The sequence below is a fragment of the Podarcis tiliguerta genome, assembly GCF_965153285.1.
Source record: "Podarcis tiliguerta genome assembly, chromosome: 3".
Classification (NCBI taxonomy): Eukaryota; Metazoa; Chordata; class Lepidosauria; order Squamata; family Lacertidae; genus Podarcis; species Podarcis tiliguerta.
The window spans coordinates 80,272,522-80,416,700 of record NC_139536.1 but is presented as its reverse complement, the minus strand read 5'-3'; the positions used below and the strand labels follow the sequence as shown (position 1 = coordinate 80,416,700).

The following is a 144,179-nucleotide window of genomic DNA, read 5'->3' as shown; positions in this document are numbered from 1 at the left end:
TGCCAAAACCACAACGGTGACCACTCAGGGTGCCCCTATTTGATGTAAGTCATAGGGCTCACCCTATTGGTGGACCTTTAGATGGACTCCCCGCAGATGGGCATGAGTTGAGATGTAGCCTGGCTTCACCCAATGCCTAAGCTCAACTGCTCACATGTGTAACCAATGAAATTATGGCCTATTTGAACCCATAAACCAAAATACCCGGGTCCGTGTCTTTATTATCCACTAGAATTTGAATTATGGTACTGGAGGAGCACTTAAGAGTCCCATGGACTGCAAGAAGATCAAACGTATCCATTCTTAAGGAAATCAGCCCTGAGTGCTCACTGGAAGGACAGATCGTGAAGCTGAGGCTCCAATACTTTGGCCACCTCATGAGAAGAGAAGACTCCCTGGAAAAGACCCTGATGTTGGGAAAGATGGAGGGCACAAGGAGAAGGGGACGACAGAGGACGAGATGGTTGGACAGTGTTCTCGAAGCTACAAACATGAGTCTGACCAAACGGTGGGAGGCAGTGGAAGACAGGAGTGCCTGGTGTGCTCTGGTCCATGGGGTCAAGAAGAGTCGGACACGACTAAACGACTAAACAAACAACCCTTGACCGTTAGGTCCAGTTGCAAACAACTCTGGGGTTGTGGCGCTCATCTCACTCTATAAGTCGAGGGAGCCAGCATTTGTCTGCAGACAGTTTCCGGGTCATGTGGCCAGCATGACTACGCCACTTCTGGTGAACCAGAGCAGCACATGGAAACACAGTTTACCTTCCCGCTGGAGCGGTACCTATTTATCTACTTGCACTCTGATGTGCTTTCAAACTGCCAGGTGGGCAGGAGCAGGGGCCGAGCAACGGGAGCTCACCCTGTCGCAGGGATTTGAACCGCCGACCTTCTGATCGGCAGGCCCTAGGCTCTGTGGTTTAGACCACAGTGCCACCCACGTAGGATTTAAAAAATCTCTAGGTGTGCTTCACTTATGGAAAAGAGTCAGAGATTTGACTGAAGGTGAACTGAAACCTGTTCCTGTACAACAAGCCATTTACAACAATGGACTACCAAAGAAAAAGAAATGGAAACAAAAGACAAGTGAATTTCCTCTTCAGTGACTGGCTATCTATCATGTCTCAATTCATGACAAAGGCTCCTCATCTGTGTGACTGATCATATTTCATTAATCGACTGCAACTTTTTGAAATGTGTTCTCAAAAACCACTTGGCATGTGTTAGCAAAAAACGTGCCCCCATTCTAGTAGTTTCTCATGGGGACAGAATTTCTAATACAGCTTTCCTGCCTGTTAAAGCTTCCCTGGAGGAGACCCACACGGCTTTTCAGGTAGAAAGGTATCCACTCAGCTGAAATTCATATGAAAGCATGTGTGCAGAGGAGCTGGCTGTGTGTGTACATAAAAGGGTTCTGGAATGAGGCCTGGACATATGCAATTCTGCTTTCAGTGCAAGATTTGTGTAGAATGCAACCACCAGTCTAACCCACAACTTCCAAAGACACTGTGCTTAGAGGCACTGAGTAATACAGATAAGAAAGACAAGATTTCCCAGGATTGAAAACATTTGCCCATCTTAGAATGGGGAAAATAAACAAGATTTTCATGTCCTTGTGGTAAAAGAAAATCCCTAATTTAGATATTCATTTAGCTTTACCATACCATACACACACACACACCATTTAACTGTATAAGCAGTTGAGGAATATTCTGGAATATTTCTACTCCCTTTGCTGATCTTATACCAAAGATGATTAATGCCCTATTTTTATTCAAGCCTATTAGCCATGGATATTAATTTCTGCAATTAGATTCAAAATAGTGGGGTATTTTGAGGAAAGTAATTAGAAGTGCAAACTGCATTAATTTTTTTGGAACTGGTTAGAATGATCTTATCCAGTCTCACAGCTGACATTATGACTTTCTCATGACCATGACAGATAGGAAGTATGGTTCTCTAATGGCACTGTAATGATTCATTATTTTAAAAGGTAACCAGACAGCCTGATTTTCAGTCACGTTAAATGCATTTAAAGGAAATCCCATAGAGAGAACACCTACAAGCCTATCCGAGTAACAAAGATTTTTAATGAATGGTAGGTATGTTTTCAAGACAAATTATGCACCACATTGTGGAGACAATCTATTGGCATATATACCAATTATAAAGCAGAGGAACTAGGCGAAAGTAGAATGCAAAAGACCTTTGGAAAGCGATGGTCTGTCCTTAGGCACCTAAGAATTCTAACTGTAACATTTGCTCCTGCGAATCTCTAGAAATGATTTACAATGGAAGCTGAGTTCATAGGAAGGAGAGAAATCATTTTACTTTTTAACAATGCATAACTGTTACATGAGAGAAAAAATATTACTGCAATCTTGGGTGCTTCCTATGAAGCACTTAAGGAATTAACACTTTGGTTCCTATCTTTATCTATTAGCCTAGTTGCTTGGCATACTTCTTTCAAGGAGCTGCATCTAAGAGGAAGTTTAGCACAGTGACACCCATCAAAACCCATATTTACAGACTGATTAGTTCAGTTAGCATTTGGGCCAATATTGATTATAATTGGGCTGATATCGATTATAATGTTAGGGGGTCACACTATGTTAAATGTTCCATCTTCAGAAGCATTTCAGCCTGATAGATGGGAACAAACCCCCCCCCCCTCTGTTTGCTGTTCTCGGGGCTCTCTCAACTGCCCCCCCCAGCCAATTTGGGGGGCCGTTTGCAGGAGAAGGAAGCCAGTCACACAAGAAGAAGCCCTCACACAGGGTTACTGCTGCTGGTGGGGTTCATTAGGTGAATCCCACCCATTATATACAAACATCAATCTGTGTCTTATCTGAAGGAATTCCTGCTACCCAGGGTGGGGCATTAACACATTCTGGCCCATTTTCTTTAATTTTTACATAAAGGATATTATCAAAGAATTCAGTCAAGCCCCCTCCAGCTGCGGTTCCATCAGGCAGGCTGGTCAATTCCTGACAATATATATTCTTTTCCATTGAATATCCTGTGGAGTCAGACCAGATGTCCCAAATAAAGCATTTAAGAAGAGAATATGGGAGAAGGGCCCTTCAAGCTACTCTGTTGTTGGTGATAATTCTGTAATGCTATGATTAAATTTAATCAGGGGTTTGAAATATTGCACCTTTTGAGTATCCCTAAATTTTCTTGAAGAAATTATTTACTTAGGGTGCAGAAAGATGCCATCAGCTATTCTGGATGGGTGTTGTCATAACATCCTTTTAAACTCTGCTAATGTGTTTGCAGAAAAGATGTACTAACTAGAATACATCTGTCATTATATATACTATCACCCTACTCCCCCCCCCCCTTTCTTTTCTCTTATTTTTAAGGGGGTATTTTCAAGGTTGGTTACTGATCAGTGAAGTCCATTGGTGTAATGTTCATAAACTAGATTGCATCCTGACAGATAGTGATAAAGTGATTACACAGGAAGTAGCCAATTTTGCTATAGCATCAGCTAAATGTCACAAAAGTTTTTATTATGCCCCTGTTACAGATTGTAAATTGGATTTTGATGTCTTCTTGCTGCAGTTTCTCATTATCCATTATTTTAACATTGGTCTCACATTTAAATTGATCACAACACTTTGTATTTTGAATTTCATTGTGGCCTGTGGCTAAAACACACAAAAGCAACTGATGTGGCAGGGTTTAAAAATAAATGCAACCCTTGGTGTCTCAAGCCATTTAAAACATTACAAAGGGCAAAGGGGGTCTTCTGCTTCTTTGGAATTAGACAGCAGTGCCACATCTTATATTGCCTAGTTCTACAGTGCCTGTCATTACCAAATGCAAGATTAAGAACCTGTAAGGGTCACTTATGTGCTGATCCATACTCTGTGGTGTGGACTGGAATGAAATGCTGCACCACCACAAAATATGGAGGTCTACAGGGTTGTTGTTTTTTAATGGAATCTCATATCAAGTTTACCTTATTAAATTTCAATTAGTAGTAATACGTTCCAAAATATAAATCAGAATCATAAAATTTCAGCCTTTTTTCACATTACCTCTGTGAATTTAAACATGCTTTTCTTTTTCTTAAGTGTCAGGTGTAAAAAGAAGCTGCAGAACTGGAACTTATTAATAAATTTTACAGGATTTGTCATGGTCTAAATAAAGGTCATGAGGCTTGGCTCATGCTATAAAAAGAAGCTGTACTCCTATAAGAGAAATTGTTTTTTGTACCTTTCATGACCCAGGGACCTTGCAATGTGCAATGGAGAACTTAGATGAGAATGTGGCTCAGACTACGTCCTTGGTGGGGAAGAGCCATCAGGGCCCTTTCGGCTGTAAGGCACAGCCCTGCCATCATCCTTGGACTTAGAAGGTGGGCCCCTGCAGTACCTTCATCTCTCCAGCCTCACAAAAGTGAACATAAGGCTCGGTCCCTTCAACCACCCAGCCAAGGAAGCAGAGCCCAGCATACTTCAGGCTGGGCAGGCTACATATGGTCTCAGCTGGTTCTAGGTACCTGCAGAGAAAACTTCTCTTGACCTTACCAAGGAGTCTTGGAACTGTCCAAGGTGCTGTAGGCTTATCCACGCTTCCACTTGTGCCATACCTAGAAAGTATGGGGTCTGAGCAGTTTTCCTTTGTTTTCTAGACATGTGTCCAAGCTGTTTTCCCTTTGCCCTGCTCCATTCCAAGGGAAAACCTGCTCTTCAGCAACAGATCAGAACAAATGGCAATCTGGTGAAAACCTGAGATGCTGTTTGCTCCAATCGAGTGCTAAAGAGCAGTTTTCCCTGGGGGAAAGCAGAAGGACAAGAGGAAGTGTGAATAAGCCTTCACACTATCTGCTTTCCCTACAAGCCTCAAGTGCCCAGAGAACTGGCCAGTAGACAGGGTCATGTGGTGAAGCTAAGTGATGGGAGATGCAGGACGCTCAGAAGGAAGTCCTTCTTCACACAGTCCATAGTTAAAGTATAAAGTTGCCACTCAGAATGTGATGATAGCTACTAACCTTAAAATGGAATGGCTTTTAAAACAAGGTAGAAAATTTCATGGAGGATAAGGGTATTGATGCATGGTGGCTACATGCTAAGTCCAAGATATCACTGAGGAATAAGAGCAAGGAAGGCTATTGCCTTTGTGTCCTCCTTGTGGGCTTCCCTTTAGTATCTGGTTGACCAATGCAGAAACAGGTTACTGGACTAGATAGGCTTTTAGTCTGACCCTACAGCACTTTTCATACTAGTATGGTCCTGTAGACACAGACCCAGTACAGAGATCATGGACTTGGTCCAGCAGACCAAGAACAAGCTGTGTGCCCATATAGTCCCTCATCACTCCTGCTGACCTTACATGTTCAGTTTCAATAAAGATGTCATGGTTTCTTATAGCTTTCTGAGACATCTAAACCAGGAAATTGGGGGTTAAGGAAACGAGGATATGAAACTAGGACATAGGGAAGGTGGGTGAAAGACATTCCCTATCAGGGGTTGAATGGACTACATATAAGGATGCACAGGAGCAGACAGTCTTCAAGGTATTCAGCTTCACAGCTTTAATGTGCTCCAAAGAGCCAGTTTCACCTTGAAATCTGGTGGCAGCACTTGACTCGGACCATTTTAAAGCTTTGACCTGCGTGTGAGGACTCTTCAGGGTACTCTTTGCTGAGTGAGTTCGCTTTCGCTCAGCAAATCCACTCCATTGCCAACCAAGTTGTTGAACCATTGTGATTGTTTTCCATTTGACACAGAGAAAACTTAGGTATCCTGATTAATTTTCATGATATGTAAAGAGCACCTAAAGGCACAATGGAGCTCAAAGATTAATTCATGCCATTTGTGAGGTTTGCCAAGGACTGGAAGTTCTTATATCTAGCATCCAGTTGTGGAGTCATCTAGAGGCAGGCCTGTGAAACATGCCACTTGCCGATAAGAGAAGCTCTCAATTCCCATTAGCCAGTTACCAAAGGAACCATAAACAAAATTAGCTGCTTACAAGTTTTGTTTAAATATTCATAAATGTCCAATTGTTAAATGGAGTACTCATTGTTATGTAATAAGCTTCAGTGCTTGCTTTGCTCTAGATGTACTGAGCTCATTTCTTCAAAAGAAAAATAAGAAGGATCAATTTGAGAACCTGAATTTGCAACAACTCCATAAGGTTCCTTTCTTAGGGGAAAATTGATAGACAGCATCTGTACCTCTTGGCTTCAATTCCTATATTACTGGAAGGAGATGATGGGCTAGTGTTTTAGACGAAACTTAGAGGAAAGTATAACTTCTAATAGAGTTGGAATCTTTCAAAATCCCAGATTAAAGGAATTGCAAGAAGCAAACAGGTTTAGAATCCCAATTAAGAGAGAACCTGATTCGCATTAATTATGGTAAAGCCTGGTTTCTTTTTTTATCCCAATCAAAACCTTTCCTGGGGCTTATTATTCAAGCAGAACTCAACAGGCTTAAGATCTGTGTAGTCCAGCATGTAGCAACTGAGGAGCAACCAAAGGCCTTTCCAAATGTGTAGCCTTTCCTTTTTCTCTTTTTTATGATTGTTTTATTGGTTGCTATAACAGAAATAATCAATAGATGTTAAAGACAAGATAAAAATAAGCAATCATTCATTCCTTAACTGATACTTGTTTCGTACATAATTTTGTAATTAAATTTAACATGACCGCCTTTCTTCCCATTGTGTTCCCAGATTGTATTCCTTGAGTACACACTTAACTTTATTTAACTTACTTTGAATTTTGTAAAATTATCCTATTTACACACAGAAGTTCAATTGAAACCTGCCAACAGATTGATATTTTGACAATGTTCTTTTACATAAATTCTATATATGTCCCACTCTCTGATACATTTTCATCTGTAACGTCTTGCAACCTTGCTGATAGTCTTGCCACTTCAGCGTACTCTCTTAATTTATTTTGCCAGTCTGATTTGGATGGGGTGTCCTCTCCCTTCCAACCTTTTGGGATTAAAATTCTAGATAGCAACTGTAGCCTACATAAAGACTCTCCTGAACTTTTTTGGAATTTCCTTATCCATAATTCCTAGCAGGGAGGCTTCAGGCTTTTTAGGGAAAGAGCATTTAAACATTTTCTTAAGCTCATTATAAATCATTTCCCAAAACTGTCTGATCTTTTTACAGTTCCACCACACATGGATCCATGTGCCTTCAGCCTCCTTGCACCAAATGTGCAGTCTTTTCTGTTATGGCCTACCTTTCTTCCACTGTATTTAAACAAACATACATAGTGACCAGAGAGAGAGGGCCTTCTCAGCTGTGACTCAAATATGGAAGACCTTCCCAAGAGAAGCTCTTCTGGCAGCAACTCTGATGTTCTTTTGGTGCCAGCCTTCTAATTTGCCAAGGTATCATGGAAGGTTTATAGCTGGTTTGGGTGCTGTTGTATTGCTTTATATTTTATAAGGTGAGGGGGCTCCGTGGTTTCTGTTCTCAGTGGTTTGGGGTTTTTTAAACATGTTTTTATTCTATTATTTTAACTTGTACCCTACCACCAAATGTAGGGAGAGAATTAAAACACCCCATTCAGAGCAGACAAACAAGGCAGTTGCACAGATATCTCCCAGCATAACAGGCAAAAGCAGTGAAAACACTATCAAAAGTTTCACCACTTTCCGGGTTCCTAAACTTATTTCTCTCCTGACGTTAGAGAGTTGAGAAAAATCTAACTTTTGGCAAATCAGAGTTCAGAGAAGCACATGAAGCACATACTTTATGCTTCATCAGATATAAGCAACTTGTTTTCATGCCAAGGTGGTGCAAAGCACTTGGCTCTAAGGACGTCTATCACCTGCATAAACAAGGCAGTCAAGAGCACCAGGAATGCATTTATTTCTTCAATCAATGAAGCCCTCCAAAATACATATCTTCTGGGAACACGTAAAAAGTATTATGCTAATGGGTTCTGAGCTTCCTTTGGTTTTTCATTCGTGAGGACTTCACTGCATAATTCTGTGTGTTCCTTCATCAGCTTCTCCATGTCAAGTCCTTTTGAAAAGTTTTCATCCATCATTTCAACACTTTTTGCTCTTACTAAATATTATCCTGCGCCAGAGAAAAGTGTTTTTCAGACTTTTTTTTTCTTCTGTTTATAGACTCTATCCAGCATACCAAAAAGAAAGGGCTTTGCTGTGCTCCCCCACTTCAGCCCTGTCAATTAAGGTGGAAATTTGGGGTTTATGCCAATTGATTCCTATTTATTTTAATAGGGATCACTTTGCATAGTGCAGCCTTCACAAAGGCAGAAATGAATTCTTTAGACAATTGCATTCCTTGGGTAGGCATGTTTAATGAGATGCAGTTTTAAAACTGTAATCTTTGGAGATCAACTATAGGCGTAGACTTAAGACTAGAGTAACCATCTCTCTTTCCCAAGTGTTTGCTTAAGGGAATTCACGGTGGATTGGTAGGTAAGACAAATTTCTTGTTTTCCTAAGTTTATAATAAAGAGCTTATGCATTCAGACCTAAGTAAAGCTGAAATAAGCTCTCCATTTCTTGCTCTTTTCCCATTCTTCAAAGACCTCAAGTCTGAGCAACCCAGACTAGATTGCACAAGAGATGGGATTAGTTACAGTATGTGCGGAGGTGAGCTGCTGTAATGGAAGACAAATCGGAGCTTTAGGGAACTGCATGGCCCTGGAAAAGTAATCTAAAATGTCCATGACCTTGAAAGAAGAAAATGAGACTCTTTGGGATAGTCCATGCTCCCCACACTCCTCCACACAAAGTATTGTTAAATTTAATTTCTATGCATTTTCATGTATTTGAGATTGGAGGGACTTTTATTAGTAAGAATATAAATAAACCATCCTAATAAATCTCTCCAGTTCTGCATCCTGATCTTTCTGCCACTGGCACAGGATGATTCCAAGGATACGCTAATGGAGCCATAAAACAAACATGGAGTAATCCATTGCCTCTCAGTAGCCATCTTGTGAAGGAAAAAGATTAAGGAAATTCAAATTAAGGTTCATATCATGGGTGCCTTGTATAATAGCTATTGAAGGAATGGATTTCAAGGAAGGTGTCTGGTAACATACCTACGCAAGGATTAGCATTATGTTTTATATGATGTGGCCTTGGGGTAAATAAATTATCTTGCTTTGGAGTTTTGTTTGGTTCTTCCCCATTAATTGATCACTTCATTTTCCCCACAGTTTAGGAGATGGCATCATTTACATGAACTATCCCATTTCTAGGACAAAATGTCTAGGCCTTTATTCACCTAAGGGCAGTCTGTGGTAAAGCTACACTAGATTCATAATGCAGATAGAAGTTGTATACATACTGATATCACAGAATCTATCTATCCCCTTCATATCAATGGCAGCTCATGATCCTTCTTGATCAAAGCAGAATCCATGGAGAATTAGGAAAAACAGAGGTTCAGTCAACATCCTCAAGTTTAAATAGGCACAGTTTTGCTGCATTTTGTCTGTTGAACTGCCCTGAGCAAACTAGCTTGGAGAAGTCAGCATCTGAATTGTTGGCATGCTGTTCATTAGCCCTCGTCTTCTAGTTTCAGCCATTTGTTAAACCTGGCTGCACTGTGCATGACCCCTAAAAATACTAAGGTTATGAACAAAGCAAATTGGGATAATTAAGTGTGGTTATGAAGAATGGGTTTTTAATGGGATAGCACAGATGTTCTGATTTTTGAGGCCCATCGTTTTAATTGAAAAGCATTATTCTGTTGAATGTTAATTAAAATCACTATGCAACAAAGGAACATGTCTAGCATATGTACGGGAGTTATCTTAAGGGGAAAAGAGTTATTGGAGATGGAACCATCTCAGATGTTCCAAGCTAAGGCATTTAAATAGGAAACAGAATTGACTTCAGCTTTCTTCTTTGGCCCTCTGTCATTTACAAAGAGGTTTAAATAAAAAAACTTTATTTTTTGCAAAGCTAACCCTAGATGTAAGTCATGCTATATTCAGAATTATTGATTCACATGCCAAATATAGAATATCTGCTTGAAAGGATTCTTCTAGGAATCCTCTTGGTTAGTGAACTAAGCATCAGTTTAAACCATAATTATGAAGACAACGTGCAGAAGCTACCATAGATTTTAATATCTCCAGATGGTATCTAAATATGTTCTCTAGTCCTAATATAACTCATGTGAATACAGGGGTGGGTGGGAGTGGAATACAAGTATTTTGGGGGAAGCCATCTGTTATTTTGAATACCTTTTACTTTAAAAAAAGATACCAAAAAAAGAGGCAGGGATCACATAAAAAATAAGAAAGCAGATATTGTTAGAAACAGATGAGATGCAAACATTTAGCACTGTCACAAACACGTATGAAAATTATTACGCATTCCATGGGACATCTGGGCACTTATTAACGGTCACAGGAAGAGCCAAGTGGGTGGGTACTGATCAGGGCAAACTGTAGCTAGCTACCTGCCTTTCTTCAGTGTAGCAAATGTGCCAGCAGGTAAGTAGATCAGGGAATCAAACACAGAGTAAAGATGGCAGGCAATCTCCATATGACCTGGCTTAGTAGACAGGCTGTAGTGATGAGTTATCATTCTCCCCAAGAAAAACATGTCTGAGTCTGCACTGAGCATATGTGCAAAAGTGTCATAGGTGTGAAGGTGCATGACATTGTGCTTGTTTTGGAGTGGTCCACTGGCCATTTAAAAATTAGCAACCCACATCCCAGACAAAGGGAGCGGGAACTCAGTTCCACAGAATGAATGTCTAGATGCTTGGTGGACCCATGCAACGTGTACTGAGACCCTGGGCCAAACTTAACTAACATGTTCCACCACCAGAAGCCTACGCAAGGACATCTACCAGTGCATCTACCAGGTAGGCAAACTAAGGCCCCGAATCCAGCCCTTCTAAATCCGGCCCGCAGATGGTGTGGGAATCAGCGTGTTTTTACATGAGTAGAATGTGTCTTTTTATTTAAAATGCATCTCTGGGTTATTTGTGGGGCCTGCCTGGTGTTTTTACATGAGTTGAATGTCTGCTTTTATTTAAAATGCATCTCTGGGTTATTTGTGGGGCATAGGAATTCATTCATATATTTTTTTCAAAATATAGTCCGCCCCCCCCTCAAGGTCTGAGGGACAATGGACCAGCCCCCTGCTGAAAAAGTTTGCTGATCCCTGTACTAGTGCAACCTGCTCCCCACACCAAATTTGCTCCGGGTGTGTGGGGGCAAACAGCCAGAACAGCACATAGTGAGAGAAGAGGGCAGATTGTCCCATCAGGCAAACAGAAATTCTTGTATGGACATGGGGATCTGCTTAGCACTATGCTATGCTAAACTCCTCCCATTACGATTGTCATTCTTGCAAAAGCTTTGCATTTTAGCCTCAGTTAGCCAGCTACTCTTAACACCCAATATCCCACCAGTGCTAATAATTTCCTCTCCTGCTCCATGCCACGTGCCTCTTAAAGCCTTGATACAGAAACAAGCCCTGTGGTTTCTCCCTGTGCAGTCTCCAACTCCCCTTTTGAAGCAAACTTAGATTAAAGCCATTAACAACATCTGACAAAAATGCTGTCGTTTTTCTCTTTAAAATGTGCTGGGTGGATTTGCTTAGCTGTCGGCATTCTCTCCCTAATGCTTTTTGGCAGAGAACGTCCCTATTCAGACCCCGTGTTCTTCAGGGCTTATTAAGTGAGTTTAACTGAGGTTCTGTTACGATGTAGTGCACTAACCCTACAACTGCACTCCTCAATGCTACAGACACCCTTGAAGTGAAAGATTACATAGCTCATAGCTCTGGATCTTCTCTAACGGTGCCTTGATACTGCACCTCCTGCATGCTGCAGGCACACTGCTTTCAGCTACCTCTAAAAGTTGCCATTAGCCATTGCAGAATTTATTCTGATCAGGAAACCCTTAAATAAGATGTTTCCCCTTTATAATAAGCCCAGGGTGGTGAGTCTGTGGCCCTACAGCTGCCACCAGCCCCAGCCAACACCTGAAAGGCCATCGATTCCTCAGCCTCTGCATTTTCCCTTTGCCCTTTTCCATTTAAAAATAAACTCAAATCTGAACTCTTGTTCAAGTTCAGTTCGACTTTCACTGTCCACAGATAGAAACAGCACATCTTTAACATTCAAACTAAGTATTTCAATTTTAAAAAAGAAAAAGTATCCCAAAGTCCAGCAAAGAAATAAAACCCAGTTCTGCAAGGAGTTGTCAGTGACACGATGCTGTCAGCTACCACTAACTTGGAAGATGTCCTGGCGCCTCGCAGCTTTTGGGTCTTTAAAGCAATCATCAGGCTGTCATGGTTGATTACTTTTCAATTAGGGTTCAGCTCTGCAATCTGCAAGGTGCTGCAGGGAGAGCTAAGAAGAGGGGACTCAGCGCCTACAAAGTGCTCGCCTCTCAAGGCTCAGCGTAACAACTCAGACGGCGCAGAGAAATTCTGAAGGGAGCACTTAATGAACTGCTAACACAAGGGAAGAAAAATGCCTGGGCTGCTTTGTAGGGGGAAGACATTTAGCTGCCAGGCCCTGTTCTGTACTGCAGGTGTAGGCGGAGGTAACAACCATCTGTGGCCCTCAGGTTGCTCCTGAACCAAGACTCCCACCATCCTTGATCATAGGACATGTTGGCTAAGGCTGGTGGGAGATGAAGTTCAACAGCAGCATTTAGGCCCTGGGGTCTACTTTGTTTCTGGTCATCCCCCCCCCCGAACTCTAATATCCACCAACTGAAGTGGCTCAGTAGGTGCATGTACACATGGAATTAAGTAACCCAGTACCTCTGAACTAATGTTCAGCCCAGGAATCTATTTTCAGTGCTCACAGTCCTTTCATCCACAAATTCATTCTGATTTCCTGTCAGGTTTTCCCCCCTTCACATTTAGTAGTCTAATTTAGAAAAAGAAAACCACAATTTTTTGTTACAGTTAAACAATTTGGAATGAGAAACTCTTGCTGATCTGCTGAAGATGTACCAGTAGAAACTAACCCACTGCTTGCCCCAATTAATGTTATCATTATTTTGCAGTGTGCGGCTAGTCACTTAAGGGTGATCAAAACTACACCTGCTAAAATTTTACAAGTCTTACAGTTAGAGGAACCTTCTCTCCTCTGTAAACTGACACTGCACAAGCAGAGTGAATCACAAACTTTACTGAACATTGTGCAACTCTTATAACAGGGGCAACCAATGTGGTACCTTTCAGATATTTGACTACAACTCCCAGAATTCCTGCCTATTGGCAATGCTGGGTGAGGCAGATGGAAGTTGTAGTTCACAGTATCTGGAGGACAGCACAATGGTTACCTTTGCCTTACAAAAACTGATCTCAAAAAGGAAGCTACCCTTGTTGCAATTTTCTACTTGCACTCTCCAGATCAAGTTCTTCTCATTCATGCATTCATGGAGCGTCATTCATGGAGTATCCTAGCATCATTTCCCTGTGGCCATCTAACTAAGTCCCAGTGCTTGAGAAGTTCCAGTACCAAGTGGAAGACTCCATGCTATCTGGCCATCAGGCTCCTGTTACGCATAGAACCAGTCCTCTCTCTCCTAACTTGATATAGACTCAGAGTCCTATCTGTCAGGAAGGAAGGAAGGAAGGAAGGAAGGAAGGAAGGAAAGTGGAAAAGGTCGACAAAGTACAGGAGATAGTCAGATATGATGGTGGGCCCAAAGCAATGGTGGAGGAAGGAGTAGCAGAGGCTGGGATTAAAGACTAGAAGGAGGAACAGGATTGCTGTGTGGGAAACTTGCAGATAAATTGGTAGTCCGGCCTTTCACGATCCTTTTTCCCACTGGGGGAAAATGGACTGTCAGTTCCATTCCCAACTTGGCTTAGAGTCATCCTCCTCTCCACTGAGCTTGTTGCCTGCCAAGAGCAAATGTCATGTTCATTCGTCCAAGGGGTTATGGAGGTAGTGGCAATGAGTGCTCAGTGAGGTCACGGAGCTTAAAGTAAAAGCTGCAGCCAGCTATAGGAAACTGCTGCACTCTTTCTACACTGCTGCACTGATTTCTACCCTTTTCCCCAGAGGGTCTGGAGAAAGGAGAAAGAGGCCTTGGTGACTAGGAGTGTCTTTTACCAGCTTCAACTGGTAAACCATTCTGGAACTATAGCTTAGCCACTGTGACCTATGCAAGGTTGGATTATTGCAATGCACGCTATATGGGGCTACAAAGGTTCAGGAACTGCAGCTGCAGCAAAACCCAGCAGCTCATGCACCCGCAATGTGCCCAGCCTCATGGTGCTCCAAGGCTTTAGAAACAGACATGCTCTATCCATTGTTCCTTTTGTCATCTTCCCAGGATTAACAGTACAGTAGAGGCAAAGGAAGGGAAGAAAGTATGTCCCACAAACCTCAGCAGTTCCCTAGCCAAGAATTACTTAACTGGCAATGGGTGAATCTGACAACTTCCGTTTCTCATTTTAAAAAAACAACATCCTAAAAATTCATCAGTTTACTGTGAATTTCTCCTAACAGACATGTTGTCATATGCAGTTTTTTACAAATATAAACATTTTTGCAAAGTAGCTTCCCCTAATCTAATGCATTTGTGCATGCATTTTCACAGACAAATGCCTTTCTGTACACACTTTACCCCAGTAGATGCATTTCTGCACATATCACTTGGTTGCATAACTGCTTTGCAAAATTGAGAGACGTGTGAATTTAAACGTGGCTGGCTTTCAATTCACGTATTGTTTCAGAAAGTGCAAGTTCAGTCGGTTCACCTTTAAATGTGAACTGAATCAAATTTCTAGCTCCAACCTGAGCCACAAAGAAATGAAAAGATCTGTCATGCAATGATGCTGGAATGGAAATAGAGGATATATTTATTCGTGCTTTATTGGTCGCATAAGATATATGAGTTTTTAAACACCAAAAAGTTCTTATGCTGTTTAGCATTTAAAATTCATTGCTAAAGTGTTTATGTCATCATTCTTTGTTGGTGGTCTCAGAAAAAGGATATTATATTGAAACATATTGCACCTCTGCTTCTTGGATTTAATTGGGTGTTTTACTGGCTTGGCTTTATTTCTGTGTACCCTCAGCTTGGCTAAGCAAAGCTCTTATAGTCAGGTTTACAGTGCTTAATAATTGCATGCATACATTGTAAGCAATGGGACTGTGGTTTTTATTGGAATAATTTAGCCTTAATATATTTACATTGCACAAAGCAATGCCTCTCATTATTTCTGCCACTTAAAAACAAATCTAATCCCATTCCATTGAACTGTTCCTTTTCTACATACTACTCATGTAGCACAAATGACCCCAATTAATTCACTCCTTTTCTATGTTCCGATAGTTTATATTTCTGTGGGTTTTGCTATCAGACTCCCACAAATGGGCCTACGGCTTGTGGCTTTGCCATGAGCAAGCAATACCTGCCCAGAATCTTTGAACTAACAAAGAAATGTTAAGAGTCTGGGATATTTGAGGGTTGACCCTCAATGGGGGAGACATGGAACAAGGTGGTGTCTTAGTATAGGATGACTCTGAAATGTTTGGAACAGGAAAAGTTAATTGGAGAAGATCAAGGGAGTATACCTCTCCCCTTCCCCAAGCTAAGTATGATATAATTTAGATCTCCAATGTGAAAAGAATCTGTAGAAAATGCACCTAGAATCAAGAAGAGTGAGCGAGAGATTTCTGAGTTGTAGAAAGAATCTATTGGGCAGCTCTAATATGGGGAGCTGGAATTTGCTGTTGACATTTTAGTTCTCTGCCTCCACCCATGCTCAAATTGTAAATAAACTCAAATATTACAAAAAAATTACATCTTCAGTGACCTTCTAACCGAATCCAGATAATTTATGTACCCTTGAACTTCTCTCTGCTTAACGAAGCGGGGCAAGACTGATCATATTTCTTAGATGAGAACTGTCTTAAAGCAGGGCTGGGAAACAGTGATGGGCATGGCCTAAGAGGTGGGGGTGTCACTTAGAAGGTATGGCCTGGGACAGACAGACAGGTCTGGAGGGTTGCATTTAGCCCCTATCCTTCCTTAAAGGATTGCTTGCTCCTGTGTGATCCTGTCTGCCTGTTTAGTTCACACGGAAACACTCTGTTCTGTGGCCCCTCCTCCGTTGAATGCTAAAATGGTAATATGTGGGACAGGGCCTTTTCAGTGGTGGCATCTAGGCTCTGGAGTGGTCTCTCCCAGGAATCCTGTCTGTTTCCCCCTCTCTCAACCTTTGGGAAATCTGTGAAAGCACTCCTCTTAAAATCAGTTTTTATGTTTTCTGAGCTTCTGCCTGAAGATAGTTCGCTGGCTTGACTGTTTACTTAAAATTGTTTGCCCTATTATTTCATTGTGCCATACAATAGTTTAATTATGGGCCATAAGCTGCTCTGATAGTCCTTTGTTGGTGTAAGGGTGGCAGATAAAAGCTGAAATAAAATAAAATATACAGTGTAAGGGTCAACCCTTTGGCGAATTATAGGTCAGAGTTCTATCCCAGCATTATTTTGGTTTCTGTTTATGAAGATTTCCGTGTTATTTCAGTTTTCTTCTTCATGCTATGGAAAGCAATAGTTCAGCCTCCAAGAATTTCCATAGCATTGCTGGTGTCTGTCCTATATTATTCTATCAACTATCTCCTCACAAGTTTTCTTTTCCTATCTGTCTGAAAGTATTAAATTACATGGATTTCATTTGCCAGAGTTAATGAAACTGGAAGGATTATAAACTCAGCAAAAAGGCAAGATCTAAACAGTTGTTCATCTGAATTCTAAGTATTTCTGCAAAGGAGAGGAAGAGCCTACAGAGGCAGAGTACAACAGAACAGCTCCTTGCTGCAGCTAAAAAGAGATGCTTTGTATCATCTCAAATAGTTCAGTGTGATTATGCCTTGCATTTTTAGGAAGCAACCCCCACCTTAGAAACAAGAAACAATCTATGTCACTTTTTCCCTATTATTCTTTATCTTTTTTTCTAGTTTTGCATCAGTCTGGCACACAGAAATTAAACAGGGGTACATACTTGCACCAGTTTGTTTCTTTAAAAACCATCTGCTTACTTTCTTCATGCCAAATTACTGTTAGATGCACAGAAGCAACTTAAAATGCTGACAAACCTATCAGCAACCCCAGAGCTCACTTGACTTACCAATACTAAGCTGAGGCACTTTCAAGACAGTTGCTACTTTCGGGTGAGATTCAATCACATGCAGTCAAACCTCGGTTGTCGAACGTAATCCGTACCGGAAGACCATTCAACTTCCGAAGCATTTGACAACCGAAAACTGAAAGCGGAAGCCTCAACACAATAGGGAAACTCAAAACAGAATCCGCGTTGCACATTCGGCTTCCGAAAATCGCAACAGTTACTTCTGGGTTTTCAGCGTTTGGGAGCTGAAAGGTACGATAATGGAGGAGTTCAGGAACCGAGGTTTGACCGTGCCAGCCAATTCAGTTGACACAACTCAAGTTGATCTTTAGGTCTTGTGCAACAAACTCACTTCCTAAAAGATCAGACTTTTTGCAATAAGGAAAGTATTGTGGAAATGCACTGGGAAGTGTTGGAGGACACTTGCTTTGATGTAAGCTGTCACCTCCCCACAAACAAATCAATATGAAGGCTCATTAAATAACTGATGGTTGTCTAATCTTCTTGTAAACAAATCAGCATGAATGCTCAGTGCACCGGTCATCTGAAAGTATCCCTGCGCTACCAAAAGAATCACATTTTTTGAATCCTATTTACTTTCTTGGAAACCAATGCAGCAACAGTTACTGTATTATCACAACAATCAGTGTCATATATTTGCGCAGCAGGATTATTCTGGGTGGTACATTTTACAGTTCCTAAGAAGTGCTTCGTGCCATTCTTCTACTTACAGACTTAAGGTGGTACAGCCTCCTCTTGGCTTCCTCCCCCAGTGCTTTAAAAGTTTCCTTCTCTTCACTATCTTTTTCCCTCTTCTACACAAAACCACAATGATTAGAACTCAATACAATTCATCACTACTGTCTGCTTTACTGATTCCATCTAATTAAAATGATTTTTTTTAAGGTGGAAAGATAATTGCTTTTTTCTGTTAGAACTTTAATATAATCGACCTCATAAGACTCTATAAGAGTTTAATATAATCTGCCTCATAATCCTCCAACACTACTGCTGCACACCATAAATAAATTAAAATCGAGGGGAAATTATGTTAATACAGCATTCAGACTGAACCACAAAACCATGAAAGCAGCGCAGAAAAATTCTGCTTAAAACTGTCATGCATTTGCAGCACTGATGCTTTAGGTTCACGATGCAAGAGCCTCACCTCACCTGTTGCGTGTCCTGGGTAATTCATTACCTACATAGCTAAACCAAATAGCGCAGAAAATAGCTTTACAATAGCCATTCGCTTACAGAGTCACTATTTACCAACAGTGAAACACTGCAGGAACAGTAAATAATAACTGGCACCACAGGTGAAGGACTTCTGGGTAGAACTATGGGATTCTAAGTGAGAACTGCAGAACAATATTGCAGCATGGAGTGCTATTGCTCAGAATATCTGATGTGCCACTCCATTGCTCTTCCTCCTTTGCTGTCCATCACACACACACACACACACACATACACACACACACACATCCCTCCAGTCAGCATTCCATGCCCACTGAGTATGCTCAGTGCTTACAGGCCACTTAGGAAGAAAGGTTCTGAACGCTTGTGGTCCCTCACCCCTCAAAGAATGTATGCACTTCTGCAAACTTCACACTGGGCCATTTTAGCTACACATTGTTGCAGTGTGTTGTTTGTTTGGCATAGCTCAGGGTTCTCCTTGTTGGTGTGTACAGTCATACCTCGGGCTGAAGTAGCTTCGGGTTAAGCATTTTTGGGTTTCACTCCGTGGCAACCCGGAAGTAATGGAACATGTTACTTCTGGGTTTTGCCACTCGCACATGCGCAGACGCTCAAAATGACATCACGCACATGCGCAGAAGCGGCAAATCGCAACCTGCGCAGACACACAGATGCGGGTTGTGTTCGCTTCAGGATGCAAACGGGGCTCCGGAACGGATCCCATTTGCATCCAGTGTAATACCACTGTATGTCCATTTGCCCTCCTCGGGCGGGCAGCTCTGGAGGCAGACCCTGGCCTCCCCTGTGAACCAGCCTACTGAAGGCAGGATTGTCCTCCTGCTGCCATATTGTCCAATGGTGCAGGAATTTAGGGGGCATTCCCCAGGGCGCGGTGCCAACTGACCAGTAGCAGCACTTGACACCGCACCCAGGGCAAGGATAAATGACCAGCCTGCAGGGACTTTTGGCCTCTTTCTTGCCATGCCAGCTTCTGTCTGATACCCAGACGAGGGCTAGAGCCACGCTACTCCAACGGAGACCACTTGGGGGATAGCCCGATTTGACGTAGGTCATAGGCCATCGGGCATCACACACACACACCCCACCCTGCTGGCTTCACCCTTAGAAACACTCCCAGCGGATGGGCAGCAATGGCATATGCAGTTGCTTACTTCATTGCCTATGGCCAAGCCTTCACATTTGTAACCAATAAAGTTGTGGCCTTATTTGATGCCCAAACCTATATGCCAAATAACTAGAGTTGTCTAGTTATTTCCTTAGGGAACAGGATGGTTATGGGGCCTTGCCACACACACATATACATACATATATACACATGTATAATTCCTAAATGCCAAGATCCAAGTTTGGGGACAAGTACTCTTTGGTGAGAGACTCCCAGCACAGATTTTAAAAATATGCAGCAAAGTAAAGCGTGAGAATATAGGCTGTTGGACCTTTAAAAGATGTCCCACCAAGTGAGTTCCAAAATTGTCCCTCTTCTCCCAGCATAGGAAAAGACCATACATTTGGTAAGTTAAAAAATGGTTTACTTACAGACTTTCCAAGGGTCTGGTTCATGTACTTTTCCATACTTCAGTCAGAAAAGTTGCACGGGCAGTAAAATGCAGCTTAGTTACAAAGTGGGGAAGGTTCCTTGATTATTGGTATAGGAATTCAAGAGCGGCTGGGGAGATCCATGCAGGTAAGCTGGAGCCGCTGGCTCAAACTTCTTTACACCTGAGCTTCTCAAGTAGATTACAGGGGGCAGAGGGAATAGGCTTGGTTACCTATTTCCTCCCAAGGTAAGGGAAGTGACATAGCTAAGCCTGTCAGGGCAAGTTATTCTATGGGATCAATTAGACATAAATACAGTGGTACCTCGGGTTACATACGCTTCAGGTTACAGACTCCGCTAACCCAGAAATAGTACCTCGGGTTAAGAACTTTGCTTCAGGATGAGAACAGAAATTGTGCTCTGGCGGTGCAGCAGCAGTGGGAGGCCCCATTAGCTAAAGTGGTGCTTCAAGTTAAGAACAGCTTCAGGTTAAGAACAGACCTCCAGAACAAATTAAGTTCTTAACCCGAGGTACCACTGTATATTGGTTATATGAGGCTGATTATCCCCCACTCCTGAGTATGCTAATACTCTTCTGCATAGGTGGTGCTATTTTGGCTACTCTCCCCGTGAAAATAGGAAATAGAATAAATGATGCAAATATAAGATTTATGACAACAAGCATTGCCAAGGTTGTGTATGAATGCCTTGTGGTCCTTTACCATTTAGTGGGAGGGTCTGAGTTTGCACAAGATTTGTACAATGGACTATGAAGAAAATGTGGGGGCCAAAAATGTCATTTTAATACTCTAGCTGAGATAATAGAACTGTGTGTTGCATATTTCACATGCTGAACATTTTTCTTTGTACTATTCTTTTTTATGTTTTTGATTTCTGTGTTACCTCTGGATCAATATTTTCTCTCTTTTTGTTTAAAGTCAATGTAAAATACTTTTCTAAAATAGATAGATGATGATGATAGATGATAGATAGATAGATAGATGATAGATAGAGATAGATAGATAGATAGATAGATAGATAGATAGATAGATAGATGATAGATAGATAGATGATAGATACGCACACCACATCTAGGGTCTGGGACCATTGTTTGAGTGATTGTTTGGATATTGATTTATTTTGTTGTCTAGTCTATAGATAATAAGTGGAAGATTCCTGGAATATGTAACTGTGAGCTGTCCTAGGTAAAAACGAAACGAAATCCAGCAACCCTGTTATTCCACATCTGTGGCTATCTCTCTGTTCTTTCAGTCACAGCTAACAAATGAAAGTGCAGTTGGTGTGGCGGGATTTGTTGTTTCACAGGAAGATTAAGCAGGACCATTTTTAAGTGTACAGGTTCTTGCACCTTAAAGCTGGGCAAGCAGAAATGCAACTATTGGTTAGAGGATGAAGCTTCTGTCTGCCCTATGTCCCTGGAACCCATGCAGGGTGAAAAAGATGGCCACCTTAACTGCATTTATTATTTCAGTCACAGACCAGTTCCAGCTCACATACAATATCAGGGAAGTCATAAAACACGATAGGGATACATTTGAATTTGCAATTGGGTATAACAGGGACAATACAGATATAACAGCAGTTAAAAATATATAAGTTAAATCTCAATCACTAAAATACAACCTAAAACCTTAACTGAAATATACATTAAAAGAGAGAAAGAACTGGATGGGAGAAAGGCCTAGAATATGCAATCATTGCAGGCTCCAAATGGAAGGAACTATTTAAATTACATCTGATAAATAAACTAAAAGCTATTAAAAGAATGAACACTTTGAATTCAACGTGCTGAACAAACCAATTAAAGGGGACAAAAGAGCAAGTGTTATTGTTTTGCACATTCTATTCCAGAAGCTCTCCACTGTAACAGATTTATTGGCACTCCAGTGGCAAATCAATCTTCTTAGCTTAAGGTTGAAGGCTCTTTTCCCTCCATGGCTTTTACACAAAAGCCTTTCAAGCCACCGTTTCCACAGTGCACAGATTATCTTACAGTTAAGAATTTTATTCTTCCTCCTGGCAAAACCAAAGAAGTCACACACTAGTCCTGGGACTTATCTCTTATAAACCTGGCACACGAAGGTTCCTGAAGCAAACAAACACACAAAAGGAACACTCAGAACCAGGGTAATACATGGAAAATACAGAGGTGGGTTTAGGGGAGCGTGACTGGTTCTGTCACATTGGGTGCAGAGCCTCAGGCTTGCTGCTCCCCATGTGCTCAGTAGATAGGCTTGCTGCTCTCATACATAGCATATAAGAACAGCAAGCCTATTCACCAAGGCAGAAGAGGAGGAGGAGGAGGAGGAGGAGGAGGAGACACTGCTGCCACCATGACTTTACACAACAGGTATGGTGACCCCACCATGTTGAATGGGATGGGGCAACACCTTTCTCTTCCTCCTGGGCGCCACCTCTCTCAGGTGCCGCCCAAGGTAGCTGCTTTTCCCTGTGTCATTGGTGGGCTGGTTCTGCTGGTGGTAGATCAGAATCCTAGATAAATCCAAAATAATGGAAAACAAGCTTAAAGCAAACATCTAGGCCTCCTTCAAACTCCCATAGAGCAGCCCATCTGCCGCCTCCTCCAGACTGGCTTCTGAACCTTTCCCAGAGGAACTGGCTACTGAGCATGCTCCACTGTGAGGGAGAAGAAGGTAGCTGATGGTTCAGCTGATATGCCCTCTGTTGATTTTGCAGTGTTTTCTCCTGCTCTGCATAATGAGAATAACAAACAGCATGGGTTGCGCTGACACATAGACAGTCGGGATGTGCATTCATCAGCATTCAATGTGATGTGTTAACATCCCTTCTGACTCCGGCCCTTGGCTCATCTAAACGAGTGTGGTCCACTTTGATGGGCAGAAGTTCTCCAAAGCCAAAGTTGTTTCCTAGTCTGGCTAAATGAGCTCCTTTAATCAGATATGCACTGCCAGGGACTCAGCTTGAGCCCTTATACATGCAGAGCATGTGCTGGTGCTGCAACACAGGACCTAATGCGTCCATGTTGATTAAAGTTGATAGGAGAATATTTACCAATTTCTGAAATTCATGCTTTGAGCCCTTCATCCGAATTAATTTCATCGGGAGGAAAGTGAATGTTTATAGTGGGGAGAAATGAAAGAAACATAAAGGAAGCAATGGGTTGAGTTAAATAAGTTTTTTTCCGCCTGGGTTTTTCATTCACTAGGCCCTAAGGGATTAAATAGAGAAACTGTTGTACCAGACTAAACACTGTTATGGATTTGCTGTTGTGCGCATACTTATCACATGAGTTTTGCTTAGGAAGGAGGGTGAATGCAGTTAATATTGTGGGGGTAGTATTGTCAGAAAGACATGACACCTGCCTCCTCCTCAAAACTATTATATTTTACACAGAAGGAGCCTGAATTCCAAAGACTATGTGGGGAATTGTGACATGAAATTTCACTTCTGCAGACAAACCATTTTTTGTTTTGGGTTTTTGCCCCCCCCCCCCCATTTGACTGAAGGCAATTCAAAACATGCACTTCTGGGAGGCTCAGTGCTTGAGAGGAAGCTTAATCCAATCTAATTCAATTTTATTTATATAGCATCTTCCATCAAAGAGATCGCAGAACCCTGCGCCACTCAAAGGCAATTAAAGCATAATAATCTCCAACACATAATAAAAAGAATAACGAATGTGCACAATAAAAAGAGGCACACATTGTAAGGAGGCAAATGAGGACAAGAACAGAAGGTGGCTTCCCTATACAAAACAAGTCTGACATTTGCAAAGTGTGTGCTTAAGGAGAAAATGCCGACACCTTTTCCCTCTTCTTGCCTTTTTTCTTTCTCTCGCTCTTTAAAAGGATTGCCTCTGTAGGCTGTAAGAAATACACATTTTCAATGTGGAACAGCTCTCAGTAAAAGCATCATCACATTGGGATGCATGACATACAATTGCGTCCACCTGCTGATGGGAAGCTCTTTGATGCGATGGAGATAAAGGAGAAGGAGGTGATTTTCCAGCAGAGCGAACGCAGGGGGTTTTGCCACTGGAGGCAAAACTGAAAATCCCACCCAACTCCTATGCAGCCTCCTGTCTCCTCCCCAGCTGCAGGCACCACTGAGATGCCTGGAGGTGGCCCAGGGGGTATTTGGAGGCCAGAGAGGAGCAAATGGAAGTAACAAGCAGGTAGGAGGGGCAGCAGGCAGGCAGGGGCAAGTTGGCACTGTTAGGTTTCTGTTTGTTGCCACTGTGCAGTACTTGGAGTCACAAGACTCCGTTTACATTCCAGAGTCTCCAGACTGTTGGAAGTCTCACGGGAGACGGGAGACAGATGTTGATATTACTAGTTTCCTGTTTCTTTGTACAGTTGGCTCTCTGCTCTCACAGAGAGAGGATGTTTTATTTCTTTTCTGTCTGCGTAGTTAGAAATAAAACTCTTAGCATGTAGCTCATATTTCTCGTCTTCTGCTGCTGCTGCTGTATACTCTGCGTAATGAGGGAACGTGCCTGGAGCCTCATCAAAGGCTCAGGTCATTAATCACATTGGAGGACTCGACTGGAGGAGTAGCTCGGTCGAACGCAAGTCCGACAGGCACGTGGGCATGCAGCTATACGGAGGAGGCTACCAACCCAAGGCAGTGGTGAGTGGCACACTCCTCAGAGGCTGGATCTGCCGCCCCTCCCAAGTGCCCACTGCCTGCCGCCCTGAGGAGACAGCTTCATGGCACTGCTTTGCAGATTCCTCCTTTCTCATTCAGCTCCCTTGCACCACCTCCATACTGTTCCAAAGGGCCCATCAACACCTTTTGTCATGTTAACGGCCACTATCCCTGGCTTGGAAAGGAAGCTTAGCCTGCCTTTTTCCACTGGCTGGAATCCTCCCTTCAATACTCCAGTTATTATCTTAATACTACTATTTATTACTTTCTAATATGCATTAACAGACTCTGGTACCCCAGCTATAAGAGAATACTGAAGGGGTGTTTGTTGCACCACAAACTCCTCCTTTAAGTTCATTTTCCCCTCCAGTGATTTGTCTGATTGTGTAGCAGAACCTGGCACCATGTTGGATGAGGCATTTTCTGCTGACAGTACAAAGGCCTCACTATTTCCCCTCTCCCTTGAGCAAAAAATTGAAGTTAAATAGCTCATTTTAAGGTGAGGAGCAGCAGCCAACTTTCCCCTTTGATAACAACGCATTTAAAGATTGCTAACTTTGAGATTGTCATAAATAATGCTTTCTGGTACTGTGGGGGGGGGGAGCTATGGATTCATGCAGGCATCTTCTAGCTTGCTGGCCACGCCCCCTTATAATTCATTCTTGACAAGTGTCTCTGATCTTTCCCTGATGGGCCTCTGTTTATTAATTTCACTTTGAAAATGATTCGTCAGAGTATTTTATGTAACCACAGTGCTTTCCTGTGCAGCATTTTGTTGCCATTAAAATTAAAGGCATGTAATGCAAGACTGGTCCTTTCAGAGTCAGCGAGACAGAATGATGTCGCATCTAAATTAATGCTTACCTCTAGAGCATCTCTTATGAAATGAGCAGTACATAGCAATGTGCAGGGGAAACCCACAAGGATTTCAGCAGTTGTGAACTAGCCCTTGCCAAAGTGGTGGTGGGGCTGAATCTATTGTGCAAAATGGGCCATCCATCTAATTTGTCATAATATAGTTCCTTGTCTATTACAGCAAGCTTTCTGATTTATAAAAGGATATAAATATAAGCTACTCTAGGAGTGGGTTGGTTTTAAAAAAAAAGTGGTTAAAATTATGATTCGGAGCAAACTTCAGTTGTACCTCATTGTTATGTACTGAAATTCTCACCCTGGGCCAGCAGGGGGATACTGTAGATAGTTTTCACTCAGGTCCACATATGCAAATAAGGGATTGAAAGTGACGTTCAGTGATTGGATAGTTACAGAAAGTGGTTACTGTTGCATTCTAGTGGAGCTCTATATAAGCAGGCTGGCTGAACCCTTCAGTTCAGTTCTGTTCTGGCCTGTAAATAAACAAAAGCTGTTTGAAGAATCGCTGTTTCGTCTGATATGTTCACCCACAACTTAACACTCATCTTATTTGTTCACAAGTAGCTCATCTGAAAGTAAATCCTTATCAAAGGGGAAATTAAGTCTTGAAATTGCCCTTGTAAACTTGGAAAAAAATATTCCTTTCAGCACTAATTCAGACCAACATATAGAGCAGCTTAGGTGACCCTCTGTTCCCCAGCTGTTGTTAAACTACAACTCCCATCATCCCTGACTACTGGTTCTGCTAGTTAGGGATGATGGGAGTTATAGTCCAACAGCAGCTGGGGACCCAGGTTTGAGAAACACTGCTCTAGACTATTTGTAGTTCCTTTCAACAGGGTTCATATGTGGCCATTCAAATCACATGTTGACATATGGTCAAGCATTTTCTCTGCATTTTCTCATTTGTTTTTAAAAGAAATCATTACAATCCTTTCCATACAAGGCAGGCACTTTTTAACTAAACAATAATGGGTTTCTTCACCCTTGCTCTTTTATTTTTGTTAACATTTAGTGCTATAAATGAGTCATACAGATTGTGTAGGAATAGACAAATTATTAATTATTAACAGCTTTATAATATGGGGGGAAGTGGCAGCAAATGTCATCGCTCCCACTAATGAAACAAATATAATTGGATTGCGTAATTGTATTAGAGACTCCGAGGAACTTTGGTGGTTTGTTTATTTGGAAATGTGACTTGTTATTACCATTAATAAAATTCACCAACTTAAGGCACAGTCTTATAGGGGGCACAGTCTTCCAGGGGAAGAAATCTAGTAGGGATGGAGATTCAGATGGATGTTGGACTCCAACTCACATCAGCATCCAGCCAGTCAGCATGGTCAATCATTAGGGATGATGGGACTTGTGGTCCAGCATCATCTGGCAGGTTTCCACCCCCGGGCTTTAGGATATGGCAGAAGCCCTACTGCTACACTGGTGCAACATCAGATACACCAATGGAATATATCACCGGGGCAGCGACTGAGTTGGTGAAAATGCAAAGCAGTTATTCCAGAGCTGGTGAAGAAGTGAAGCAGTTACAGTATCATGGAGAAAAATGGCAGGTGAATCAGATGCTGTGGAGAGGGGAGGTGCATAATGGCACATACCCCTTAGTGAACAGTGTCCCCTGCCAACTCTACATATTTTTACAAATGTTATATAATGATCTGTACCAGTTTTGTTTCATTTTCCTTTCAGTTCAACAAATACCAGTTTTCCTAGTCTGTTTGTTTGAATATACTCATCTAAATATAAATTGAACTCTGCAAAGAGTTGCCCTAAAGAGATACCTGCTTAGCATCTTGGACTTGACAAAGGAGTCTTAATAACCCGGGATATTCAGGCTCCATCCATGGAAGCTAATTGCTTCTTGACATAAGACTGTTCTGTAATGTCTGAAATGGGCAGGAGGTGGTTTAATCTAGGTCTGTATGTGAAGAGAATCCATAGTTTGGGGATTAAAAGCAAAACAGATTGGAATTGCCTGGGTGGGGGAGAGAGACTGTCAGCTAACAGCATCAAGGGTATCTGTCTGCCTTTTATTTGTTTGTTTGTTTGTTTGTTTGTTTGTTTATCCATCCATCCCTACTTATCTATCTATCTATCTATCTATCTATCTATCTATCTATCTCCAAGATCTGATGTAGTACAGTGGATTACCCTGTTGGAATGTGCCTTCACCTATGCACAATTTGTGTATATGTAAGTAAACTCAAATACTAGTAACTTGGAACTTACACACCTTGTGTGCATTCAGCTTTACGTGCTTGGCTGAAAAAGAGGAGTGGAAAGGGGGTTTGTGTCTGTGAAAAAAGACTTTGGCAATCCCACCCACCATTTAACACCCTTTAGGCGCTATCCCTGGAATGTAACCCCGGTGTGGGTTTAGAATCGCCTGTGCCACAAAACTCTATGAGGCTCCAGTGATTTCCTTCTGAGGGAAACCAAAGATAAGTAATCGTTGTACTCCTGGAACTTCTTGCCACTCTAAAACATGGGATAAGCATAACAATATGTTACTCTCTTTGTAGAGTTTTCTCTCATAGAGCCTTCACCAGGTTTTTGAGCAAATCAACTGAAGTGAGAGCTCAAATAATTTCTTTTCACAGGTGTGAGTTTCACTAGAGCTGAAAACCATCCTTGGTTCAGCTTTACTGAAGTGTAAGAATGGAGAAACCATTTTCCCCACCCTTTCCTGGCTAGAAAAAGCTGAAATCCTCCATGACAAATTTCAATATACTTTACCTCACGTTTCTGTGCTGTGTTACTGCTTCATGCCACAACTGACACACCAAGAGCTTTGGTGTGGGATTTCGAAAGAGTTGTTGAATTGGTGTACTGTAATTAATCTGTTGCCTCGTTAATAAGAAACAATGCTTTGCCACTAGCCTTTAGCCACTGTGATGCACAGTGAACAGGAAAAAGACATGACAGGACAATTAAGTAGAAAAGGAGGAAGAGTACGAAAGTGAGGGTGATGGAGAGCAAGAGGGTTGGACTGAATGCAGAATGAAGGAGAGGCTGCCGTCATCCTGACCACAAATCCTAGACTACTACCGTATTTTTTGCTCTATAAGATGCACTTTTTCCCTCCTAAAAAGTAATGGGAAATGTGTGTGCATCTTATGGAGCGAATGCAGGCTGCGCAGCTATCCCAGAAGCCAGAACAGCAAGAGGGATCATTGCTTTCACTGCACAGCGATCCCTCTTGCTGTTCTGGCTTCTGGGATAGCCGCACGAAGCCTCCTCAGGGCAGTGGGAAGAACGTTTCTCCTGCCCTGAAGAGGCTTTGCGTTGCTTTCACAGAAGCCAGAACAGTAAGGTGGATCGCTGCACAGCGAAAGCAGCGATCCGTCTTGCTGTTCTGGCTTCTGGGATTCAGAATATTTCTTTTCTTGTTTTCCTCCTCCAAAAACTGGTCTGGTGCGTCTTATAGAGCGAAAAATACGGCAAGTACGTATTTTTTCAAGAGGACTTATAAACAGGGTTGTTCAATGGTTTTTCAAGAGGACTTATAAACAGGGTTGGAAAATAAATGAATTGTCTCATATGTGAGGGAAGGAAGCACTGGTTAACTGGAATATGAGGAACCTGTGGACCCTTCTAACCATGGTTCAGAAGTGGTTTGCCTGGTGGGACAGAATTGCAATGTTAGTTGGTCTCTCTCCCCCAACTTTCAAGCCTTTCCTCTCTTCACGGCTTAAGTTGGAGCAACAGGATACGACTTTCAAACTCCACACCGAATGATTTGGCCCATTCGGCAGCATGATGTTGGACGGCCTGTTCGCTTCCTGCCTTGTTCCCTGCTGTTGCCCACAGCTGCCCAGTTGGCATTGCCTGGAAAACACTCATTTTGTGGGAAAGCCTCACATTTTGTGGGAAAGCACATATTTTCCTTTTTATTTTCTATGTGGAAAAACTAATGTGTAAAACAGCTCTGGGCTGTACTGGCAAGTTATTCTTTGGCAACTGATGGCTGCTGCACACATTACACTTTTTAGGTGTGCACCTGAGTATGCAAAGCACAAATTAAGAATAAATGTGCTTGGAAACACAGATGTCATATACACAAGAGGTTCATGAACCAGAACCAGAATTGGCTACTGCACCCTGTCAAATGTGCAGTGGCCAAGAAAGCTGGATTTGCTGCTTTATAATGTGTGGCTGCAGCTCTTGGCAAGAAACAGGGCTTCCTCAGACCCAGGTTAATGTTTGTCTTTGTAAAAGTAGCACTGTATTGTTGTTCTGTACAATGACTATTGTTCCGCACCACTTTTCCTGGGTGAGAAGCTAGCAGGGAGCTCTTTCTCGAGAGAAGGGAATAGTTCAATGGCAGAGAATACACACTCCGATAGAGTGTATCTATCCCATTCTGGATAGCTCAGTTGGTTAGAGCATGGCTCTGCTAATGGCAAGGTTGCAGGTTCGATCCCCGTAAGGGACAGGCTGCATATTCCTGCATTGTAGGGGGTCGCTCTAGATGATCACCTATGATTCTATGAGATATGTGATGGCCATTTGTTGCTTATATGCTTGGCCAATCACAAGGAAGGCTATTTCCATTAAATGTTGCAAGACAGTAGCTACGTATACACCATACTTGTAAAGTGCATGACTAAAGAAGACTAATAACTCTAGTTTGTGAGGTATGTTGGGTACTGTAGCTCTGTAAAGGATAAACTTCAACTCCCAGGATTCACTGGAGAATCCATGTGCTTTGAATGTGCCCTGAATGCAGTGGGTTTTTCCAGGGGGTGTTGGGGGGTGCATAACCCTAAACATTTTGTGAATCTAATTTTGGCCTCATTGAGGGGCAATATTTCCATATCAGTAGGAAAATAAGAGTACCCATAAACATATATAATTTTTTAAAGGAAAAAAAGCAGTGCCTGAATGTATGGTGTGCACACAGCCAAGATTTCTGAAGAAATCATCTCCCAGCCGTGTGCTAGATGAACCAGTAGCCTGACTAAAATATACATCATGTCTTCATGTCTAGAACCATAAATTGTGGGTATGTCTTATATCAAACCTGGAGAAGGAACTGGCAAACCACTCCAGTATTTTGCCAAGAAAACTCCATGGACATAAAAAAAAAGAAGAAGCTTTGAGAAGAAAGTGAGAGTTTCCAAGGCATGCTCTGGTTCATGGCGTCACGGAGAGTCGAACATGACTAAGACGACTAATAATAATAATAATAAATAATAAATTTTATTTATATCCCGCCCTCCCCAGCCGAAGCCGGGCTCAGGGCGGCTAACAACAATCAAATAATCAAACAATCAAATAATCCAGCATTCTAAAAACATTTCATTATAGAAATTAATTAAAATCAAATTAATGGCAACCGTTAAGCAAAATTCTGTGCAGGTTGCCAGAGGAGGGAGTCAGGCTGCGCCCTGACCAAAGGCCTGGTGGAACAACTCTGTCTTGCAGGCCCTGCGGAAAGATGTCAGGTCCCACAGGGCCCTAGTCTCTTGTGACAGAGCGTTCCACCAGATTGGAGCCGCTGCCGAGAAAGCCCTGGCTCTAGTTGAGGCCAGCCTAACCTCTCTGTGGCCTGGGACCTTCAGGATGTTTTTATTTGCAGCCCGTAGGTTCCTCTCTGGGGCATACCAGGAGAGGCGGTACGAGGGTCCTAGGCCGTATAGGGCTTTAAAGGTTAAAACCAGCACCTTAAACCTGATCCTGTACTCCACCGGGAGCCAGTGCAGCTGGTATAGTACTGGATGAATGTGATCTCGCAGCGAAGACCCCATAAGGAGTCTCGCCACGGCATTCTGCACCCGCTGGAGTTTCTGGGTCAGTCTCACTAAACAACAACAACACTATATCAAATGTTCAAGGTTTTGTGCACAGTGAGGTCTAGCCACATCTGATAAAACTGAATTTTAATGCAAGTCTTTATGAGATCCTTTTTGATCAGATGAGATTTTTAGTCTCTTTGAAAGGGATTATTTGTTACAGATATTAAACATGTTTAATATATACACCAGTTTTCATAAATCGTCTTTTCTTCTGTTGCCTCATTGTTTAACCAAAGCCTATAAAAACTCAATATGTTTGCGAGTTCCTACAAATTGTTCTTTTGAAATATATTTTTTTTCATAACATGCCATCCAATGAGCTTTATTTATTCAACCTTATTCATTACTTGTTTAGCACCAGCAAATTACATTGCATACAAATGGCTATCGGATGCTATGTTCTTTTTTAAAAGAAAAAATAGTTTCATTTGAAGTTAACATCTTGCCTTAATAAGAAAGGGAAAACAGCTAGTTAATATTACATTGCTGAGATTCATTTATTCTGGTCATTCAAAGCTGCCATTTAAACACATCTTTTTTGGTCTTGTCTTGCCTTTCTTCCTTTCCACTAATCATAGCTGATATGCTTTTAGATGCCCTGGCTTCTGAGCTGCATGCTGCTGAAACCAAGGGTATTTCAGAAGCTTCCCAGGAGTTCCTCCACAAATAGACCATAAACAATGGACAAGCTTCCCTGGCAGGCATAGCATTCTCCAATCTGCATCTTCCCACAGTCACTATATGGCACATGCTCAGATCACTTGAGGCAGTTGCCCAGGACCAGCAAACCTGGCAAGCGCCACATCCCTTGGAGTGTCATGTTTAGGAATGTTCTCTGCAATTTGCAGATGAGGCGTTGGACATGCAACATGCTCTCAGTAGATAGCACAGGGTCTTTCGAAAACTTCTGTTGTTGTTTAGTCGTTTAGTCGTGTCCGACTCTTCGTGACCCCATGGACCAGAGCACGCCAGGCACTTCTGTCTTCCACTGCCTCCCGCAGTTTGGTCAAACTCATGCTGCTAGCTTCGAGAACACTATCCAACCATCTCGTCCCCTGTGGTCCCCTTCTCCTTGTGCCCTCCATCTTTCCCAACATCAGGGTCTTTTCCAGTGAGTCTTCTCTTCTCATGAGGTGGCCAAAGTATTGGAGCCTCAGCTTCACGATCTGTCCTTCCAGTGAGCACTCAGGGCTGATTTCCTTCAGAATGGAGAGGTTTGATCTTCTTGCAGTCCATGGGACTCTCAAGAGTCTCCTCCAGCACCATAATTCAAAAGCATCAATTCTTCGGCGATCAGCCTTCTTTATGGTCCAGCTCTCACTTCCATACATCGAAACCTTCTAAGCCACACTAAAAAAAAAGGACAAAAAGTTTAAAACTGAAGTAAAGAGAAAACTGCCTGTGTTTGGGCTGAACTCTCATATTTTATCTCTGATCTAAAGTCCGGTGCCAGGGTAACTCTTGCTAAATACCAATAGACCCAGAAAGTTCTGTTGGATGGAAGCTGCAACTGAGGGTCTCCAACCCTACTTGTTTTGCAGTACAGTGGTACCTCGGGTTAAGAACTTAATTCGTTCCGGAGGTCCATTCTTAACCTGAAACCTGGTTCTTAACCTGAGGTACCACTTTAGCTAATGGGGCCTCCTGCTGCCGCCGCCACGCAATTTCTGTTCTCATCCTGAAGCAAAGTTCTTAACCCGAGGTACTATTTCTGGGTTAGCGGAGTCTGTAACCTGGAGCGTCTGTAACCAGAGGTACCACTGTATCGGCATTCCTCTGTGCTGAGAGGAAAACAAGCTGGAGGAACACAGCGGACAGATTTTTTTAAAAAAATAATTAGCTGACTGTAGTTAGGTTGCCATCTGCTGGAGAATATGCCACCTGTCTTTGCCCCGTAGGGTGATGCACACAAACAGAAAGCAAGAAGCCATTCGTGTCCTCCCAGTACTGTATTCAGTTTCAAGTGACAACTTTCCTAGGCTCTGTTTTTCCTTTCATTTAATCTTGTGTCTGGCTTCAATTTACTTGTTTGTTAATTGTTTCAATCGCGGCGCTTTGTTCAGGTGATGTCTCCTTTGTGGTCGTACAAATTAGATAATTGCAGCAATTGGCAGCATTTTCCCTGGCACAGGTTTTCAGCTCATGGGTAAAATATGAAGTTGCAACAGTTTAGGTCTATAATGCTGGCACATTGAGCTTTCAGTAAGACCCACAAGCTAGTTCCGTAGGACTGCTTGGATGGTTAATTGATTCAGTCCCAGAGACTTCAGGGGCTATCCAGACAGGAAATGTGACAGTCCTGGTTTCCATTTTTGCATTTATTCAGCCCAAATGAGAAGAAAATGTTCTTCCTAAGTTTTTAAAAAATGCATGGTGAGTGAGAATAATATATCAATGTGATTTGCTCTTTGAAAGTAGGGAGTACTTACTGATTTCTCAGATACCTATCAAATGCCTTTTTTTAAAAAAAAAGTATACTGAAATAATTGCTTGCTGATTGTCTCACAAAATGGTGTTATATTCTTTCCTGACAAAAGAATTTAGGACGGTGTGCTATGTCCTGGCTCCTTTTCAAAGGGAACTTGATCTTCTGGTTTTGATTGTGCTAATATAAAATACAGGGAAAATCGTTTTTGAAAAGCAAATTATCTCCAGAGCAACCATCGGTACAAACTGCTCCTTTGAAATATCTCAGAAAATTTAAAGTATTACTCAAAGCTCGGGACTCTAACATGCTTCCGGGATTTACTGTCAGCTGGAAGAAACCAGTATACCCAAATGCACGAGAATTACTGCCTACTTCAGGTTTACAAGAACTAGTCCCTGGTTATAGCCACATCCACACCATATATTTAAAGCACATTTAAAGCACATGGCTTCCTCCAAAGAATCCTGGGAATGGTAGTTTGCCCCTCACAGAGCTGCAAAACCTGGTACACTTTAACTACAGTTCCCAAGATTCTTTAAATGTGGGTTGTGGGTGTTACCTGTGGCCACAACTCATCTCCAGCTCCTTCCTTCTCCTCCCTTTCTCCTCTCCAGCTCATCTCCCAAAGTGCCCTGATTCTTCTTCTTCCTGTTGCATTACACCATCTCCAGGCACTCAGGGGGAAGGGGGGAGATGGAAACCCAAACAGGCTGATCACTGCATCCTAATGGGCAACAGAGCCAGGCTGGTGAACAACTGAAGCCCAGCTTGCATTTGAATGACCAAAAGCAGTAAATCTGGGGTCAGCACTGTGTAGGAAAAGAGGTTTCAGAAGGTGCACCTCCATACATTATAGTGCAGTGCAACCAGCGACAGAACTCAGCCACCAAAACTTTGCCTCCTGAGCAGGGATTAAAAATTACAAGACACCCCGTTGTATCTAATAAAATCTAATCTCTCTTTCTCTCATGTGTGTGGAAAAAGAAAGTTGAAAGGGAGAACGTTATACAAAGCAAGGTGAACGTTTTTCTTTATATCAGCATGCACAAAGCATAGCCAATGACCTGCACATCTAATCTTCTTAGAACCACACAATACTATACACTCACCAAAGAAAAGTGGTTCTTTTAAAAGGGGGAGCACAGATGAGCAATGCTTGGTGTACTGGTGAAACAAATCACCTGTCCAAGGTGGCTTCTAGAAAGACAAGTCTGGTCTTGTGACTGGATGGTTCAGCAAGAAGTTCTAGCATTGCCCCTAATAGGAAAGGCTCTATTTCAGGCAGAAAAATGCCTTGGGCTGTCCCTGGTTGAGTCTGGCTATACTATGGGAACAGAGGGTGCTGCCTTATGAGTAAGTTAGACCCATGGTCCATCCAAAAAAGGTAAAGGGACCCCTGACCATTAGGTCAAGTTGTGGCTGACTCTGGGGTTGTGGCGGTCATCTCGCTTTATTGGCCGAGGGAGCCGGCGTACAGCTTCCGGGTCATGTGGCCAGCATGACTAAGCCACTTCTGGCAAACCAGAGCAGCACATGGAAACGCTGTTTACCTTCCTGCCAGAGTGGTGCCTATTTATCTACTTGCACTTTGAGGTGCTTTCGAACTGCTAGGAGCAGGGACCGAGCAACAACCGCCGACCTTCTGATTGGCAAGTCCTAGGCTCTGTGGTTTAACCCACAGTGCCACCCGCGTCCCTATGGTCCATCTAGTTTGGTACTATTGAGTGGCAGTGGCTCTCCAGGGTTTTAGAGAGGGGACAAACCCAGCCCTACCTAGGGATACCAGGGATTGAACCTAAGGCTTTCGGTGTGGAAAGCACCAGTTCTACCATTGAGCTACAGCCCTTCCTAATCTGCATTGAGTGAAGCTGCCCTGATGTGCAAAAGCTTTGAAAAGAGACTGGAAGCAGATGCTGTCCTTGGGAAAGAGCTGGAGACTGGAGTGCAGATGCTTTTGCGTTTCCAGCCATCAAGCTAAATTGTCCCTCTCTATGTGGCTCAATAAGCAGAGCAAATAATGCATGTCTTAAAAAAAGAAATACACTGAGACCGTAGGAAGGAAAATACTAAATCTTTCATTTTGCTCAGTTGGTTAAAATGTTTGCTTAGCAGCAAGGAGAGAATGCAAGAGAGAACAGGGAGAGGAGTGGGGGGGGGAGGGAGAGGATCTTGGCATGTTTCCTTTTGCCTCCAGATGCCATCCGCCTAAGATGATCCACCTGGTCGGATGCAGGGAGGGAGGAGTGAATGAAAGAAAGAGCCGAGTAGTCAGCTTCAAGGCAGAGGCAGGGGCTCTGGCGATGGGATTGCAGCTCAGAGACGGAGAAGATAGATGAAGAAAGGATGATGAATGCTCCTTTATTAGGAGCCTCTTGAAAAATCATTTTCCTATTCTTCATGAGTGATTCATTGTTTTCCTTCTTGATTCCCGGGCCATCTTAATAAGCTTTTGCTGTGTAATAAAAGGAAATAATGCTTGAAAATGCTTTTAATAAATCATAGCTGACACAGAATCCATGGGAAAGTGGCTTGTTTTCCCCCTACTGCTCCAAAAAGAGTGAGCAAGAGAGCGATTATAAGTTTGATGGGATCCTTGCAGCAACTACAGTACTTGTATCTTCCTCTGGGAACAAGTTGGCTGCTCTGCCTGAGGCTTCTTGATGAAACACATCTAGAGTTTGGATCTTCTTGAACTTAACAGCCATCCTCCATTTTTGTGATGGCCTTACATTTTTCCTCCAACGCTGGCCTGAAAAGCAGCTTGTAGTTGTGGCAAGCAGAGTAACAAAGCCAATTCCTTTGCCCCATATCATGACCATAGCTGTCAACTTTTCCCTTTTCTTGCAAGGAATCCTATTCAGAATAAGGGAATTTCCCTTTAAAAAGGGGAAAAGTTGACAGCTATGATCATGACCAGTGTGCCAAACATACAACAAGATAAGCTGAAGACCTCTGTTTCATTCCTACTTATTTCATCTGAAGTCATATTGCTTATCATCAGGTAGGGGTGGACAAATCACAATATTCTACTTTCTGTCCATTTTGAATGTGCTTATTTAGAAAGGGCTGTAGCTCAGGGGCAAAGCACTTGTTTTGTGTGCAGAAGGTCTTTGGTTCAATCCCTGACATCTCCAGCTACAGAAGGGAAGTCCCCTGTCTGAAACCCTGGAGAGCAGATGCCAGTTTGCGTAGATAATACTGAGAGAGATGGACTAGTGGTCAGACTCAACACAAGGTGCCCACCATTTGTAATTTCAAGTCGTTTTCACTCCCACAAGTTTTCCCAGCTGGATAAATAGGTCTCTGCGATGTGTTGTATGCATGCGCATCTATAGTGAGGGATGAGAAAGCAGACAGACAGGCACCCACTCAGCAGTGGTTTTGCTCTCTAGGGCAATACTGGCATAGCAGAGTCTGCCCTAGCCCCTGTTGTTCTAAGAATGGTGCCCTGTTAGAGAGAGAAGCACCCTCTTTCTCCATCTATCAGATAAATAAAAATCTCTTCACGGTGGTTTGGGTGAAACAGCACAACCTGTTGTTACAAAACAATGTTTTTAAAAATAAAAACTTGTTTAGGAGTGCAAGCCAAATTATTTAGCGGCTTTGCAGGCCATCCAAAATCGCTAGGGAGGGGAGACAGGGGAGCAAACAGGCACAGTCCATGGCTTGTTCCTCCTTATTTTATGTTGTGAAGGTTACAATCCTATGCAGGTTTTCATGGATGCAAGCCGCAACTAAATGTTACTCAGGGTGGACTCATTGAAATTAACAAGCATGACTGAATTAGGTCCATTCCTTTTTAAGACTGAATAAAACTTGGTAGAACCTCACTAATGGAAAGCTGAACTGGGATATTACGCACTTTGACTTCAGGGGTTGGGGGGCATTTGGGTTGACCCTGCCTCCTCATTAACTGAAGGGTAACTTCACACATACACTGTACATATGGGGTGTCTCTCAACAGTGAACAAAAGCCCTTGCTGTGTGTGCACTGGAAAAGGGTGTAACTCCATATACGCTAATGCTTGCCTTGACATTCCTGCACCTAAAATGCGATATCAGAATGGCTCCCACCCTGCTTATGTGTTAACAGACACACATAGATGATGGCTAGAGGTTAAAAAAAAAAAAAAGATAGTGCCCACTCTCAAGCAATTGCCTATTTTGTTCTTTTTACCGGAATATATATACTTGCATAAGCTGGTGCCATTTAATTTGTCATTTGTGAATGATGGTACATACACAGGGTACCTAAGGTGCTAACTACAATTCTGCTTGCTGTAGCACTAAAATGTAACTGAGCGATGGTATCCTTTCCATCCATTGAGAGATGAATGAATAGGATTGTGTGGTTAGTTATCAGACACTGCCATCTTTTGAATTGCTTCAACCTTGCTAAACTAAAAGGATGAGCAAAATACAGAAGGTAAATTACTCCCCACTCCTGACATTCATTTTACCACTCAGATTCTCAGAGCTATCTGCTTGCCCAAACAAGGCATCATTTAGCTTAGGGAGCAGATGTACTATGCTAGAGCAGTATGAATGGAGCGGAGAAAGAGAAAAGAAAATTACAAATTGAAAGTCATTAAAAAGTGCAAAGGGAGATGCATATACAGGATAGGTGACACCAGCTTGACAGAAGTACATGTTCTTCAGAAGATCAAGGTGTTTTAGCAGACCATTAACTAGGCACAATTCAGCAGTGCAATACAGCAGTGAATGTGATTGGCTGCATCAACAGGAATCCAGTTTTCAGATTTAAAGAAGTAGAGCACCAAATCTGTTGTTTGGGCAGAAATCACCAGTAGTCCAGTTCTGGGGGCCTTAGATATTGACAAACTGGACCTTGACATGTCCAGACAAGGAAAACAAAGATGGTGAAGAACCTGGAGATCAAGTCTTACAAGAAAGGCTTGAGAAAATAGGTAATTGAGAGGTCTGATTGCTATGTGACAAATATTTGTCACATTGATGATAGACCAAGTTTATTTTCTGTTGCAAGGAGTTAGAAGCTGAATTAATTGGTTCAAATTTCAAGAAATAAATATTTAGACCAGTGGTTCCTAAACTCCACCCTCCTCCAGAACACCTGAAAATTGCTGGCAGTCTTCATGAACCACTTAATAATATTTCTGCCTGTTGTAGCAATTGTGCTGTTCTGTGCTAGATGCAGCATGGTTCATGGTGTTTTTATTGCTTCCTTTATTTCTTATATTGAATTTAATTGCATTACAGTGTGCATTCCACAGAATTCAAATTGAAACACAATGAAATACAACCTTTAAAAAAGCAATAAAATTAAAAAATCAATATGCATGTTTAATAGAGATATGCCACAGGTCACCTGAATAAATTTTGCAAGCTACTGGCAGTCCACAAACTACAATTTGGGAACCCTTGATTTAGACTAAACATTAGAAGAACTTTCTGATGCTTTGAGCTCTTTGACAGTGGAACACTCTGCCTTAAAAAATGGTAGACTCTATGTGTCTGCACTGACCACAAGATTTGGGTTTGACCCCAATTTGGTACTTCAGCCTGATTCAATCTGAGCCAGCTTCACAACTGCCCTATGTGGTCAGAAAAATGGTCCAGTGAGTTTTGTTTTGGGTACCTTTATAATTTTAACTAAAGAGAGAAGAAAAGAAACTGCTTGTGGCTTGATTTTTTGGCAGAATTGGATAAAATTTGTTGACATGTAGCTCCTGCGGGGGGATGAGTCCTGCCAAATTTCAGGAGGCTAACTGCAGCAGTGTTCCTGAAAGGGAAGCTTTTACCATTTGGGGATGGTTAAAAGGGATTCATTTAATCTGCATTATTTTGTGAGCCGGGTGCTTCAGAGAAGTCCTGCTTTGACTCTGAGCAGCCTCAAATCTGTCCCAAATTGCCCTCTTCGGTTCAGGATCTGTCCAAATATGCTGTACACCCTTTCATGACTCCTTTGCTAGAGGTTTTTAAGTACAGCATTTAAATAGAGATCCTGTAATAGTAGATTTCCTACACTGGCTGTGGCTGATCTCAATTTTCTTTGCGATGCCTTCCAACTAAGTCTGTGATTCTAATGGCCCTCCACTTATAGATCCCAACAATCAACTGCTGAGGGTCACACACCTCACCACGTTATAAGTTCCAGAAAATCTCCCTGCTTTGTACCTTCAGTCATGCTAGCATTGGCCTTTGTTATACAGTGGTACCTCGGGTTAAGAACTTAATTCGTTCTGGAGGTCTGTTCTTAACCTGAAACTGTTCTTAACTTGAAGCACCACTTTAGCTAATGGGGCCTCCTGCTGCCGCTGCGCCATGGCTGCACGATTTCTGCTCTCATCCTGAAGCAAAGTTCTTAACCTGAGGTGATATTTCTGGGTTAGCGGAGTCTGTAACCTGAAGCGTCTGTAACCCAAGGTACCAGTGTACTTGAACCCTGCTCATGCCTCCAGGCTTAGTTGCTTAGTCACGCCCACAGAAGAGTCTGCTTCTAAGCCCTCAATCCCTGCAAACTTTCGATTTTCTTTGTGGCGTGATTGACATTTTCATCTTCATACATGGGTACCAGCACTTCGATTAATTTCTATGATCTAAAAATGCTTCTCATTCTGACATTATGCACTGTTTACACATGGGATGACTACAGTACTCAGCTTAAAATAGCAGTAATTACACCAGCTAGGTGGAAGGTAATGGAGGAGCCTAAGATAAGCATTGGGAAAGGCAAATGTAATGGAAACATTCACTTAAGTGCTGTTTGACAACTTTATTGTATAAATTGCATGTTACACCGAAATGTTTCCTGTTTTAATACTAACATAGATCTAAGATATTGTTCCGCAGGGCCAAAGCCTCCATCAGAACCTAGTTTTCTGTTTTCACTTTTGCCGCAAGCCAAAAGTGATACATGTGATTTTAATTTTGCTGCATCAAAAACCGTGCCAGGATCTAGCACCTGCTTAGCTGAATGCAATTTTTTACAATATAAGCACTAGACACAGACACTAAAGTCAAAATCAGGATGTCATTTTTTTTCAGAGGCTGTGCTCTGTCAAAACATAATGGCCGTGTCGGGAAAGAAATAATTCATGGAGGGAAAAACCATGAAAAACCCTGCCAAAATGTTTAATCACATTTTGTGAATTAATCACGTTTGGCAGTGCTGCCGCACGGACAGCAGCAAGCTGTAATTCTACCTATAGCTGTGAGCTTAAAAGTTGGCTTGGATCTCTCAGACAAGCATCCCCCTGGAAGTTAATGAAGCCCAATGCTGTCAGTCAGAAATTGTCAGTGTGTCATAAACCACTGCTTTAAATCCCAGCCTGTGTATATGGTACCTCAGTGGCTGCTACCAATCAATCCTGGGAGCTTAGTTAACCATTTAACTAAGAGGTTTGCTGTTGGGAGAGTGGGTATTAGAAGAGCAGTTACATGGGTTTTTGTTTCAGGAGGTTGAGAGGGGAGGGTACCTGCGTCCAAGGCCAAGACATTTTGCTGCCTGAGGTGGCTGGTAAATAACACATACCCCCACAGTACCTAAGGCCAGCCAACATATTTTATCATCTGAGGCATAAAAATCTCCCTAGGAATGAACAATGCAGTAATTATGTTAATTAACTAACAATTAGCTGCTCTTTCACAGGCCCAAAATCAGTTGTTTGAGGCAGATGTCTTGCTCTGCTTAGTGGGAGGACCAGGCCTATGCTTTAGTGGCTATAACCTGAGTAAGAGTTTCCATTGGGCATGTTGCTGCTTTTTAAAGATGTTTGGTAATGGGAAGTATATAGTTTGTGTGAATTAATGTGACTCTCAGGCAAGCTGATATGAGACTACCAAAGATCCATTCTCTAATATGTTCCTTTTCAAAAGGGGCTCGACTATCATGCCTCACTGTACTCCTTGCTAGGAGTACCTTCTTCTTGAAAGAGCCTCTCCGTGGGGTCTAAAATGGAGGCTTCCATGATTTCAAAGCCCATACCTGGTGCATTTTTGTTTACTAAACACTTATTATATTATTGCTATTATTGCAACCTAGCCTCCTAAGGATAAATGGACTTTTGTTCCTCCTCATGACCTAGTTGACAAGAAAGTCAGGCACAGAGACTATAAGATACAAGACTGCACATAAGGTCAAGGTGTTTGGAGGTGATCAGTTCCTAGTATCACCCACTTTAGATAAATTCATCTTTGGTTCACTTCTGGACACAAAATGGAGGCTGTCAGCAAAAGCCATATAACATGGACTCCAGTAGCTCAGTTGGTAGAGCATGAGACTATTAATCTCAGGGTCATGGGTTTGAGCCCCACGTTGGGCAAAAGATTGCTGCATTGCAAGGGGTTGGAGTAGAGGACCCTTGTGTACCCTTCCAAATCTACAATTTCATGATTCTAAGACTCCCACCAGCCCCAGTCAGTATGGCCAATGGTCAGAAAAATTGGGAGTTGCTGTTCAGCAACATCTGGGGGGCGACAGGTTGCCCCCGCCTGCGCTAGACTCTAGAAATCAGGAGTGTTAAAACAAACATAATTCCATGAGCACAAGCTATCTCTATGGGCGAAATGAGAAGTGAAGAAAGTCCTCTTTCTTTGGCTCCTCCCTATCAGTTCCTTCACCTCCTGTGAGTGGCATCTTATTCTAGGGTGTCTCACACATGAAGAATACTTCTGCATCCCCAGGAGGATATATTGTGTGTGGGCACGGCAGCTACAGGCCCCGTGTACTGCATTCTGTACATCTGTCAGATTGTCAGGCAGGTATATTACTAATTCAAGCAAGACAATAGCCTGTCCATGTCATCATGGAAATGGTGCAAAATGGAGTGTGAGGGGGGATAATTAGTATTGCTTTGACAAGAGTCCTTTGGGCAATGTTGTATTTCCACTCACTTGGTGGTGTCAACCTGTCACATTAAACCCCCAAATACATCCAATATAGAAATGTCCCTGTCCTCTGGGAATCTGAGAGAAATGTTTCTCCACAAGCATGTTGACAGTTGGAAGTAAGTACTATATTTTCTTTTACCACATTCTTTTTTCCCCTCTTCCCATCCTTTGTGCTTTCTCATAGGAACAGTGCTTTTTTTAGGGGTGCTCTCATATTCCTACTCATATTGAAATACTGCCCCTCAATGAGGCCAAACGTGATTCACAAAATGTTTAAGGGTATGTGTACCCCTGCATACCCCCAGAAAAAAGCACCGCATAGTAACAATGAGATCCTCTTGGGAAACCTCATATTACTACAAATGTACATCATGGTATGTGTTATCCCAATAACACCATATACAAAAACAATAATAACTTGGATCTAGTCTTGCTCTACCACTCACAGAAAGGTTTTGGGCCCACTCAAGGCTCTCACTGGGGTAGAGGACATGGTGATTTTCCCTGGTTGCCATTCCCCCCACCCACTATTTTGGAGGGACCCCTCAACCCTTCTGAGCAAAGTTACAGGTGGGCATAGAGGAAGGGGGAAAGCAGCCAAAATCACCTTCTTTCCCCTTCGGCCAGCAATGAAATATTGTACAAGCGGAATTCCACTCATGGGATCTCTGAAACCAAGTCATTCATAATGCATTCATATTTATAGCCCAAGGCATCCTGAGTTCCTGGACAGATAATAAAAATGATCATTAAGGAATCTCTTCTGAAGAAAGGAAACAGGCTAAAATGTCACTCAAACCGAATAGTTTTTAAATGCTCATCCTTCTGCTATCATAATTCTGACCTCCCAAAATGTCCTCTTTCTGTACTTTCCCACATCTTTTTTAGACAACAGTATCAGTGCGGGAACTTGTAGTCCTCTAGATTTTGCTGTACTTCACCTCCCATTACCCCTAACCCTTAGCTATCCTGGGTAGGACTGATGGGAGTTGGAGTCCAGCAATACCTGGAGGGCCTACTCTACTCTATTTCATCAGTGTCTAGTCCTGGCTGTGGGGGACAAACAACAGGTAGGGAAAGGGTGAAGCATCGTCTCCCTGATGCTTCTCCACTGTGAATTCTCATCTCCCCAAGCAGCTTTGCTTTCTTACATAGAAAGGTATTGGAGCCTCCTTTACATGTGTTAGTCAGTGATGTGAAGTTTCTCCTAATCATCTACCTCAACAGCTGCTTCCTCCAGGCTTCCCTGCTCTTCATGCTAGTTTTAAGCCTTCCCATATTTCCTTCACTTTTGACTGTTCTCCAGGGATTTCCATGCTCCAAGGAAACACTGAGGAACAGAGTATGAACCTCAACTATGACCTGATGCTATGTTGCCTGGTTACAAGTACTCATCAGGGGGTGGCTAGGAGACCTGAGCAATACTTAAGTCTTTTACAGTAGGTCCCAAATCTCCTGCCTCTCATCTCCACCCATTAAAAAATCTTTGCCTATATGGCAGCTAGGCAGACTACAATGCACAGTGTTGGTGGGACGCCAGTCAGCCACCATCTTAATTTCCCAAAGGCATGCATGCATATAAATTAGCATATGCATTTATCTATTTTTTGCAAATCTTTGTCACAGGCCTGTGCCCTGCATGCTTTTAAATACCTAGCAACACCCCTGCCGTCTTTTTAAGATATTCTTTTCTTGTCTATAGTATTTCTTTGTCAGACGTTAAAGGGTTTTTCTAATATTTATTCTGCCCTTTTAAAACGTTAATTTTGAGTGGGCTGTGTTATGAGATATCTTAAAGGAATTAAAGGTTAATGTCCAAGTTGCTGCCAATTGTCACAGGATGCAACCAAACAGTGGACATTTTAACCATGCGAACCTCTTCACTTGGGTGCCATTCACGCTGTTTTTAATACTCTCACAATCGGGATGGATTTCACAATGCAGTTTGCCGTTTCCTTTCCACCACACTGGAGACCTGCTGTGATGATGACAACAGCAGTAAAATGTAAAGGGCAGAAAGGGTCTCACACAGACAGAAGCTATTTTCCCAAATGATAGTAAGAATCGGCCTGTAAATGTTTTCTGTATGAATATGCTTAATGAGGCATGTAATGTGGAAAATAACCCTTTCTAATTCAAACCACAGTCCAAAGAAATGTGTCTATTTCATTCAAACAACCTGGCAGAAGGTACCTATTACCCTGTTCCTGTAACTAGACACAATCACAAAGGTGTGTGTCATTATAAGAGCCTTTATCACTGCCTTTTGTTTTTGTTGTTGTTGTTTAGTCATTTAGTCGTGTCCGACTCTTCGTGACCCCATGGACCAGAGCACGCCAGGCACTCCTGTCTTCCACTGCCTCTCACACTTTGGTCAAACTCACGTTGGTAGCTTCGAGAACACTGTCCAGCCATCTCGTCCTCTGTCGTCCCCTTCTCCTTGTGCCCTCCATCTTTCCCAACATTAGGGTCTTTTCCAGGGAGTCTTCTCTTCTCATGAGGTGGCCAAAGTATTGGAGTCTCAGCTTCAGGATCTGTCCTTCCAGTGAGCACTCAGGGCTGATTTCCTTAAGAATGGATAGGTTTGCTCTTCTTGCAGTCCATGGGACTCTCAAGAGTCTCCTCCAGCACCATAATTCAAAAGTATCAATTCTTCGGTGATCAGCCTTCTTTATGGTCCAGCTCTCACTTCCATACATCACTACTGGGAAAACCATAGCTTTTACTATACGGACCTTTGTTGGCAAGGTGATGTTTCTGCTTTTTAAGATGTTGTTGGGCAGCTGGAAATCTTTCTGCATGCCATGTGGCTTCTTTCCCCTCTGTGGTGATCTCCACTATCCACACTTGCAGGATAGAGGGGAAAACATTCCTACAACTTTGGGCTGGAATGTTGTGGAGGAGAGTTCCTTAAAAAGAAAACAGCTGTGTTTGTACCTTACTGGGCAGGTGGGGGAGGGAAAGTATCAAACCAAAAGGTGCATCTTAAAATTTCTCATGTAGAGCTGCCCTGAAAATGCAAAAGGTTGAAGATGTGAACATTTGTTTATATTCCACTCTTTTTAGAAAAGGAGAAATGCTCACAGTTTTCTCTCTCTTACACACTTTTTAACCACAACAACAACACCATAAGGTATGACAAAGTGTGGGACGGTGAGCCCAAGCTCACCCAGGGAACTTCATGGTTGAGTGGGGATTTGAGCCTTGGACTGCGCGAGTCCTAGCCTGACAGTCTAGCCCAGAGCTTTCCAAACATTAAGTTTGTTACATACTTTTTGGACATGCATCATTTCATGACACAGTAATTCAGTTTCGCATCATTCCATGATGCAGTAATTCAGTTTTACTAGCAAACCGAAGGTTAAACTAACCGTTTCCAGCCCCATGAGGAACACAGGGAGCGTTCATGCAACACACCTACAGACTGCAGCCGACACACTAGCGTGTCACGACACACAGTTTGGAAAGTTCAGTCTAACCATTATCATGCACTGGCTGCCAGCTAAATTCTGAAACCAGTTTAAACGAGCCTTGTGGGGGAAAGCCAGATATTGTTCTGTGCTCTGCCTCATCTGCAGTCCTATCTTCCACTCACAAATGATAAAGCTAGGGTTCACATAGGGCTGCGTTCGCACCACACATTGAAAGCACGTAGCACAAAGAATTCTGGGAAATGTAGTTTACATACCCCAGAGCTACAACTTCCAGCAACCTTAACAAACAGCAGTTCCCAGGCTTTTTTGGCGGAAGCCATGCGCTTTAACTGGACAGTGTGCGCACAAGCCATATAAATTTGCTGAGTTGGTCTCCTCCATGTCAACTAGGCCAGATTTGAAATGCATAGGCACCCTCCTTTTCCCACTGCTAAAACTGCACGATAAAGCTAATAATCAAATTAAAACTGAATTAAAACCCTATTGGCATCCTTATTACCGTTACCGCTACCAACTCCCAAACTGCTAAATGAAGTTAATGATGAATTTGTGTAAATAAAGTCCCTGTTCATAACACAGTACATTGTGTTTGATTAGGCTGTGGCTTACTGTATGCTGTTGCCAGATGATAGTGGATTTGATTTTCCACTTCCCAGGATGACAAGTGATGAAACAGTCACTAGAGTGTTGGGATTAGACCAGAGAAGCCAAGGTTCAGATCCCCACTTGGGCATAATACTCACTGCGTGATTCTGGGCCACTGTCTCTCAGCCTAACCTACATCACAGGTTTGTTAAGAGAGTAAAATAGGCAGGTACCATGTATATCAGGTGTGGGGAACCTCCAGTTGTTGCTGAACTGCAACTCCCATCAACCCCGGGAATGATGGAAATTGGCATTAAGCAACATGCGGAGGGTCAAAGTTTCACCACACCTGATGTGCACTATGCCAGGTTCCTTAGAGAAATTCTGAGATAAAAACATAAATTAAAATGAAATAAATCCAGGCTAAATATTGTAATTTATATGTTGATGCATATTTATCCGGGGGGGGGGGGGATGGAAAGCAGAGACCTCTTATCCAACAATCCATCAGCTGTCTCCAAGGTGCAGATGTACCATCCTCTCCTAGGAAGAGCTGACGGGAACTATCACAGGCAAAAGCCCCCAACTCTGTGGATGACTTTTTAGGGGGCAACATCAAAGGCTTCAGGTTCTACCTTGGCCAGCATTGTAAGAGTCAGCCTTGTGGTTCTATGGACCAAGACAAAATACTTCAGTTAGACCAAATCTACATAACCCACGGGACGCGGGTGGCGCTGTGGGTTAAAGACTCAGCACCTAGGGCTTGCCGATCGAAAGGTCAGCGGTTCGAATCCCCGCGGTGGGGTGCGCTCCCATTGTTCGGTCCCAGCGTCTGCCAACCTAGCAGTTCAAAAGCACTCTCGGGTGCAAGTAGATAAATAGGGACCGCTTACTAGCGGGAAGGTAAACAGCGTTTCCGTGTGTGGCTCTGGCTCGCCAGAGCAGCGTTGTCACGCTGGCCACGTGACCCGGAAGTGTCTCCGGACAGCGCTGGCCCCCGGCCTCTTGAGTGAGATGGGCGCACAACCCTAGAGTCTGTCAAGACTGGCCCGTACGGGCAGGGGTACCTTTACCTTACCTTACATAACCCACATCCCTCGGAATTAACTGCACTGCAGATTGGCCTACTCATTCCTTTGAAAAGGAACGTTAAGTATACCAGATATCAAGCACTGATGTTGGGAACAATTGTCCTTATTCTTTAACTTTACAAGAAGAAATATGCAAATGCAAACTTTTTTCCCTACTCTGCAGTTAGCTTTGTATGCAAATATACCAATTATTATTCATAAATAGCATTTTAGTGACTTCATTTAGAGAGGGAAAATGTTAATGTATTTTCTCCCTGTAAGTCTAAGTTTGCCAGAATGAGGAAAGCAATTTGTTGATTTCTCTTTAATTTCATGCCATTTTTACTATCAGAGGATGCTTTTGCATGCAAGATGATATATTTTAGAACCCTTATGCCCAACAACACTGTTTAATTCTTGGTATCGGTTATAGCTTTTTCGTGTGTGTGTTTTTTAAAATGTCTTATAAAACCTGATGGGGAATGGCTCGGTATCTAGTGATTAAAAATATGGTAATCACAGCAATCATCGTTTGGCATATGGATAGTGCGAAAAGAATGTTTCTGTATAAGTACATTACATGTTCCACATGTTGTATAAGAAGCTAGCAGAGTGAATTAAAATATATAGAAACAGTTTTGGTTTAAAGGTAATCATAACAAAGCGCAATAAATATTGTAAACACATGCATATTTAAAACAGATTTGTAACATAAAGGTTTCAACCATGAAGCTCCCTACATCTCAGACCCCACCGTGTTCATGGAGACAGGGGTCCCTCTGGCTCTGGTGATGGGTCCTGCTGCTCTGGTTCCTGTGCATTGACCCCCATCTTCTTGCCATCTTCCATCACCCTGTGAGTACTTCCTTCCCCAGCCCCTGTTTGCCCCAGGGTGTCCCAGTCTTGGCTACACCCCTCACCTGGATCCTCTTCCTCCTCCCCATCATCCTGCCAGTCCATGACACCCACCTACTCGTTCGCTCATTCAAAGGGTTTCAGTCGTCAACCACACCAGCCCTCCGCACTGGAATATGCTGACTTTATAGGTTTGCGATAACTAAGTTAGAAATGCAAGCTGGAAATGCAAGAGTTAAAAGTGGTAAACATTTTATCAAGTTTCAGGACGCTGCTCTCCTAAGAATATAACTTTAAAACAAACAAAGCTACATGGAGCACTTGACATTTTAAAATACTCTGAGGATTCTATCATCTGACTAGCAAGATTATAAAAAGAAAAGTGGAACATATCCTTTCAGCAGGAGCAGGAGAGGACAAAGAGGAGACACCAGTTAAACTCTCGACAATATTTATCCCATAATTGCTGCCCTGGGCTCCTTTGGGAGGAAAGGCAGGATAGACATTTTAAAATTATGCCTATATTCTACCATAGATTTTAGCCATGTGTGTGATGGTGGGCAGCAATGAACTAAAAACAGGTGTTAAAATAAGGATTTTTTTTTGTTACAGAAGTTATAGAAGGGATGGCAGACCTGGTGCTATGCAAAAACAAGGTAGGGAGCAGGAAACAGAACAAGATGAATCTCCTGTGCCTGAAGCTGGGCATGAAGGTTAGATGTGTCTACTCAGGATTCGCCAAAGTATTATTTGGATTATATTCTAACATATTGTCCATCTTCCCATGGGACTGTGGTACCACACAATCCATTGGGTTTGATGCAGGTTGCTGATTGATTAAAAAAAATCAAAGGTTCTCCATGTGTGAAGCTAAACTCCAGGGGCAAGTTTTTAAGGGACAGAGACATGTTGTTTCAGGTGTCTAGGCCTAGATGTGTATGCTGCCAAGGGCAAGAAAGTAATACCCTTTTGCTACCTGAGGTGCCAAACACACAGACATTGCACATAAAAATGCCACCTGGACAGACAGGTGAATGTTACTTCAACACTGGTGATGGGATAACACCCTATTCCATACCTAAGGGTAGCAGGTTAGCTTAGGGCTGCAGGGTAGACCAGAAGGCCCACACAGCTCTGTCCGACCAATACCTTGCTACTTTTCCCTTCTCCCCACTCTGCAACCTAAGAAACCTGCCCCACTTTGTCAAATGATAGGGCTGATCCTGATGTTGCCTAATAGGGTCAAGGAGCCTACAACATGAAATGAAAGTGTAACATTTTGGAGGAGGGGGACTAGCCACCAAAGACATCTGTCCCCAAAGGCAATAATTTTCAAAGATGGCTGCTCATGCAGTCAGCTTTTACCCGCAAAGAAGAACAAGCAAGACTCTAGCCCCCCAAACCACAGGCAGGTCCCAAAGTTTACTTACTGTTTTGAAAAATGTAATTAAAATTAAATATCATAAGGACTCTGAACAGATTTGTTATAAAGGGATAATTAGAGGTTCAAAGATATCAGAAGCCTGGGTGCAAAATCTTCACCTCAGAGTATTTTAGGAAGAGTACATCCATTTACCTTGCCAGCCTGGTGCCCCAGTTAGAAATATGGAACCTGGGGCATCATGGGAACATAGAAAGCTGCCTTATGCTGAGCCAGACCATTGGCCCACCTAGCTTGGCCAACGTGGTGCTCTCCAGATATTGCTGGACTAGGACTCCAATCATCTCTGACCAGCAGCCATCTTGGCTGGGCCTGGTGAGAGTTGGAATCCAACAGCATCTGTAGGAAACCACCTTGGCTATCCCTGGCCTAAGTAACTGGCAGCAGCAGATTTCTCCAGGGTTTCAGACCAAGATCTTCCCAGCCCTGCTTGGAGATGCCAGGGACCAGGGACTTGTCACATGCAAAGCAGATGTTCTACCCCTGTGCTTTGGCCCTTCCCACATAGCTGCTCCACCTGAGAAACGTGGGGCGAGGGTAGCTGCTGAGCTGTTGATGGCATGTCTGTGCATGTCTGAGTTTAATTCAGACTGACTGCCGCATCAAAATGCAAACCATGCTAAGTGCTAATCACAGGCCGCTGTGATTCAATGCTTTTCAGCTGCAATTTATTACATTTGGCAGAGGCAAGAATGAGATAAAGTGTTTTTATTCATGGAAATGCATCTCCATAATCCATAAAGGCCATCAACGTGTTAACTGTGCCGTGCTTGTGATCCATCTGTGGGGCTTTCGCAGATTTAAGTTAATTCTCTAGTTAAGCAGGTGAAAAGTTGGAGGTTTCGTTCCTCAAGGTTTTCTTCATTAGCGGCAACAGTGAGGCGATTTCATCACTAGAAATGGCCTCAAAGCTCTGGGAAATATGTGGCATTTAAAAAGAAAACACAGCACCGAAAGGCTCCTGTTTAGTAGGATGCTAACCCTCCTGTGATGTCATTTCCTGTCTGGATTGACGTCTTACAATGTGGTTCAACTTTGGACATCATCCACCCTCTTCCCTCATTGTTAGAAGTTTCTCTTCCTTTTCTTCCTTCCTTTCTGTAAGATGAAGGTGTACATGTCTAAAAGTTAACATACTACTTCTTCATTATTGGGGCCCAGTGTTGTTGTTGTTTTTTCCAGGGGGTACTTGAGGGTACGCAGTACCAGCACCTCTTTTTCTGTTATTAAAATGTCTGACACTTACTGTAACAACTTCATTGTAAGTAGCAGCACCTATTTTTCTAGAGCATGGGTAGGCAAACTAAGGCCCGGGGGCTGGATCCAGCCCAATCGCCTTCTAAATCTGGCCCGCAGACGGTCCAGGAATCAGCGTGTTTTTACATGAGTAGAATGTGTCCTTTTATTTTAAATTCATCTCTGGGTTATTTGTGGGGCATGGAAATTCGTTCATATTTTTTTCCAAAATATAGTCCAGCCCCACACAAGGTCTGAGGGACAGTGGACCGATCCCCTGCTGAAAAAGTTTGCTGACCCCTGTTCTAGGAGGGAAAGCACTGTTGGGGCCCATTCATGAAAGATTTCTTTGGAGCTACATTTTCACAGACATGTCCATTTGCAACAGCTGTTCTCCCAGTTTATTTTTTTTATGCAAGCTGCTAAGCATATGTAGTGTCTTGAAGGAGAGAGGGGTATTCCTCAGGTACACACCTCTCACCGCTTCATTATACTATGGAGATGTCTCCACATGGCATTTTGTATCACATCATAATAATTTGTGGTGTGACTCAAGTGCAGAGATGCATGTTGGAATTGGGCATATTTGGGGTGGGGGTTAATAAGAGCCCACAATCATAACTGGAGAATGCATAAGTAACACATGGGGGGGGATTACATATGACTCACACACCCTCATGCATTCACCCAAAGCATGAGGGGGTTGACGGGCTGCAGAGGCTCGTCTCACCCACTGCCCTCCCCCCACATATTGGCCCTGTCCTCTGCTGGCCATGCACATAGGGGCCTGATGAGTATACAACAATGCAGTACATATGGGGAAATGGCTAGCAAAAATGTGCATATTAATAAAAACTGCATACAAAAAATGCGTATTTGGGGAAATCTGCCACAAAATGCTGTTGAAATTTCATGCGCAAAAATCAAAACGGCAGAAATTGCTCCAGAAATACGGAGAACAGAATTTCAGCCTGGAAAAAATGAGAAGCCCAAACTGACAGATTGATCGATTCCTGCTTCCATGTACAATGGTACCTCTGGTTACAAACTTAATTTGTTCCAGAGGTCCGTTCTTAACCTGAAACTGTTCTTAACCTGAGGTGTCACTTTAGCTAATGGGGCCTACCGCTGCCACCGCACGATTTCTGTTCTCATCCTGAGGTAAAGTTCTTAACCTGAGGTATTACTTCCAGATTAGCGGGGTGTAACCCGAGGTGCCACGGTATTTACCATATTTGCAAATAACTGTCAGACCTTAGCTTGATCAGTTAGCTAGGTGCTCTGAACCAGCTGTTCTGGAGAAAGTGTGAGGGTCTGGATTTCTTTGCTTCCCACCAAAGACTGATTAACTGATACTGTTCAGAGTATCTAGCGCAAGTTAGTCCTGTGTAGCCCCAAATGCAGCTGTAGATTAGGTTAAAAACATGCACACTGAGTTCAGAAAGAAAGGCTGCTCCTGAGTAGCACCCACAGCTTGTCTCATTTGTTCTTGTGAACTCAGCCTATGAAACAAGAATGAAGCATAACAGAGACAGAGAGCATGCTCTGTGTGTATTTTGTGTGCGTTCATGATTATGGCAAAGGGTTGGGGTGCTGTGTTATTGCCATGAGAACAGTACTTTTTGTCCTTTGCTATCTCTTTTTGTAAGTATTAATACTATTCAGGGAGTGGGGGAGTGGGTGTAATGGCAGTAAACCAAGTACAGGGAGGGGAGAAATATCATTTTGATACCAGAAGGGTAACCTCTTTGGCGCAGACAGGAAGAGCAGCTGCTTCGTCATCTGTAAGAACAGCAAAGTGTCACTATCCATAAGAATAAAAAAGTTGGTTTGAATTCTTCTAAGAGAATAAAAACATTTTTTTCTTTTCTTCTTTAAAGGCTTCCTTAATGCTTCCCACTTTTTATTTAAAGGCTGCCACCTCATCATTTTATCTCCTTCCTCATCTTTAGTTCTCAGCTTTTAGCAAGCCAACATGCTAATTCCCCCCTTTATAATTTGAATTATTTTGTTGTTGTGGCATCAAACCCCTGTTCTTTCAATTGAGCTTAAAAAAAATTGTCTTGAAAAGCAATAAAAATTCTCAGCTTCTGCACTAATTAAGCAGTCTCCTCTTTGTATTTATTTGTTTAAAGCCTTCTGCTTCATTTGCTCATTTATTAGGGGATGACATTATTTATGGCTACATATATCTACTATATATTAAAATAAATCTAACATGCTCCCCACCACCACACGGCATGTAGCCAAAAGATTAAAAATAAATACACAGTCTGTTCTTACAATCTGGCTGCCTTAGAAGCTGTTCAGGTAAAAGTATACAAAGCTCTTAAGGCTGGTTACCTTCATGGGCCGGGTACAAATAATAAATTATTGTTGTTGTTTGAAAGGAACATGAATTATTTACCCTTTTTCTGCCCACCTGCTAAGGGCAACGTGTGCAGTTGAAGTCCCAAACATTGGCCTTGGGATTTCATTTCATGTAGAACTTTTGTTTCTAAAGGAGCCCATCACAGCCTGTGAGCAGTGGCTGGACCCTGTACTACAGGCTGGCGTAAGAAAATTCAGGTTACAATGGGAAAGTATAGCTTCATGAGATGTCCGTGGGGAAATATGCCATCTAAAGGGGTCCTCTGAGAGCTACTGAAAGATGATGTTTGCTTATATTAGAAGAAGACGGAGAGACAGAAATGAACATCAAGTCCTTTGCAAAAGGCCATAAACAAACACCGGCGCCATTGACTTCAGAAATTGCCAGAACAGTTAGGGTGCTCTAACCTAAAGCAGAACAAGAAAATGCAATCAGTGTCATTTCTGCCCACTGCTCTTTAGCTGAGGAACACAGGCTCTGTCTCAAGAGAAACCCTCCCTCACACTCTGCCGCTACTTAGATAAAGCATTTTACACTAGAGGGTGCGAAAAGAAATGTGAGGGATTCCCGTTTCATAACAGGGAAAGTCATTTGCGCCATGTTCTGCAGATGAACAGGCTGTGTGAGTCGACCCCCCCCCCTCTAAGAGTCTTGTTCTCTTTCTTAAAGCCCTCTCTTGGGGCCAAGCTAAAAGGGACCTGTGGGCCGTTTCCTCCTCTTTCTCTAAAGGTGTGATGCATCTGACCATCACGGCATGCAAGAAGGTCTCTAGAGAGTTGTTGTACAAGAATTCCAGAGATTTTTTATTTGCTGTGGCCTTTACTGTGGGCTGGGTGTCTCCTTCTAGTTGTCTCTTAGAAAGAAAGTGGAAAACCCTACAGATACTTAAAGCAATGATCACAGGTCCATCCAGGTCACAGCCATGTCATTTATTTAAAGCACCATGTGTTTAAAGCACATTTAAAGCACATTGCTTCCCTCAAAGGATCCCGAGAACAGTTTACCCCTGACAGAGCTTTTGCTTTGTTTCTTGCTTTGTTTTCTTATCCTGCCTGTAAATAAAATCTTTATCAAGGAACAGACCCAGTATGCCCCTTGCCTTGTCTGAATCCCAAAATAACCTCTGGTTTAAGTGGACGTTTTCCAGGTTTTTAAACTGCCTCTTGTCTTAATTACCACTGATCTTTCAGACTAGTTTTCTTATTCTATATTGTACTATTTTGATCCTGTGTAAGCTATCTTGTATTTAAAAAAATACAAGATAATAGTGTATGATGTGAAACCTGGAATGATTTTACCATTCTTGCTATAGTTTATGGGATTAAGAAGAGGACTTAAATGAAGAAGAAGAAGAAGAAGAAGAAGAAGAAGAAGAAGAAGAAGAAGAAGAAGAAGAAGAGGAGGAAGAGGAGTTTGGATTTGATAGCCCGCCTTTCACTCCCTGTAAGGAGTCTCAAAGCAGCTAACATTCTCCTTTCCCTTCCTCCCCCACAACAAACACTCTGTGAGGTGAGTGGGGCTGAGAGACTTCAAGGAAGTGTGACTGGCCCAAGGTCACCCAGCAGCTGCATGTGGAGGAGTGGAGACGCGAACCCGGTTCCCCAGATTATGAGTCTACCGCTCTTAACCACTACACCACACTGGCTTTCTGATATGAGTCTCATATATTTATCACATGTGTATCCCTCCGTTCTCCTAGGGTTACCGGGGGGGGGGATTTAATGCTGGTGTCCAGGGCAAAGAAGGGAGTTGGGATGGAGCAAGGGGGCAGAAACTTGAAGTTTGACACAGGTATGGTATAGAAGGTAAAAAGTAAAGGACCCCTGGACAGTTAAGTCCAGTCAAAGGCAACTATGTGGTTGTGGCACTCATCTCACTTTCAGGCTGAGGGAGCTCGCGCTTGTCCGCAGACAGATTTCTGGGTCATGTGGCCAGCATGACTAAACTGTTTCTGGTGCAACGGGACACCGTGATGGAAACCAGAGTGCACGGAAACGTTGTTTACCTTCCCACCGCAGCAGTACCCATTTATCTACTAGCACTGGCATGCTTTTGAACTGCTAGGTTGGCAGGAGCTGGGACAGAGCAACAGGAGCTCACTCCGTTGCGGGGATTCGAACCACCAACCTTCTGATCGGCAAACCCAAGAGGCTCAGTTGTTTAGACCACAGTGCCACCCGCATCCTTATAAAACTACCTATTTGTTTAAGGTGCACAGTCAAAAATAGAAGGAGGCTTGTGACACCTTGACACATTTACTATGGCATAATCTCACTTCACCAGACACATGAAAGGTAATCCTCAGCTGCAAGTAGGCATTTGAGGGAATGTCAGGCGGCAGGCCTACCAGTTATTCAGTAGGGAGAGGAAAGGGCTTTGATGCTGTGTAACTTGCATTCCTGCATCCATAAGAATATGGAGGCACGAAGATTAAAGCATGAAGTGGGGATCTTCAGCAGGCCTGTGTTCCTTGCAAATACGCAAAAAGCAGCCCACACATTTTGTAACTCTGTGCATGCAATTTTCAGGATCATCTGCACATTTTGAAGGTTGAGGCTTTAAATAGCTGTAAAGCAGGGCTTGTTGCTTAGCTGTGTATTGACCTTACTTGCATACTTCTGTTGGGATTACGGAGTTCCTTTTGCCTTTTGCACATTCAGGACAAATAAAGGCTGTTTGAGAGGTTTGTTTGTTTGTTTGTTTGTTTGTTTGGCAAGCTTTGTAAAAGAAAAAGTCTATGGAGAAAATAAAAGGTGAAATTTGAGTTACTGTGAATCTACAGGACCTTTGTATGTCCATGTGTTTGTAAGTGTGCTAAGGGTTTATGGCTGCGCTTTTGTGTATATGGCCCCCACCTGCTTTCTACACGTTAATATAGCCCTCAGCATGAAAAATGTTCCCCAAGGCTGGTTTGTAGAGTTTACCCAGAGTGTTTAACAGAAATGGTAAAAATGTGACCCTGTATCAGTGGTCGAAATATCCATGCCCCAAACCATTCGTCTATAGACATGTTTTGTGATTTGAACAACAAAAGGGTTAAAGGATACAGCATTTCATTTTAAAGGATCGACCACTCTCTGTTTATGTGCATATGAGCAGAAGGAGATTTTGGAGAAGACCGTCTGAGAGGATCTGCTTAGAAAAGGGCAGATCTCCAAGGCTTAGGGCCCAGGTTGCAAACTTGCTAAGCAGCACCATACATTTAAAACATCTGCTGAGTCAGTTCCCTAACTTTCCAAAAGGGTATTTAAACAGAAGAAAGACATCTCTCCTAAAATATTCAAAGTCATATGAGCATAAATAAATTAGTCTGCGGCTTGGAAAGATCCTGACATGGTAGACATTAAACTCTAATTAGTTATACTAAAGTCTGCAATGCTTTTGATTAAAAGGTTAGGCCAGCGAAGGAGAGACAGCTGTTTCAGTGCAATTTTGGCATAGCACAGCAGACCAGATATTATTCTTCCTAAGCACAAGAAGAAAAGTGCATTAAAGAAAGCACATCAATTCATAGCTTAGCTATGACAGAGAGAGATAGGGCAGGCCTTACCTTGCAATACAATCCATTGTTTTCAGGACCATCAAAAGCACCAAGATGTGAAGTGTGAAGTATCATGAAAGAGTACATCCCCTGACCTAACTGATATTAAATGTCAATGCTTTCAAAAAATCTGTCTGTTGGCATCTTGCCAGGATATTCCAGGATACAAAAGTGTGTGTTTTAAGCTGCAGTCCTAGACCCATCTTATCTGGGAGTAAATCCCATTGAACTCAATGTGGTTTATTCCTGAATAATTTAAGGTAGCACATCACATCTTTCAAATCAGGGATTGGGGATGCTGTGGCTTTCCAGATTTTGCTGGACTGTAGCGACCATGGGCCATGTTGGCTGGGGCAGATGGGCATTGAAGTTCCAGCAACATTTAGAGGGTCACAGGCCCCCAGCCCTGGTTTTAAATTGCACCTTAAAAAAACAAAAAGAAGTTGTTTAAAGTATTTGCTAGAGGTCGCTTAAAGTTATTGTGCCCTGCTCAGTGCAATAGCTTGATTAGTTTTAATTCTCTCAAAAATCTAGGTTCAACGAGTCTCTTGAGAGGTTCTTGAGTCACGGATGTGGTGCCCCCAGCGGGTACTCACCATGAAGTTGTTACAGTAACCTGCCACACATTTTAACAACAACAAAAGAGGTGCTGGTGCTGAATACCCTGAAAAAAAGCACTGAGTGCCCCTTTATCAAACCATGAGAATGTATCTTTTTCATCTAAGTACAGTGGTACCTCGGGTTACAGACGCTTCAAGGTTACAGACGTTTCAGGTTACAGACTCCGCTAACCCAGAAATAGTACCTCGGGTTAAGAACTTTGGACTGCCCTCTTCACAACACCCTTCTCCTAGTGACTCCCTTACAGCTTAAAATACCAGTTTACGAAGAGTCTGTAATCCAATATTTGTTGAGGAATGATGCTCCCGAAACTACCAAGATTGTTTTGGAGTATTTAGCCAAGATCTTTAAAGCTAAAGTTGCCTGGTTTATTCAATGGTGGCTATCTAGTCTTTTATATACTGTATGTGTTTGGATTATCAACATATTTGGATGATTTTGTATGATTTTATTGTTTAAACTTATGCCAGTAAAGGCTAATAATAATAATAAAACTTCTATGCAAAGCAACCCACTGAAATTAATGGACCTAACTTAGTCATGTTTGTTCATTTCAGTGAGTCTTCTCCTAGTGAAACGTAATTGAATACCACTCAAAAAATGTTAATGTAGATCCCACACTGATAGATGCCCTTCAAGTATAAATGAATTGCCATGAGCTTCTGTTGAGGAATCTTTATATCTCACAGATCAATCTAGATCCAAAATTAATACCCTGCACTAAGTGTTAGGTATTATGGAAAGCTCTGACAGGAATTAATTTTTCTTTTGGTAGCAGTTTTATAACGATGAAATGTTTCACTTTGAGTGCTTTTTTTCAAATAATCCAGGTTGAAATATCACCTCTGGTACTCACTGTTCCTATTTCACACTTCTCAAATTTCCTTGATGAATTTCTTTTAAGTGCTTGTGAATGAATTAATTAGTTAATGCCATGCAGTGCTTTGAAGACATCAGCAGCCATAAAATGCTAAGTATTAACTTCTGGGTATTGAGGAAAGTTGTCTTAAACCTGATTTGCCATGACTAATATGCAGATTATTTTCAACAAAACTTAACTTTGCATAAAAGTACAGGCTGGAAGGCTTCAGTGTCAATCTAATCCACCCACTGAGGCAAGATTCTCTGTACTCCCAAAATTCCTGCGTTTAACCCAAATTACAGAATAATGCAGGTGTTGATCATTTTAATTACAGTATGACACAGTTAGAGAACAAGAAAAAAGTATTTCAGCACCAGCCATTTTGCTGGTTTCTTTGTTTCCTTAGGAAACAAATGGACATAAGAACAACCAAATGAAATAAACAACAACATCTCACAGAACCGGAGATATATAGATTTGAAACCCCCTTCTCCATAGCGTCCTCTCCCTTACCATCTGTTCTTTGTTAAAGTTTGCAAATTGGTTATAATGATCACAGATATTGTCTATTTTTATGTTAATGATTCTGTTATTCTGAGAAATTTGCATTTTGCAAAATTACGTGTGAACATTGGGAGAGACGATTAGTATATATTTTCTAGATTCTAGAGAATGGCTATTCCTTGTTTACAAATGCTATTCGTTTTCAAAAGTTTGAGCACCTGTAGTCTGCCTGTTCTCCTAAGCCACTGACCATACTCAGTGGTGGAGGCGGGATGAAATATCAGAAAGCACTGATGAGTGATGGTTTCCTACACGAGTCACAGCAAGAATCCAAAAATACATTCTCCCCTTAACAGTTTTGTGTGTGAGATAGCCAGTGTCGTGTAGTGGTTAAGAGCGGTAGTCTCGTAATCTGGGGAACCGGGTTCGCGTCTCCACTCCTCCACATGCAGCTGCTGGGTGACCTTGGGCCAGTCACACTTCTCTGAAGTCTCTCAGCCTCACTCGTCTCACAGAGTGTTTGTTGTGGGGGAGGAAGGGAAAGGAAAATGTTAGCCGCTTTGAGACTCCTGAAGGGGAGTGAAAGGCGGGATATCAAATCCAAACTCTTCTTCTTCTCTGTCTCTGTCTGTCTGTCTGTCTGTCTGTCTCTCTCTCTCTCTCTCTCACACACACACACACACACACACAGAGAGAGAGAGAGAGAGAGAGAGAGAGAGAGAGAGATTCCAGTGACAGGGCACTTTGATCCTGCTCATGGAAAGCCCACGTTCCACAGGAGCATATTTTGGGAGCCACTAGTGTAAAGTTCTGATACCCTTGCACCCAACCCTGAGTGCAGCATCTCTTAGGACTGAGCAGCAAATGGCATTTTTATGCTAGATATCCCATAAGTTCCCTGTGTATTTTTACATTTTTAAATGCCAAGAATACACTTAAAGTGTAACACACACACACACTTCTTTAAGGCATGAAATGCATTACCCAGCATAAGCTCAACAGAAAAAAACACTTTACAATATTCATCTCAGGTGGCACAGAAAGTTAGCTGGCGAATTTTGAACAGCTGAGTCAAGCCAATGTTGATTTATTTATAAACAGAATTTTTTTAAGTGGGGTTGGGGGGAAGAGAACAGGTGCAAGGGATTCAAAATATCTTCTAGAGAGAAGGCGATGATAGCTACATAAAGAAAACTTGCACTTTAAGCTCCTGCCATCTGTCCTCTTTCCTGTTCATACTAGTCTTGCATAATCGGACAATCTTCACTTCCAAGGACCACAGTGCCATTCAGTGAAATCTAAGCATGTATCCAAGTTTATTAGCATTATCTGTTTGAAATCGTATCTATTTGCATATCTGTCATATCATTGCGCTTACTGAATGATCACTTCTTTTCCTTTTATTTTCCAATGTGTCCCCAAACAAGATTGTCTTCACAATTTTTTCCCCTGCAAATCTGAAAACCAGAAAATTAAATGGTTTAAAACACATGCAAAAACAATATAACTGTAATTTAGGAATCTTGAAACAACTATGTAGGACCATCTTGTGCTAGATAAGTGGTGCAAGTATACCCCTGAAAACACCCCTTTTATTAAATTAAATCCTGGGTTCACATGATAGTAAGTCTTCGGATTTACCAATGCTCACATCATATTTGATAACAGCGTTCTACCTACAACTGCCTGAAGCTGGGTGTTCCTTACTGCTTGGCTCTGATAGACCATAATATATGAGTGGAGAAGAGAAAGCTTGGTCTTTAATTCACCTTGAGATGGAATCTGCAGAATAAAGATCTTGCTGGGGACTTCGGGACTACTCTTGCAAATCACATTAAAATGTCATGCAACATGAGGTACATGGCAGCATATCTGAGGCCACGTATGTCCATTTTGTTTCTGCTTCTCATTTTTCCAATCTTAAATTCAGTTCCCTACATTTCTGCAGCAGTTTGCAGTTATTTTTAAGTCCTCACAAACATGCACCAGCATTTTTGTGTGAATTTCCCATGTCACATTTTTGTACGCAGTGTTCACATTCTTGCAAAAAAACGAAATGCATTTTTGTATGGGTCCCCCCCCCCCAGTTAATCTGTATGTACACTTTCCTCTAACATATGCATTTTTGCAAACATGGGTTGGAGAACTGCTTTGCATAATTCGGATAAGTGTGAATTTCTCATATCGTTTTGGGAAAAGCAATTTTTATAGATCTGCCTTTATGTACAAACTGAATTGAATTTCACCTCCATCCCTGTTGCACACACACCTCTTTCCATTCCGGCAAGCAAAAGGTATTATCAGAACTCAATGACACATTCCAGTCAGGCAAAAGCTCATGAGAGCTAATGAGGGATGTGGCCCAAGGACTGGACAGAGAGATCTGGAGGGCCTCATGCAATTCCCTACCCCTAATCTAGACCAAGGGACACGGGTGGTGCTGTGGGTTAAACCACAGAGCCTAGGATTTGCCGATCAGAAGGTCGGCGGTTTGAATCCCCGTGACAGGGTAAGCTCCCATTGCTCGGTCCCTGCTCCTGCCAACCTAGCAATTCGAAAGCACGTCAAAGTGCGAGTAGATAAATAGGTACCGCTCTGGCAGGAAGGTAAACGGTGTTTCCATGTGCAGCTCTCATTCGCCAGAAGCGGCTTAGTCAAGCTGGCCACATGACCCAGAAGCTGTATGCCGGCTCCCTTGGTCAATAAAGCGAGATGAGCGCCGCAACCGCAGAGTCGGCCACGACTGGACCTAATGGTCAGGGGTCCCTTTACCTTTTTAATCTAGACCAGGGGTCAGCAAACTTTTTCAGCAGGGGGCCAGCCAATTTCCCCACAAACCTTGTATATTTTGGAAAGAAAAAAAATGAACCAATTCCTATGCCCCACAAATAACCCAGAGATGCATTTTAAATAAAAGGACACATTCTACTCATGTAAAAACATGCTGATTCCTGGACCATCCATGGGCTGGATTTAGAAGGTGATTGGGCTGGATCCAGCCCCCGGGCCTTACTTTGCCTACCCATGATCTAGACAGTTTACCAGTTACTCTTGTGGCCTGTCACAGGGCTGCAGGTAAAACACAGCATATACAAAAAAAAAACCCCACATCTTTCCCTAGAAAACTAGAGGTGTCAGGGCGAAAGCACGTCATTTGATTTTCTCCCTAGCATGGCTCATTTTCTGTGTGTAGTGTGATAGTTTCTTCGTTCAGGAGGCATCTGCCTTCCTTTACATGTAGTCCGAAATGGTGCAGCATGAGAACAATTTTACTATTTGATGAACTGTTTGTCTCCTTGAGGCTTTACCACTCTACCAAGTCTGTTTTGCCACTCAACAAAAATTCAAGTGCACAAATCTTTTATAAAGAGGACCAGATGGAAACTTCAGCTCAATTATTTTAACTGACGTTTGCATAAGCAAGTATCAGATAGCCGAGACCAATTACATTATTTTAAAAGGCTTATAAAGGCAAAGGCAGGGAAGAAAGGGATTTAATATTATTCAGTGTCACATTACATTTCTGGGAGAGAAATTTGGTTTTTTAGGCATTAAGCAGTTTTACTCTGATAGAACTTTATTTGCATAAAAACGTAAGTGTAAAACGGCTTGTCAGCACTTTACAGCAGGGGCAGGGAACTTTTGGCCCTCTATGTGTTGTTGAACTGCAACTCCCATCAGCTCCAGCAAGCCTGACCCATGACTAGGGATGGTAGGAGTTGTAGTTCAGCAACCTCTGGAAGGCCAAAGGCTCTCCTGAACTCAGGAGAAAAGAAGGAAAAGCTAAGAAAATCAAAGTTAAATGAGCACAGCCAAAATAAAATTAAACCTAAGTGCTTAACTTTGTTTGGATCATGTTCTAAATATTTACTAATAAATTTGTGATGGTCTGGTATCCCATTATTTCCTTTGCCAATGATGATAACTCATTCGGAAGACTGTCCCTGACCGTTCTCTGTTTTTGGTCTGATGCTTTGCCTTATATTTCTCCGCACCCTGGCAGTCTAAACGTAGCCAAGGCAGCTTAAAACCTTGTTCCTTTTCTTACTGTAAAAGAAGCAGATGTGGATGTCTGTGATTGATATAGACATACACAGGTTTTTATATAATAATCAATTGTTTTTATCCATGAGTTACTCTGGAGTTTCACACCAGCAATGTGCCTTCACCAAAGGGAGTCAATGGGGAGCAGTCAGTACTTTCTGGTTCCTTAGACAGGCAGGACAGCAAGGCAGGGCAAGACAAAAGTCAGAACCATGGACAGAGATCAAGGTGTGCCTCTAGCACCATGGACAGTGCTCCTGAAGCTGAAGTGAAACATCCCATTGTCTCAGATCCTGGAGCAACTGGCTGAGTTTCATAGAAGGCATAGCCAGTCATTCACTGCCTCCTAACTATTTCTGGTGCCTTCTTCTGCAACTGTTGACTCCTTTGAGGTATTAGGGTTTTCAGAGCTTGGATCTCTCCTCAGGGAGTCTGTGGACTGGCCTTCAATCTGGCAGCAGAGGTGACACCTTAGGGCTCAGCGGAGGAGAATAAAGCCCCAATGTCCAGAGATACACGTGGAATAGACCAGGGCATGGAACCATCACCTTCAATTAAAAAGTTTTCATTTCAGTTGCTATTATGGATATGAATGGATAGCCAGGTTCTCTTGCCTTCTTGGTAGCTCTGTACATAGCAAGGGGGGAAACCACCAAAGAGGAATTCAAACAAATAGCCAGCACGTGTAGACACAAAGTCAGAAAAGCTAAAGCACAGAATGAACTCAGGCTTGCTAGAGAGGTTAAAAGCAACAAAAAAGGCTTCTATGGGTATGTTCGTAGCAAAAGGAAGAACAAAGAAACAGTGGGGTCACTCAGAGGAGAAGATGGTGAAATGCAAACAGGGGACACAGAAAGGGCTGAACTCCTCAATGCCTTCTTTGCCTCAGTCTTCTCCGATAAAGAAAACAATGCCCGACCTGAAGAATTTGGAGGAAATGATTCAGCAGAGGAAATACAGCCCAGAATAACTAAGGAGATAGTACAAGAATACTTGGCTAGTTTAGATGTATTCAAGTCTCCAGGGCCAGATGAACTGCATCCAAGAGTATTAAAAGAACTGGCAGATGTGATCTCAGAACCACTGGCAGTCATCTTTGAGAATTCCTGGAGAACAGGCGAAGTCCCGGCAGACTGGAGGAGGGCAAATGTTGTCCCTATTTTCAAAAAGGGGAAAAGAGAGGACCCAAATAATTACCGCCCAGTCAGTCTAACATCAATACCAGGGAAGATTCTGGAGCAGATCATTAAGCAAACAGTCTGTGAGCACCTAGAAAGGAATGCTGTGATCACCAATAGTCAGCATGGATTTCTGAAAAATAAGTCATGTCAGACTAACCTGATCTCATTTTTTGACAGAATTACAAGCCTGGTAGATGAAGGGAACGCAGTGGATGTAGTCTACCTTGATTTCAGCAAGGCATTTGACAAGGTGCCCCATGATATTCTTGTAAAGAAGCTGGTAAAATGCGGTCTTGACTATGCTACCACTCAGTGGATTTGTAACTGGCTGACTGACCGGACCCAAAGGGTGCTCATCAATGGTTCCTCTTCATCCTGGAGAAGAGTGACTAGTGGGGTGCCACAGGGTTCTGTCTTGGGCCCGGTCTTATTCAACATCTTTATCAACGACTTGGATGATGGACTCAAGGGCATCCTGATCAAATTTGCAGATGACACCAAACTGGGAGGGGTGGCTAACACCCCAGAAGACAGGATCACACTTCAAAACGACCTTGACAGATTAGAGAACTGGGCCAAAACAAACAAGATGAATTTTAACAGGGAGAAATGTAAAGTATTGCACTTGGGCAAAAAAAATGAGAGGCACAAATACAAGATGGGTGACACCTGGCTTGAGAGCAGTACATGTGAAAAGGATCTAGGAGTCTTGGTTGACCACAAACTTAACATGAGCCAACAGTGTGACGCGGCAGCTAAAAAAGCCAATGCAATTCTGGGCTGCATCAATAGGAGTATAGCATCTAGATCAAGGGAAGTTATAGTGCCACTGTATTCTGCTCTGGTCAGACCTCACCTGGAGTACTGTGTCCAGTTCTGGGCACCACAGTTCAAGAAGGACACTGACAAACTAGAACGTGTACAGAGGAGGGCAACCAAAATGGTCAAAGGCCTGGAAACAATGCCTTATGAGGATCGGCTAAGGGAGCTGGGCATGTTTAGCCTGGAGAAGAGGAGGTTAAGGGGTGATATGATAGCCATGTTCAAATATATAAAAGGATGTCACATAGAGGAGGGAGAAAGGTTGTTTTTCTGCTGCTCCAGAGAAGCGGACACGGAGCAATGGATACAAACTACAAGAAAGAAGATTCCACCTAAACATTAGGAAGAACTTCCTGACAGTAAGAGCTGTTCGACAGTGGAATTTGCTGCCAAGGAGTGTGGTGGAGTCTCCTTCTTTGGAGGTCTTTAAGCAGAGGCTTGACAACCATATGTCAGGAGTGCTCTGATGGTGTTTCCTGCTTGGCAGGGGGTTGGACTCGATGACCCTTGTGGTCTCTTCCAACTCTATGATTCTATGATTCTATGAAAAGACTCCATATCTATGCACAATAGAGAATGGGTTTATCTCTCACAAACATTTTAAAAAAACGTATCTATTGAGTCTCTGCATACTAAAAATATACCCTTTGGCTTTTGGCTTTTATGCATGCATTGGCCCTCTCAATGGACTTGATTCTCATACAGAGCTCAGAACCTAGATTCAGTTTGCAGTGCCCTCCAATGTGTAAAACAAATGCATTGAAACATGTACATTTCTTCACATTCAAGCTTTAACCCAGAATGTGTTGATTTAGGAGCTCTAGCATTTTCCAGAAATGAATTGTTAGGGTTTTTGGCCTGCAATGCGGCTCTGACCATTTTACACACTACCATGGTCACACTTTTTCAAATATCACTCTCTTGAGTTTAGTTTTCTCATATTGCGATTTATTTTTTACACAGGCATAAGCCTTTCTCACATGGCCATGATCAATATCCCTGTGTAAAAGTAGTTTGCACAGAACTCAGGGATACTTTGCTGTAATTTTCACCTGTTGGGAAGAATCCGTATCCTGGGAAAGCGACATCTATGCCCTGAGATTTAAAGAAATCACTATGAGGCCTCTTACTGCAATCTCTCTTTGACATATTTCATACAGAATTTTTCCTGTCGTGGTAGGTGGCAGGTTCAGTCTTGTTAAAAAGCGGCATGAGATAAGCTCTTGGAAATCAATTAAATTGTGATTTTCTATGGAGCAATGTAGACCTCTCCTGCTCGATTGCTTGTTCTGCTCTGTCCCTATCAGATCAGCTTGAAGTGGTTTCTAGTGACTTTGCACGAGATGCTAGAATAAAATGTCTGCATATATAAATAACTGATTTGCCTCCTTGCTGTGCTGTTATCAGGTATGTAAATGTATGTCATATTCAGCTATTTGAGCAAACAGGTCGCATCATTTCAATCTTGCTGAATTACAGGTAAATAATGTCTGGACAGCATACTAAACCAAACCATGCCTTAGTGCAAACAAGCAGGTTCTCAAACTGCCAATCATGGCCATAGCACTTTCCCCACAATCTTGCTGCTGCCTTAGCATCACATCTGAATGGGGGCTTGCGGTTTGTCTGGGGGAGACGAGCTATTATTCATTTCATTTCTAGACCACTTAATATTTTAGAGGAAAAAATCACGAAGCAGTTTAAGGTAAAGGTAAAGGGACCCCTGACCATTAGGTCCAGTCGTGGCCGACTCTGAGGTTGAGAGAGCTCATCTCTCTTTATTGGCCGAGGGAGCCGGCGTACAGCTTCCGGGTCATGTGGCCAGCATGACTAAGCCGCTTCTGGCGAACCAGAGCAGCGCATGGAAACGCCGTTTACCTTCCTGCCGGAGCGGTACCTATTTATCTACTTGCACTTTGACTTGCTTTTGAACTGCTAGGTTGGCAGGAGCAGGGACCAAGCAACGGGAGCTCACCCCGTCACGGGGATTAGAACCGCCGACCTTCCGATCAGCAAGTCCTAGGCTCTGTGGTTTAACCCAACACATTAAAACATTGAATACAGCAATCCAGAATAAAACATTACTGAAGAAAATCAGATATAAAGTATACCCTCAAAGTGACATACTTTAAAGGAAACTAAAATATTATCTTAAAGATTTCAAAATGAAACATTACAAAGGAGGTAAACTACTGAATGCACACTTAACGCAGAAAAGTTAAGAAAAAAATCTTTAAAACATTTAAAAGGATCCTGGGAACGTTAGTTTGTTGATGGGGCTGGGAATTGTAGCTCCGAGGGGGAAAGTACACTTCCCATTATTCTTTGGGAGAAGTCATGTCCTTTAAATGTGTGTTGTATATGCTTTCAGTGTTTGGTTTGGCTCTGCCCTTAGTTGCTTTCAGTGAATAATGAATTACTGAAATATGTCACTCTGAAAGACTGAATATTTCGTAGTCTCTTACTGCCACCTTATGTGATTTCTTGCCACTGCATATAATGAACTTTATTTCCCCATCCTAGTCAGTTGTTTTTAGGGTGACCAGATAAGTGACAGGACAGGTCTTCTGTACTGTGGCACAAACGGTCAGTGTCTGGTTGTTAGCCAGAAGGTTGGTGGTTTGAGCCCACCCAGGGAAGGACGTGGGCTGGACTCCTGCACTGCAGGCAATCGGAGTAGATGACCCTTGGGGTCCCTTCCAATTCTACAATTTAAGAGAGAATTACAGCAGCTGCATCTTTTCTCAAAACGTATGGCAATATGACACAATAGCCTGTTTCTTCTCCTTAGCTATTAAAGATACAAGAGCTTTCCTGTTGCATGCAGTGACGCTAGCCACCTTCTCAAACAAGGTGAGTTGAAGATATATATGATACTGGAAGATTCTCGTCTTCCAAATTTACAGTGCCCAACTTCTGTCCTCTCTATTCTTCTGGGAGGAGTCCAAGCACCAGAGGTATACTTTGTCCTTTGTGGACAGTCAGACTCAAAAGTAAATTCAAAGCACATAGACACAATACAATCACAGTTGTGGAGCACATTATGCACAAGATTCAAAATAAAGTGCATCAATATCTGACTATCATACCACTTCTGAAATCGTTTTCACTGTATAAGGGAAGCTGTGATCTTTTTACAGAAATTTAAAAGTTTAGTTGACCAGAGAAGACTAAGTTTCTATTTGCTCCTAATTCACAAGTTAGCAGGTATGGCATTTGATAAAATCAGTGCTCTTGAGGGGAATACCTTTTAAAATAATAAAATTCATTTCAGACTTCAATAATTGACTTAATGCTTTTGTTAAGAAATTGCTAGCATAGTTAACTGGCCTGGCTAAATAAGTAAACTTGCATATGCAATATTAACTGCTGTTTCAGCATATGCAATCGGTATGTAGGGTTCATCCAGACTGTGATTTCCCCCCCAGGTATATTCTACAAGTTGTTATTGATACAATAATAGTGCATTAGTGGTGGATTTATTTGGGACTGCCAGCACTTAATTCCACTTCATTAGTTCCGATATGCTCTTCCAATGCACTATAGCACAAAAAAGTGGGACAAAACACACACCCTGGGATTTTTTTTGGGGGGGGGGACGAGGATGAGTTTTAGCAAGAAGCTACAGGACACACACTTATTAGAATGAAGCAGTATGTTTATCTCGAAACTTTTGCATGTGCAAACAGTACTGAAAGCCGGATTGTGTGTAACCACCCCAATAATATTGTGAACACAATGCACAATAAATTGCACAATAAAATGATTTACTTAGAAATTATTTATTGAACAATGCGCAATAAAATAATTTATTTTAGTGCACTAACGTAAATAAAAAAAATTAAATCACTGAAACCTTTGGGTACTTTTTAAATGATATATTTTTAAAAGATTTTTATACTTTGAATTTGTATTTACTAAACTATATAGCAATCTAATACATGCCCTTAGCCTGGGATCTAATGTGTGCAGTGGTAAAAATCACAAATTATTCCCTCTATCTGCAACAACCCTTTTTGGTAAGTATGCTGAGAAGCAAATTTTCAGCCAAAGGTCTTTTGATAAGAATAAAGTGAAAATAAAATCCATTTGGCTGTGGTGATTCATAGTAATTAAAGCTGATAGCACAACAAAGCTCAGGTCCTCAGTATAACAAAGTCACAAAGCTTCACATTCAGGGCATCTCTGCAATTGCAATCTTGTTATTATTTCCAAACAATCACAAACTAGCTCATTTTTTCTTTAATATGCTGGTCGCAAGCATTCTCAGGCATTTTCTTATCCCCAAAGCAAAACACAGGTCAGATTTGTATTGATTTTTCTGAAATGAACTACAATCTCTTCTTCTTAAACACACTTCAGTGATCACTCTAAATGACAGTGCAATCAAATGAGCACTGCACATTGGATAAGCATTCTCCTTGTCTGTCTGTAGCATGAGTGACTGCTGGATCTGCTACTAGAATCACCAGAGTCAGGTGTTTGCCCTCAACAGCAAAATCTGGTCATTCATTGAGATGTATATATGTATTTCTAAATCACCAGACAGCCCAGCTGAATGGAGGTGTTGAAGAAATGGGAGAGATTACTTTCCATTAGTAAAAGCTTCCCAATGCACATGCCCAACAAAATCATCCTACAGGTCCTACATTCAACTGATGCATAATGCAAGACTGAAGTGAGGCCCTCTCTTCCACCACAAACTGATTTGAGGAGAAACTGCGCAAACCAGGTTTCTGTGGGTTTAACTAGCAAGGAGAGCTTTATTAGACTGCACTTGTGCTCATTTATTATTATTATTATTAATAATTGCATCTTAGATCCATTCTTCCTCCTGCTGGAGCCGATGCTTACGTTTAGGATCTGCTTGTAAAACCAACTTGAAAATATGCTTTTTCAAATTGTGTAAAAAAAAAAAGATTCTAACGGAAGAGTCCTAAACACATCTTTGTAGAAGTCCTCTTGAAGTCAGTGGGGTTCACTCTCAGGTAAGTGGGGTTAGGACTAGAGCCTAATTCAGTTCTTTAAGATAGGGGTTATGGAATCACAGAAATGTACACCCAGTGATGGTGATGATGATTTATACCCCGCCCATCTGGCTGGATTTCCCCAGGCACTCTGGACGGCTACCAGCAGAATATTTAAAATACGATAAAAAAATCAAACATTAAAAACTTCCCTAAACAGGGCTGCCTTCAGATGTCTTTTAAAAAGTCAGATAGCTGTTTATTTCCTTGACATCTGATGGGAGGGCATTCCACAGGGCAGGCACCACTACCAAGAAGGACCTCTGCCTGAATCCCTGTAACCTCACTTCTCGTAGGGAGGGAATCACCAGAAGGTCCTCGGAGCTGCACTCAGTTTTTACAGTGGTACCTCGGGTTAAGTACTTAATTCGTTCTGGAGGTCTGTTCTTAACCTGAAACTGTTCTTAACCTGAAGCACTTTAACTAATGGGGCCTCCTGCTGCTGCTGTGCCGCCGGAGCCCAATTTCTGTTCTCATCCTGAAGCAAAGTTCTTAACCCGAGGTCTATTTCTGGGTTAGCGGAGTGTGTAACCTGAAGCGTATGTAACCCGAGGTACCACTGTATTTCAGTTCACTCCATGTGAAAATACAGAGATGGTTTAATCTTATGCGTAACAAGCCTCATACAGTTAGACGGGCTTTTCCAGCACGTAAGTAAGCAAACATGCCTTGCTTTTGCTTGGTATTTTCATTTCTAAAACGTCGCCAAAGAAGTTCAAGATGTGAAAGGGTGCATGTGCAGGTGAGTTTTCTCCCGTGTTGTTTTCCTTGGAATCGAGCTAACGCTGCTTGGAGAGAAAACTACCAACTTATTCTCTAGGGACACTTCACGCAGAGAGAGAGAGAGAATTAAAAAAACTCGATTTAGCTGCTTAAGGGACCTCGCAGCTTCGAAGCGCCCAAGCTCCGAGCGCTCAAACTGAACAGGGCAGCGGGTTCCCTCGGCAAAACAAAACAGCGCACCTCGGCGGGCGTCACGTGAACGGGAAGACGGCGCTACGAACCCTGGGACGCCGCGCTCCCAAGCGCCGAGGTGCGCCTCTCCCGACAGGGGGACGCCGGATAGGCCACGTGACGCGGCCGCTTCCAGAACTACATCCCCCGTGATGCTTTGGGCGCTGAGGGCTCCGTTGCCATGGCGCCTTAGCGGTCTCCATTCTACAACTCCCTCGGGATGCCGTTACCGCCGCTTTCTCCAGCCCGGGTGTTTGCCGAGCTGGTCCCTCCGCCCGCCGCGGGGGACAACAGCCGGGAGAATGAAGTCCCGAGGCCGCCGGCGAGGGAAGTTCATGTCAGCGGCACCTCGGAGCTCAGCGCTAGGCCGGACCGGGCGAAAGTCACCGTTTACCTGAAGAGCAAGAAAGGAGAGGCCGGAGCGGCGCGGAGCAGCGTCACTCGGAGGCTGGATTATGTCGTTCAGAGCGCCCGGCAGCGCGGAGGAATCTCGGTGGGTAAAGGGTGAGGAGAGCTGACCCACCTCTTGCGCATGCGCTCAGCTCAATGGCTTTCTCTGTGGCTACACCACATCTTCTGCACCGGAAAAGCTTTCGCTCTTATAGTTTGGTGGGAAGGGTGGGCCGCTTGTACCCCCAGAGATATCCTCAACACCACTGATCTGATGGAAGCCAAGCTGCATCATGTGGAGGGGCAGTGGTTCCACACCATACCATTAGGAGAAGCATTCAAACCGCAGTGGAATGATTAGGCTAGAGAGGAAACCCTTGGCTACAAGCCCAAGTTTACTGTGTCTTTCCTGATTGTGTATTTGCTGCATTTCCGTCCTTCCCTGCTGTCAGTGAACTTAAGGCTGCACACAGGTTGCTTAGATGGCAACCAGGTTTTAAAAATTGCTCTCTGTATTCAACGCAACGAGATATATTTACGGAGTAACAGGCTGGATGACAAATGATTTCATGCTCTACTTAGGTTGGGTTAACAGTCCAGAGTAGTATTTGATACAGTAATTGTGGGTGAAGACAAGTTTTACTCATCTATGCTAAACTGGATTTTTTTATTTTTACCTTGAAATAGTGTACCATGAACTCTGCTGCGTTGCTTAGTACTAGTTAAGCAACCATAATTTCACTGAAAAGCATTCTCTTCCTTACTTTTGTACTTAAAGCTGTTTTTTTTTTCCCTAGGAGAACGACATGACTGTGACAAAGAACTTTAGTAGAATAGACAATGTGTATAAGATGGAAGCAGAGGCAAGTGTCTTAAGTAAGAGTATTGGTCATATGTCTCAAATACCATTTTTTTATATATCTTGAGCATTAAACAAGAAATGTGAAACTATGTCCTAATATGCTTTTCTGCTCAAGGGTGAAAATGGTTCCACACCCATGCATTACAGTATTACAGCTTGTGGTTATCTATAATCTTTTTTGCCATCCCACTCCTGAAATATTTTCCTGCAATACCATCTTAATAGCCTTACAAAACTATGTCAGCATCACAGCACGCTTGATAATGAGATACTGGTGTAGTTATTTATGGAAGCAGAAATTGAAACATCTACCAAATTTACAATCCAGGCCTCAAAACATTCATATTGAAACTAAGAAAAGCTTTCTTTATGTGAATTGTGTTTAGAATTGCAGCCTTGGATCTAGGCTTCAATCCCATACATGCTTATCTGGAAGTCTTATTGAACAGAGTGTAGGATAGTAAAAACCTGGACACCCCAAAAGTTGTTGAGCTCTTTTTTTTTTTAGGAAGGCCACTTCCTAAAAGGACGCCACTGAAATTGTTGAGCTTTTTACAAAAACACCGAGACGTCAATTCCAGACGTATGACAGCCCTAACACAACGGGACTTCTCATGCACTGTTCACTGTTTACTTCTAAGGCAGTTCTGTAGCATAGGTACTTGGAAGTTACTGTACAGAGGTAGCATATAAATGAAAGTATAATCTAATTTAGCTTTGTACAAAATGCATATTATAATTGATTTTGTATTATTCATCTTTAGCCAATTTTTAGCTAAGGCACTGAAAAGGCTTACAAATTTTTACATTCCCATATAGGTCTGCATTACATTCAGTGATTTCGGCAAAATGCAAGACGTCTGTAACTTCCTTGTTGAGAAGCTAGGTAGCTCTGTTATCATCAGCCCACCTCACTTTTACCATACAGTGGAGGCTGTAGATGCCCTTCGGTAAGTTATGTCTTCCTCCTTTTACCAGAAAGTTAGGTCTCGCTAGCTTGATTTACCAGTGCCATGCCTCTGGGAATCTGTTCTCTAATAAGTAGCCAAAGCTTCTATTTTGTTGACCAGTCCAAGAAAACAGCTGATAGAATACACATGTTTGTATAGATATGGCTCCTACATAATAGTAAACCATCATTAAAATAAATGAGGGTGTAAAATGAATGTGCTAGTGCATACAGTTGGAAACGGCAGGTGTTTTACTTTTGTCCCGTTGCTGCAAAGCAAGCTGTATTATGTAAGAATCCAAGCTCATCTTTTGTTTTCCCCAAATAAACCATGAACAGTAAACCAAGAACAAACCTTGATTGCTACTTGTGACTTGGAGAGAAGCAGACCAGAAGCACTAAGCCAAGCGCCATGGCAGGAGCAAATCCCCCAAGAAAGAGGTTGATATAATATTAAAGTAGACAAAAAAGCAAAACAAGGCTCCATATTCTTCTGAAGGTTCTAAATTGGAATGTATCATTAAGATGACAAATCATTCAGTCAAGCACCCCCAGTGCTGGTACATGAATAACCGTGAAATCCGGTAGAGTCATACCTCGGGTTGCGAACACTGTGGGTTGCGTGTTTTCAAGTTACAGACCACGGCAAACCCGGAAGTACCAGAATGGGTTACTTCTAGGTTTCGGTACATGCGCAGAAGCACTAAATCACGCTTTGCACATGCGCAGAAGTGCCAAATCACATGCGCAGATGGGACACTGCGGGTTGCAAACGTGCCTCCCGCACAGATCACGTTCGCAACCCGAGGTTCCACTGTACTCCCAGTAAAGTGGGAACAGGATTGCAGCCTATGAGGAAGAGAAAGCCAGCCTAAGAAGAGATGAATGAAAATAAATGCAATCACATATATTTTGGCTTAGTGTCAGAGTTTTGCCTGTCTGGTATGGAAAGGTTGAAATGACAGTGCATGTATATAATAACACCACTTAAGTGTATATATAGGCCTTGATTCATATCTGAAGCATAAAGAACTATTAAACTGTTGAACTGCAGCAGCAGGGTCTGTGAAAGCATGCAGTTGGTAAAACTTTCAAAGAGTGAATATAGATCAATGGTATCAAAGGGTAGGGCAGCTAACTTTTCATGCAAAACTAACAAAAAAGTTAAATGTTGCCTGTGGAAGAAAAATACTTTTCCATTAGTTTGTTACATGTTTATTAATGGTTAACATATCAGAACATGGGAGATTCCACCATCAGCATGCACCTCACTCTGGACACAATGAGCTGGTTTTTGCTCTTTGCTCTGAAAAGACAAAATAACTCTGTTCTGTGTGAGATTGGAACTTTATTTGCCTTTCTCAGCCTTTGACAAACTTACCTTGGATTTCCAATCTGACATGTGTTGTTGTTTTTCACAACAATGTAAACTGGTGGAGTGGGGGAAGGGGGTTAATTTAGTTGTTTAAGTTGCATAAATTTTAAATGTCATAAAATAGGGGAGGGGATAACATTGGTTAATATATGGAGGCTGAAATCCTACACTGATACCTGGAATTAATCACAATGAACTCTAAGTAACATACTTTTGGGTAGACCTGTATAGGATCGTAGTTAGTTGCTTTGTGAAGGTCTTTCTCATTGAAAAGCAGAGTATACAGTGCTCAAAAGTAGGTACTACATTGGTTAATGGTTTTAATTGACACACTCCCTTTTTGTTGCTTTAATTAGCTAAATCTTCCCATTTGTCTTTGTTTTTTTGCAGACGTCAGGTTTGTCTTGCTGCTGTTGGGAGTGCCCGGCAAAAAGCTCAAGAAGTTTGCCAGTTGCTTGGCCAGCCCCTTGGGAAGCCTTTGCTAATAAGGGAAGAGGAAGTGAAAGAGTGGGAGGGCCACCTTGAAAATCACTTGGCCAATGCCCCAGACTCACTAGGTTTGCAGCAGAGACTCCAGAGTGCCACCATCTATGTTTCCTCAAGGGTATATGCTGTTTTTGAAATAAAGGGGGAAAGGAAGAGAAAACAAGCAGCTCACATAAATGTAAACTGATTTATTACTGAAGTCCTGAATCATTGTGTTTTCCTTTGGGAAGAACATTATTCTTGGGAAGCTTAACTTGCATTTCCATAATCAAAATGTTAAAGTGACTGACATTTGTTCACTTTTTAAACGATTCCATGAAATTGTAGCACGGGTTGTAATTCTCCGCACTTGGACGCAAGCTGTGGCTTGGATTCCAATTTACGTTTCATTTCTTGGAAGAAAACTTCTTGTCATGAAGAAGCCCTCGTGTTCATAGAAGACACTTTCCATTATCAGCAGCTCCTTCCATGAATAAAACAAACTTTGGAATCAACCTAGTGAATGCTTGTGAAAGCCATAGATACAAGTACATTTTTAATATACCGTTTAGAGTAATGTAAATACAGGCAACTCCCAGTTTACACAGGGGTTACGTTCCAAGGCACTGCACATTTTAAGTGAAATCACGAATATTTGAAACTAAAATAAATGTGAAATCACTAAATGAACACTAGTTTTTAAGGAACTGGTCTGCTCTTTTAGCATGTTTCTGGAGCAAGGAAGTTTAAAGTTTTTGCTTGGTAACTTAAGAGAAGTAAACTTGGAAGTTGTCTCCTACAACAGGAAGCAGCAGCTCTTTGTACATGTGGATTATATTCAATTTGCAAATGAATGGAGGCATGCTTTCTTCACATAGGTCTTTCAGACCTGTGTATGTGGGGCAACAGTTTTGTCCAGATATCCAGTTACTCCCAAGTTTGAAGAATTGCATAAAGGCCACTTGGTTTTTCTTAATGGCTGATGACAGAAACCACTTTTTTCAGTGTTTTACACTGTACAAACTGCATTTGGTGAAATTCCACATTGTCAGTGTAGTTCAAGAAATCTCTGCTGAGAGTAGTTTTATCAGGGGAGAAATTCCTTGGATGCCAGAAGCTCCTGGCCTTCAAATATAAGGATCTGCATTTATTGCCTCACATGAGAAATTTCTCGAATATAACCAGTCTGAGTTAAGAAATTATGAGTAAGGGATGGAAATACTGTAAAACTGCATGGTTGCTGAAAAACTTGCTAATTTTTGGGTGTTGGTGATGAGACTAGGCAAGGTGTTGAGTGATTTCACAGATTAAGGAATGCAATTTAAACAAAAAGGATAGAATTTACAACTCTGCCTATAGTTTCTTAATCTCCAATTTAATAAAATTCTATATTTTCCAACCTGTACTTTGTACTTCATCTGCAGTTTGCTATTTTTGTGGAATTTATTCTGGCTTTGCTAATGTAAGGAAGCAAGGTTATGGGGGCGGGACAGCTTTTCCTAACAAGGAAATGATGCGGATGTTTTTCATTCTCCTAGCCCAACACAATATCCATTTTATAGTATAGTATATTATCATACCTGCCTATGCCCCTGTTAAGAATAAGTGCCTTCAGAAAGAAAGTTGATCACACATCTCTAGATAACAGAATTTGTAAGGCTGTCTCACGCATATAATGATGGTAGTAAAATTTACCAGTTCCATTAGAACATTTGTGTTAAGAAACTAAGTTACTCTTTTTGCCAATCTATCCTTTATATTTAAGTCACTGAAGTTGCAGTCCTGTAGAAACCTACCTGGGACTAAGACTCATTGAACGTGATGGGGCTTATTTTTGGGTCAACGTAGGATTGCAGCATGGTGAAAGTTTTTAGACACAACTTGTGTACTTCACACATTTATATTAGTTTAATAACAAAAGCAAAGCAGCTTAGAAAAACGAGTTTTCTATTTATTTAAAAATAGGTTTGTAGTTACTACATTGCAGTGACAGTAATTCATACACATACATTCTAGTTTGTATAAAAGGATTCCAAGTATTATTCATCAAAACCAACGTAAGTGTTTCACATAACAATAAAAGTTTCGATCAATATGTACAAAAAGAAAGGGCACTGTTCATCCAGGTGTGAGACTGCACTTTATAACTTGATAAAGCAGAAGAGAAAGAAAATAACCTTGATAAAACCTAAACTTGTAAAACTGTATGTTGGTTACATGAACATTTTTGGGATTTACACCATACTGTACAAAGTAAGCAAAGCTTTAAAATGTGTCAGTTTCAAAATTAGATGTTCCAGACAATTTCCTTAAGTTACACTACATTATATGTTTCAACATTAAGTGGCAAGATTTAAGGTATTCACTCAATAACTTTCTTTTCAATTTTTGCAGTGTGATGGTCCAAAAATGTAACTTCAAAATGTGTGTCAATAGCCTATCCTTTTAAAAACATGCATCTGAGATAAATATACCATGTTAAATGTCTTATGTGAAAGTGTAGAAATTTGGTGCTGTATCTTTAAAGGTGTAGTAATTTCCAGCACTAATTATATCATGAACAAAAATTTATACCATATCCTGAAGCAATTATCTGCATTTATTTAAAATTCAAATATTCAGCATTTGGCTCCCTTTTTGGTATCAAAAGAAAAATGATTTTTCATATAAATAGCTCCTTAAATTATTTACCCTTTAAAAAAGGGAGATTTGGGGTTTGGTCTTTAACAGCAAATATTATGCTATTTCTGTCTTCAAAATGCCATCTCACATCTACGGTAGTTTCAACAAAAAATATCCTGAAATAAATGTAACCTTCCTGAAACAGAGGGTACCTTTTATTCCAAAATGTTGTGAACTAAATGGGAAAATGAGAGCAACAAAATAATTTTTTGCTTCACCATTATTCCAAGAGTAATTATGTAAAGTTAGCACATTTAAAAAAAACCACAATACCAGATTTTGTTATATTAGAAATAATTTTCAGACTTGGCCACTATATATGAAATGTACACCTTTTTTGAATTATAAACATATGTACATTATTTACAGCAGAAACTGAACAGCCCTTTTATCAGATGAATGCTTAGGTCCAAGAACATGAAATGCAAGATTGATACATCAAAATTTACAACAAGGCTCAATCCAGTCCGTCCCTTACACACACTAGGACACAGCTGTTCCACAAGTGCACCTCTCCAGTTGTGGGAAGCCTGATGGCCGGTGTGGGTGAAATGGATGGCAGGAAACTCCTGCATGCCCTGAGGATGCAAGGCACGACTGGATTGTGGCCTTAAGCTTTCATTAAATAGACCACCAGGAGCTCTTGCTTCAAAGCAAAGGATCCACATTCTTCAGCACAGTAGGATCAGCTCTTTGCAGAAATCAACACACTTAAGAGCTGTGTGTATGGAGTTCTGGTTGGGGTCTTAATATCACTTTAGATGTACTAAAGCTCATGAAACTGAAAGCTCAAATTGGTATTTCACAAAGAGTCGTAACACAGCACATGACTTATGTACTGAAACTATGTCCCCATTCATTTTCAAACGTTGAGAAGTACTACATGCTTTTGAATCGGTATTTTACAAAGATCAATCCAAACTAAGATAAAAGTATTAAACAACTGAATTAACCACACATGGAAAAATTAACAGAATGGTACGAATAATTTTGTGCAAGTTTACATCACAGCAGTACTATAGGAAGACGGGTTTTGTAAAGCTGCATCGCTACTCATACCACAATGATAAAGATCATTTCTTCAGTACCCAGTATTATACCAATGTAATTCAAGCTTAATCCCTGGGAAACAATTAAATTTCAAACCCGCTTAGCCAAACAAGGGATTGATTACTGGAGTGAAAATGAACTTATTTCCCAATCAAAGAAAATGGAATGTGCTGCTATCAGACATCGCTGTATAGTAACCACTGGTTAATATTGAAGTAATTTAATGTTCAGCATTATGGAACTAATGGACCGCTCTGTATCAGAAGCTGTATCAGTAGACTGCATTTTACATTTGTTTTCATTACTGCCAAGTTTGTAAGATAATTGCTTGTGTGAATATCTGTAATTACCAACAGAAAGAGTGTCTACATAGTATTTTCCATGTAAATGTGCCATAAAATAAATATTACTTTGCTCTCAATAGTTTTATCCATAACACATTTCATTATGGTTTCCCTCTCCAAAAGTTAGTGAACCAGTATTTATTGCTTATATTAAAATGTGCTAAATCAAAAGCTCTTCTGTGTTGGTACAATAAATTTTTTGCAAATCGGTCAAATCTAACCAATGACAGTAATTTAAGTCAAACCAATGCAATTTAAAGCACTTATATAGTATATCTAGCACAATTACAGTTTTAAGTGTTTCTACACAAATGTATTACCAAAATAATGTTAGAAAAAAATAAGCTTGTGAATTCTTAGTACAAAATTATTCATGAATGGGGAACAATACATTTGTGTACTGCAAATAAGAATTGAATCTTTTGTTCTGAAATGTGTAATTTTCAGACACTATGATGGTGATGTGTACTATTCCATTCTCCAACGTTACATACACATACTTGATGTATACAAGTATATACATAAATATATGCCAAGTGGGACATAGTTATAAATGGAGTAACTTACAGTAATGGGGTTTCATGTTTGCTTTGCCAATTTCTTTTATATAACAATGCAGATAACAAAAGGAAATCACACATTTGAAATTGATTGCCTTCATCAATGGTGAAATTCTTAAATGGACAAGATAAATCTACTGTAATGCTTCCATTGTGAAATGAACTATCACTGTACATAGGCTGCTGAAATATTTTCATGTTTAATGTCTGCAATATTAGTAAGAATGCATGTTTAAAAACATAAGTCAGTGTCCCAAATCCCATAATTATAATATGCTAATGAAAACAGGTATCCAAGAAGGACTAGTGCCAGTAGAATTTATTATTCTACTGTAAATCATGATTTGGCAAATACCCTTAGTTGAAGATATTTTCTTAAAAGCCAAACCAATATGGGTTATTTAGAGGAGATGGTGATGGCAACTAACCAACCAAAACAGAATTTTCCCTGCCTCCAAACATTCTAAACTGGCCTGATCATAACGCCGATTAGTCTACTTCAAATAAAAGTGAATTATCTTGATGTTTATGAGTATTTGCAATAAAATCAGAAATGCATTTTAAGAACCAATTGCCATGGACACAAATGGATAAACGATGCATATTAATCTTGAACCTCATACGCCATCCACTGCGAGCAACATATGTGCACTAATGAATTGAGTATCATGTTGCATACATAGCTGTGTTGCATACATAGTTCCTGAAGTTGCTTCCACCTGCAGTCCTCAAACCCGGACTGGAAACTACATATTAACACAGATTGTCAATGTTGCCAACAGGGTAGACACACACAAAACGTAAGATAATTGGTGCTGTCAACCTAGCTGCTTGGAGGGTAAGGATCTGAATATCACCTCCCATGCTGCCACTGGTGATGGTGGGGGGGGGATGTTAAAGAAGAGGCTGCTTTTCCACCTCTCCAAACAGATTATTGGCTCTACCATGTTGGCAAAACACAGCTAAACTTTAGGTTACGTGAATATAATACTGGTAACAACACACACAAAAGGTCAGGCTGTTGTGACTATTCACGTAACCGAAGGTTTAGCTGTGCTTTGCCAACATGGTAGAGCCAATAATCTGTTTGGAGAGGTGGAAAAGCAGCCCCTTTAACATTCCCCCCCCCCACCAGTGGAAGCATGGGAGGTTATATTCAGATCCTTACCCTCCAAACAGCTAGGCTGCCGGCACCAGTTATCTTTTGAACAGGTATGTATACATCTGCATCTCTAGATTGAGGCTTACTTCTCCCAAAGGGTGTTAAATGAAAAGTGTGGTTACATTTTTGTACCATGCAACTGTTTAAAGATGTAATTTTTTTCCTTTTAAACTGGACTATACTTTCAAACAATAGAAATTGTATTAAAGTTTGTTTTAATACAAACTTTGTTTTAAAGGTATAAAATAAGTAAATGTACCATAAACAAATAAATAACTGTTTCTTTTTCCATAGCAGTACATACAGCAATACATTCCCCTAAGTCATATAGTCATTTACAATAGACAACTTAAGTTTACTAAAGATGCACAAAATAATAGACTACAAGGCACAATCATTAAGTGGGATTTTCCTTTAGGGTGTATATATTGACTTATGTCAGCTTGATAAGTACACTGTAAAAAGTGCAGAAAAACAATGTGCAATGAGAACACTGTATAAAACATGATTGCATAAAAAGTGATTTGGCCTTTTTATCTTTAATAATTGAAAATAACCAATTTTCCCCTTAAAATAAAAGTATGACATTTTAAAATTTTATCTAGTATTATCTAAAAAGTCCTGAAAAAAATTATTCCTGGGTAATATTGTATATATTTATGTGCTTGTGTACATAATATATACATACACAGACACTTTTTAACATTTTAGTCAGTTTTAACACAATTTGTATAAACAATCAATCTGATCGCATCGTAAACATAAGAATCTCACACTTTTCCTGCAGTTTCCTTGAATCCTTTAACCCAATTATACATTTTGCCTAAGGATCCCACCAGTGCATTAATTGTTTTCACTACAAAGTACCAGTAGAGATAATTTTTCAGAACAGTGTATATTTAGAACATAGATTCATAAGCATAATTGAAAAATGTATGCTGCACTGACACTAAAAACTTTTCTACTGCACCGGTTTTCAGTCTTTGGCACAATAAACAGAGATTTGATTGATACGAGAATGAAGGTCTGAAAAATTAGACATATTAGTCAAACTTTTTCCAATGTGGATATATATATCTACATAGTGTGATTTTTCTCTCTGGCTGAACCTAGATAAACCAACAAGCTGCACTAGGTTTGTTTGTACAAAGCTGTGTGCCCAATTACTACTGAAATTAAACATCTTATTAGCAATGTTTGGAATTTTGCATTTGTTCTCAATGGCATTTACTGCCACACTCTGCTAATATCCTGCAAAACACAGATACTACACTCTATACAAATGTACTGTACCTTGCTCATTCAAAAATAGGAGTTCTGTTCTCAGTCTGTTACATTAAAAATTCTATCAATTTTAATCAAATAGAGGTTACTGACTGTCCAAAATTACAGTAACATTTCTTCAAATCAAGAATTTCCATTTATACAATCTTCAATACCAACTGAACAAAGTGAATTGAAATGTATAACCTACTTGGAGGGCAATAAATAGCAAAAGTTTAAAATACATACTTCTTTCAAAGAAATGTTCAGTTTGTTTTTGCTATACTTTTTCCAAATCAGAACGTATTCTCATTTGTAAATAGCAGCAGAAAGCAGATATCCTTAGTTCTACCACTTCCTCAGCTGTACCTGTTTATTAGCATTTTTAAATGCTGGTTACCAACCAATAAGATTAGCCTTTGCTTTTTCAGTCAACTTGCGGACTCTGCCTCTGCTAGATGTCCCAAAAGTCAAAGAGGTGTCTTCAAACAAGAGTTGTCTTTGCTCCTCCTCCGAGTCATCTTCATTGTAAAAAGCTGTCCTCCTACCCTGATTTCTAGTTCTCATGTGGGGTTCAGAATCTTTAAGTTCTTCATGCTCTTCTTCAATAGGTTCATCTGTCTTTTTTCTCTTGCTTCTCGTCTGAATCTTAGGATCTGCAGAAAACGTAAGTTCTAATCCTGGCTCTTGTGCCTCTGGCTTTCTTTTAGGCTTTCTGCCTCCACGCCCTTTTCTTTGCAACAAGTCTTCCTTCACATTATTTTCAGAGAGAGAATTGCATGCAGTGGAAACAGATGCTTCCTCTGTTGTTGTTGTTGTTGTTAAGTCTTTAGTAGTCTGGATTGTGTTCTGCCCTAAATTCTTTTGCTGAGCAAGTAATAGGCTTTTTGGTTTCCTCCCTCTTTTCTTGTGCACCACTTCACAACTATTGTTGTTTGTTTCAATCTTGGGTTTCCGTCCAGGACCTCTCTTAAACATAGGCTTTGAAGACTGTCCCCCATGTCCATTTACCTGGATGCTTCCTGATGCCAAAGCCATGACATTATTCTTGCAATCTGCTATAAAGACAGAGTAACATGTCAGCGACTTGCATTACCCATCTCCTTTGCAAACAATAAAAAATTAAGTGCAGAGCAATCCTAAGTATAGGACCAATCAGGCCTCAATTTAGTTGCATACAAATTAGACTCATCTGAATGATTGAACACACCAAAAACACCATAAAATTTTCTAGTATTAATCAGGGCTGTAAACTGATAAACTAAAAACTTGCCTTATAAATTACTTAGTGATTACTTGGTGGGAATTACTTTTAATCAGTCTAAAACTGCAGCCCCAGTTATCATATATTCCATAATAACCAACATTTAAAAATACAAGAAGCTTACCTTGTGGGCTGAGAGTGGAAGATTTTGGTTTACGTTTAATTTGTTTATCCTTCTCTACATTTTCTCTTGCAGTATTATTCCTAGTGTTATGAGTATAATTGGTTTGATTATGGACTGATAAAATATTCTGGTTCTTGGAATGTTTGGTGGAATCCTCTAGTACTGGGAGACAACAGAGAGAGCAAGAGTTAAGTTTTAAACAAGATTTTCAATTACTATATATTTGTTGGTCAAATAAATACATATCTTACTTCTTCTGAAATATATTTTCAACAAAACATTGTTGAGGGGTTCTATTTAAGATTATTTCACTCATTTATCCTCACTCTATGGTTTTCTATACTTCCATGATTTACACAACCCCCAAATCTGCTGACTGTATGGGGTCTGGAAGGAGATGTGGCTCTCTGCTACTGAAGAACATTGGGACATGTCCGCAATGGTCCTTTGACCAGAAGTAGCTGGCATCAGGCCCCAAAATAGTGTATTGGGGGGGAGGTAGTATCCAAAGCCCCTACATTCATTAGAGAAGTGCTGGAATCAGGCCCCCTCTCTACAACAAGCCTGCAGCTGACTTAAGTAAATTTGCCTCCATTGGAATGTGCAATGGGAAAGGGGACAGAAATGAAAATTTTACATTGTGAAGGGAAAAAGGCAAGTCTGCCCCCCCCCCCCCCCGCTGGCAGGCCTTTGGAAGTGGCAGTAAAATTGCCCCTTTGCATCGCCAACCCCACTCCATTTAGGATTGCATTCCTAATCTTCCTAATCTGAATATGAACATATAAATATGACGTTGTATCGGCAGTGGAAGCCATTATATTTTAGGTTCCAGATCTGTACCACTTATTAATAAGTTTACCCACCTGATTTACCTGATGTAACAGTAGCACTAGGTTTCACAGTTGTAGGCTTTCCTCCTGAAGAAGTAGATGGTTGTTCATTAACAGCCATTTCTGCTACTGCCCTTGTACTCCTTGTTCGGACCAAAGCCACATCTGCTTTTCCATTCATCTGAGCAGCAGTGTTTTTCAGGGATGTTGAACGTGACGGTGCAGGGGGCAAAGGTGTAGCAGGGGGTTCAGCTTTCAGCTGTGGTTTTATTATTTTCCGTTTCCTGTCCGGACTACAAACAGATGACAAGTCTGACACACTCATGCTATTTTATAGCGTAAAGCAATAGCAATAGGCCCTGGTTATCAACTAATTTCATCCATGAGCCATTTTGTCTTTATGTGGTCCAATTCACCCACACACGTCTCTCTCAATGCCTCTTTAGCAATTCAAATGCTGATTGTAACCTTTAAAGGCCTAAATGGCTAGGGCCACAGGTATCCAAGCATCCCACATGAACCTGCCCAGGTCTTAGAATTCTCAGTAGAAATTGATTGCTTCTGCTGCTGAATATTAGGTGGGTGGCAAACTGGGAAAAGGCGTTGTATGTTGTGGTTCTATGACGCTAGAATGTTCTCCATTAGCCAATGAGTCTGATGTCTAAAGCTTATCAAGCTAAGACCTTTTTAATGTCTAGGTTTTTAAGTATCTTTTTAGTTGGCTTTAAGTTTTAACCACAGATTAAGTACTGGTCTGCAAGTATCCCCTTATGGTTAGTAAGTTTACGGGATTAACTGTATTCTCTCAGATGCTGGGGTGTGGGTGGGGCACAGGGAGAAAACAACTCCTACACCAAGGGGTCAGGTGGCCTCATTATGATAGGGGCAGCTTGGACAACTGGACTGGAAGAATCAAAGCTAGCCCTGGGCCTGTTCATGGCAGTAAGCTAGGAAATATCCCTTTATGCAGTGTAAAATATTAATAAAAGGAAGCCACAAGTGCTGCCACACCAATGTAAAGCATTCAAATATTACACTTGGAAGAACGAAGAACTCTATCATACCTTGATGCAACGCTACTAGAAAGGGAACTGCTTCTGCTTCTTTTCTTCCTTATCTTTTTAATTGTGCTTCTTTTGTGAAAACGCAAGGCTGATTTGTAATCTGATAAGATGGAACTAATGTGTTCTTCAAAGAAGGCAGACAGGCGCAGGCTCATGCTGTAAATCTATTAAAAATATTAAAGTGTATTAAGATGACAAAAAATTGAACAGTTTGTCTCACATTTTAATTTCTGCCCGCAGTAGTTTACACAAATCAGTAGACACGTGAAGCAAGATCAACTGCACAGATGATCCCCATAAGGCTCCACAGCATCACATTCTCTGTTTCCCATGCACCGCAATGGGAACATTAGAAGGAATGTGCACAGTTCTTCACCCAGCCTTGTACTCGCCACAGGTACTTTTGGTCAGAATGTAACCAGCCAACACGGATAGAGGGAACACTGGATGAGGACAGGAGAGGGGCCACAGACTTCACATCTACACTATTGTTCCTTCCCGTCACATTGCTTGCCTGCGTGGCGAAGTGCAGGGAAAAAAGGTAGACAGAGGGGAATAAGGATCCGTTGAATTGTATCAGGATTATCCATGAATAGGCCCAAGACCCAAAATAAGGTATTATTTCAGGTAACACCAACAATATCTTTAAATATAGTCTGAGATGCGTTTTGTTGTCCATATTAAAATCAATTACACATTCCACTTCTCTAGCAACAAACACAACATTTAAAGAACATCAGTACACATCTAGAAATAAATTGCAAAGCCATACTCTTGATCTTTTGCACGGTGTATACACTTTGGAGTTGCTGAAGATTAGCCTCACATCTTTACACAATTCCATTGGTGATTCATAGTTCCCTGCTTCTAGTGTTTCCCGAACTGTGGCAAAATCCATTGGCGTATCAATGATGTCTCTGTAATCCTTTAGAAATGTTTAGAAACATTAATGAACTTATTTCAACAATCTAATGTTATATTACTAATTACTGATAAAGCAGAAAATAACTGCATAAGCCTGTATGAAAAACCATAAATCTTATACTGTCTTTTAAGCAAAATCCCCCAATGGAAAAAGGCCTAAAATTTCTGAATGTACCACAAATCAGATGTATGGCAGATGAACAGCCTCAAAAAACAGAATGCATGAAATACCAAATACAATCACACCTATAAGAGAGACGGAGAATACCATTTTGCTGAAAACTCAACACCATTGTCTTTTACTTAATAAAATGTTTATCATTATTCTTCCACTTCATCATATTTTCAAAATACTCACCGGATATTCAAGAAGATCCACTGGTTGGCGAAAAGGTTCAGAATCCTCACACTGAAAAATTAGATTCAGCAATTCCTGGCACTGCCTCTTCCAAGCCTGAATATCATATGATTGAGCTCTATTACGTAACCTCCGCTTGGGCTGATGATCCTGGAACAGCAATATTGAATACGGCTTATCAAATAAGTAGCTGTTCTTGCAAATTAAAGAGAAAACTGATTATCCCCTTGGGGAAAAATGCTGAAGGGGGAAAAAAATATTCTGTGACCTCTCTCAAAGTTTGAGGCCTTGCACTGTTACTTGAATTGAACCCAGTCAATTTTTAATATCTATCTGGTAAAAATCAGGAGAAGGAAGCCATGGGCTGATGGTGGCACCCACCATTTGGAAAATCAATAGTTTCAACGTTTATTGAAATAATCAGTAATATTAAACATGAAGATACACATAATCAAAGAGGCCTTATTTAAATTTGTTTGTTCCCACTTCACACATAACCAAAGCAGAAATCAATGATGTAAAACAAATATTACCTTCCTCTTTCTAGTAGAAGTGCCTGGCATGTTAATGTCTTTCTCTTCTTCCTTTGGGCAATAAAATATTCATCACATGATGCAGAAATACTAAGCATTTGAAATATACTTAACTTTGGTACTACTTCATATTTATTTACTTCTACTTCCTTTCTATTAAGAACCTGTAAGTCTGAAAATATTTTTACACTTTAAGAAGCCAGCATTTGTAAACAGCAGCCACAGGCACTGCCTATGCTTGTTACTGCTGCTACTAGTTCCAGTCTTCCAGTCGTTTCCTTGCCTCCATGAAGTTCAGTGTGTGATACAAGGCCCACAAATACCTGTAAAGTTATTACTAGAGCCACTCCGGGGGGGGGGGGGTAATAAGCACAAACATTACTATATACAAGGAGTATCCTATGACGCTCGTATTGAGATAGAGATGCACTTTCCAGAATCTCAAATTTTAAAATAGTGACTGTTTAAAGCACACACACAGGGACAGTTTTAAATTACATTATATCAGACTTTATGGATCTGATTAACATTTTCTTATACTAACATAAAGAACATTAACCAGGCAATAATTTATCTTCCTAGCTTGAGCTACACAGGTATTCTTTGTAAACTAGAATCCAACTTTTATCCAAAAATGCACTCTATGGACACAGTCAACTGGGTTTTATGTTGCACACTATGCTCTGGATGTGAGAGAGCTGGCAAAAGTATATAGCTTTGTACCAGCATATCATCAAAACAACAGCAGTGGCTCTAAGGACAGGGATTCTGAGGAAGCTACACACCTGCAATGAAACTCTCTGCATACAGAATGCTGAAGGCTTAAATACTTGATTTTACTAGAATTGCATTATATCTGGGGACAGAGGTGTGTACATGTGTGTGATGCATAGACTTTCATGGAGCTTGTATGTAGAAATAATGTTCACTCATAATTCACATAACAAGCAAATTGTTGTTGCAATGAATAAAGCACACAAATATTACTTCAAATAAATTAGGGACTAAAAACCACCCTTCCTGTAAAGAACATGAGGAGCTTGAACTAGAAGGAATTTGATTCTCATTGCAGAACCCCTCTCTGAAAGCTAAATTTGGGCAGAAAAATACTTTAAATAATATATATAACTACTTTCTAAAGAAAGGCATGACATTATTGAGTTAGCTTACCTCCTCTGAATCAGACAGGACTTTTTTCTTCATGGCATTATACAGAGGGATTATGTCATAACAAGCCTGATCTCTGTTCAATAAAACACTTTGCATTAATAAGCTTATTTGCAGCCACAGATGCACAGAGTAACTTGGATCCTGAGCAGAAATCCAGTTACAGGATACTCGCTGGTGGGAGGAAGCAATTTTGTCTGATTCTTTTTTCCACTGCAGCTCCTTGCTCACTGGGTGACCCACTAGAGTAGCCTAGGAGGCAGCACTGGGGGCTGGAGGTGGAACTGAAGATAGTTTTCCCTCTCCCTTCCACCAGTGGGAGCCTCCATTGGATTAGAGTCCCTTCTATTAATGGAAGGAACCCTTACGCTCATGGAAAACCAAATCAGGATCTAAATGTCTATACAATACAGAATTGTATTGTTTCATGTTATTGGATCATAGCCAAAGTAATGCCAGAAGAGTTCCCTGGTGCAATGCTTCCATTCCCTCTCCTCTCCCCAATCTTCTGAAGAAGTTTCCTCAACTTCCCAGAGCTGATTTTGAGGGTGGGCATGGAGCTGCAGGGCAGAGGAGAGAAAGTTCCATTCTGCTATCACAAGGCTTTTGCGCTAGCAGAATGGGAGCATGGAATACTGCCCAACATTAGGAAGATTTTAAATATCAACCTTCCTACTGTTTAAATTGTGATGTTAACTAACAATGTTCTCTCCTCTAAACATGTAAAAGAATATGCCTAGTATAAAGCATTGTCTTTCTTTGTATCTTTCTCAGATTATATTTTTCCTGCCTCTCTATCCAAAGCCACTTCTACTCAAAAACAAAACAAAACAGGAAAACCCTACGCAGAAGCAGCTTCTAAGCTTTCAGCAATTAATTTTCAGGATTTCAACTACCCGGCTTTCAACCACACAAAGTTGATATCACACAAATTAATCACGCATAAGATGCGATCGTACTGTATTCCCAATTCCTTGCCTTCCAGTAATGAGAACAAGGTTAAATGAGTCCACAAAGGAATTTACAACACATTACTTCCATGGATAAAGTTGTTTCTGGAAGAGTGGTAATTGCTAAAAAAATGAATTCTCTTATTCACAATAACAATTAATAGTTCACTCTTACCCATTGTAAACATAAATAACATTCACTATAGATTAAAAGCATGTAAAGAATTCCTCTGGTTTATGCTATTTCCACAATATGCACTGTGAGTCTGTTCATTAGCTTACTTTATGAAGTGCAGCAGCAGATCTGTGACAAATTTGGCAGATTTAACTATGGGACTTCCTGGTTCATTGAACGTCTGTGTATTATATTCAATATACCGAACTTCCCACATAAGTGAAGAAAGTCGCCTTTGAAATAAAGAACACATGCATATCACAGAAAAAATAACTTTTGAAATTTTGTTCAAAATATGTAAAGACCTGGAAACGAAGAGTGTACAAGCAAACTTCTGATAACCCTTCCTCTCTGTCCCTCCCACATCCCCAAAATCTCCTAAAGAGGGTCGCTTCTGGAACAATTTTTGGGATACACAATTCTCAAAGTAGGGCTAAATTAATAATATGGAAAAATTGTCAGAAATATAAAACCATCCTGACGAAAAGAAAAAAATGAGAGCTTAATACATGACTGCTTCAGTCAAGGCAGGAACAAACTGAATTATGGGACCTACCTACTTCCTGCTTTTGACCACTAGGTGGAGCCATTACATATTTAGATTTTAATGGATCAAATTGGGGACAGGTCTTCCATAACTGGGGCACCACCACTGAGGGAGCCTTCGCTCTGGTAGCTGCCCACCTTATCTCAGATGGCGGCAGCACTCACGGCAGGCCCTCCACTGCAAATGTATAGGTACGTATATCTGGCATATGGCAGCCCTACAATTACCCTGGGTCCAAGCCATAAAGAGTTTTAAAGATCAATGCCAACACTCTGAATTAGTCCCAGAAATGGACCATAAAACAGTGCAGCTGGCCTAGAGAAAAGAAATCACAGAATACTGTGTTGGTTGGTTCTGGTTCCTTGGGTTATGACAGGAGGCTCAAAGAGATAAAATTAAGATCTTATAATCAAAAATACCTCCTGTAGGCTTCCTTTTAAGCAGTTCCAAGAGGAACAACAGCTTTAACGTAAGTACTTGCTCAGTTAGAAAAACAGTTAAGAAAAGAAGGGGCCCATAAGCCATTTAGGATTTCCTTTAGACAAGAGGCAATCCACATCAAGGTACAGTGGGCTGGAGCATTGCAAGATTTAACCATAGGACAAGAAAGTCTTTTACAACAGTTTGACTTTTCATTGTACATCACAGTAATTGATCTGTGCTGCACACAGCTCAGCTAGAAGCAAAAGCTGCCCAGGAAATTACCCTAACATATATAAAATCACAAACATTTTTGGAAACACCAACAATAAAATAAACTTAAAACAAACCTGTAAAACCTATTTTCCAGCCTCTGTTTAATTGTACTAAGATCAGTAGGATATGCAACGACAGTGCAATACATTGGATAAGCTTGGAAATCCACAGGAGCCACAAAAGCAGAAGCAATATCTAAACACAAAACAAAGATGTCATTACTACATTAGTGATAGGGAAGCAATTTTCTTAATGTGCAGCAGTAATTTGAGTGAGAGAGTGCCTAGCTAAAGAGGGAATTCTACAAGTCTTTCAATAATAATGTGAAGTAGAAGTGACTTTTTTTTTACTTGTAAGGTACTGAATATTTGTATTCTATGACCAACACACACAAAAATATTTTCTCCAAAATCCATCTCATGCATGCCATTTTACGGCATAGAAATGATTGCCACAGATGAAGTGGACTGAAAAACTTGAATTTCAGTATGTGTTTTGAGAAGAATTTTAATACAGAAGTCCAAATTTAAAATATGCAGGAATGTGAGACTATCTTAATGGATAGAAATGATTAAAAAAAAACACTTTCCCCCCTTCTTTCACATTAAACATTACCTAAAGTCATCAGCTGGTTTATCCCTGAAATTATTCTTTCACATTCATCATCACGAGTCCTGGAACCCCACTCTCCTTCCAAAGGCTTGTAGATTAATGATCTGCTTTCAATATTAGTTAAAGGAACACTAGTTCCAAGCTCCTCTGGAAACACAGCTGAAAGAGACACAAAATGAACACAATAGCTGATATAATTATCCTTGCAACTTAAGAAATTGCATACCTATTTTTTTTAAAAAACAACACACAATGGTATAAACAATTCACAGCCCACTATTGTTTTTAAGAGCAACTAACTGATTGTGGAATATTATAAATGCATTTGGAAGAAAAACAAATACTTATTTCTGCATTACAGAGCATCTTCCATTATTAACATGCTTATACAGAGTAATAGCTAGCTAGGATTTTTTTTGTTTAAAGAATGAAATGAAACAATCTATCCTTAGAGTTAGATAGATGAAAGGCTATATACATTTGAGCTACACATCTACATTTTTAATATATCTAATTACTTTTACAGTATTGCAAATCTTCTTGATTGAGCTCAGCATGTAAATGAATTCATCTCCACGTCACACAAATATAATGATAAACATTCTTGTTAACCAGTCTGGAGTCTGGCATTAAGCATTTAGGATTTCTAAGGAAGAGCTAAAATGAGACCCAACTAAAATTACAATCTTAAGTAGCAAAGTTTGAAGAATAATGTTAGAAGGCGCAAAAGAAACTTATGGTTAGGGGAAATTATGTCTCTCCTAGCACTAAGGTAAAAAGGTAAAGGTACCCCTGCCCGTACAGGCCAGTCTTGACAGACTCTAGGGTTGTGCGCCCATCTCACTCAAAGAGGCCGAGGGCCAGCGCTGTCCGAAGACACTTCCGGGTCACGTGGCCAGCGTGACATCGCTGCTCTGGCGAGCCAGAGCCGCACACGGAAACGCCGTTTACCTTCCCGCTAGTAAGCGGTCCCTATTTATCTACTTGCACCCAGGGGTGCTTTCGAACTGCTAGGTTGGCAGGCGCTGGGACCGAGCGACGGGAGCGCACCCCGCCGCGGGAATTCGAACCACGACCTTTCGATCGGCAAGCCCTAGGCACTGAGGCTTTAACCCACAGCGCCTCCCGCGTCCCTAGCGCTAGGGTACACTAAAGCATTTTGTAAACCACTAAACCACTTTGTAACCTTGACAATTCCAACATTTAAAAGTCAAAGCTTTTCTTTATAAAAGTAGAGGCTGTTCCATATAGCAAGCAATTTATGAAGTTTCTACTTTTCTTCTCACTGCGGTCAACATGGCAAGTGATCAGCATTCCTTCCACCTTTGGAGCTATGGAGACGGGTGGGGTACATTCTAGGAGTTGCATAGTGATTCCTGCCCCTTTTCCAAGCTCCAAGGTTGGAAGCAAGGCAGAAAGTTATTTAGTTGCTTTGTTGATGAGGTGACTAGCACTTCTTGCCTCTTGCCTTTTCTCTCTTCCTGTTCGTAATGAATTGTGAATTGTTTACATTGATGGAGATTCTTTAAATTAAGTATTTTAATGTTATTTGTATTTTATAGGAAATGACATGTATAAGAATGTATTGCTGGTGTTTATTTAGAATAGAATAGAATTTTATTATTACGGTCACAGACCAGTTCCAGGTCACTTACAATTTCCCTTTGTTTTTCATACTTTTCTGTGAATTGCTTTTGGGTGTACTTATATAGAAGAACAGAATGCAAATATAGTGACTGACTGAAAGTTGTATCCAAAAGCGTTGCTGAGCAGAAAGATTTCCATCAGTGGAACAGGAAGGAATCCCCGTCTCCCTTGCAGCTCTTATCCAATCAGCTCTGGAGGGTTGGGGACCCAAATAGTTTGCCAAGTGCCGCTGTCTCCATACAGCTGTATTTCAAGTGATCACCAACACCAAAGTGGGGGATTTTTGGCCCTCCAAGCATTTAACTACAGCTCACATCAGCCAAAGCAACCATGGCCAATGGCTAACGTTAATGTGAGTTGTAGTTCAGCAACATTTGAAGGGCCAGAGGTTCCCACACCTGACCTACATAAACAAATTAATTGGGAGAGTCTTCATTCTTCCACTTTACCACTCATGAGTAGGAACAATCATCATAATACTCCTAAAGTGCTAAACTTAAACAATTTATATATCAATATCTGTTGAACTTAACAGAGCAGGGTGAATCCAGCAGTGAATCCAGTGAATAACAGTGAATCCAGCAGTGTTATGAACTCTGGCCTTGGGAATTGACCCCAGCAATGCAATAGAAGGACAAGTTTTGGAGTCTTTGCAAAATGTTTGCTTCCAAGTAGTTTAACAACAAAATTTTGTATCAATTTCTGAAAACCAGGCAACCAAAATGCAATGTTCAATTTTCTTAAAACAGGTAACTAGTTAGTTCACAGACATTTTATTAATGTAATAAAGAAATTGATTCGTTTTCCCTTCTTTTATAGCATAATCAGCGTAACTTCTTTATAGTTCATCACATACGTACATAGTAAGTTCTGTCTCCTTTCTGTACATCTAGGGGAAAGTAGACACATACCATTGTTTGGTATAGGCTCCATATCCCAAGGACTCATTTTCTCAGCATCTCCATTGTCCCAACTTCAAGAGAGAGAGAGAAAATTGCAATCAAGTTAAAGTTACTATTACTTATCTGAATATGTAGATAATCAACACTTTACCCCAGAAATATTTTCAACAAAATGCAGGTAGAAAACGTACCAGCTAATGATTAAACACACATGAGGTTAAAAACAAAAAGAGAAAAATAAAACCCCATGAATAAAGCAAAAGCTACTAACCAGACATTGTAGCACTGAAACAAGCTGTCAGGATAATCAGGCTGAAGAGGTTCTTGGCTTTCTATTGTTCCGAACCACCAAGCATCATCAATTACTGATCTAAATCGATCACCTGGACAAGAATACAAAGTCACGTCTTTACTCCAGAAGGGATAGAACTGTATCTTAACAGTTTCTTATAATCATGACCAGTATTATTAGAGGTAGCTTTTGCCAACTATTGAACAAACAAGAAGATGCAACACCCTGACAACTTTCCATTAGCAGGACTGCATAAAGCTTCAGCTCTCTAATGACACCATTACAACCAGATAAGCTTGACAAAGGAAGATTCATTTCAGCGGGCTGCAAAATACTCCCAAAGGTAAGATGCCACAGAGGCTCTTTTGTTATTAAAGAGGTCTGTGTCACATCCTCTAATGTCATGTTGAGACTGTATGACAGAAGCAGTCTGTTTCCAGATATAAAGAAGGCGGCCATAAATTTGGCCCATATTCCTTCCTCCTACTACAGCATTCATTTTCTCAACATATGAGACATGAACAGTTCAAATACAGATCTGCATCCTGCATGTGGGCTTTAGCCAGCTCTGTTCACCAGGCTTAGAGGGCGAGGGCTGACTCCTCTCCATTCAGTCCTCTCTCCCCTCCCCTGTATGTGATCAGTATTGACAGCACTAACTATCTGTTCAGCAGACACTGTTGGTCCAGGGATAAAAGATGGGCCCTGAAATCCCGTTTTTTGACTTACAATTACAGGAGAAGACAAGGGAGACAATAGCTTATTCATTCAGAACATACTCCTAAAAATATACTAAAACAAAAATGTCTAAATTCTCTTCAGGGTTTTTTTTTTTGTTTTAGTTTTTCATACCCAACTGTATTGCAAAAGTAATATTGATTTTGAATGTTATCTATGTTAGTATTACTAATCAATACTAATATTCATTAGTACTGTCAAGAAATAAAAGATTTATCATAATCCTATGGTCAACTGTGTAGTATAGAAACGAATTTTTAAAAATTTCTGCTTTAATAATTGCTTTCAATTATTGTTGCTTCTAAAATTCAGGTGAGGCAACTTGTTTTAACGTGAATCTATATGGCTTCCTGTTTCACTCATCCACCCAAAAATCTGAGATCTTGGTTGAAAGGACTTCTGTTCTTAATCAAGGAGCTCAGGCTTTGCAGGCCTTTAATTAGCTGGATAAAAGCCATGTTGCCACAGTTTTCTGCGTTGACCTAGTCAGCTCAGCTTTTACCTTCCTTAAAAAAGTAAACGCAAAATTGGGAAAATACATTAAGTCTGGTATCTCTAGTTCAAAGCAGAAAACTTAGCAGGTTTGAGTAAATAATCCATATTTATATTTAATGCTCAGAATTATAATTAACACCTCCCAAAATTACTGATACCGTGATTGTATTAAAGGTACTTACCTATGTTCCAGCGTCTGTGTTTTGCATCATCAAACTGCTGCCTTAAGACTAGGAAATCGATAACATCTGGCATGTCATGATACCTGGATATAACCAAAATAAGACAAACATATTGAGAAAGGTGTTTGCTATTTCATAGCTAAAAGTATTTGAGAACATATCAATGCCAAGTTAAGATTTAGTAGACTTTGTAGAAGAACTTCAGTGTCGTCGTCCCCCCACCCCAATACACTAAGGGATAAAGTAGAAGTTTGGTAGAAGACCAAATTAACACTGAATTGCTGGGAAGTGGGGGGGCTGATTAAAATGAAGGCGTGCACACAGAAGTATAGCCCATTACTGCTCTCTTATCTTCTCTTGACTTCTATTTTCAACAGGTAAAAGAAAGGGAAGAATGAATTTCTTTCAGAAGCTCAAAGCGATGAATATTTGAAAGTTACTTAGGAAGCCCTTTTAAGCTTCATTTTATAAGGACCTTTTAATTTAGATCCACTGCGAGCATATTACAAACACTTATTTAGCCACAAATATTACAACAGCCGTATGTGAACAGTGGCCCTTACTTCATTGTAAAAGATCCTCCGGTCAATTTACCAGTATCTGGGTCAAGAAAAGCAAGTTTAAGGCAGCAAAGTGTAGGTAGCCCAACTTCATATTTTATTCCAACTATTTTCATGAGTTCTTGTTCCTGATGGAGACCAAAAAAAAAGCCTTGCATTAAGTAAACTAAGAAAATACAACAGAAAGAGTTAACATATGACAGCAAAAGTAGTCTGGGAGTTCTAAGCTTTGCCATATATTTCCTTGTATTTCGAAGTGAAATGGAGTCTACTTTTTAGTAATTTTTTAATGTATTTAATGTTGTACATTACTTCAGTGTCTAAAGACGATAGAGAATGTGATTCAAATACTACAGTACATGAGAGGGGGCTGAGGAGAAGGCAATGTGGTGTATAAATTATACAGAAACTTAATATGCAAACATTATACAAAAACATAAGAAATAGGACTATGCTAACAGCTACTCTTCATTTGGCAATATATTTATCCTTTGCTGTCATGACTACAAAACATTGAAATTGCACTCAACTTCCAAGAAGTTAGGAACAGTCAATGGCAGCAAGGTGTGGAGGGAAATGCACACAAGATAGAAGAGGGTCAAGGATAAAGAATGCCACCTTGCTATGGTTTGTTTTAGAGGACAATCCTATGTATGCCTACAAAGTAATAAATCCTTCTGAGTTTAGGGGAGTTACTCCAAGATAAATACGTACAGAACTTATAGGGGGAAACAGAAGAGACATACCCGTAGTTCCATCTTATGCCATGGCTGTTTCTTCGGATTAATGCTATATATTTTGTTCTTCTTTGCCATTAAAACATACGCTTCATGGCCTTGTCGGAAATAATATACCTTAAGAATAGAACAGAGACCTTTTTTTAAAAAAAAAGCCACCCGATTTGATGTGTGAAAAAGTTGGTGATTCAAAAACATTAAGTCTAGAGATATTTTTATTGAAATTCTCTTCTTTTTAAAACTTGGAAGTCCATTTACCCAGCCGCATAACACATACCTAAATATCAGAGGACATGCTATTTGTCATTTCTAATTCCTGACCAGCGGCCACCTCTTCCCTTACCTCATTTTCACTGTTCCAGTCATGTCCTCTGCTACAATTCTGTTTCTACTCCCGCTAGCCTTTTCCACACAACATGAAGTGGTTGCTTTATACATGTTTCTGTATCATCTTTGAGAAGTGCCTGCTCTCAGCAAGCACCCATAAGATTTTTATACATTTATGAAATGTGTACATTTTGGGTTCTACCTAGCTTACAATAGCAAAATAGTCGTGCTATGCTTTTCTCATTATTGCACATAATATGAAACCAGTGAAGTGGCTAATAAGGCTCGCAGCTATATTTAAAAGCAGAATTCAACACTAATAATCAGTTTAAACATTTTGAGGCTTTTAATACACCACAGTGCAAGTTTATAACATTCAGTAAAAAAAAAGAGGTAAGAACCCCAGGACGGTTAAAGGCGACTATGGGGTGCAGCGTTCATCTCACTTCAGGGCAAGGGAGCCGGCGTTTGTCCAGACAGCTTTCCAGGTCATGTGGCCAGCATGGACACCGTGACAAGTGCCAGAGCACACAGAAACACCATTTACCTTCCTGCCACAGCAGTACCTATTTATCTACTCGCACTGGTATGCTTTCAATCTGCTAGGTTGGCAGAAGATGGGATAGAGCAACGGGAGCTCACTCCATCATGTGAATTCAAACCGCCGACCTTCCAACAGGCAAGCCCAAGAGGCTCAGTGGCTTAGACCACAGCACTACCTGCTCCTATTTTATAACATTAGAATAAGAACACCTGGAATTTTATTCATTACATCCATCTTTAAGGAACTCAAGGTGGCATACAGGGCTCTTGGTCTCCTCATATTATCCCAACAACACCCTGATGGGGAAGTATGCAGCAGGCCTAAGGTCACCCAGCAACCTTCACAGCCGAGTAGAAATTTTGAACCTTTCTCTCCCAAATCCTGCTCTGACACTCTAACCATTGTAGCACCTGAGCGCTCCTAAACAAAACAGTTTTCCAGTTTCTGAGCAAAAGGGCTGATTCAGTTTATGGTGTGATGCTGAAACACCATGCCCTCTTGCCATGGCTACAGGCCCACTGGAATCCACACACCACAAAACTTTGGGAGGAAAACCTAAGCTCAGATATGCCTGCCAGAATTGCGATCTTCCATAAATATGGTCCGTACAATCAACAAGCACGCCACACCTATAATTTCTTCTGGCTGATCCAGTTTTCTAGGCTGAAAATTGTTGGAGAATCAAGGAGTAGACAATCCTGTAAGGTAGAATGTTTTCTCCCACACCATGTTTTCCCTTCTCTGCCAAGAATCCATTGTACACAGTAACAAGGCTTACTAACTTTATAGAGAGCAGATCAGTCTAATTTCTTATCCTGAAGACCCTATTATACTGGGTGTAAATCTAAGGGTTGTTGGATGTCCCTCCCTTACGCCACCAGAGACAAATGATTCTGTAATAGAAGCTATAATGAACTGAGTAAATTTGCTTTAGGTATCTAACATTTGGCACTATATATAGATGGTGTGAGCTAGTTGAATTTATCAATAACTCTACCCAACCAAAATTTCTGCACTATAACAAAAGAGGGATTATTGGCAACTCTAATGATGGCTCCCATAAAAACAGCTCTCAAAAAGCTCTGCCCCAGCAGCCTGCCAAGGGAGAAGAAATAAGGGAGGGGGAAAATGTTCTCTTAACTCTGCACACCTCACCACTGCAATGATTTGCAAGGTTCACACATCTTGTGGACTGAAGAGTATACAGGCCTAAGAGACAAGCATCTCCTATATAGTTTTTCCTTCTCTATGAATTGCAATGCATTCCTCTTATACTGTTTGTACCCCAGTGTCTGAATCACTCAACAGTGACAAGTAGAGATAATTGGTATTTTAAAAACAAGCACCACTGTTCTGGGTTATTCCAGTGTTCTGCTTTGTTTTTGTTTTAATTACTCTGAAAATAGACTAATACAATAAAACAAGAATACATAGACAGAGCACAGCATAAAGGGAGAAAAAGAATTTTTTTAACATACCTCATCTCCCATTTGTGGTACAAATGGGCATCGGCGAGGAACAAGGTCTGTGATCCACACAGAAGGCAGCCATTCTTCCAATGTCAAGCCATTTTCTGCCAACACTCCCACAGCCAACCTCTAAAAGAAACCCCGCAATAAATCTGAATTAATCTCTAGCATTTTTTATTTTTAAAAAAACTATATTTGAGGCATCATTAGAAGTCTAAAGAATTACTGAAAAATATATTTAATTTGAAATATTTTGGTTAGCCATCCTGGGTGGAGGGGGCCATGAAATAGGAGAACATTTGTAACAGGAGCAAACCTGACACACCCCTTGTCTACATAGGACTCCCACCACGGGTCCGGCTTCTTATGCTAGACTGTGATAGCACTCTGAAAATGAAAGATTGTGTATGTACTAGCACATCTGTTCCTGTGTGTGCATGGAGGGTAGATATTGCCTGGACCATGGGAAGGCACAAGTGGGTGGGTGCTTCGTGCGAAGCCACATATTGTACTACTGTAAGGCAACTCAACCACTTCCACTATACCTCAATTTGCAGTTTATTTGCTTCATCCCATTGATCCACTGGTTGCCACTAAGAATCGACCCAGACCATCTGCATAATTTAGCTCTGTTGCAAGATTCAGTTCTCATTATGATTCTAAGCATAGTGGAACCCTGCGAGCTAACTTTTTTTAAAGGGTGGATATATAGAAAGGTGAAGATGAAGAAACAGCTCTCTGTAATGCAGAGAGAATCTTCTTATTGCATACAAAATTGTTATTTACAGAATCTGTATTTTCTAACTATCCGGTTTGAAATAAATTCAATTGTGTGGTTTGGGAAACCACCCAAAATGTTTTTCATTAATTTAAAAAATGTCCAAATGCAATGCTGCTCTAGCTACACTGTTTTCTCTCACGCTATGCAGCCATTAACAGGAACTACGGTCTGGAAAGGATTCCAGGAGGGAGAGGGGAAAAGGGAAAGCCTATGTTAAGTGGCTGATCCTTTTCCAGCTCAGCTGCTTGTTTGTTTGTTTTAAGTACATGGTTTTCAATGTGTCCATTCTTTTTCCTTAATGTTTGGAGTTGCTTTGAGGAATACAGTTGGAAAGTAGAAAGCAAGTCTATTAGAATATAAACACACAGTATCAAAATCTTCTATAAACTTGAATTTACCTTGGTTGTGCTCATATCCACATTATTAAAATAAAGCCTAATTGAGGTCTTCAAAGTAAAATTTCAAAAGTTAGTCACCATCTTCACATCCTTACTGCAGAGTATGATTTTTACCAACTGCTATTTTTTAATGGTGGGTCCCCACAATTTTAATGAAAAGAATTAATGAAGCCATGAAGATTGAAGCAGTGGGACCAGTAAATGGAGATTAGATACTTTGCAAGTTGTCTCCAATCTGATATATAGACCAACTCTGCAATTCAGTCTCTGGTCTGGTAATTGGAAGCTTCTGCTTTAAATTAACCACAATTTAGTCTTCATCCAAGCTCAGTTGTGGTTAATCTTAACTATACTGTAGTTAGTGAAAACAAGCAGGCTTCATAAATCCAAGTTTAAAATTTGGTTCATTTCCACTAATCATACCTAAGACTAACTGCCATTTGTCCTGGTTTGGATGTCATGAGAAGCTACAGTTAGCCTAGATAGTTCAGCTGGTTAGAGCATGATGCTGATGTCAAGGTTGCAAGTTCGATCCCCATATGGGACAGCTGCATATTCCTGCATTGCAGGAGGTTGGACTAATGATCCTCAAGGTCCCTTCCAGCTCTCCAATTCTATGATTCTAAAACAGAAGTGGGAACTTGAGAAGCAACACTAGAGAATGAGGAGAGAAGCAATCGTGCTAAAATATGGTTTGGCATGACATGTTAATGCAGCCAGCAGTTGTGTTCAGATGCAACACTACACCATATCTTGTTTAGAACTACAGGAATCAAGCTGGGTTGGCCTCAGGATCACATGCTCCCACACACCTTCTATTTTCAACTAATTACGCTACTCACTTGGTTGAAATTGAAACCTATTATTCATAGTAACTATGGTTTATGGAAACAAGCTGGGTTATAAATCAGAATTTGAAGTTGGCTTGTTTCCCCAAACCACAGTTCACACTAACCATAGTTTGTACAGGATTCAACATAGTGAGTAAATTCTGTTAGCTGAATATTAAAAGGAAGGAATAGCACAAACCGTGAGGCTTGGGCAAATAACATTAAATCATAGTGAGTAATTTTCTGTTAGAAAATGGATATAAATATTCTACACACAAAAACACACAAACACACCATAGTTTAGCATTATATGTGAAACAGGTTAGGATTTTGCCATTCAAGGGATGACAGTTCCCCCCCCCCACACACACACAGGTACTCAGGATCCTGTACAATTAATCAACAAGTAGGCAACTGCTGCAGAAAAACATTGGCTTGGATCCAAACATACATCTATGAACAGAACAGAATTTACTTTCACAGAGCAGAGCCTTCCTGCCTCCCCATTCCCTTTGTGCCTTCTGCTACATCAGAAATCTGCTCTGGGATTGGGAGGCCCTAATGAACAGTGTGGGATATGGTACAGAGGGCTACAAATAGAGAAGGGGTTTTACAGAAATGGCCTTCTTTCTTATAGGAGCAGAGGAGCAACTTAAGATCCAAACCATTATCTGGAAAAGCCCTACAAAGTAGTAGAAAACACAGAAGCAATACAGGAATACAACCAGGGTTGTTGTTCCAAGTCCCCAAACAGCTTTTATGTGGCTGTCCTCTATGACAATGGATTAACATAAAAGCATTCCACAGGTGAATGATTAAAAAAAAAAGTGCATTCAAAATGCACAAGGAGGACAGGTACCATCACTACATTTAATCTGAATGAAAGTCACACTGCATGAGAACAAAACTACTCTACTAATGGGTTGGATCAAAGAGATTCTCTTCTGTTGATGAAAGGATTCCTTTCCTGTGTATTTAACACATGCAAGACTTCAAAACTCTTGCAAAGTAAAAAAGAAAGTAGCACTTTCAAGTTCAGAAACATGTAAGTACATTAATGTGGTGTGGCGGGTGCCTTAAAATTATAACTGCCATTCATAGCGATCAATACTGACAACAATTAAAGTAACATTACTGCTAATCAGAAGAATGTTTATATCAACTAATATTCTACTACTATAATACAACCTTTTGCTTTCTCTCTTTGGGTTTCCTTTTCTTTGGTGATGTTGGACCATCTTTGTATTCAGTATCTTTTTTTCTTTCCTTTCTGATTTGCTTTTGCCTCTGTTTTTCAGGACCTTCCTCATCTTCTGAGCTGCTTTCTGCTTTCTTAGTCTTAATTTTAGGAACTTTCTTTGGTGGTTGCAGATTAATTCCAGCATCTGCTGTCCAGTCTGAATAATCACTAGAATAGTCACTAGAAGAAAGAACAAACCAATAATAAATTTACGCAAGCTTAACACACGCAAAAATAACTTTCCAGCTAGGACTTAAAATCTAGAGAGCTACACTGGCTCCCAGTATACGTTTCCGAGCACAATTCAAAGTGTTGGTGCTGACCTTTAAAGCCCTAAATGGCTTCGGCCCAGTATACCTGAAGGAGCGTCTCCACCCCATCGTTCTGCCCAGACACTGAGGTCCAGCGCCGAGGGCCTTCTGGTGGTTGCCTCGCTGCGAGAAGCCAAGTTACAGGGAACCAGGCAGAGGGCCTTCTCGGTAGTGGCACCCACTCTGTGGAACGCCCTTCCACCAAATGTCAAAGAGAACAACACCTACCAGACTTTTAGAAGACATCTGAAGGCAGCCCTGTTTAGGGAAGCTTTTTATGTTTAACAGACCACTGTATTTTAATATTTTGTTGGAAGCCGCTCAGAGTGGCTGGGGAAACCCTGCCAGATGGGCAGGGTATAAATAATAAATGATGATGATGATGATGATGCTAAGAAGATTTAAGTGTTTCCTACCCCACCTTTACTAGCACTAGAATTGATTGACTCTACATGCATTTCCTGAATGGATCGCTAAAGGATGAACATAATCCTAAGCATAAAAACAGGTATACAAGAGTAGAATGTATTTTTAAAATAAAAACTACCAAATTATGAAACTTTCCTTAAATATTCCAATTAACACATATTTAATCTTATTTCCAATATAGCGGTTAGCTTTGGATCCCAAATACAACTATAAGCTTGAAAAAATAGGTTAATGCCACTTATAGTTAACATTTACTGTACTTAAAGTAACATTTCTAATGTTTTAAAATTTCCTGTTTTCTAGTTTATAATAACCAGGTTCAGGTTACCATTCTGCGTAATACATGAAATCAGTCACTTGCAAAACTGCAGAACTACTTTTCCAATCTCCTTAAATATACTTCTGCTATTAAACATTTAAGAATAATTGTCCTACTGAATGCCTCAGAAAATAGGCCCATGAAGTAGTTTTTAATCACTGTTACACTGCCTCTTCTGTTATTTAAATGATTTCTCACATTTTGTGCATTAGCTCAACAATGCTTTGCCTTTATCTAGTGACCCAAGTATACAGACTTTGCAAAAATATCAGCACAGAATATTTTTTTGACAAATTTCTAGTTCCTTCATTTACTTAAACTAAATTTACCCTCTAGACCAAAATATATTTGTGCATGTTTCTTCAATGTCTATCCTAAACTATTCAAACTAGAGGAAATCCATTCTCAATGTTCAACTTTTGCTTTAGCTTAGAAAAGAAAATCTTATAGACTATAGCTGGGACCTAGAAATACTTGAACTATATATGCAAGGTCTGCTACTCTAGAGCATCTCACTACCTTGAGAGTGTGTTTCGAAGTATGGAAGAGACTGGTGCTTAAAAGGGGAGGACGAAAAGCCCCTGTGCATGTACAGCAGCTTGGATCCCAGCCTAAGTATTGTATTTTCTTCTTTCTCTCTCTCCCTCTTTCTTTTCTTTTCTTTCTTTCTTTCTTTTTTTTTTTTTTTTGCATTCCATAATTGTTTGTTAATCCATCTTTTCTCATTGTTTTTATTTTTTCCCTTTTTAAATTTCTTTCTTTCCTTTATGCTATATATAGAGAGAAAGTGCATACACAAGCATTTAACAGCCTTTATGGACCTTTATATTCGGTCTCTTACCTAGAACTACCATCACTGTGCCATGCTTTCCTCTCGTCTTCAGATGTTCCGCCACTTGCAACAACTACTTCTCCCTCCTAAGAGCAAGGGAATATAATGTTTGTTTATAACTAGTAATACATACTAGAATATAATACCTATCCACATAATACAAACATCATGTTTTATACATATATGTGTGTGTGTGTGTGTGTCCAATAATATTTCTTCTAAGAAATATTAGTTGGGTTAGGTCTAGACTTGTCCCCTGTGAGCAAAGGGCTCCTTCTGTTCACAAAGGAAGAATCAGCTTCCAGCAGAGGTCCCTTTGCTGTAGATCCCTCTCCAATTTTCATCTACTGCTCCCTGCACTTCCCCACCCACATGCTGTTTCCTGGAAGAGGGGCCTGGCTGCCGGGCATGATGAACAGGAGCCCTCTACACTGCAGCACTGCCTTGCTAAAGCAAGTATGTCATTTTGATGCATGCAACTTAAATGTCACACAAAAATGTTGACCCACCACCAACATAAACCTGAATGAATGCTACTGTCACCGTCCCATAAAATATAATTCAGTGTCTTACTTCTGAGGAACTGCTTCCTTTTTCCGCATCTTCATTTGGCCTGGCAGTTTCTTCCAGTGCATATCTAGTACGGTAGTTATGTTGGTTGGCCTGTTGCTTTTTTGAATCACCAACATCTAACAGATGATCATGAGAATGATTCTAGGAAGACACAAAATGGCCATTACAAGAAGGTACACAAGAAGTCACAGTTCCCAAATTATTTTTGATGATCTTAACATGTAGATTGAATTTTTGAACAGATTGAACATTATATGGTTTTTATGATATAGAAGATCTGGATGAAGCAACTGCAACATTTTATCTAAGTATACAAAAGTAGGGTTCTGCTTGGAGCAACTGATACAGCTCACATACTGCTACAAGGTCCTAGGGCATGTTGAATTTTTCAACTTTTTAGGTACTAAAAAGTGGTAACACGACTTGGGAATTCAAAAATATTTTTGTTAAATTAATATAATAGAGTTTTGCTTGGTAAGTAAAATGTGGGTAGAATTGCACAGAAATCAGTAAAAATAATTTCCAAGTACTTGCAGTTATATTATATATTAATATTATTTAGCATTCACATGTAGTTTACATTTTCAGAAAGTAAAATTAAAATTATTTGGTTTTCCAAAAGCAATTTATGTGCTTCTTCATCAAAAAAATAACAGATTTGAATTCCTCACACCAGAAGCATATTTTAAAGACCCCCCCCCCATAAAAGGAATTTGCAAAAAAAATCACCCCTAAAAAGCCATGCCCTACTATCCCATATACCCTCAGCTTTCCCGAAGATCCGCCTTGCTATGGTTGAAATCCTGTTCTAACTTATATCAGACTTCTATCCCAATTATATTTGAGTCTACTCGGCAAGAATTCCTACTGATTGCAATGAGGCTTAGTTGCAAGTAATTCTGTTTAGGGCTGTAGCCTTCATGAGGGACTGCATTAGAGACAATGGTTCCCTGCTTACCTTAGGTAAAGATGGTATTTTATTCTCTCTAGGAACATGAGCGATAATGTGTTTTCTTTTCTCTTCTGACCTGTATAACTTGATTTCTTCTTCTCCCTTTGCTGTTCTCCATTCCTCCTGCCTACTACAAAAGAGAAATTTAGATACTAATGTGCACGTATTTTACAGTATAATTCTACATGCAGTAGAATTACAAGGTCCATGCCAATTCCTGGAGAAGAGGCCATGTGCCCACACACTTCAATATGTTCCATGTTTGACAATGTAGGACTCCAAAGTAGTTATGCCAACATAAATCAACAACTCTTTCTGCAGTTTTAAAATAGCATACCAAAATTTTTAATCCCCTCAAAAGTTGAAAAAGATGATAGATCTGTACACACATTTATTCATATTCACAAAACTGAACAATTTTGTAATGAACATTTTAGACTACTAAAATGTTAAGTCCAAGGAATGCACACCCACTTCTGGCTTACAGAATTAACCCATATTTTAAAAACAGGTGATTTTTTCCCCTGTGTCATAAAGATGAACTTTTAACAGTACCATAGAATATCTCTTTCTGCAACATTGAATAGATACTGTAAAAGATAAAGAATGATTAATTCAAGGCTAGATGTTCAGGACCCTAATGGTGCAGATTCTCTGGAACCAACATGGGTGATAGTTTTTGTTTTTTGTTCTAAGGGCATAATAGAGGCACAGCAAGTGAAACAAGAGATTCTGTATCTGCAGCCATTCCTCCAATAATAAATTTGAGAACACTGCTTTTTATATGGATTTAAAGAAAAGCAAAAGCATCCTGTGAAGGCTGATACCAGTTTGGGGCTTTTAAATGAAATATGTACAAATAACTTCCAATGTTAATTGTAAGCCTAGCTATTCAAACTTAGCAACTTGATACCAAGATACTTGAATTTACCTAGCTACTCCTGTTGACAGTTCTGGTACCACAACCCTTCGACTCCATGCCACTAGGTCTCTCTCAGTAGCTATCTCACTTCTTGGTGCATTGCTATGCATCTGCCGCACTCCTTCAATTTGTCCACTGCGTCTTAACCCCACATTTGGTGGTGAATGTACCTCAGAGGTAGAGTTTACAGAGCCTTTGAAATGAAAAACAATATTTTCAGAGACAGTTCTGAGGGAATCTGATGCATAAAATTAATGGCTTAGAACCTAATTCCTGTGAACAAACTCACTCACAGCATGTTACTGCTGGCAGAAAGGGGGATTTTCACAATTTCCCCATCTCCCCACAGCCCAGCTCAAAAGTTGGCTACAGAGATTTGGGAACCCCCCAGAACAGTGTGAAAGTGGCACTGAAAGCCATAGAGAGAATCAGGAAAAATCACCTTCCCAGCTCTAAGAGCCTTTGCTGAAACTGAACCCCTTCCACAGACAGTATTTGTTCTGTTCACAGAAATACAACTCAGAATCCCAAGCAAGATAAGTACATGTAGATTAAAAATACAATTTCTAAATATAGTTAGGTAGCTTGGCAATCTGAATTAACCACCCTTATAAAGCACTACAGTAAGTTCACTACATTCAACTACTTAAGGCTGTAAACTGTAAAATGGGTGCCACTATTGCCTTCTTCAGGTGTTACAATGATTGAACACATGGAGGGAGCCAGCAGAAATTAGCACCCTCCTTCTACTGCCCCCTCTAGATTGTGAAAATCTGAAGCACAGAACCTCCTGTACTATTCTGTATTACTCTTGTACAAGAGACTCCCCACACAATGCACATTTTTATTTCCCAGGGATCTAAAATGAATGGGGAACCTTCGTGAGCAGAAGGCTCCCTGCTTCAAACAGTCACCCTTTGCAAGATGGAGTGTAACCGAAATGGCAGCACGGCATGAGACTTGAGTGCTCATCCCTACTACCCTCCGCGTGAGTTCACTCCACTCCTTATTTTAATGTCTGAAGACAGCTTGTGTAACTCCCTTAAGCTTTCCTGCTAGTTGCAATTTGATGAAGTTCCTTGGTTTAAAAACAAATGCATTTTATTACTGGAAAGTGATGAAAGACATTATTATTGTGCTCAAGTGCCCTCTTTCCATAAATGTCATATACTGAATGGAGGCAAGTCAGATCCTGCTTATTTGGCTATTTAAATACGGAGTTATTTTACCCCGGCCAACTCTGTTAGTGTTGCTAGTTCCAGCCTCTCCTGATTGCCTTTGATCTTGCTCTTGTTGAAGTCTCTGTATCATGCTGTCCAAGGGGCTAACTTGCTGACTCAAAACCTGGTTCAGTCCTATGAAAAGCAGAATTTGAATTTAGTTCTTTAGCTGATCCATAATTTCTCAATAAGTATTAGAAGTATTGGAATATTAGCAAGGGATTCCCCTTTGCATTAAAGGTAGTTGGAGGTTATGAACGTGAAATTGCTCCTTTATTAGTGATCATTAATAATAATGCTGGAAAACAATTAACATTAACTCATTGCTTTTCCCATACGCACACCACTCTGTGCATTTAGTCTGGAAACAGTGCTAAGACATCTTCCTTGGAAATCCTGTTGAATACTGCATACTCAAATAAAACTTCAAAGGCCCATGTCAAGTTGAAGTTGTTGATACCTGAAGAAGTTACCCCCATCTGGGGAATAAGTTGCTCCTCTCTACAGTTTTCACGTCCTGGAACTAATCTCTGGTATCTTGATGGATGAGGGTTACCATCAACATCAACTAAAAAGGGTGGAGGCATGAGGTGTGGTGCTTGTTGTGTCTGTTCATCCAACACAAAGTTGTTGGCATCACGGATGAGAGGCCGATAATCACTGTGAAAGAACATCTGATCTGCTATCTGTAAATAAATCAAATTTTAAATTATAGACAAAACTAGTACTTCATTGTTATTTGCAGCTCTTTCCTATTATTATTTTAAGAGTCAACTTCAGAAGAGCCATAAAGCACTAGCAAGCTACAGAAACACTTGTGTTCCTATTTAGGTACAAATAGGAAAAGCTATTTAAATAGGAAATAGGAAAAGCTACATAAATGCAGGAGTATCTGGATATAAACCAGAGTCAGTTTGGATGGCCATGGTAAGTTATAGATCCTGTACAAAAGCTACAACTGAAACAAATTTAAGCTGTTTTCTGCACAATACCTTGTCATATTTGCTACTGGAGCCAAATCCAAAGATCAGAAGATGACCGTGAGAGTCTGTACAGGCAAAATGCTGGCCATCAGGAGAACACTTGCAGTCAAACACTGCCCCATGTCCTTGTCCTTCAATCTAAAATACAACAAACAACAATATCAACAAACTTCTAACCGAAGTTATCATATTATTTTCAAACACATGACAAACCTATTTTTAAAAGGAAATATGCTGTTAGATGAAAATTACATTCAGCGTGGTTTATTTTTTTATATCACTTGTAAGCAAAGTCAAATATACCATTCATTAAACAATACTACATTTCCTGCCTTCTGACATTTTAAGAAAAAATATAAGGTTACTCAACTAAGTTTACACTGTCTTTCATATAGTTATTCTTAAGGAGGATATACATTTTCCTCCACTATATTTTCAATAAAGACAAAGCTGTAATCCTAATAGTCTATTGTTAGGAAGCAAGTCGCATTTGAAGATACTTCTAAGTAAACATGTTTAGGATCAGGCTATTAATGTAACTATCATTAAAAGCTGCAATAAAAATTAGTTTACAACATGGGAACAAAAGTATTTGACAGTTGCCCTTTGGTCTCATTTCATGACTAAGTGCTAAATTAGTTCTTGGCCCTTCTTGCAAAACACAATGAATTCTGTATATTTAAAGCACTTGCCCAATTGTTGCCACTGCAATAAGGATATTTGAACTAGTTGCTTTTTACTTCCAACCTGAACACTGTATTTGATTGATTGCAACTCATATAAAGAACTGCAAATATTTTTAAAAAGAATTTACCTGATACTCATTTTCAGGTTTTCCACTTCCATTAATCCAGAACAAATGGGTTTTTGTTTTTCCCTGAAACCTGTCAACCAAGCACAGGTGACCAATCACCACTCTGAACTTTCATGCCCTATGTACTCTACCAATATTCCCAGTTGCAAAATAATTTCAGTGGCACTTAAGCGCAAAACACTTTCACCTAACCAGGGCAAGGCAAGCGAGGAAATGGGGTTCCCTTCCACAAATAAGAGCTAGCTGAACCTTGCATTCTCTGAAGAAAGAGAATGATAAATAGTCCTATTTCTCATCGAGAAAATAAGCTACAGAGGTTGTCTTGATTAGTGTATACAGCATAGCGGGCCCAGAGATTACGGTGTAACTCCATGCTCTTCAAAATTCTAGATGTGCTTCAGAATCAGTAAACAAGAAGTCATAGTAATAAACATATTACCTGACAGTAAATTCCATTTAGTTCAAATAGAATTTACTTTCAAACAACAGGAGAAAAGCATTTACTATTCTATCCAGAAAGGAGTCAAAGAAGGGGCTGTTGAATAGGATAAGCAACCTTTATTAAAGATAGCTACATAAATTTTGTATCAACTCAAGCTCTCTAATCTCTAATGGTACAATTTTTAGTCTTTGATATCAAAGGGAAAGGAGGTTGGACCCTTTGTATCATGGGAAGAGAGGAAGTTCCACAGCACAAGCTCAAAAATGCATTTGTGCTAACAATGCCTGCGATGGATACAGCCTTGTATCTCACGTCAGTTGCTATTCAAGCGTTCAGTGCTATAAGACTTACAAGTTTGTCTACAAATCTGTTAAAGAGAATTAGTTTACGTAGAAAAGTCATCTGACTACCAGTTTAGTAGTTTTTCTTAACACAACATTCAGAACCTGATCCTATACATGTTTACTTGAAAGAAAGTCCTGATTTCAACAGGATCTAATCCCCAATAAGGGGAATCTAATTAATAGTGCAGGCTTAGGGTTGGAAAAGTGGCAGATGCTGAAAAGGTGTGCTGGAAGTACTGAACAGCAGTAGAGATGTGAAATACTTAATTTTAAAATTAAGACTAGATTTTCAACAACCTGGATAGTCGTCTGCTACACGTAACAACAAAATGGTGTGTGATAACCACAACTACTAACAGAAGCACCCTAAAAGATCACGAGGCAACTTTTGGTTTGCACTGGCTCAGTTTTATCTATTCTTTTATACAACACTATCTTCAGCAAGAGACAACAACTGAAAAATGCAAGGGATTTACTGAATGAGCATGAGATGTGGAATAATCACAAGTATCACAAACCTTAATCTCTGCTTGATTTACAGTTTACAAGAACCCATTTGCTCTGAATTAGTAGATAGTATCATACTATCCAAAGAGAGTCTAGGCAAAAAGAATTCAATTATAACATTTCAATAAATCTCAAGTGCTCTTTTAAAGTTGGATTTCACCATAGAGTTTAGAAATGAGCAATATTAGTATGTGAAGGATTCCCCTTAATTGTCATGTTCAAAGCAGCAACTGTATACAAATAATGTTCCTGTTACAAGGGATAAAGGAAGTGGTCCCAATTCCTTCATACAGCAATTTTATAAAGAGCTATTGGCAAAGAATAACTGTTCCAGGCAACTGGACCACAGCCACATTCAGATGATCATACTTCTGCTAAATAAACGAAGATATCAACAACCCCTTTGTCAGTGTACACAGCCCCTTCATGTGAGCCATAATTAAACCAGAAAATACCAAAACAATAATTGCTTCTTGCTTTGTCTGAACTGGGAAACTATGACTACCAGTTTCAGAACAACCCAGGATCTTAAACCATGTTCTGAATTAGATTTATGATCCTGGTTTGTTCCAAAGCTGGTAACCACCATTTCCCAGTTTGCACAGAATAGAAAACTATGTTTAGTATCTGTTTTGCATTTAGGCACAGCAAGAAGGGAAGAGCACGTGAGCATGGCCAAAAGGCTCATTTGTATCTTGGTCCATTGAGCAGGTAAGCATCTTAGTGAGCTTCTTTGTTCATCTGGTACAGTCATACCTTGGTTTTCGAACAGCTTAGTTCTCAAACATTTTGGCTCCTGAACGCCGCAAACCTAGAAATGACTGTTCAGGTTTGCGAACTATTTTTGGAAGCCCAACGTCCAACGGGACTTCCATGGCTTCCAACTGACTGCAAGAGCTTCCTGCAGCCAATAAGAAGCCATGCTTTAGAAGTCGAACTGACGTCCGGAACAGATTCTGTTCGACTTCCAAGGTACGACTGTATATACCTTCTTGGTATGCCTGAATGACATGAGACCAACTCATTTCAACATGCTATCTTATATACTACATTTCCATTTGCAAGATTGGGCAGAGGCCCAGTTTACTTAATGATATCAGGAAAATAAGCTGCAGCTCCCTCCTCTTTGCACTCCTCACTTCCAATATCATAGCAAATGTTTCCTGTTACACCTCAACTCAGAAACACTGGTTTAATTTCTGCTTAATGATCTAGATATAGCACCATGTCACCAACATCAATCTGCACATTTGTGCTGTTACATGTGATCATCACCAGGCCCCAAAACCTCTATGAATTCCACCAGGGGATACTGCTCTTCATTCTCTTTCTATAAAATCTAATCTTTCAAGTCATGTTCAAGTCGTGTTCCTAAATTACTTAAGTTTGCCCAAACCTGATCCAACTATGGACCAGATTTGGACAGACTAGTGATGGGCTGACACAACATCATCAAACAATCCTGACTGAAAAAAATCCTCAAGAGATGAATAGGTGCTCCAGTTGAGATGTAATTGTGATAATGAATAAAGTGGATCAACACCATATTCTTGGTTTCAGATTTAAGTGACTAAGCAGCAATTAGTTTTTAAATCACCTATCCAATGTACATACATTAATAAGTCTAGAATAATGTAAAGTATCAGCACAATAGTGTTCACATTACTAATCTGTCTTTATTATGGATGCATCTATAATAAGTATATACCACATACTTGATTTCAATTATAAAAGGCAAAATGAGCTTCTATAACATCCTTTTTAATATAAGTAACCAAATTATTTACCATGTTGAAGTAAGATCGGATCTTCACTCCCTTTGTCAAATCCCATACTATGACATTTCCATCATGGCCAGCAGAGAAGAGAACTCTAGGATCAAAAGGGTGACTCTCAAGTACAAATACCTCATCCTCGTGACCCTGATATTTAAAAAAGAATAGAAAACAAATTAACTAAACAGAACATGTTAATTCCAATTATTTAACATGTAGCAAGTTCCAAGCATTCACTTCGCCAAATCCCATACAATGACATTTTCATCATGGCCATGATGAGATTCCTTACCATTTCAAAGAATCCTGATTTAGCATTACGTAAAAACCAGGAATCCTGTTATAAAGTTGGCTTGTTTAGCAACTAATAATAGATTCTTATCTATTATTATTAAATCCAATTTGTTTGAAACTGAGTGTGATCTCAGAAGCAGTTTTCTTCCTGGCCATACAAAAAGTGGATGAAATACAGAGGCACTCACTGAAGCTCAACTACATAACACTAAACCATAGTTCAGTATTACATGCAAACCAGTCCATTAGGATCTATAATATTTCCAACACTTCCACGCTCCAAAAATTTGTTCTCCTATCTTGCACAATCAATATTTTAAACAATCTGAAACAATTAAAAAAATATATACAACAGAAGAATTTCAGTAGGAAGCCACAGCAATGCTATAGAAAGAGGAATGTTACTTTATTTTCCTTACCATTAGGACATGAATAAGTTGCCCAGTAAAAGAGTTCCAGACTTTCAAAGTCATGTTATTAACTGCAGTAATAACAGAGTTGTCATGACGGTCCCAAGCCACCATTGTAACTTTCAGCTTTGTGATTTTGTCTTCTACTCCTTGTAAAGTTTGTCTACAATTAATGAACAAAATAGCATATAAAAATGTTAATCAGAAACTGTCTGAGTTTCAGGAGTGCAAAGATTATTTTTAGAGATTTGGTCAACTTAAAAGTTGTCATGATCCTTTCACACAGTCACTAGATACTAGATGCAAAGAGACTGCACAATAAAGTTGAACATTAAAAAAACACAGGTGGCTGAAAATTATCCTGAGAACTAGCATTACAATTATCATATATGCATAAAATCCAAAATTCTACTAACTTATCCAACAGTTCAATCTCCCAGGACATTCTATATAAGATCTTAAAGTAGCTGTCTTATTGCAAAAGAATTTTAGACATATACTTGAAAGAGAAGTTGCTGAGCTACAACTCATTACCAAACTAAAAACTATGGATATACCTGGTCTGAATAGAGATATTGGATTCATGTTCTATTACACGCTAGAGCTAATTTTGGTTATCTACCAGCATGAGTTTGACCAAACTGTGGGAGGCAGTGGAAGACAGAAGTGGCTGGCGTGCTCTGGTCCATGGGGTCACAAAGAGTTGGACACAACTAAACAACTAAACACGGGTGGCGCTGGGATGCGGGTGGCGCTGTGGGTAAAAGCCTCAGCGACTAGGGCTTGCCGATCGAAAGGTCGGCAGTTCGAATCCCCGCGGCGGGGTGAGCTCCCGTCGCTCGGTCCCAGCGCCTGCCAACCTAGCAGTTCGAAAGCACTCTTAAGTGCAAGTAGATAAATAGGGACCGCTTACTAGCGGGAAGGTAAACGGCGTTTCCGTGTGCAGCTCTGGCTCGCCAGAGCAGCGATGTCACGCTGGCCACGTGACCCGGAAGTGTCTCTGGACAGCGCTGGCCCCCGGCCTCTCGAGTGAGATGGGCGCACAACCCTAGAGTCTGTCAAGACTTGGCCCGTACGGGCAGGGGTACCTTTTAAACAACTAAACAATAACAACATCCCTTTAAAAATCCCTTGCCTTTCCCTGTGGAACCAACTGCTATCATTAACAGTCATCAACAGTTATATGGTTGTAGCGACCTCTGCTTCAGAGTATCTGAAGAAGTGTGTATACACACTAAAGCTCATACCTAGAAAGCTTATACTTAGTTGGTCTTTAAGGTGCTACTGGAATATATCCTGTGAAAGTTGGTCAAATGTTTACAGGAAGCCACAACATTCTCAACCACACTGTCACATTAGCAAGCACCTTCATACTGAATTATGAAACTTTCTAGTGGTGGAAGCATAGACAGACTACTGACAGTGTAATGGACAGATCTGTCAAGATTGGTGAAGAATATGGTGGTGAAGGATCCGTGGCATCTACCAGGGTGTCCTGATCTATTCCTACAAGCAACCACATAAAAATCATGGAAGCCAGAGCTAAAGTCAGGCCCAACAGAAACGCTTCTGTATTGGAACTGATGGTTCCAGCAGTCGAAATAAACTTTCAATGAGCCTGACAGATGAACCCCCCTGGGTGAATAGCTACCAAGATGCTCGTCGTAGAACCTAACTAGAACTACTTCATTGCTAGAAATCTGATAACAAATCTTTAAATCTTTAAAGCTCTAAAGAGGAAGTATTGTAGAATCTCCCTGGTACTGCAGAATATCTCTGGCCATCATTATTATCTCTGTTGCTTGAACTGTGAGAAGGTAAATCAATGACCACCAGCATTCTGAGAAGTTCCATTATTCTTTGGCCTGGGAAACACTAGAAACCTAGAGAGAGATGGATTTCACTGCCAGACCATAACTCCACTTAATTGATTCCAATACCCACCAGTTTCAGGTAGACTGTTCCCATTTGTGGCAGTTCTAAAAACTAAAGATTGCCTACATTGGTGCTCTCAGTATATTTTGAGGTCTCACTGCAGAAGTGCTGGATCTGCATTGAAATTTACAAAAAGCCCAAAAGGTCCCTAGCAGAACTGAAAGGAACTAAGTGATGAAAATAACTCATTCCTTCTAAATGGGGATGAGAGGATTGAGCCTGGGAATTTCAGCACACGAAACATCTGCATAATGCTGGGTACCCCTGAACCCCTTACTACAGTAGATGATACCTAAACATAAATAAGATCAAAATGGCTTACCCTGCAGGCCGAGTAGCCATATCTAACAAAATACTCTTCCACTCCCTTCTCTTGAACATCCAGATGCGTGCTGTGCCATCACGACTTCCACTGACAAATCTAACAAAGAGAAAAATGCCTTTTATTGCCTTTCAGAAGCAAAACGGTTTTTTGCAATGCTTTCTCTACAGAATTCACAAAAGATCATATTGCAATCTAGTAATACTTTTAAGTGCACTAGCCTATTTATGGTTTCTTGAATTCCTGACTAGCAGCGTTAGATGGAAACTGCAGGACATACACAAAGTGGTGTGTAACGAGAACAATACTGCAATCCCATACATGCCTACTCAGAAGTAGACCAATGCTCAGCAAGGTCCAATGGATTTACTGGAACTTACTCCCAGGGAAATGTGCTTAGGATTGCAGCCCAACTTTTATTAAGCAACAACCTGAGCCCAATGCCAAAGCTTCCAAACTACATAATCTGAAGCAGGTGAAGCCAATGCTGGTGCCATCTAGGCGCTGTTCGACTACAGCTGCCATTGGATTCAGGCAGCACAGGTAATGGTCAGGCACCAAGCAAAAAAGGCACTAAGGAGAATGAATTGCTGGATAACACAGCTGGAAGAGAGGAATCAAGTAGAGGCAGAACAGAAGCCTGCAGAACACAAGGTCAGGATTATGTAAGAGAGCCTTTTTTATAAAAAAAAAACCTCACATGGGGATGGAGCAAATATTTTTAAAAGCATTTTTTCCCTCCCCAGTATATATTTTATCATCTAAGGGCTGCTCACTTTGTTTGCCAAACCTACCTATCCATCCCCGATCACCTTGCCAAAGCCATCCCCTCCTGTTACTCCTTATCAAAATCTTTCTCCCCCTGCTCACCAGCGCACACACCCTTTCAGCTTGCCAAATCCTTAGGCCATGGGTAGAAAATGATTTTGGTTCCATAGGGGTCAAATTTGATAGGCATTCCTTATGATATACACAAATGGTTAAGTTGCTTACCGATTACTAGTGTTAGAAAACTGAATGCTGTCCACTTTGTCCTGTGTGAACAAGAAAAAAATTAACATCATGACTACAAGATGCCAAAGCACTTCAATCAAATAGCTAAGCAATTTTGAGGAGGTATTTACAGTATGAAACTCCAACTCTGATATCTTCTCTGGCTGACCTGATCCAAAGTAATAAACCCTAATGATGTGATCTGTACTTCCAGTGGCCAGAAACATTCCACCTAAAGAAAACAAAAAGTACCATCATCATCATAATATTCTATTTCTCAATTTGACAATCTTCCATCTCACTTCCCAATGTCTGCTCCAGTGTACTGATCATTATGGACATGGACAAAAAAATCTTAACACCAAAACAGTAATACTTTTACTCAACCGCTATCCAAATCTATATTGAGATTCAATGTTTCTAGACTCAATTATTAGATACTTCACCTGAGCACATATTTTAGCAATTAAGCTTTCATAGGCAGAAGAGGATAAAGGTACAGTATATCATTTATGTATCATTTAAGAACGTTGCCACTTAATGGAAAATCACTAGTCTTTCTCAGACACTGCTCTCCTTACAAGATGGCCTTCAACAAATCCTTTGCTTACTGTTTACAATTCAGACATCTAGAACTCAGCATCAGGATGCTACTTAGCAAATTCTACTGCTACATTTTTAAAAGTTATGAATATGTCACTAATACGGGGTTTGAGAGGAGGAGCACTTTACCAGCACTAAAAGATGAGCAGATCATTTGGACTCCAGGTCTTGGACGCTCTGTAAACTTTGTTGGTCTTGGACTGCAAGGTTAAAGCACACAGTTAAAAGTATGAACAGAATCTAAGACAGCAACTGAATTAGTCAGTAGCTCATAAATAAAGGCATTAATCTAAATGAGAAGACTTAACTAAAATAGAGTTCATCCTACTCTCTTAGACTAAGATATATTCTGTCACTGGAAGCTCAGGTTGCCTCAGTGGCTAGAACTACCTGCAATTGGTTCAACAGCTACAGCTATTCCTAGACAGGGATAGTCGAGCCCCGAAAGTTAAAGGGTTGGTAATTTCAAGACTCATTGTGGGGTTTCCCATGTTTTGATCCAGAAGCTGCAGCTAAAGCAGAACACTGCAGCAGGAATGTCAGCATATAGCACCAGTGTTCAGAGACCTGCACCAGTTGCCAATTTGCTACCAGGCCAAGTTCAAGGTGTTACTGCTAGTATATAAAGCCCTTAACAACTTGGGGCCAGTTTACCTGTGAGACCTCCTTACCCCATATACACCTACTCAGCAGCTTCAATTTGCAGAACTGGCATATTTACAGGTATCACATAGTACCCACTTTGGAACTCCTTGGCTATTGGTATCAGGCATGCACCTTCACTGTACCCTTTGTACAAAACATTTTTGTTTAGACAAGTCTACCAAGATATTGAGAGTGCTGGTGCATATTTTAATCTGTTTTTAGTTTATTAGTGATCTCTGTGAAACAGGCTGCAATCAGCAACCAACTCCATGCAATGTTATTATAGGGGGCAGGGATAGGGGAGAGTTTGAAAAAAATCAATGATGGCATGGTTTTTTTTCTTGCAGTACTTCACCAACTACTTGTTATAAATCAGAGCCTCATTCACTTCATAATTGCAAAAATCACCATGCTGTGCATCAGAATCCAAGATTTCATAGAATTATTATTATGATGCTTTATAATGATGGAAGTAGCTGGGTTTTTTTCTGATACTACATCTAGACACAAGCCCTAGGCCTAGACAACATGTAGGAAATCTTCTTTAATTACCGTATTTTTCACTCTATAAGACGCACCAGACCATAAGACACACCTAGTTTTTGGAGCAGGAAAACAAGAATAAAAATATTCTGAATCTCAGAAGCCAGAACAACAAGAGGGATCACTGCGCAGTGAAAGCAGCAATCCCTCTTGCTGTTCTGGCTTCTGGGATAGCTGCGCAGCCTGCATTCACTCCATAAGACGCACACACATTTCCCCTTACTTTTTAGGAGGGAAAAAGTGAGTCTTATAGAGCAAAAAATACGGTATATTCCCTGGGCAATATTGTAGGATTCAAATTAGGATAATGAAGCAAACTCCATTGTAACAGAAAAGCAAAATACAACCTTACCGAAGACAGGTTTTTATAACAGTATACGTTTTAGTTCCTTTTACAGGGATCTGAACAGTACTTCTTAGTAATAAAATAAAGGCTGTGATGCATTAGAAACCACATCTGTGTGTTGGGTATTGTCAGTATTTTCCAGAGCCATGCCTTTTTATTTCTTTTTGAAAGGACTACAAAGTCATTTCATAAACTGTCTACTTTTTGCCTAGAGCAATTTCAAACTTTCCCCTGCGCTACAGGTACATTGGTGTTTGTTGCAATAAATATGAAAGATGTGACAGGGAGACAAGTCTCCAAACACACAGTGGGTACATGCCCTAGAGCTACAGCCACATTGTGAATCCCGGGTATATATCCCAGGCACATTCTCCGAGTATTTCAATAAACAAATCAAGAATCCCATCCTTTCTTATGCTCTAATATAGGAGAAAGCCAATCAAGGGTTGCTAACATGAATCAGTGGCCTATTGAAGTCAGTTTCATTAAGAGTATTTCCTGTATAAGAACACATACTATAGTGGTTAAAAAACGTATTGATTTGTAATTAAATAGATCTGTCATACAGCATAGAAGCACTATCTAAAACCTATGCCTGTGCTACCTACCTACATTTTGCTCTATGAAAATGTAGACACATACAATGAGGGTGGAGAACTGAATGTGGCCAAAGGGCTAGATTCTTATCTTCCTCCCTCATGGCCCAATTTGACAGGTGTCTAAGGCTGCCCATCTGTTAATCACCCAATGTCACAAAGACGTCCAGTAGAGTCATTGATTTACCAAAGAGGTTACATTAGTAGCCTTAACATGGATGTTTACATTCAGCTCAGACATTTTGAAACGTTTTTATAATAAAAAAGATGCTGTAACTGAAATTAGTAAAATAGTAAACAGACTGTGTTTAAATGCTGCACCATCACTTCAAAAGTAGTAATGGGAGGAGACTTTTGAACCCTAACACTGAAGATTCGTGGCTTAGGCAGCAATCCTACACATACTTAACTAGAAGTTTAATTAAACTCAATGGGACTTGAATAAGAATAAACTGTAAGTCTATAATCCTAAGAACATCAACCAAGAAGCATGCCTCACTGAAGACAGTGTAGCTTACTTATGAATGAACAGGCATAGGATTTTTCTGTTATGCCAGTATGAATCCTCTGCTACTTTTTCTGATATATAGAAAGCAATATAAATTATAATATTAGCACCGACACACACAGAAACAACCTAGGGCAGAAATCTATGGAGCTTCCTCTACTTCTCCTGTCCCTTCCAGCCTCCAATGCACACACAAAATCACCTCTGGAGAGTTGGGGGGGGGGGGGGAGAGTGACTAAGAAATGTTCAACAGCGCAGGATAGTTTGAGGATATTGCACCAATCCTGACCCGGCTTCAATGGCTGCCAATTAGTTTCTGGGCACAATTCAAAGTGTTGGTTTTGACCTACACAGCCTTAAATGGCTCAGGACCACAATACCTTAAGGATCACCTCTTCCAACATGAACTGACCCAGCCGCTGCAATCATCATCTGAAGCCCTTCTTTGTGTGTCTCCTCCACAAGAGGTCTGAAGGCTGACAACACAAGAATGGGCTCTTTCTCCAGTGGCTTCCTGTTTGTGGAACGCTCTCCCTAGGAAAGCGTCCCTGGTGCCTTCTTTAGACGCCAGGCAAAAACCTCCTTCTCCTAGGTCTTTGGCTATTTAAACAATCTATGGCCTTTTAAACTGCGAGGGAGTATGGTTTTGTTTGTTATTATATAATGTATGTTTGTGCTTTCATTCTGTAAACCACCCTATGATCCTCAGGTGAAGGGCAGTATATAAATTTAAACAACAGCAACAATAAAAGCCCATAACTTCCAAAAGCCACCCATTATCAACTGCAATGTTTAATTCCACAGTGTGCTTAATACCATACAAGAGAGAAACTAACTTTATTTTAAGTGTACCAGCATCCCATAACCAAAAGCAAATAGTGCCATCTGCCCCAGTTGAAGAGAGGTATCGCTTTGAGCCGCTGCATAGTGGTGAAAACTGCAAAACAAATAAAGCTATTTATAATTCTTGATTTTTGGCAAACAGTGAAAACAAGTGATCCAAATGATTCAGTATAAAGTGAAATTTCTATCATAATTACCACTTCTATAAAAAGTTACTTAATCAGCCACATGCATAAGTCTGTCAGAAAGCTCTTCACTGCAGGCAGAAGAACGCACGCACGCGCACACAAAATCACAAATAATATTCCTTCTCCCCTGCCATTGTCTTTGTTCAGAACAGTTAAAACCTATACTGTTTCAAACAGGAATGCAAAATAACCCACTTATCGATTCACACTTAAACATTTGTCTAGGCATTTGATATCTGACTGAGCAGCCCTGCCTTGTTTAAGTCAAGTGGTCATAGATATCCACAAGTGAGAAGATAACATTAATAATGCTCAAATCATGCCATAGAAGGAAGCAAACTGTTACCTGTAGTGATGTTATGGATGCACTGTGGCCTTGCAAAACTGCCAAAGGGGCGCATGTTCGGAGACACCACACTCTGATCATTTTGTCACAGCTCCCTGCAGCAATCATGGTATTCTCATAATTAACAGCCATGTCCGATATTTCTGCTGCATGTCCTCTTAAAGTAGCAAGCAACCTTCCATCATCTGTCGCCCAGATTTTCACAAGACAATCATCAGAACCCTTAAAACAGATTAACCACAATTACCGCCCAGTTGAAGTTCGTGGCACTTAGCTAGTTTATGAGATTCCAATACAGATTTCATATGGATCCTAATACGGACCCTAATATACACTCATTTGGATCCAAGCAACCCCTTCTGCAAGGAAGTTTGCTTCTGATTCCTACTCAGTCATTGTACCGAATGTGAATCTCTCCTCCCTTCCCTGCCCAATAGCATCACACACCTTCCTTCTACAGCAGAAATAGGCATATATATTTCAACAACTGCAAAAGTTACACATGCTAAAAATTAAGAAAGAGCAAAACATTAATGATATGATGACAAAGCTACAGAATTAACACAATTAAATTGAATTCCAAACACTGCATTAAATGCCAGCATTTCTGTTAAAATAAGCCTTTAGGAACTATTTACTGCATTGTGTTAAGAAAGACTTCTTATCCCTAGTATCACTTACAAGTTCTCAGTGTACGAGCGCTGGCATAGGTAATTCATGGAGAAAAAGAAAAACCAAAATCCTTTTAGTCTGATTGCCTACTTTTAATTATCACTTTCGCTGAGATCTAAGCATTACAACATTAAGTCTGACAGCAAATTATCTTAATAAGGGAATGTATGAAAGGAGGTTCAGTGACACCTATACGGGCCTATTGAGAGGGGAGAGTAAACTACATCTTTCCCAGTGACCCCATACATAAACAACTTCCAGCACTGCGCTCTGTTCACCAGAGCAGAATAAGCAAAAAGGAAGAAGCTTCAATTGCCACCACAACCATCACCAATTATCATGATCACCAGAACAAAAGGGTTCAAGCCCATCTAAGCCTTCCCCCAAAACTCCAAACATTGCAGGGAGGAACAGAGAGAGAAATACAAAGTGCATATAGCCATGACTGTGTCTGGGGGCAGGGGAAGTTGAACCCATAGTTTAAAGTTACTAATACAAATATTGCCACCACTACTTTTAACCTTTTCCAGCAATCTTGCATTTTATCTTGCCATGCAGGAAGGAAATGCTGCAATCTTCCACTAGGATTGTTGCTATATTAGACCTAGAAGTGGCATCAATGTTCCAATGTTTTATCCAAACAACAAGAGCTGCATTAAGATTCAGTCCCCCCCACTATCCAATTGCATTTTTCAATCAAGTTGTTGGGATCCTGCACCCTCTGCTGGTTCATATAATGCACTGCACAGTTACAAGCAATTCAGTTAAGGCCTGCGGGGCAAAGAGTGGTAGACAAAGGGGCAGGAGACAGTATTAGCTGCTTTTGTGGGGAGCAGGGAAGACACCAGAGTTGTCAATTGGAGAGGGAAAGGAGAAATGGCAGAAATCAATGCTCTAGTTGCATCTACAGCCAGGATAGCTGAAGCCCTTCCAGGAGACAATCTGACTGCTCCTGATGAACAAGTACAATGGGTGAGGAAGTCAGTGGAAATTCGCTGCACCATTGCTCAGACAGCCCACTTGGTTTTGACCACTAAGATATGCTTAACAGAAGAGGTGGCCTTAGGCGCTTCCCTTGCCAAGAGTTGAGCAGCAGGAAGGCAAGGGGCAAGTCTGAGAGGAGAAAGGCATAGGAATAGAACAAACTCTCTCTTCTTTTTTACATAAAAAATGATAGACATCACCAACAGCGGAGAAGAGGCAAAGACAAAAATGGCAGGAAAAATAGAATAATACAAGGGGGAAAACACATTTCTCTGAGCTTGAGAAATAAACACAGTGGAGGAGAGGAAACTGGATTGTTCTGAGTCAAGAAATGAAATGAAGACTCAGCTGATGGGGAAATCTTCAGCAAACTTATGATATGTGGTTTCCTGCCTTCTAAGCAGCAGGAGGGTACATAACTCATTTGGATACCTACTACATCCAACTGAAATGGGAATTATTCCGTGTTATCCTCCAGTCACTTCCAATCAACCTTTAATCTTTCCTATCCAGAACAACACAAGGTACACAGGTGGAGAAAAACACAGAAAGTCCATCATTATCACCTTCACTAACCCCAGGTTGATCCTAGGTGATAAAGAGGAAAGTGAAATAACAAAGCTACGATACTTTGGAGTGGCAAGATGACTCGCCAAATGTTCCTCTCCTAGAGTCAAAAGTCTGAACTGCAACTGCAGTGAGAAAACACACAAACAGAAAAATGATACAATTTTTCACCTAAATTAATTGCTAAAGCCAGAAGCAGAAGAAGAAGAATTTTATTACTTATACTCCGTCCATCTGGCTATTTCCTCAGCCACCCTGGGCAGCTTCCAAAAAGATTAAAAATACATTAAAACGTCAGACATTAAAAACTTCCCTAAACAAGGCTGCCTTCAGATGTCTTCTAAACGTCAGATAGTTGCTTATGTCTTTGACATCTGATGAGACAGCGTTCCACAGGGTGGGCGCCACTACCGAGAAGGCCCTCTGCCTGGTTCCCTGTAGCTTTGCTTCTCACAGTGAGGGAACCACCAGAAGGCCCTCGGCGCCCTACCTTTCATCCACTCAGAAAAGGAAGAGGAAGAAAACACAACCAAGGGCACATGTGACAGAAGAAATAAACATCATAGAAAAGCAAGCAGAAACAGACCATGGAGTCCCCTCCCTCAGTTAAGTTCATTATTAATTTCCTGCCTCCAGCGGGAAGTTCCTGCTTCCAAAATGTCCCTCTGCTTATATCCAGGTAAAATATTGTTTTTCGAAACTATTTCCAAAGAAAGCAGCTCTTCTTGTCAAAAGAAGACTATGAGACTGGCCTGTACCACCACAGAAAGTATTACATGTTGTATTATTTTATTGTTGTTAGCTGCCCTGAGCCCAGCTTCAGCTGGGGAGGGTGGGATATAAATAAAAAAATTATTATTTATTGTTATTTATTATACATTCATCCTGAAATAGGACTGCTCAGACCAGCACCTCAGAAGAGGCTCCACAGAAAAGCACCGCCCCCTTCAAGAGCACCATGAGAGAAATGTAGAAATTTTGTGTTTAACGAGATGAATTAACCTTTTGCCATAACCTACCTGTTTTGCATCATAGTAATGTGTACAGTACATCATCTTTAAAGATATATTTAAACATTTTCATGACTATGCACGTTTTCATGAATTTGCACTTACAGTAAATATCCGTCTGCCTGTTCGGTCAAACGTTACACAATATACCGAAGACAAATGTCCTAGGATTCGCTTGTGCATTTTCATATGTTGATATACAGCAGTTGGAACAAGTTGTTCAAGCCTGTATTTTCCATTTAGTTTTCTTGAAAAGAGAGTTTCAGCTATTAAAAAAAAAGCATTTTGTACGTCAGTCAGGTGGCTATCCAGAAAGAGGCAAATACCATTCCTAAAACAATACAAAAATGGTTCCTAAATGGTTCCTTTTTCGAAAGTAAAAAGTTGACCACCAGTGGTCCCCCAATTCTTTCACTGTTACTATTCAATAGGAGGACAACAAATGTGGGAAGAAAAAGATTATGAATTCCTCTTGGCCATTTTCTATACTAACTTGAAAACATGTCATCTTCTCCAAGCTCCCAAGTACCTTCTTGCACAGAAACTACTAACTACAAGAGAGGGAAGCAATTTGGACTTGCTACCTAGACTGATGGGCAAAAAAAGAAGAGTGTAAAGAGACAGCATGCATGCCGAAATAATCCTGTAGGCGCAGGATTAGATGTTCATTAGATGTACACTATAATCAAATGTCTGGCAGGTTTCAGTCAGTGCTGAAGTCTCCCAGACACTGGGATGTGATGGTTACAAACACGTGCAAAGGCATCTAATCAGCTATTTTGAATATGTAGATGCCTTCCTAAAGCCTGAAATCAGATGTCATACCAGGATTTATGAACACTACGACTGACATACAGAAGAATTCTAAGTGGTAGAAGTAACACACACCACAGCAACAAATATCCACCAAACCTTACAGACATAAATCCAACTGCTGCACTAGCAATGTTACACACTTATTTAGTAAGACTCTTACCTATACTAGGTGGACTGCCATAGTTTACTGGTGACTCTGGAGGTCTTCCACAGTGCAATGCAGCAAGAGCAGATCCCTTCCACACCACATGCTTGCAACCTATTTGATTATATAAAATAAAGCATAAACATAGAAACATAACAAAATAAGTGTTCAAGTCATTTGGGGGATGGGGGAACCATACTTTTACTTGTGCGAAGCAAAGACTGTCTTCCAGCTCCTAATAATGTTTGGACTCCTGGAACGCTCTGAGGAATTTCTTGCTCTAGAAGTGGTCCTAGTCGATGGCATATCTGAAGCAGGTGATCAGGTGCCAAGTGTCTGTAGTATTTTACCTGTTAAGAAGAAACCAGGAGTTAAATATCCAATATTCTTCTGTTAATTTAGAAAACTATGGGGGGGGGTGATGTTTTGAAAAGGGGACAGTATTTGACACCTGAAATTCTTCTATGATTTCTAGTATACACAGCAATGAAAGCAGTATTTAAAGAAGGACTCACATGCAGACACAAATAAAATCTAGACTGGTTTTTTCCCCTAACCTCATGTTTAAAATATTTACGAATTTGAAAACAAAATTATTTGAATCACTACAGAAATAGTACTGAATACGCAGTATCATGAGTCAATTTGAACACAAGGTCATATTTTAGTAATAGTATTTAGCATTAACATTAAAGTGTTTTGATAGTTAAAACACTGCACATACATAGGTCTGATTCATTTAATATGAATGAGTGTGCTAGAGCACACTGAAGTTCCCTTGACCGCCTCCCTTATTCTGGCTGCCTCACAGTCTGGTTTGTAATGCTGTCCGAACCCAGGCTTGTGGTCTGTTTCTCTACAAACTAGGAGCAGTTACCAAAGTCAGTTCTACCAAACCAGGGATTGCAGTTTGTTTCTCGTCAAATCTTAAGCCATGGGTTTGTTGCTAACTTATAGATCATGACTTATTAAGGAGAAACAAAGCAAGATCCTTGGGTTTGGAAATAATGGAAAGCCAAGGCTTCCTGGATTGTTTACTGCACCAGAGGAGAAGCAAAGCAGGAGTGATCGCACAGTGTGAACTAGCACACTGTTTATTTATAGTATACCACAATAAGCCAGAAACCCTGGCTTACCATTACATGCAAATGCAGCCAAATTTGGATCTGCAGAGACAGAACTGTGTACTCTTTATATCTCAGCAGGGAAACTTTTCCGTACTGTATTTTCCCTCTCAGTATGAACCCCATCATGCAATTCATGCACTTCTTGTTCAAATACTCAAACAGTATCAATTGTGATGATACTCTTTTTAACAACGGGTTTTCCCAGATGACTAGTTTATTATATATTAAAAGAATATTTTTTCTAATTTGTGTGCACATCTGCATGTCTTTTCTCTCAATAGCACTTAAGTTACAAGGTTATTATATTCAGAATGCAGGAAAATGCAGTACTCCTCCCCAGATAAAAATGTTCATTTTTATTTTAATTGCCACATGAAAATGTCATTATCCAAGTTCATCAATCTACAGGAGACAATTTATGACGTAATCAGTGACAAGCAACCCAGCTTTCTCCCTTCTCACTGAAGTAGTTGCACAAAAGATAATCTTTTTTTTTTAAAAAAAAAAAAAAAAGCTAATTTTTGTTTTTAAAGGGTCCTCCCGCCCCCTACCTTGCCTTTGTAGATGGATGTGGTGGTGTTTTTCTCACTGCACTTTTGTCAATTGCTGCAGAATGACACATCTAACAGACTATTTTTTCATAAAAGAAAAAGAAAAAGGTGGCACACCTCCCCCTTTCATACTTATATAGTGCACAGGAGAATATTTTGCTGTAGTCACCGAAGTGAATGGATAAAAAACAATTGGGGCATGATTTGAATTAACACAAACTGCTAGATTTAAAGGACATCACTAACTTTTTGGTAAGAAATTAAATTAAATTTACAACATGCTCTGGCCACACTCTGCGTAACAATCAATCAAAACCAAAGTTCTAGAAGTGAAAAATTACTTCTATTTGCTTTTCTCACTACCAGTTATAGCTTCTAGAGAAAATTTAAAAGGTTTCTCCCTTTTCTTTTAATTCAATTTTTCTATTATATATATATAAATGCCTTTGTGATTGTGAATGAGGCTTGTCAGTCAACAGGCAAGCAAAATTTTAGAAGCAAGAAAGTAAGGCCCCAAATAAGGAGGAACAAAAATGTATTTTTAATGTATTCCTCTAGAGCCTTACTTTAGTATTAATAAGCTAGAAAAGGACGCTAGTAAATAATATTATATTATATTTATATTCCGCTTTTCACCCAGAGACTTAAGTGACCCACACAAATTAAAATACTGATAAAACATGAAACATTAAAAACATATTTAAGATAATCCTTAAAAAGTAAGTAAATGCAAATTGAACTAAAACAATACATAAAAAGTAGTTACTGTTCTTAAAATGGCATGTCAGATGTTAGATTTTTCCAGTACCATATCTTTTACAATGAAATGTGGAAAACAGTGACCAAAATAAGAGGTTAAAGCATCACCCCTGTAAGGAAGAGCGACAGTGTTTTAGTTTGGGAGGATTAAGAAGTGATGTGTGACAGTTGCATAATCTTATGCAGTGTAGAAAAAGCTGATAGAGAAATGATTTTGTCCTCTCTCCTAATACTTGATCTCAGGGCCCCCAACAGAACATACTAGTAGTACATTCAGAACAGGCAAAAATAAAAAAACTTTTACATAAAACACATGATGGAACTATGCAATTCACTGCTCCAAGATAACTGGCATGGCTTCAAAAAGGTTTATTATCCCTCCAATAGGAAAACCATACCTACAGCAATGGAGACAAATTGGAAGACACTGAGGGGAAAAAAGGTGAAGATGTAGCATGATTGCAGAAGGTACAAGAGAGAAACCTCACAAGAACAGAATGAGGACTGAGCACACTCAGTATACACCAGAAACTATGGAAAGAGTGTCAATGGGGGGGGGGGGGGGGGCAAAACGTTGGGGTAACAAAATTGGCCTCTATGAGCCCTTTACAGCTTAGCATACCGGAGAAAGTCATAGAGAGTCATGGGAAACTCAACAGCAGCACTCTTGTTTGAGGTTGAGGAAACACAAAAACTCGTTTTGTTTTTTAAAAAACTTGGTCAAGGATCTGATGAACAAGAACCTGAGTAGCCTTCATTACGGTTCCTCGTCAAAAGGTGATAGTTTGCTTCGGCTTTCAGAAATGCAATCTCTGAAACCGAGAAGGTGAAAGATGAGTGAAACATTAGGGTTAGGAGCAGCCTTCTCCTGCCTCCCCCCAACCCTGATACTGAGTGCCTTACTGCTTCTGAACTTATAGGATCCACTGAGAAATCCTGGCTAAAAGCTGCTGACCTGCTCTGAAGACCCTCCAGCATATGCAGCAAATACTCCACGCCCAAACAGGTCACATTAGAGATGTCAAGACCCATGTTGGGGGGGGGGGGCGGAGATACAGAGTAGGGAAGAATTATTTCCCCTCCAAAATAAATTTTAAAAATTTCCAGGGGAAATGTGGGGAGAACACTGTGGGTGAGTGTCCTATGAAATATGCTTTTCTTTTAGAATGAGTGAAATTCTTTCAAAGATGGTCCCTTCCACTTCTTCCCTCAAAATGACTGTGTCAGACACCTGGCTACAAACTGGGAAACAAGTAACGTACTGTCCTGGCCTGCTGGATGATTTTAAAAAAAGGTCAGGAAAAAGGTGGAACAGGAACTATGGGTTCCAGAGCCTGAAAGGAAAAATCTGGAAGTTTGAGTAAGAACTGAGCACCAACCACAGAAGCAGACTAAAACTTGGGATATTCGCAGTTCACCATTTTAAATTTCATAAAAAATATATTAAATGGTGCAATTTTACATTCTAAGTTGTGATACATTTTATTTTGTTAAAGCAGAGAAGTTTTGTTTTATAAGAAAATACTGCATAAACTTCCACTTCTCCTAAGGTTTCCCCTGCCCCTTTGAAAAACTGCAAAAAACAAAAAACAAGCTTCTGCTTAATCAGCAATGAAACAGAGTTCTTCCAGGTCCCAGGTGTAAAGGTGTTCTCTGTATGGTTGTTGTTCTTCCAGAGCATCCCTGGGGTCCTTGTCTGGTGAGATCCTTAGAGAAGACCACATGAGCTGTTTGTGTGCCCCACAGTCTCATCCGAAAGACCTGATGAGATCTGACATTGTTGGGAAGGAAAGTCTGCTCTTAATCTGAAGGAGAAAGGTCTGAAAAGTCCAGCAAACAGTAGTCACCATGGCAGTCTTGGAAAGAATGCAGTCTATCTTGTCCATCTTATCTTTATGATGGTCCTTGTTATCAGCAAGATAGTATGAAAGGAAATATTCATCCCAACTGAAAAGAAATGCATTCTCCAACAACCTATGGTTGCTCAGCAACAGATTTAGAGGTACTCGTTGTTAGCAGAGGTAGAGATCCCCAGAAGTGGAACAAGTATTGGACCACAGTGCAATCAGCATCCCATCTGACCAAGAAGCCTGCGAGATCATCATCCTCTCCCAGAGATCAACTGCTGTAGGAATGATGCCACTGTGTACGCCCCACTGCTATGCAAAAGTTCAGAGGCAAGAGCACCTGATTCCATACTTCTCTAATTACTTATTCTGGGAATGGTTGCTATGCTATGAAGAAATATTTTCAAGGGGAATCTTGCAGGCCAAAATGTGTGGAAGACTATGGACATTTCAAGCACCTCATACCACAAAGAAGAAATGATGAGTTTCCCACAACCTACTCCCCAACTTTGATGAGAATCATGTGATGACCACCGCCACAGAAATCTGTGGAGTAAACAGGACTCGCAGAGTACCTTGCCAAGAGCACTCTCCAGATGGAAAACTGAGCCCACAGTCGAATAGCTTTTTCAAAGACATAAAAGGGGTCTCATGATGGGCAAATCATGTTCAGAAAGCACCACAACAGGTGAACAGAAAGGAAGTATTAGCTGTTGTGTCAGTTCACAAGCTATCAGCCTCTGGATCCAGTTAGCCAGCCAGCTGGATCCATCCTCCTCCTCCACAGACCCATAGACATTTGAGCTGTGCAGAAGGACAATGTGCATGACTGAGCATCATCTGATTAATCTATTCATCATGAATTCTGTCCATGCTCTCAATCTGAAAGGGCAACAGAGTCAAAGCTTGTTGCTGTGACGGAGGCCATCGCCATGAGAATCAGGCATGATCAATTACCTGAAGGGAACCATGTTCCAACTAGTATGAGAGAAAGGCTGTATCCAATGACACCATCCTGAACTTCTGAGGTTAGACATCCCAAAATACTTCAAATAAAAACTGTAGAGTTAAAAAGTACTTGCTACCAATTCAACTGCTTCCCTGCAGGGAAGAATTTTGATCCTTTCTTTAGCTGTGAAAGTAATCCTGGGTGGGAAAAAATTCTTTGGGGCTGGAAGAACTCAGTCATGTGCCCCATGAAAATTATAATCAGTACCCATTTGCCAGTGACCAGGGGAACTAAAGGAATCAGAGTAAAAATACTGGACCATTAGAGTGAACTAAATTATAGCAAGTCTGGAGCTGCAACATCAGATGATTACTAATCTATCTGGCAGTAGCTGATCATGGGTTATAAGGTAGCATACTTTTTTGAGGAGAGGTGTTATTCACCCATAGTGTCAACATGGAACTTTTAAAAGCAGCAGTTGAAAGAATCACAGCATCAGTAGCAAAGCTCAGGGACAGGACATTTTCCATCACCGTCCCCCCCAGAACCATCAGGCCCCCGTTATCAGAAAACGCTAGGAGTTGCTGATTGTCCAGCTGCCCATGTGAGAAGATGCTCTATTCTCTTGGGGACGGAAACATCTGGTACTCCCTGGCCCCGATTTATAGGTAACAAACAGGGGAGGGGTCTACTATCCTCTATGGTTTCCATGGAACCTTCAGAGAACAGCAGTTGAAACAGACACAGAAGTGGCAACATCTAAGGCCTAGGAAGAGAACATGTGCTATCACTGTTCCCCTCTTCCTTTTTAAATATAAGTCAGTCCTTCCTCTTTAAACAATCTTATTAATTTGTTAATATATATCAGTTTTCATCTACTTTCAGATACCTTAAAAGTCTTATTGTCAGTCAGGAAGACAGGATACAAATTTATAACACTGATCAGGTTCCCAAAGAGTGTGACAATTCAAGCATCAAAACATCTAGACCAGGCAAAGGCAACCTTCGGCCATCCAGATGTTTTGGCCTACAACTCCCATGATCCCTAGCTAACAGGACCAGTGGTCAGGAATGATGGGAACTATAGTCCAAAACATCTAGAGGGCCGAAGGTTGCCTTTGCCTGATCTAGACAAAGCAAGGACCACAAATGCATAGGTGCTTCATGGGTGGAGGTTCAAAAGTGTTATTTCCTTGTCAATAAAAGTAAAAATATTTTTTACTATGGGGGAAATGCACACATAATCATAAAAATAAACGTAACTGATATCAATTAGTTTGCATGAGAAAAGTATAACCACAATTGGAACTATCATCTGGACGGATGAAATTCATTCTCCTTCTAAGCACTCAATTCATTCTTGAAAATGTGGTACTATATTACAAGTGTGCAAATAACAACAGCATCTAAATATCCCCATACATCCGCTCAAGCACTTTTGTGCATCCACCAGGATTTCTGCAACTGATGCTTCTGATTATGGCTCCTGGTTCTCCAACATTTGCAAGTAGCTTCTCAGCAAGCATGAGCTGGTGGTGGCAGAGGAAATTCCTGCATAGTTATTAGCTCTCACCCAAACTGCTTTTAACAACAAAAATTCATAGACACTTTTGTTGTAAGTACTGAATTTGCAACAATGAATCTAAACCAGTTTAAACTTATTTTAAGTAGTTAACTAGTTGTTTTTTAAATGTAGTTTTTACTCCCTAGAATTTGTAAATTAAAGTAATGGTAAAGGTAAAGGGACCGCTGACCATTAGGTCCAGTCGTGACCGACTCTGGGGTTGCGGCGCTCATCTCGCTTTATTGGCCAAGGGAGCCAGCGTACAGCTTCCGGGTCATGTGGCCAGCATGACTAAGCCGCTTCTGGTGAACCAGAGCAGCGCCCGGAAAAGCCGTTTACCTTCCCGCCGGAGCAGTACCTATTTATCTACTTGCACTTTGACGTGCTTTCAAACTGCTAGGTTGGCAGGAGAAATTAAAGTAATAGCAACAGACAATTAAAGAAAGCAAACAAGAAAACCATGAGTAAATGAAAACATGGCTCTGGTGTATGCATAGTTTGAAGCAACAAACCATAGTTAAGATTAACAAAAGTTTGGGATTTAGACATAATGACAAGTTGTAAGTAATCAAAAATGGAAGCAAAAGCTTCCTTAGAGCCATGCCAAAGGAGAGGGAGCATACAAGTTCAAGGCTCTGTGTGGCTCATTCCTATGATAACCAAGCACAGCCACTAAAAGCATTAAAACAAAAAAGTGAGAAGATGCTTCCAAACAGATGGAATCAGAAAAAGGTTTAGGGGAAAACAAAAACAAACAAGCTCAGTATGATTTTAAGGTAAACAGAGAAACAAAGCTAGAAGTAAAAGTTAAGAAAGACTAAGTATAACACACATAAAATATGATGGTTGTCACTCGCTTTAGATGACAAAATAAGGGATCACACAAATTTGTGGTTAATACCTCTAAAGGGATTATAATTGTGATAAACTGAATCCCCATTTTATAGGCAGCAACTAATAGGAGAGGAGGCTGCAAACCATGCAGCTGGTCACTACTTTAAATAGAATGCCGGACAATAGACTCTGGTCTGGACTGGTCCAGAAATATGTCTAGGGTTATAATACTTACTGGAAAGTAGGGACAAAGTGAGGCATCCCAACATGGGCTTAGGAACTTTCACAGCTATAATAATCAACATGGGAGGAGCTGTAAACAAGACCTGGAAGAACAGGACAACTCAAGAGCTTCTGTATGAGGTATGATGTAGTGTGGATAAATGTGCCCAGTAAATGTGCCCTACAGTGTAATATGCAGAGCTTCACAACAGAAAAGTTGAAAGGGCAGCTGTGGTAAGTGTAAATAAAAGCATTTATTACATTATTTCATGTTCTATTTTCTGGGCTACTCAGATATTCAAGACAGGCCACAATTTTTTAAAAAAAATCTTTTTAAAAAGATCGAAACAATGAACAATTCAATCCATTTAAAAACACAATAGATAGTAGGAAAATAAACCATGCAATAGCACATGCAATTTTCAAAAGCTTTCTGCAGCTTGTTATTAATCTCATCCTCAGTTGCTACCACTGAGAAAGTCCTTAGCCTCGAAGCTACCAGCCTCACTCTAAAAGAAGAAAATGTTACCAACTTCCTTATTCCCCCACAATCTCTCTTTTTTCTCAACAAGGAAATGCAATTGCTTTAGTATTTCATTGCAGAGGAAGTGCTCCAGACCTTAAAACAGTTTAGGTGTCTTTTTCCATATCTTTTCCTGTTCTGTATATGTTTTCTGAGAAATACTTGACACTCTCACTCAAAATCAAAGTGCAAATAAATTAATCTGGCTCCAAACCAGTATGCAGAATATATACAGTTAGAAAATACTATGCCAGCTATGTCATAACAAGAATGCCAAATGCTATAACTTTTTCTTCCCCTAAGCAATCTTATAGCACAGACGGAAAAGCAACTATCGTGAACTTCTAAACAAATATTTCTTTCCCAACACAACTCTACACCTATCATAGTAAGGGTCATATATGAATCATCCTCAATGTTGTGTTACCACAATTAGCGAGTGCATTTATCACTGCCAAGAGTCTAATTTAATTCTTACTATACTTACAGATGTGTGCCAGAAAATTGTCCACTGATATATTTTCCTGACAGAAAAAAATCCATTTCTAAAAAGGCATTGTTTCATAAAATTAATTAATAACAAAATGAATGGATATAATACATGTAAACTGAATGGTTTCTGATGTGTGATTGCATTTTTCAGTCAGCTTCTTTACATGTTCCAGCCACACATTCTATCAACACATGGGTGGGGGGGGAGCAGTATTGCCAAAGTGTGCCTAACTTTCACATTTTTAGCAGAAAGTCAAAAAAGGCTTTACAAACAAGAATCTGTACTCCCAATAAGGGTCCCCAGTCTACACAAACAGATCCCACCCTTGCCTTCCATTGAATGAATGACCATTTGGCGACCAAGTTAGGGAAGCAATGTTTAGAAGCATTTGGCAGTGTCTGGATTTGCATTCTACACTTGGGATATGTAGCTTTATCAGATAGTTATTTAAATCATTGGCATTCCCAAGATTGAATTTTTTTCCTCTAGTATCAGAGGTGGCAGGCCTCTGAATGCCAGTTGACGGGGAACACAAGTGGCAGGAGTGTTGCTGCAGGCTTCCCATAGGAATCTCGTTGGCTACTATGTGAATAGGGTCCTGGACTAGATGGGCGTTTGAGCCAGCAGGGCTTCTTATGTTCTTACACTTACCTATTTTTCCAGACAACTAAACATATCCTTCCAGTTTATGGAAGAACAGGAAAACTGCAGAAGTACTCAGAAACCTCAGTGAGCAATAGGAATCCAGTACATTAAGTGGCACATTAAAAGCATGCTAGCAAGTAATTCCCAAGTCTAGTAACATCTCACAGGCACAGGAGCTTCAATGAACAAGCAGAGTTCTCATACCAGTAGGGTTTTCTAAAGCTCAATTCAAAAGAAGCAAACATTACTGATACTCATGAACTGCTGTGCCTTCCACTGAAATGACTGGAAAGCTTATTCCTACAGGAGGTATTTGTGAACATCAAAACACACATGCAGCTCAAGAAAAAAAGTATATTACAGTTCAATTCTGCACATCCCTTTTTGAGCATCTAACAGGTCTGGATTTCTGTTGCATAAACTTTACATAGATCCCTTCTCAACTTCAGTTCTTGCAGTTTCAGTGTATCTTACAATGTATCTTACAATGCTTTTGCTATGAAAATAGAAGCCATGTTTTATCAACAGGTAACACATATTTATGAAGCACCACAACTAAAAACAAATGCCAGCACACATTGCCACGATAAGTCAACACTGCACAGTCACATCTGAATTGCAGCTAGAGGATGGGGAACACACATATCACTACTCTGCTCCACACTCTGCAACATTATGGAAAAATTGATCGTGAATACTGAATGCAAGCAACAAGAAATACACAACAGGATCACTGAGTGGAAGACAAACTGGTGATGAGAAATGGACACAGTGTTATCTTCTCCACTTTGCAGACATGAACAGCTACCAAAAACTCCAATTCTGCAACTGCAACAATGCAATTCTGCACCACAAACCATGCACACAACTGAAGGCATATGAAGATCTCACAGCAGTTCATAAAAAACAAACTGCAACCATAAAAATAACACAGTGAGTAAAAAAAAAGTTCCATAGACAAACCACCACAAGCCCCTGGAAGGCTTCAGAAAAAGAAGGAAGGATAGCATAAATTACCATGAGAGGACCAAGTACTCCACCCCATAGATACAACCAACCCAAAAGGCATCTCTACTATGCTTTGTACAAACAGCATCAAAGAACCTAAGTTTGGACTTTCAAAAAGGACTACGGAAAGTGCAGATGGAGAAGTGAAACTACTACAGTAAGAAATCACCTTGAGAATGTGAACATACATTAACACTTGAGAAGGAGGGGATACTTGGTTAAAGGCACCCAAAACACATGTTTTATACTTAAAACACACATCTAGTATGTTCACAATGCAACACAGAAGTGCAGCGATCAGTAACCCAGTGACTGAATTGAGTAGACGGAAGATTCTAAAAAAATGGCTAAGCAGTCCCCAATAGCCACTTCTGGTATTACTGAACATATGCCCAATAAAACATGCAGTGTTGTTCATTCAGCAACCAAGAATTAACAGCAGGGGTCCACTATGCCATGAAGGCAGCAACTTTAGAAAACTAATGAAGAGACCTGGTCTGAATAGAGACATTGGATTCTTATTTCATTATACATGATAAAGCTATTTTTGGCCATCTCATCCCTTGCTTTTTCCTGTAAGACCAACAGGTTTACCACACCTATCAGCCAATCACCCATTCCCATCACCCTTCTGAGTATTGCTCCTCTCCACCCTCTCACTATATATAAAGGTCTGGTGACTTCTGTTTCATTGTATCTGAAGACGTGTGCATGCACACGTAAGCTCATACCAAGAACAAACTTAGTTGGTCTCTAAGGTGCTACTGGACAATTTTTTCATTTATATATATATATTTCTACTGCGTCAGACCAACACGGCTACCTACCTGAATCTAGAACTTTTAGAAAACGATAGCCAATTACAAGAAATTAACCAAAAGAGTATACAAGTGGACAACAGTAGAAAGATGAGGAAGAAAGGGACTAATGGTGTAAGGAGTCAATACTACGGTGTTGGATCACTTGTTAAATCCAAACATATTGACCAGCATAGCTCCCTCCAGTGTCTTCAAGATGAGGCCTTAAGCTACATGCTTTAGCTTTACAGAGCTATGGTTTGAAGGTGGACAACATCACCCAAAACCTTAGGGGTCCAGGAATAAGCTGAGGGTGAGAGAGGACAAGGAAGTGGCACATCACAATTCAGGTCTAATGGAGATTAAATAAGCATTACTGTGAATGGCGTCTGACACTGTTTAGGAAGTCTCCAAATGAGAAACAGGATTCTAATCCCAATGACTACTGAATTTATTCATTTGAGGTGACAACACTTACTTGCCAGGCTGCCTGCTACAGTTAAGAATAACCCTTGTGAGAGAAGGAAGGGTTTTTTTAAAAAATTTTAAGGTCTGATTATTTATCTTTCCCCAAGCAGTTAATATGACAGAAATTAGTATGTAGTATATGCGAACAGACAGGCTAGCAAGAATTCATGTGATTAGTAATGTGTGTATCAGATTTATAAGGAAAGGCTAACTTCATCCTTGCTTCTGTTTCACTCAATTTAAAATAAATATAAGATCATTCTATTAAAAAAAAAAAATCAATGCAATGTCTATCAGGAGCCAGATTAGATCCCAATACTGCATCAGCCACTAACTAACCCTTCACTTTAGTCTCACTATTATTTCTTGAAAGACTGTGCCTCCTCCTTCTCATTCATTCTCTAACACACACACACACTTTTACAATGTAGAAATAATGTATTTTAATGTAGGTATCCACAAATTTCACTGTAACAAAAATTAAACTGGACTCAACTTCAAGTCCAGAGTGAGCATGGGGCAAACTTTACTTCAGCAAGCCTACCCAGACATATAATTTAGTTATCTATGTGTGTTTAACAACTTCTTGTTTATTTTATCTGTTTTGCTGATAATTTTATTATGTACATCACAGAGTTTTCTTCTTACTAAGCAATGCAAAAATCATCCTTAATAAGAAATAAATTGCATCAATTATGAAGAATAATAGAAACCTATGGTTTCAGTCCTGGTCACTGGCTACGATTGGGAATTATCTAACTGGCTGTCTGCAATGGCACCAAGCCATCCCAACCAGTGTCTTCTCTATGGTGTTGCTAGGAGAACTGTTTCATTGCAACATGAATGATTGAGAACTTATGCAATTGGAAAAAACCAGATAGGTGTGTTACAGGTCGTTTTGTTTAACACTATTTTAATTCTGCTATTTCATGCTAGTAGAGCTGGGAACTGCTGGCTGAATATGTGATAACTGTTTTGCTTGTAATAAGAGTCCAAGTACCAGGTATCTGCTTAGTCAGACTACAGAATTTGTCTGTTGACTTAGAAAGTGAAACATGCAAGCAATTTCATTCAGCATTTTTATGTTCAACATGGATATAACTTTGGGAATGCAGAACAGTTAATTCATCAACACTACAGTATTTAAAATTAAGTTACATTGATCTAAATCAGGAATGGAGAACCTGAGCCCTCCATATACTGCTGGAGCACAACTCTCATTATCCCCAACCATGCTGGCTGCAACTGAGAAGAGCTGGAGTCCAAATTCTTAAAAGCACTTCAGTTCTGTACTGAAAGAAGAGTTAAATAACTATAGGAGTATTGATTCCTCTTTAAGGAGTCCACTCCTATGATTCCTCACCTCACCTCTTCTTTCAATGTCAAGTCAACGCACTTTAGGAATTTGTTAAAACTGAACTTTACAAACATGACCTCAAATCCTGTTGTGCCGTTATAAAAGTCTGCTGTTGTACTGGTAACCAGGAGCCTAGAGACATTTCTGGCTTCATAACTTGGGGGAGGGGGGGGGGGAGCCAACAAATAAAAAAAATTCAGGACTTCACACTTGTTTTTTTTAAAAAAAAATAAGGTGATTACACATAAACTTTACTTTCCAAAGACACTGCTGCCTTCCATGTGCCTTTGTGCCTCATTCAAGTATTAACAACACTGGAAAACATAAGCACTCGAGAGCTATCTCTCCAGGGATATCACTCACATGCTGCAATGGATGTATAAAGAAGAACATTCTGACTGTAGTAGTTTAACATGCAAGTAAAGCCAAAGATTGACTTGAAAACAAGTCATTTATCGTTCACTAAACATTTCCCGCTTATTGATCTAAACTACTAGCATATTAAAAATATTCAAGACCATGCCAAAACTGACATTGCATGAGAAACTGTTAGAATGTTAAAAATACTTTAAAAGCTTCTGTGAGCCAATAGTACCCACTCAGAAAAGAGGCAGACCACTGCAACTCTGCATAATTTACTGGTTTGGCCTTATGCCCTTGTAATAAAGACTTCACTGGGCACTGGAAATTTTGGGTGTGATTATCATTCAGTCACTCCTGCTGAGAAACAAAGCAGAACTACCTGCCCTTGGATGTTGCAGCTAGCTGTGCCTGTCCTGTATGAGTCACTGTTCTGGCCCTGCTTGCTTTCAGTCAGGGAGGCATGGCCAGATCACTCACTCAAATAAACACACAATATGAACAGTTCTGTAGGTGGATAATTCTTATTCCAATATACTATGAAAGTATGGTTTGGGGAGTGTACAAATGATGGCACAATTCGAATTTTAGCTCATAAAAAGTGTGTCCTAACTATTAGAAGTTTGAAAAATGTTGATTTAGACACAACTAGTAAAACCACTAAAGGCTAAATGGTCAAATTTCTCACAGATTTCTCTCTCACACATTTTACAAGCAGCTATGTGAAGGAATGAAATTGCTAGAAAAGATGTTCAGCTCTCACCTCTGTACTGTTTTCCTGATCTACAACTTCACCCACCTGCTACTTGGCCTGAAAAGGGTGGGCAGTAAAATATATCCTGCAGGCATCTTAAAAGCTACTTTGAACTTCCTCCTCTAAAAAACCAGGTCTGAGTGCCTCTTCTAGTTTAGCCTGACTTGTTTTAAAGCAAGCACTCCTTCTATCAAGAGTAGAAAACAAAGCCCACCTAAAACTGACAAGCAGAATGACATACAGGACAGGAAAAAAACAAATTATACAACCAAAGTGATATATGAACACACAATAATTGTTCCATAAAACAGCATGCTAGTCCACAAAGTTGCCACTGCCTAACAGAACTCTATTTAAAACTAACGTTCTGCTCTGAAATTCCATATTACCAGAACTCGGACACAAAGAGCAGATTACTGTATGCATATACTGACTGAGACTACAACCACAAAGCAGCTTTTATTAGTTATGTTCCAAGCAAAAGATAAAAGCTTAAGGAAGTTGTGGGGCTTCCCTGAATAAAGCCTGCTTACAGTTGCTCAATATCTGCTCAGCCCCATTGTGTATGTGAAGCGAGACTGCATGGAATAGAGCGCCCCCATCTCCTACAGGCCTGCCTGTCTCTCGCAAGCAGCTCCTGCTCGCTCCTCCCCTCCCTGTTCTCTCGCTTTCCCCGCACAACATCCATGACGTACCTTTATTTCTAGCATAGTGACTCTAGGGCTCTCGCATTAGTAGGATTATTATTATTTACCCTAACTCGGGGACCCCAGATTTCTGACTTCGGAGGCACCATCTGCTTTCTTATAAACAACACACACCGCCACGTCCAGGAAGCAAAAACCGGGAGCTGAAAAACTGGCCCCTATTTTTTTTTTAAAGTTGCTTTAAAAAAAAAATTGCGGGAAATTCAATTTTTAAAGGGCTGCTCACAAACTTTCCCTAGTACATCACATCGCAACCACGCCGACCGGCCGCTTCTCTTACTAGGCTCTCGTAGCTCCTGGGATGCTCCTTCCCCGTCCAGTCCGTGCGCTTAGGAAGCAACTGGGGGCAGAAAAAAAGACACACACCCCCGGTCACCGAGGGCTACTAGCCGCCCCCCCACCCCACCCCCCTCCCGACGCCCCAGCAGCGCCCGCCCGCCCGGGATGGCGGAGGAAAGGGGAGGGGAGGAGGCGAGGCCGTTGCAGCCGCCGGCGCTGAGGCGGATGGAGAGCGCCGGGCTGGAAGGCGCTCGCAGCGCTTACCTCCTTCTCGGCGACTTCTCGGATCAGGACCTGCGGGAGCAACAAAAGAGGAGCGGAAGGAGGGCCGTCAGAAACCGGAGGAGGCGGCGGCAGCCCACCCCGCAGGCCCAGACCCCGGCGCCAGCGCGCTTACCTGAGCCGCTTCCTCGCAGGGTCCGTTCTCCAGAAAGCGGGCGATGAGGAAATAGAGCTCTGCAGGGGGGGTGGGAAGAAGGGCGAAAACGGGGGGGTTGAGAAAGGCGAACACGCGCCGTGAGAAGGGGGGGGGGAGAGAAACACGGCCTTGGAGGAGGGGGAGGAGGCGGCAGCCCGGCCCCTCACTTACCCGCTCGCAGCTCCGCCGTGTGCCTGCCGCTGTTGTTGCTCCCGCCGCCTCCGCCGCCGCCGTCCCCGGACATGGCGAGCGAGAGGAGCCCGGCTGGCTGAGGCCGAGCTCCCCCGGCGGCGGGGCCCTGCGAGCCGAAGACGACGACGGCGCTCGCCCCGGAGCTGTCACTGTTTGTTCGGCGGCAACAGCCGCAGCAGCGAGGCGCTCGGCTCCACCATTCAAGCCCCGGGCAGCAGTAGCAGCGGCGGCGGCAGCAGGAGGAGGAGGAGGAGGAAACAACAACTCGCAGCAAAACCCGCCGCCAACCCAAGCGCTGCTGCTGCTGCTGCTGCTGCCGCTCTCGTCAGCCAGCCAGCCAGCCAGCTTCGGGCGCGAGCGAGCGAGCGGAGGAGAGAACGCGATCCCTCCGCCGAGACAAAGAGTCCCAGCCCCCCTCCCCTCAGGGCGGGCGCGCGCACACACAAACACGCACACGCCCCCCCTCCTCAATCCCCTTCACTCCCTTTCCTTCAGGTCGCCTTCCCCGGGGTTGGGTGGTGGTGGTATTGCGCTCCCCGCCCTAAAGAGCCCTGCCTCTCTCTTTTCCCCCTCCCTCCCCACACAAAACAACGCGCTCGAGCTGAAGCTCGCTCCGGACTAGTGGGGGGAAAGCCGAGCGAAGATGTCGGAGCGAGCGGGCAGAGGCGGGGTGTGGATGGGTGGGCGGGCAGCTTCGGTAGAAAGGCGCTTTCTCTGTAAGAGAAGGGCTGGGAGGCCTCGGCGGCGGAGGGATACGGCGCGCGCGGAGGCGGGAGGAGCGATGGAAGAGTGGGGGGGATGTGCGCGCGCGAGAGAGAGAGCGCGAGAGGCCCTTTGGCGGCGGTGGCGCTGGAAGTTGCTCAGTTTCAATGTAGTCGAACTAGGAACCGAATGAGGCAAAAAAAAATGCCCCCAGGGACCGCAGGCCCCGCTGGGCGAGGCTTGCGTGAGAGGCTCCTCTCGGCCCTCGCCGTGCCAGGGCCTGCTGGGGGAGGGGGGTGAGCAGGTCGGGCCCGTCCTCTCCAGGCTTTCTCTCTTCTTCCACATGCCTCCTTGTCGCCTTTAAATGCTACAGATTCCCATCTGCTTGTAAGTTGCAATGTCATGCGTGGTTTTGGTTTGTTTTCTTTCTCTTTCCTAAGTGTTACTCATTAGGGGTGGGCGAGATTGTTTATATGTATGTGTGTGTAAGGAAGAAATAAAAATGTATATCTATTTTTCATACGCCTTGTCTCTACAGCTTTTCCTTTGTTATTGACTCTCTCCCTCTGGCTTAAAAGAGGAGCATGAAATGACTTCCTGGTGTTATTAAAAGGTGCAATGTCAACATTTGCGTTTGCCCTGGTTTATTACTTAGATAGTGGGAGACGGCGGGTTAAGACAGCAATATTATTATGAAAGCAGACAAGTGAAAAGGATGAAAATGGATGCAACCTATGGCTGGACTTGAGGTAATTTACAGCTGGATCGATAACATACAGAAGGGTTATCGCATGATTAATGGTTACATTTACATTTTGTGTTTCATGCTGTATTTAGGTAATGAACAGGGCTCACCTGCCTAAAGTGTTTATTTCCATCTTAGGGAAGTGTCTTTAGAGGCATGATGTGTTACAGTTTGAATTTTATCAGAATAAACAGTGGTCAGCATTTGTTATGTAATGTATCAATGTTTTGGGATTGAAAGCTGTATTCCAAAAAGAATGAAAAAGCGGACATTTAAGCAATTAGTGCAAATCAGTTAAAAACTGCTCATCAAATACAGTAAAGCTACAGTGATATGTTCTAGAGATGCTCAAACTATGCTAACCTAAAATGATTTCCTCTCTCCGAAGTTGCAGCTTTGAACTAAAATAAGGTATGTAGTTTTCTAGTAAATAATTATATAATATGTTGTATTAATGATTTTATAAGTGTTAAGTTATTAAGGCCCCAGTTCACAAAAGAGGCTGCATATATGCTTATTTCAGCACAAAACTGGAACTGTAGTAAGACTGCAGTCCTACACCAACTTACCCTGAAATAAGCCCTATTAAACTCGGTGGGTCTTCCTTCTGAGTAAACTTGAATATGATTGCATTGCAAGAGCAATTGCTATAGTAGTTTTTTGCATCCTATCACAAAAAGGAAACCATATATCTGGAAAATGTATGAAGGTATGATTTGCAGTAAGTCCCACACTGCTTTTAGTTATTTCTGGAATTAGAAAAATTGATATCTAGAAGGTACACATGTCATCCTGAGAGGAGTAACAAATTAATACAGGATTAATATTAAGTTAGAACTGAAGTGATTTTGTACTACAAGCTTTTCTGTTTTAGCATCTTCACCATTTCATTTTCCTACTATTTTTGTCGCCCCCATTTGAACCTGATACTTTTATTTTACATTGTAGAATTGTTTGAAGGTTTTAATTTAATCAATCTTTTAATAAAGTACTATATTTTTCAGTTACTCTGGAGCCTTATATTTAAGATGTAGAATGTGAATAAAGACCTTAATAGGCAGTACTAATAAGATTTGCAAGTTTATCCTGCTCTTTTTATGATTGCTTATATGTGTACAAATATAGCTGAGGTATTTATATGAATTATGATCTATTGATATTG

The 144,179-nt window shown here is 40.8% G+C and overlaps 2 protein-coding genes across 5 annotated transcripts; one reads left to right on the top strand and one right to left on the bottom strand.

Moving 5' to 3' along the window:
* The first annotated feature begins 71,193 nt into the window (after positions 1-71,193).
* Positions 71,194-75,300, top strand: IRAK1BP1 (interleukin 1 receptor associated kinase 1 binding protein 1). Its single transcript, XM_083431217.1, has 4 exons — positions 71,194-71,532; positions 72,227-72,292; positions 73,111-73,241; positions 75,006-75,300. Exons 1-4 carry the CDS (start codon positions 71,260-71,262, stop codon positions 75,286-75,288), a joined length of 753 nt encoding a protein of 250 aa, XP_083287343.1. The 5' UTR covers positions 71,194-71,259; the 3' UTR covers positions 75,289-75,300.
* A 1,710-nt stretch (positions 75,301-77,010) lies between these two features.
* PHIP (PHIP subunit of CUL4-Ring ligase complex) lies at positions 77,011-142,291 on the bottom strand. Of its 4 annotated transcripts, none has more exons than XM_083431123.1 (40): positions 141,550-142,291; positions 141,358-141,416; positions 141,225-141,254; positions 140,962-141,021; positions 125,916-126,066; positions 125,732-125,830; positions 124,861-125,021; positions 121,523-121,744; positions 120,982-121,082; positions 117,637-117,707; positions 117,036-117,136; positions 116,905-116,945; positions 115,912-116,010; positions 113,664-113,817; positions 112,963-113,097; positions 109,078-109,206; positions 108,546-108,771; positions 108,095-108,220; positions 106,875-107,058; positions 105,950-106,073; positions 104,992-105,132; positions 104,428-104,504; positions 102,476-102,707; positions 99,288-99,407; positions 96,948-97,055; positions 96,205-96,329; positions 95,642-95,724; positions 94,206-94,317; positions 93,944-94,005; positions 91,389-91,544; positions 90,848-90,968; positions 89,638-89,763; positions 88,409-88,481; positions 87,239-87,289; positions 86,706-86,855; positions 86,196-86,348; positions 85,424-85,587; positions 84,393-84,652; positions 83,530-83,691; positions 77,011-83,199 (listed from the first exon to the last, which is right to left on the bottom strand). In XM_083431123.1, the coding sequence occupies exons 1-40, from the start codon at positions 141,620-141,622 to the stop codon at positions 82,538-82,540; spliced, it is 5,484 nt and encodes a 1,827-aa protein (XP_083287249.1). In that variant the 5' UTR covers positions 141,623-142,291; the 3' UTR covers positions 77,011-82,537. The 4 variants fall into 4 exon arrangements, with proteins under 4 accessions (XP_083287249.1, XP_083287247.1, XP_083287248.1 ...); XM_083431121.1 differs by having other exon boundaries at positions 81,077-83,196; positions 93,893-94,005; XM_083431122.1 differs by having other exon boundaries at positions 81,077-83,196; positions 84,402-84,652; positions 93,893-94,005.
* Positions 142,292-144,179: the final 1,888 nt, after the last annotated feature.

Excerpts from the sequence above, each read along its gene's own strand:
- IRAK1BP1 (XM_083431217.1), top strand. The coding sequence starts at position 71,260 with ATGCCGTTACCGCCGCTTTCTCCAGCCCGGGTGTTTGCCGAGCTGGTC. Across the intron at positions 71,533-72,226 it reads GGCAGCGCGGAGGAATCTCG|GAGAACGACATGACTGTGAC; the intron begins GTGGGTAAAGGG and ends TTTTTTCCCTAG. Across the intron at positions 73,242-75,005 it reads GAGGCTGTAGATGCCCTTCG|ACGTCAGGTTTGTCTTGCTG; the intron begins GTAAGTTATGTC and ends GTTTTTTTGCAG.
- PHIP (XM_083431121.1), bottom strand. The coding sequence starts at position 141,622 with ATGTCCGGGGACGGCGGCGGCGGAGGCGGCGGGAGCAACAACAGCGGC. Across the intron at positions 125,831-125,915 it reads TTTGCTTCGCACAAGTAAAA|GTTGCAAGCATGTGGTGTGG; the intron begins GTATGGTTCCCC and ends ATAATCAAATAG. Across the intron at positions 83,692-84,392 it reads TGTTACATCAGGTAAATCAG|TACTAGAGGATTCCACCAAA; the intron begins GTGGGTAAACTT and ends GTTGTCTCCCAG.